The sequence below is a fragment of the Watersipora subatra genome, chromosome 10 (assembly GCF_963576615.1).
Source record: "Watersipora subatra chromosome 10, tzWatSuba1.1, whole genome shotgun sequence".
NCBI lineage: Eukaryota > Metazoa > Bryozoa > Gymnolaemata > Cheilostomatida > Watersiporidae > Watersipora > Watersipora subatra.
In genome coordinates, this window is record NC_088717.1 from 1,687,245 (window position 1) to 1,809,486 (window position 122,242).

The following is a 122,242-nucleotide window of genomic DNA, read 5'->3' on the forward strand; positions in this document are numbered from 1 at the left end:
AAAAGTTAGTATGCTGCACGACTTTTCAGCATGTTTAAACTTGTGTATGTTGAAGCACATATTTTTATATGATCAGACTTTAGTTTATTTAATTCGCTTTAGAGAAATTACAATAAGTATTTATGCAATTATATAGACAGTAGAAACAAGCGCAGTATGTAAAATTACACACAACACTAAACTAAATTATTTCAAGAAAAGCAATAATAATGAATAACAATAAGATTTTATGGTCTCCTTGCGGTCATAATAAAGATAGATAAATGATGACATAGGAGACACACTAGGGCTGATATGGAGACGGTGATAGAGTTATGGAGTTGTTCTATTTTAGATTCTAAATAGATACACTGTAAATTACCATGACTTACTTACACTTTCATTTGATATATTTTACTTAGTATCTTTACTTATCTCTGCCCTTCATGATAACTATATATTGGTGTTGAGGCCATAGACATAGACATTGCAGTTATTATGGTTCTAGGAAGATAGCATCATCGCCACCTGTACTATTTAATCTGTCGACTACAAATAGCTATATTAGCTGTTGTTTGTAAAATCATATATACTGGTATTCCCAACATGTCAGATTAAGGCGGTGTGTTTGCAACAGTTTAACAATTATCCTACTGGAACTTTTAGACCCCACTCTCATATAGAACACAACAAATGACTTCAAATATTTGTTAAAAATAGTTTTTCCAGAAAGTGTTTATGTGAAACGCATTTACGAATGAAAAATGATTGGGTTTACTGCATTTGAAAAAACTAGCTAAAATGATGTTCTTTTAAATCTAGGTAACAAAGGATGACAACTCCAGGCCGAAAGTAATTACAAAGAACAATTGTTCCAACTTTTCAAAAGGAGGTTTTTTAAGTGGTTGTTGAAACTGCAACTAAAGCATTGTATCTTGTAAATATTTATCTTATTGTTTCAAAGGTACATTCTTCTATCTTACACTTCTATTTTCTACCTTCTTAACTGTTTATAACAGCCACTAGAGATACAAAGATAAACTACCTTCTTCTAACAACTGACTACAAACTATGTTTGTTGTTTTAGAACTCGATTAAAAAACTGCTGTACTGGTAATCCTATTTTAACTGTGTGCTAAAAAGCCATGGATAAATATGAAAGTGTGAGAAACAGCATATGTTCAGAATCACACTCTTCAAGTGGATGACACACGAGGCGCAATCAGTCTAGCATCATGGCTGCTCAGAGTTTAGTTGTGCCTGTTCTGCTGCTGTTGTTAAGCTTCCCCGCTACTTACTCATATGCCTATGCTCGTAAAGATATTGGTATGTATAGTAGTAATCGTATGCATGAGTAGTTAGAGTAGTAATAGTATACATGATTAGTTATAGTAGTAATAGTATACATGATTAGTTATAGTAGTAATAGTATACAGGAGTAGTTATAGGAGTAATAGTATACAGGAGTAGTTATAGTAGTAATAGTATACATGATTAGTTATAGTAGTAATAGTATACATGATTAGTTATAGTAGTAATAGTATACAGGAGTAGTTATAGTAGTAATAGTATACAGGAGTAGTTATAGTAGTAATAGTATACAGGAGTAGTTATAGTAGTAATAGTATACATGATTAGTTATAGTAGTAATAGTATACAGGAGTAGTTATAGTAGTAATAGTATACAGGAGTAGTTATAGTAGTAATAGTATACAAGTGTAATTATAGTAGTGATAGTCTATAGTCTGTAAGAATGACTATAGTAGTGGTAAATGTACTACATGCGCAGTTGTACTAACAGCAGCCATAGAAACAGATTTGTCTCAGGCTTTTTTGAAGATCACTGAGGCTTTTCGGCTCAAGACAACGATATACTAGGTATAGTGGTAGTAATAATAGTAATAGTAGTCTTAGCAGTAGTGATAGAAGCAAAATTAGTAGTAATAGTAGTACTAGTAACAGTAGTAGTAACAGTAGTAGTAATAGTAGTACTAGTAGTAGTAATAGTAGTAGTAACATTAGTAGTAATAGTAGTAATAATAATAGTAGTAGTAAACCCTCTGGCTGTTCCATATACACCTGTACATCTTCTGACAGTTTTCCATTCAAAAAAGCCGTTTGTACATCCATTCGGTGTATCATCATATCTCTCTCAACAGCATCCGATAAGAGTGCTCGCAGAGATGTTTTGTGAATCACAGAGGCGTATGTTTCATCATAATCTACCCCAGCCTTTTGTGCATATCCCTTTGCTACAAGTTGAGCTTTGAATCTACTTATAGACCCATCAGACGAGTGTTTAGCCTTGAAAACCCACTTAGAGCCAATCGCTTTGAGCTCGGGCGGAAGATCAACTAGTTCCCATGTACCATTGCTGATCAGTGATTGATACTCATCATTGCTGGCTTTGATCCAGGCATCCCGATTTGTGCTAGCCTGTGCTTGCGACAAACTAAAGGCTCCACAATGTTGATTGCTGAGTGAGCAGAGTGACCAAGGTTTGTGAAATCATCAATACCAAACCGAACAATGGGTTGAGTGGAACGTGGTGATCGCCTATGTGTAACCGTCGGTGTTGGAGGAGCCTTTTCATTTTCTGATAGGTCAATATTCACTGCTTCAGAGTTGTCTACACTTGGCTTTGACGACTGATTTGGTAAACCGAGCTTGGTTTCATCAAAGGTGACATCACGTCTTACCTCTATTTTTCTAGTGATCAGATCGTAGAGTCTGTAGGCTTTAGACCTAAGGCTATACCACACAAACACCATTGATTCTGCTTTCTCATCGAGTTTACGTCTCAGCTGATCGGGTATGTGAGCATAGGCTAAACATCGAAAAATTTTCACGTGTCCAAGATCAGGTTTTCTGTTGTTCCATTTTTCATAAGGAGTTGTATTCCATTCAAGTGCTCGTGTGGGGAGGCGATTACGAATGTATACCGCGGTCGATATTGCCTCTGCCCAGAATGACTTTGGAAGGTGAGATTCAGAAATTAACAAGCGAGCGACCTCACAAACAGTACGATTAAATCTCTCAGCACAGCCGTTTTGTTGTGGAGAATAGCGAGTGGTGACTTGGTGATGTATACCTTGGGCTGAAAGGTAACTCTCAAACTCATTAGATGTATATTCTCCACCACCATCGTTTCTAAGTGTACCTATAGTCTGACCAGTTTGATTTGTCACTAATGATTCGTAAGTTCTAAACACCTGGAACACGCTAGATTTGTCACGTAAAAAATATATCTGCACATGCCTACTAAAATCATCAATAAATGAAACAAAATACTTGCTACCACCTAAAGATTCATTCTGCATAGGGCCACACACATCCGTATGTACCAATTCAAGAACCTTACTTGATTTAATGCCACGGTCAGTTTGAAATGGACGTCGAGACATTTTACCTTGCACGCAAGCTTCACAGACACCTATTTCACCGGTAACATTGCAACCATTTTTACACCAATGATTCATGTTTTTGAGGCTACTTACGTTTACATGAGCGAGATGTTGATGCCACAGTAGGGAGGAGGACGCGGCAGCATTAGCAGTATGAATAGCAAACTCAACATCAAGATAATATAGCCTGTTTACTACAGATCCTGATGCTATCAACATCTTTCTTTGATTCTTAATCCAGCATCTCGAATGTCCAAACTGTACTATATATCCTTTTTGTGTAGCCGCTTTTACAGAAAATAGATTTCCGTGTAGGTCAGGTATGTGTAGTACATTGTAAAGTGTAGCATGTCTAGTTTTATTTCCATGAATTTTTATTTGCAGCTGAACAATACCTTTTTCGACTACTTGAACTTGAGACCCATCGGCAACAACAACGTACTCAGGTGAATCTAGCTTAAAATAATCACAAAATACAGCTTTATTTTTCGCCATGTGACTGGTAGCACCGCTGTCGATCAGCCATTTTTGAGAGTCAACATCTGTCTCCAATACAGTAAATGCCGATTCATCATCTTTGCTATTATCATCATATGTAGATATTTTGGCCTGGTGTGGATTTGAGTTACTGTTGTAATATCCATGACCTCGTTCTCGGCCGCGACGCGATTCACGGCTCTGATTATAGTTGTTTTTAGTACAACCATTTTGATAATGTTGTTGTGAACTAAGGCTAATCTAGTTCAGTGGGTCCTTAACAAGTAGCTACTTAGCAGGAGACAAAACAAACACGTTAACACTCACCGAGCTTCTAGTCGTAAGAGAGCGATGAGAGGTTTTCTCCCAGCGGTCTCGCGTCTTTCTCGTTTCCGGTCAAGCCGGAGTTCTAGCGAACCGAGTCGATGATATCACATCTCCTTTTGTTTGTTGGATGCCGATCTTTAACAGGAGGTGTTCAGTGGATTCTGAGAAATCCCGTGAGGCCAAACCCTCAGCAGCCTGTATAGCCTGTAGGCGACTACTTGCTGGTCTTCTGCACTCTCAAGTGCACATGGGTAAACATGGGTTTCCCCCAGAGTCCGGTGTATCTGTGAGTAGAGCCTGGTAATTCTACTTTGCTTCTAGGGCGCTTTGGTACTCCGGGTATCCTTGGAAACGCGAGGTTTCGTAAAAGGAGTCTGGGAACTCCTTTAAAAGGGTTGAGAGTCTAGGATCTCTCCAAATGTTGCCAAGAGTCTGGAATCTCTCCGACGTGGCTTCCCACCTTGTGAAGATCACACCGCGCTTTTGCCTGGACCGAGCAACAGGCCCTCGTTGGCAGTGTCCATGTCCTCTCTCTCTCCCGCACAGTCTCCTTCTAGAGAAAGGTCTCTGGCTGCGTTGGTTAGTTCAGCGCGGTCTCCTGTGGACAGGTTTCCGGCCAAAGTCGCCTGTTCAGCACGGTCTCCTGCAAGCAGGTTTCCGGCCACAGTCGCCTGTTCAGCGCGGTCTACTGTCGCGGGGTCTCCAGCTGTGGCGGAGGACGTGGAGCCGCCTCCTTCCAATAGAAGACTTTCTATTTTGAAGTGGTCTCTTCCATCGTTGGAGTCTCCACTAGATGCCTCGCTGCTGTCCTTGGCAGGGGACGGCGGTGGAATGGCAGTAGCTGCAGGTGTTTTCTGAGACGCGAGTGTTTGGGGAGCCACCCGGGGACCAGGGGAGCCAGCCGAGGCTAGGACTTCCCAAAGAGGGCGAACTCTCTCATGCTCCCGCCTCTTTGCGTGGAGCTCATTCTCCCGTCTCTCCAGCTCTTTCGTTTCTGTGTCGTACCGCTTTTTCAGTGCAGCACGTGCTTCTCTGAGGGTCCGCGAGTCTCCCTCAAAATCAGTCTGGGAACCGGAGTCCCCCTGTCATTGTGTGGATGTCTTCCAAGGTGAAGACATCGGTGGCACTCGCAGTCTGTCTGGCTACGGGTGGGTTGTTCGGGGTACGGGATGTCGTGTGCCGCCTGCTCCATCCTTCCTCCCGTCTTTCCACTTTTCGTTGGCCTGAGGCCTGTCCTGTTTTTGAAGGATTACCTGCAGGTACTGAAGGCCTGAAGGGCTTTCCTCCTCTCCTTCTCGACGCGTTCCGGCAGACCTCTACTGTGTGGCCCTTTACTCCACACATATTGCAGACTATGCGGGAGCACCGTTTTCTTTCGTGACCCTCCAGCCTGCACTTTTTGCACCGGACGCGGGTGCACCGGTCGGTTGCATGGGAGGTCTCCCCACATCTCCAGCATCTTGGGCAGTTCTTCCCCAAGTGATCTCCTGACTCCTTGCAGTGTGTATTGGGACACTTCATAATATTGGATCAATGTAGTAGGAATTAGTAATCTACAAAAAGGAGAACACTATTTATAATAGAGGAATCTATCGTGCCTCTTTGTCTTGACAGTCCGACCACTTCTGGTCACTCTGTCACCAGTCTGAGCAACGGGGTTTGCAACCCAGCTGCTACTACTGGTTTGTCCCGCTTCTGCAGGTCTGTCAGGCAAAGCCTCACCCTCTGTTAGGCGGTCAGAAAATAAGGTATCTAAAGCTAAATCACTTTCTACACTATCAGTTATGCTCAGGTTAGCAGGTAGCGTGTTATTGTAACCACCATTGCTGCAGATACCATCACCCCAAGCATTAGTGCCACTGTTATAAGTGTTATCACTACTGGCGTGAGCCTCGTTGTCTATTGCGTCCTCCACATTACCAGTGTTATCTCTAATTGAAGCGGGGGTAGTAGAATTAGGCACCCTAGGGGTTAGCAAAGCGGGAAAAGCTTGTCTATCTACGACCCTTTTACTCACGGCAGCCTTTTCGGCATTTTCCACACTGGTAGGCTGTATGAAAAAATAGTCATCCTCTCTACAATCAGAGTCAGAAAGCACAAATAAATGCTTACAGTTGCGACGAAGGTCGCTCTGTCCTACACGAACCCAATAGCTCTCCGGAGAGCTGTCCGCCCGGACTACAACCCCTTCCTTACCGACATCGGATGGAGCATTAACCCATACCCGCTGCCCCGGTAGGAGGTCTGACAGAGGCTTAGCCCTGTGTTTAGCGTTCCATTTCTTACGCTTAGCCTCTTTGGCTTCGAGTTCTTTATGTTCAAATAGATCGTAGTCTACAACTCGGGGAACAGGTTTTCCTGACGTTGTCCTGATCGATCTAGCAAACATTAACTCGCTCGGGGAGTAACCCGATTTGAGTGGTGTTGATCGGTAATCAAGGAGTGATTTGTCCTTGTCCGTTGACATGTCCCACATCCGTTTGATGGTTTTGGCTGCCCGTTCTGCTAGTCCGTTGGATGGCGCATACCTTGGGCTGCTGGTGGCTATTTGGAAACCCCATGCTTGCGCAAAGTTGCGATATTCCTGGCTAGCAAAACATGGTCCGGTATCACTCCTGACTAATTTTGGCACCCCCAGCCTGGCAAACACCGGCCTCATTGCCTGAATTACAAGACAAGAAGTCTGAGCTTGAATCCGGAGTACTTCAATCCATCTGGAGTAATAATCCATCATGACTAGGTACAAGTTACCTTGATGTTCCATAACATCACACCCAATCTCCAACCAAGGAGTTTCAGGAAGCTGAGCATGCTCCATGGGCTGGTGTTTGATAGAACAGTGTCTAATACAGACATTACATCGAGAGACATAATAGTCTATATCACCACTCATTGAGGGCCACCAAGTGAATTGCCTCATTTTTACTCGCTTCTTTTTGATCCCCTGATGGCTTTCATAGAACCGTGCCAGGTAAATGGGCCTCAACTCACTCGGAATGTAAATTCTGCCTTTAAACAGAATTAGACCCTGGTATCACGTAATTGTATCACGACTACCATACAACTTAGCGAGCTCTGCATCCAATCTCTTTTTGTCTGGCCACCCTTTCGCAAGGTATTCCAAACATTTTCTGGATTTTGTGTCTCGCCGAGTGGCGTCAAACAACTCAGTTTGCCTACACGGGTCTAGCATCTCTGCAACCTGTGTCTCGACGTACTGTTCCACTGCAGAACAGTGACCTATGTTTTCACTGCAGCGGCGCTAGGCCGACTCAGTGTGTCTGCTAAGTACATTTGAGGTTCTGGGGTATAAAAAATTGAATACCCATACCTCATCATCCTCATTTTAAACCGTTGTATCCGCACAGGTAGCTTAGACAGATCTTTGCCACCAAGGATGGAGACTAAAGATTTATGGTCTGTCTCTACCTCGAAATATCGACCTACTAGGTAATAATCGAATTTTTCGCAGGCCCATGTGACTGCCAGAGCTTCTTTTTCGACCATTGCATACCTAGTTTCGACCTCAGTCAATTTGCGTGAAGCGTATTCGAGTGGTTGCCAAGTATTCAGCTTGGTCTGCTGTAATAGCACAGCAGCAAGAGCATACTGGCTTGAATCTGCTGACACGCGATGCAGCTTATTCAAGTCGAATGCACATAGCACAGGGGCTCGTGACAGTTCCCGTTTGATCTGTTCAAAAGCCAACTGTTGACTACTGCCCCACAGTCACATACTGCGCGTTCTCATCACTGCATAAATAGGTATAGCTAAACACGACAAATTTCTAGAAAACTTGCTGAGATAGTTAACCATGCCAATGAAGCGCCTAGCAGCTTTTTTATCTTTTGGGGGATTTAACTGACAAATTGCTTTTACTTTTTCTGGGTCTGGCCTTACACTTTCAGTGCTGACAAGATGGTCCAAGGAATTTGACCGAAGTACAGCCAAATTCACATTTGTCTTCGCGAAGTGTCACTCCAGCAGCTTCGATCTTGGATAGAACCGTTCTCAACCGTTTCCAGTGAGTGGTCTCATCCTTACCGAAGATTAAGACATCATCCATTAGACAGATAACTCCGTCCATCTGGCCTAATATCTTTTCCATGCCCCTTTGGTAATACTCAGGAGCTGACGATATGCCGAAGGGCATTCGTTTAAAGCAATACCTTCCCCATGGAGAGATGAACGCCGTCAGTAGCTTGCTCTTAGGGTCGAGCTTAACTTGCCAAAATCCAGAATTTGCATCAACCTTGGAGAAAATACGACCCTCGGCCAGTTTTGACAACATGTCACTGACCCTTGGGAGTGGATATGTCTCCCTTTTCACCCCTTTATTGAGGTGGGTAAGGCCTACACTCATCCTAATGGAGCCATTAGGTTTTGGAGCTATGGTCAGTCTTGAACACCAATCAGTTGGTTGTTCTACTGACTCAATAACTCCCAGCGCTAACATCTTCTCTATTTCAGCCCTTGCCTTGTCATAAAGACCGGCAGCTATAGGCCTCGGAGAGAAAAGATGATAAGGTTCAGTGTTTTCCTTTAGTTCAATGCTAAACAAGCCTGGCATCGTTCCTAGCCCTTGAAAGAGCCTAGAAAACCCCTTTACTGGATCAAATGCCTCAATGTTTATAGCACTGACAATCGCTAAAAAACCTAAGTCTATAATTTCTTGTGCTCCCAATAAATTTCTATTAGCACCTAGCACCACATGTGCTTTGCAATTAGTGGACTTTTGCTTGCTTTTGATCTTAATATCAGCAACTCCTGCCACACTCAACCTCTTTCCACCTGCGCCAACCAAAATTGTGGAACTAGGAGAGAGTGGCAAGTTCAAAGACTTTTGAGTTCCCTCTGTCAACACAGTGAAATCCGTCCCAGTGTCTAGACAAAAAGGAACATCTTGGCCATGGACCAAGAGCGCGAGTCTGAAATCATCAGCCAGTTAACTAGAGTCCCGGTTAGAGACTATCCTAACCTTTTTATCGCTATTGCAGTCTTTCCCTGATTTAAAGGGGCACTCGCTCTCCGCATGATATTTGCCGTCACATGTACGGCACTTGCTTGGTCTGCCGCATGCATCTGCCATGTGTTGTCAAGTTTCTTGCAAACATTGCATCTAACTTGGGGGCAATCTCTAACAAAGTGATCCACTGCGCCACACTCATAACAACAGTCGTCGCTTCTCCGGTAGGAAGAGTCACGGCACCTCCGCCGGTAACTATTCCTGCCTACATGGTCCTTAGGGTCGTCTGAATCGCTGTTAACACTATAACGGCGATAGCGATAACATCCTTCGTGGCTACTTTCCCGGCTGTTAGAGCCGCCTTTGTAGCCACTACGATGCCTAAAGCGTTCCTGACTACCCTCACGGCTGCTAGAGCCGCACCCGTAGCCATCATAACGCCCTTGACGTCCACGATCCTTGTAGCCGTCACTGCTACCATCCCTTCTCTTTCGCCAACAGTCTCGGTCCTCTCGCTTCCGTACCTCGCCAACCTCCTGTTTGACACGCTGCCGTGCCCCAGCCCCACCGCCTGTCACCTCCGAAGAGACACGAGCCCCTGGGGTGGGCACTGCAGCATCCTGTGTTGCACTAAGTTGGGCGGCAGCAGGTCGAGTCGAACTAGACTCCGCCACGATCATCTCTGAAGCCTCTTGCGCTACATTTCTGGTTCGAAGAAGGTTCGTCAACCTCTCCCAATCCAGATCATTTTGGGCCATTAATTCCCTACTCAATTTTATATCGCGCAGTCCATTCACGGCAATGACTAGGGCAAAGCTCCTATGTGAATCGTCATTCCTACCAAAATCGAGCTACCTACTGAGCCGTTCTACTCTGAGGAGAAAATCTGTCATCTTCTCCCGCAAGTTGTCTCGCAGAAACAAACTTTTGGGTCTTGACGTAGACATTTTCCTATCGTTCATAATGCCCTCTCAGCAGGCTCCTAGCCTGGTTGAATGTTGAGTCCGGGTTATTGGACTCAAAACCCAACGATCTTAGGGTTTCCCTACCCTCTTGGCCTATGGCTATTAAGAGTGCTAGCAATTGAGCCCTAGGAGTGAAGTTGGGGACCACGACGGCCTCCCCCTCCACCGTAGCCTCACTATCCCCCATCTCAAAGTCCTTCATTTCCATACATAGTGTAAACTCTTCGCTAAACTTTTTCCAACTACCGAATACATCAGTAGCCAAAATCTTTAGTGCAGGCAAGCTAGCAAAAATACTTGCACCCACCCTTCTTCCAGCCATAATTCTATTTTAATTCAAAAAATTACAATAGAATCTACTGAGCAGTATCAATAGCAGAACGGTCAACTGAAATCCGTTCGTGTATCTATGGTTTCACTACACCGCAATGCACCTCGCTGAGCGTCTATACCTACACCAAAATTGTCCAACACGATTCAATTCACTATACTCACCTCCTTTGACACTACACTATCGTACAACTTAGCTCAACACAAACGTTTTACACTTCTCCTGTAAGTAAACACTTGTGGTACCATGTGAACTAAGGCTAATCTAATTCAGTGGGTCCTTAACAAGTAGCTACTTAGCAGGAGACAAAACAAACACTTTAACACTCACCGAGCTTCTAGTCGTAAGAGAGCGATGAGAGGTTTTCTCCCAGAGGTCTCGCGTCTTTCTCGTTTCCGGTCAAGCCGGAGTTCTTGTGAGCCGAGTCGATGATATCACAGTTGTAAAGACCCACAGATATAGCAGCCTTTGGATTGTTGCTGACGATGTTTAAAGCGGTTACTTGCTGACAGTAGAGCAGTGTCAGAGTTCGCTTTAGACCTGACACCACCAGAATCGCTGGCTGGAGTCAGTGCTCTTTGTTCCCTTTTTTGTTCTTCATTAAGCAGTGTTTGTGTGGCGAACTGTAAAGTTATATCGTCACCGCGAGCCTTGAGTGCAGTCACTACCGTTGAATAGCTTTCCGGGAGGCTTCCAAGTAGAGTCACCACCTGGTCTTCCTCGCTAATATTAGCCTTAATAGCTGCAAGTTTATCAGTGATAGCTTTCATGTGACGTAGGTGGTCTTCAATTGATGAACCTTCGCTCATAACAGTCCTAAAGTATCGTTTCTTGAGAAATAATTTATTTGCCAGTGTATCACATTTAAAGTGAGCTCTGAGCTTGTTCCACGCAACTCCTGGGTCCTCACATTCACTGATAAGATAAATAAGACTATCACTCACAGAAAGCACCATGTGGGAAAAAGCTTTGCTTGACTTCTTTTTGTACTCGGCTTTAGCGGCAGCGTTAGCATCATCCTCCAGAGTAATGGTTCCATCCACATATCCAAATAAGTCCTTAGCTATGACTAGGTGTTTGAGTTTGAACTTCCATGTGGCATAGTTATCAGTGTTCAGCTTATCTATAGTCCAGCCTTTCTCATCCATAGTTCTTTGATAATATTTAATGGGTTGACTGGGCCCATAACCTGTTGTTTAGAGACTTTGAACGTTCAGTTTATTGACAGAAACTTTATTAGCTGTGTTCATCTTGACAGTTGTGAACAAAGAGAAGGTATTATGAAAAGGCTATTGTAACAAAAGGCAGAAAGCTTTCAGAAAGCACAACGAGATAGCTTTTAAAACCATGAAGCTGCTATTATTACAATATATCTCTCACGGTATCGCTGACAGGTTAGCTCCACGGCAGGTTCTTTATTGCCACTAAGATCACCGTGGCCCTGATCATTACCGGATATGGTCACATTACCAATAGATGTACTAGTAGCTGTACTAATAGCAGTACTCACAACTGTACTCAAAGCAGCAATAATGAAATTTCCAGTAGCAGTACTAGCAGAAATGCTAGTAGCGGAACCATTATCATTACCTATGACCGTACTAGGAACAAGACTAATCCATGTACTGGCAGCACTATTAGCACTAATAGTAGTTGTACTGAGAGTAAGATTAGTGGTTGCACTAGCCAGGCATACTACAGGCTATGGTAGTTGCGGTACTAGCACATTAGTGGTCCATGTAGATGTGAGTCAGTTGTCTGGCAGTTTGGGAAATCCTTATCAACTTTTAAGTTGTGCTGCCTGTTTTCAGTCTGCCAGAACAATACTAAGTACACAGAATGGAGGAACATGAAGTGTGAGATGTGCTCTTGCACAGGTGAAAATTCTATGTGGAGTTGTGTTGGGTGAGTTTCATTGACTTTTCATAGAACAGATAATACTGTTGATAGTAAGCTACGGTTAAAAAACCATATTCTTGTGAAAAGAAAATACATCTCTGTTAGCTCTAGCATTCTTGTCTATTTTCAAAACCTAACTATTAGAAGCTTATATCAAAAACATTTTAATACTTGTTGTCTCATGGAAACTTTTTATCTTAGCGTTAACAGTATAACAAAAATTATGTATTGGATTATGTGTTAACTTATGGATAATGGATTACTTGCTAATTAAGTTAAACATCATTTTATTTCAATAATTTGTGTTCCATTTTAAGGAAATAGTGTAACATCCTGGTACTTCAGGACGAAGTGCTGGAATTGTTGCAAAGTGTGAACGCTCTTTGCCTGCAAAATTATATTTTTCTGGTCCGCATTTTCTGTGTTGTAAGCAAGATTCTAATTTGATGCTGAAATTTTTTAGATGTTCTGTGTTATATCTCCCACTTACACAGGAACAAATAGACAGAGGATGTTATGCGAAATGGGTAGAGAAAACTCCCTTCCTACGATACCCGGAGTGCTGCAGAAAATACATACATTGCCCAGAATAGTCAAACAGCAATGCATGCAAATTATTTTGCTAATAAAGAACTATTTTTGTTGTACTAGCAGACTATAAGTGCTCATTCAACATGTACATGTAGTTTTATCTTTCAAAATAAAATGTTGCTAAATTAGCATATTTTAATCCGGCATAATTGATTTAGATTCGTAAACAAAACCATTCTTCATACTTCTGTCTAATTATTTATTTATGTAAGCATTGTTCCAACTGACAGGCCTATTGATTTTACAACAACGCGGAAATTGTTTGATGTGGTGATCCCTCCAGAAGAGGTGAATTTCCAGTATCTGAATAACATAAACTCTACAGCAACAGGAGAGAATAGACCTTGATTTAGTAGGGACGGTAGAACGGTTCACTCAACTGAGAGTGTTTACAGTTTATTCATGTCTACTAGCGACTGTTCTCAAGTGACAGGTGTTTGGTTTACTAAACTAGGACATAGCCTACTGTAACCTTATGCTGTTCTCTACCATAAACTTTGAAAGAGCAGGCAAACAATTCCATGATTGACTCAAATGTATATATTTAGTTCTCAGACTCATTTCCCAGGCTTATCTACATTAGGTGATTTGAATCATTGGTTTTCCCTCCCAGTTATGCAACAAAGTAATGCTTATTATCCATGACTATAACAAATGATAACACTGACATGCCATGGCTAATGGGTACACAGCTTTTCAAAAGTCGACCATGTCCAGTAAAACCCTTCTTCTGGAAGAGTTTACTTTCTCGAAGGTGAAGAAGGAACTCTTTTCTCACCTTCTGGAAGGAAATGTTTTTGATTTATCTTTTTATAATTATACAACCCACAATTAGAAATGCAGCATACTACAGACAAGAGAACTAGTAGCCCCTCTTACGAATATTTGGCTTTAAAGGGTTGTTTGGAGCAGACAACTTCAGATGTTATACACAACTGAGCTACCATAAGCTATCCATCAAACATGACTTCCAGTAACTTAGCAACCAGCAATTACTTTCACACCACGAATAGAATCTAACAATTCATGCACGAAAATCGTACAACTCTTTGCACTGCAGGTTTCAAGCAAAACAGGATCTTCCAACTGACGCCAACAAAAATTAACACAATGTACACATATATGTACTTTAAATGCATTGCTACATAAACATATGGCAAAGATTGCAGGTTTGAAATATATTACGTTTAGAAAGGAATGATAATATTTGCATCAGAATAAGTTGTACATTAAAAGGCTACAGCGAAGTACAGAGAAAGCCTACAGCGAAGTACAGAGAAAGCCTACAGCGAAGTACAGTGAAAGCTCAAGAAGGAATTATGTAATATCCTGGCACTTCAGGGTGAATTCTTTTGAGATAGATTTTATATATTATCGATATTATTATATATTATAGATTATTATTATATAATAAGGTAAGTTGGTAAGTATAAATGGTAAGTCTACCAAACCTGGAGCATAATTTATCTAGCTCCAAGCCACTCGGCATCAAGAAGAAATAAATTATGCAATCAGAGCGTCATAGTAGATATTCATCCATCTGGAGTTATCTTCTACATTCCTACAGACAATACATTTACAAGTTTTTCATGCCCAGTATGCTAATAGGGAACGGAAAGTAAACTTCAGTCATCTTCTGACAGTATGCAGCTCTATGAATAGCTTTATAGGATTTATGTTTATGACTACTCCCACTCCCACAGACAACTACTTCATATGTTGATCTAAATCTGGTTTTCTAGCTCAATATGGATCAAGGGTGCACAACTCCTAAAACATGTCAAATTTAAAAACCTTTTACCGTATGCATATTCTTTTTTGATTTTTTACCCTCTTAATGTGAATATTCTGTAAGTAAGTGCTTTGGACTTATTATCGCTCAAAAATATATAAATTCCACAAACTGTAGAGCAGGCAACCATAAATAGGAGAGCAAGTAAATTAACAGTCACCCCTTAACAGAAAAGTTAGTATGCTGCAAGACTTTTCAGCATGTTTAAATCTTTGTATGTTGAAGCACATATTTTTATATGATCAGACTTTAGTTTGTTTACTTTGCTCTAAAGAAATTACAATAAATATTTATGCAATTATATAGACCATAGAAACAAGCGCAGTATGTAAAATTACACACAACACTAAACTAAATTATTTCAAGAAAAGCAATAATAATGAATAACAATAAGATTTTATGGACTCCTTGCTGTCATAATAAAGATAGATAAATGATGACATAGGAGACGCACTAGGGCTGAAATGGAGGTGGTGATAGAGTTATGGAGTTATTCTCTCTTAGATTCTATGAGCTGTAAAGTAACCTGACTTACTTATACTCTCATTTGATATACTTTACATAGTATCTTTACTTATCTCTGCTTACATTTCTTACCGTCTTATTATTTGCAGGTTTTCTTTTTTTCAGATCATCTTCACTCCCGCCATCAGAATAAGTATTTATTCTGAGAGAGGAGAAAGAGAGAAGAAAGGAGAAAGAGAGAGGAGAAAGAGAGAGAAGAAGAGAGAGAGGGAGGAGAGAAAGGGAGAGAGAGAAAGGGAGAGAAAGGGAGAGAGAGGGAGAGAGAGGGAGAGAGAGAGAGGGAGGGAGAGAGAGGGAGAGAGAGGGAGAGAGAGGGAGAGAGAGAAAGAGAGAAGGAGAGAGAGAGGTAGGAGAGAAAGGGAGAGAGAGAAAGAGAGAGAAAGGGAGAGAGAGAGAGGGAGAGAGAGGGAGAGAGAGGGAGAGAGAGGGAGAGAGAGGGAGAGAGAGAGAGAAAGAGAGTGGTGGTTTGGTTGCGTTTTGGTATGGATTTTGCCGAATAGCATATTGGCATATTTGTGTTTTCGACGTATTCAGCGTACCAGCTGCCAAATTTGAATTTCGAGAAACATTTGAATTCTGAAATAAATTTTTGTTGATATCATAGCAAAAAATGTTTTATGGCGTAGACGAAAAAACCATCAGTCCCACATCGCAAGGGGAAAATTTGTATGGTGTGGGTGCAAAAACAATAGCTTCCAAATCGCAAGACATTTTGATGTGGAACCATATTACAGGGTCACGGTATAACAGGGTCATCGTAACTGGAGGGCGCACAATGTAATAAAAACTGCACATTTGGCCTGTGCAATCACGAAAAGCATCTACATTATATGGTGAAAACGATGAAACTGACAAGAACAGCTTTGTCTTGCGGTTATGCGGGCTTGTTTATAGACTTACGAGTTTAATGTTGCGAGTTCAAATCCAGTACAAAGGTGATTTTTCGCTGCTAAAACTTTATCGCTATAACTGGACAGACGAACGACAGACAGACAAACGTTAATATTTATATATCTAGATACACACTTTTATCTGATTTAGTAACAACTGACTACAAACTAAGTTTCAAATCGTTTTGGAACTCAATTCAAAACCAAACTGACTTTTTTACAAACAGCAAATAAAAGATATGAAAGTGTGAGAAATAACATATGTTTTGTATCTAAGTCATTCATTGAGTGGATGACACAACAGGTGCAGTCAATATAGGATCATGGCCACTCAGAATTTAGTTGTATCCACTCTGCTAGTGTTGTTAAGCTTCCCTGCTACCTATTCATATGCCTATATTGGTGAAGATATTGGTACGTATAGTAGCGATGGTGTGCACGAGTAGTTATAGTAGTAGTAGTCTACAGTAGTAGTATACAGAAGTTATAGTAGTAATAGCATACATGAGTAGTTATAGGAGTAATAGTCCACAGGAGTAGCTATAGGAGTAATAGCCTACAGGAATAGTTATAGTAGTAATAGTATACAGTAGTAGTATACCGAAGTTATAGTAGTAATAGCATACATGAGTAGTTATAGGAGTAATAGTCTACAGGAGTGGTTATAGTAGTAGTAGTATACAGGAGAAGCTATAGGAGTAATAGTTTGCAGGAATAGTTATTGTAATAACAGTCTACAGGAGTAGTTATAACAGTAATAGTCTACAGAAGTAGTTGTAGTAGTAATAGTCTACAGGAGTAGTTATTGTAGTAATAGTACACAGGAAGAGTTATAGTAGTAGTAGTATACAGGAGAAGTTATAGGAGTAATGTTCTACAAGAGTAGTTGTACTAGTGGTAGTAGTATACAGAAGTTATAAAAGTAATAGTCTGCTGGAATAGTTATTGTAATAATAGTCTACAGGAGTAGTTATAGCAGTAATAGTCTACAGAAGTAGTTATAGCAGTAATAGTCTACAGGAGTAGTTATAGTAGTAATAGTATAAAGGAGAAGTTATAGTAGTAATAGTATACAGGGTTATTTATAGTAGTAATAGTCTACAGGAATAGTTACAGTAGTAATAGTCTGCAGGAGTAGTTATGGTAGTAATAGTCTATAGGAAAAGTTATAGTTGTAATAAATAAGCTACATGCACAGTTGTGTCAGTTGTAGTAACAGCAATAATAAAAACAGATTTGTATCATGCTCTTCTGAAGAGCGCTCAAGCTTTTGGCTCAAGGTAGCGGTATACTAGTAGTAGTAATATTAATAGTAGTAGTAGTAGTAACAGTAGTAGTAATAGCACATGTAGTAGTAACAGTAGTAAGAATAATAGTAGTAGTAGCAGTAATAGTAAGATTAGTTATAGAAGTATTAGTGGCAGTGAGAGTAGCAGTAGTAACAGTCTTTTAAACTGCTCCTTCACTCAGTTTATGCTTATATATATAAATACTGTACACTAAATAATCTAAAGTTTGTGACATACTTGTTTATATCTTACATGTTATCATTACAGGTCAGCTCTGTGACAGGTTCTTTATCGCCACTAGGATCACTTTGGGGATGATTGTCCATTGATACCTGATATGTTCACAGTACTAGTAAATGCACTCAAAGTAGCACTAGTGACATTTCCAGTAGCAGTACTAGCAGAAATGCTAGTAGCGGAACCATTATCATTACCTATGACAGTACTAAGAACAAGACTAGCCGCAGTTGTGGCAGTACTATTAGCACTACTAATAGTTGTGCTAGTAGCAGTACTTGTGGCTGTACTATCTGGCATACCAGAGGTCATGGTAGTAGCGGTATTGGCACATTGCTGGTCCATGTGGATGTGAGTCAGTTGCCTGGCAGTTTGGGAAATCCTTTTTATTAACTCAGTTAATACCGCTTGCTTTTCAGTTTGCCAGAACAATACTGACTACACAGAATGGAAGAACATGGAGTGTGAGATGTGCTATTGCATAGGTCGAGATTCCCTGTTGAGTTGTGCTGGGTGAGTTCCATTGACTTTTTGTAAAACAGATAATGCTGTTGATAGTAAACTGCGGTATAAAAGTGATGTCCCATGAAAGCAAAATATTCCTTAGCTTTGGCAATAATATATATTACATAATATTATATATTACGTAAACCATCTTACAACCTAACTGCTAAAAGCTCATGTCAGAAATACAATTAATACTCATCATTTTAGGAAACTTTCTATATTAATGTTAACAGTATACCACAAATCGTTTATTGGATTATGTTTTATTATTTTAGCTAATGTTTTTCTATTTCCATAATTTTGCTCTGTTTTAAGAAAAGTATAACATACTGGCACTTCCTGATGAAATACTGGAATTGCTGCAGAGTGTAAAACCTCTTCCTAAAACATATTTTCCTGTTCTCTATTTTCTACACTGTAAGCAACATTTTAATTTAGTGCTGAACTGTTTCAGGTGTGGAGTGGCATATATCCCGCTTACACAGGAACAAATAGACAGAGGATGTGAAGTAAAACAAGTGGAGAAAACACCCTTTCTACGATACCCAGAATGCTGCAGAAAATACATACACTGCCCAGAATAGTCAAACAACGATGCATGCAAATTATTTTGCTACTAAAGACCTATTACTGGTGTACTAACAGGCTCTAAGTGCACATTTCCGTTTTGTCTTTCAAAAATAAAAAGTTGTTAAATTAATATAATTTTATTTGACTCCATTATAATAGGCTGAAAGGTGTGTAAACAAAACCATTCTTCATAACTCTGTCTGATTATTTATCTATGTAAGCATAGTTTCAACTTACCGACCTTGAAACAGCTAGTTCAAAATTGTTTAATGGGGTGACGAATCCAGCGGTGGTAAATTTGCAGTATCTACGTTAAAATCAACCATCTCGCACCAAACCAGCCAGCAACAGGAGAGAATAGATGTTGATTTTGTGTGGGTGATGTAATGGTTCTCACTCAACTGAAAGTGTTTTCAGTTTATTCATGTCCACTAATAACACTTATCATGTGACAGGTACATAGTCTGCAAACCTAGGACAGCCTAACCTTACGCCATTCTCCACTATTAGCCCTGCAAGAGCAGGCAAACAGTTCCATGAATAGCTCAAATGTGTTTAGCTTTTGGCTTATTTTCCACACACGAGGTGCTCTAGATGGTTGGTTTTCCTTCTCATTCATGTAACAGAGTAACAGAGATGGTATATTCCACCCGCTTACATGATCATCGGTAACATTATTATTTATTACCCACAATTAAGTGCACCCTCGCATTGACACACCATGGCTAATGGGTACACAGCTTCTCAAAAGCCAACCATATCAAGTAAACCTTTTCTTCCTCACCTGGAAGGAAGTGCTTTTGATTTTGTCTTTTCATAATTAATGCATCCTACAATTAGCAGTGCAGCCAACCATAGGCAAGGGAAATAGTAGCCCCTCTTACGAATATTTAGCTTTAAAGGGTTGTTTGGAGCAGACAACTTCAGATGTTATACACAACTGATCTACCGTAAGCTATCCATCAAACATGACTTCCAGTAACTTAGCAACCAGCAAGCACTTTCACACCAGGAATAGAATCTAGCAATTCATGCACAAAAATCGTACAACTCTGTGCACTGCAGGCTTTAATGGTTGACGTGCAACAAAATTCACATTACAGTTATTTGGTATCAAAAGATTCACTATGTCTTACTCTGCTGTGTTGTAGGTGCAAAATATGTGGAAATGTGATTACAAGCTCTTAAAAGCTCAAAAACGAAAAGCCGCCGTAGATTGGAATCAGTTTATTTATCTGACGTAGTCATTACATTTGGTTATTGTTTTGTCACGTGATGTTCTCACGTAAATTGAAAGGCCAATAAAAGGCTTGATATAAAACTTCTCGTAGCACTAGTTTATGACAAACACTTTGAATTTTACCGAAGACCCTGTATCAAATATAGATGCTCGCTACTTTTTACGACAGTTTTGTTTCGGCTTGATCTAATTGTCTAGTCGTAATCTGATACTAGGTAGGTATGATAGATAAGTATGGGTTACTATATCTGTAACCAATACTTTGCAAATAACTTCTGCAGCATTTTCCGATTATCACAGGTGACCAACAGACTCGTCATGATTATCAGACAATGATATGTACTCCTTCGAGGTAAGGTTAAAAAAATAAGTGAATTTTTACGGTAAGCTATAAGATATCAATGCTGAAAGTGACATCATTACAATGACGATAAAACAGATGCGTAAGAACAATAGACATGGTTTTATTGAATGCGTGAAGTATATTCGTGAAAATATTTCGACGAATGAGATTGCGTGAAAGTGTAAACAGAAGCGATCTTGTACAACTACGTCCCATTTGAGCTGTTTTGGAAAGAGATTCCAAACTACGGCGGTCTGGTGTGGCTGCGATTAACTGTTCGCTTTTTAGCTTTTAAAAGCTTGTAATCACATTTCCACATATTTTTCATCTACAACACAGCAGAGTAAGACATAGTGAATCTGTAGTTACCAAATAACTGTAATGTGAATTTTGTTGCAAGTCAACCTTTAAGTAAAACAGGATCTTCCAACTGACACCAACAAAAATTAACACTATGTACACATGTACATCTCTTTGGTGCGTTGCTAGATAAACATATAGCAAAGGTTGCATGTTTAAAATATATTACGCTCAGAAAGGAATGATAATATTTGCATCAGAATAGGTTGTACATTGAAAGCCTACAGCGAGGTACGGTGAAAGCTTAAAGAGTGGACCACTTGCTATGATACGGATTGAAAAACTGGCTGTGGATCACAGAATTTGATGAGCCATGTTAACAATTATAAAACTATGTGTAAGGAATGGAGAAGGCTAGCCCATCTGTGATCTCGCAACACGCAATTTTGAAAGACGGGCAAATGGGGTGGCCACCCTTAATATTATACAACTATGACAGCTACTGTTCAGGAAGTGTGCAATAATAAACATAATAAAATAGAAGTCAAATATGAATCTCTCAAATATATGCTATTTGCTGTGAATCAGGAAGCAGCTAAACACTCCCTAGCTACATTAGGTAGACTAAAACAACCACTTGGAAACATTGATCTGTCAAGGGGTGGAAACATTGATCTGTCAAGGGGTAGATAGAGGAACTGATCATAAAGCGTTCAGTCGGTTCATTAGGTCATCAGCTTTACCTTCGAACTCTTCTGGCATCATGCTGTCAGCTAAAGCAATCACAATACATAGATGTATCCTTAAAAGCATGGATTATAATGTGACCTCAGCATGGCTCTATGTTCAGTATAGTGTATCTGCATGAAAAACTTCTAAGATAAAAAAACCTTGATCTATCTTTGCAAATAAAGCTAAATAAATGTTTAGCTTTGCATCGTTGCGCACACGCAAAATTTTCAGAAGTGTTTTAAAAACTAGCATGAAAAATGAGGGTGTTTGTCAACAGTAACAGTGAATATCCTGTATGACACTTGATAACAAGAAATGCTTCCTACTGACCAGGTCTTGTATTTTTCCTCCTGTCGGGACGACGAGGAGTCTCCGTAGAAATAGCGTTACTATCCAACTCTCGACTATTCTCTACGAGCTGCCCTTTTGACCTGCTCTTTTGTAGCTGAGCTCGTCTCTCAGCTGTAACAGAAATACAACAACACTTGAGCAAGAGCCAGGAATGATCAGATACATCCTTAGTATGGCGCTTTAGAGCTTCCTAGGTTAATCAACATAACCAATGATATGTAGAATGTATACGAAGCCTAATGAATATGTGCCACCACTGTTACTAGCGTCAGGCGGACTGAACAAAGAGAGGAACTCATGCAACCAATTGCGTACATGTGTACAAAAGTACACAGGTGCAAGAGCTCGGTGTAGACATGCACAAGGCATGTTCACTGGCGGTACAACATGACATGCTTGACAAAGAAAAGTGGTAATAAAATGAACGTGCACCAGGCCCAGACCGAGGTTTGTCAGAAGAAACAAGAAAAAATATAATAACAGAAACGCACTAGGCCCCTTCATTGACCATACAGCCCGACATACTTGACAACAAAGAGAGGTTCGACACGGTCCACAGGCAACATCACTGGTACTGGAGATCATGCAGAATGTATTATTTTATACAAACTTTCTTAAAAATATAAAAAAGTAATACATATCAAAATATTATTTTCCGCATTATAAGCAGCCTATTGTTAAGTTTAACTTAATGCTGGAATGTTTAAGGATATGGAGTGGCATATATCCTACTTACACAGGAATAAATAGAAATGTGAAGTAAAACAAGAGGAGAAAACTTCCTTTATACAAACAAACGTAAACAAATCCATTATTTATACTTCTGTATAAATATTTACCCGTGTACGCACTATTTATGTTTGGTGCAACTTGTTCTTTTCTTTCGATCCATAAATGCACTAACACTTAATAACTGGTTGTTAGTAAGTGCCATATACAAAGTTTTTACTGATATTAATATAATACGATACAGAGTTCAATACGTCTGCTTTCCTTTGAAGGCTAATAATGCTTTTATTGTCAGAGTTGTATAAGCTGGGTGTGACAGGAAGATCAATCATAGTCGAGTTCATTCAGACAACCGATATATTAACAAACAAACAATAAAAGTTGGAGATTCGTGTATTTACTTTAGTGCAAATCTAGTAAAATTACTTTTAGAATAACAAAAAGGAGTTTGCCAGCAAACCATCATCTTGGTATTGAGCACTCACCTCCCGTGGTTCTCGGAGTGCGTTTCCTACCACCTTCTCGTAAATTAAATGCCGTTCCTTTCTGTAGGGCGTCTAAAAGGTTGTCCATAACTCCCTCCTGTAATACTTTAGCTATTCAATCGCTGATCATGTCAACATAAACAAAATATTAGACTGGTGGTAAGTGACATACCATAGTAAGTGACTACTCGTGATATACCATAGTAAGTGACTACCTGTGACATATCATAGTAAGTGACTACTCGTGATATACCATAGTAAGTGACTACCTGTGACATATCATAGTAAGTGACTACTCGTGATATACCATAGTAAGTGACTACCTGTGACATACCATAGTACGTGACTACCTGTGACATACCATAGTAAGTGACTACCTGTGACATACCATAGTAAGTGACTACCTGTGACATACCATAGTAAGTGACTACCTGTGACATACCATAGTAAATGACTACCTGTGACATACCATGGTAAGTGACTACCTGTGACAGCATGGATACAGTGAGTAACTGAAAGGAAACCACAAAAAGTGGAATAAAACCCAAATACAAATGAACACAGAAACCTGATCATCATCATCCTTGGAGAGGTCAATGAGCTGCTTTTTCCGCGCCATCTTTGCCTTCTTGTCCGACTCCGCCTTCTCTTTAGCCTCTTTAATCCGCTTGATTTTCTCCTCAGTCTCACGCAGCGTCCTATTTTGCTTGACCGCCATCTAGCAAATACGGTACTACTGTTCAAAATGGCAACTACACCGAGTCTCACCAATTACTGTACCTAGCGCTTACACTAAAAATGTGTTAGCACAGCTGAATACAATGTCAGCACTTCTCCAGTGTTCACACCCATCACTGTATCATCCTACCACAAAATTGTCATCAGCCGCTCTTCTTCAACACGAAGAACACTTTCACAAGATAATGGTTGTTTCTGCTGCCATGTAGAGGCAGCCAGAAGAATACATGTATTGAATAGCCATTGTCAATACAAGCAGCTGTTGGAAACCAAGCACTTTGATATGACAGAATACCAACAGCCAATAAACTCAAGCCTGTCTCTCCTCGCTGAACCTCACCAGTTTAATAATGACGCAGCTCACCAAGGTGGAAAAATCAAAAGATTTCGTTGGAAGTATCGGTGTATACAATACAACTAGGAAATGTACAAAAGCATACAGTCATATGTAGTCAGGTTCATCAATATTAACACCTCTGGACATATGAATAGTTCAAATAAGAGAATTATTACTAAGCCATGGTAAGTTTAATAATTTAGACAAAGCCAACAATTTATGAATCAAAGTTATGCTGAAACTTCATTCTTTTCAATAGAATTAATTTCATAAAGATTAAGTGAGAACTTCTCTCACTCTCATGGTCGAGTTAATTCTGTTTATAGTAAATTTCACTGATTTTTTGCTTTGATAATTTACCCACAATTCCATTCGAAATTACCTGATACAAATTTTGATCTTTAAACAAATTTTCAACATTGTGCAAAACAATGAAAAAAACTTAAAAGCATTTAAGCAACTCTAAATAGTCATGAACTGTTATAAAGGAGAAGCATATTTTGCACAACTTTCATTAATAAAACAATGAGGGTTTAATACTTTTGAACATGAGTATTTATATATGAATAAAATTGCCTACAATCAAACACAGAAATATAATGTGTATGCAGCTTGGCGGCTCGCATTGAATTCTAGATACTCACAAAGCTTTATGACATCAAATCAGCCAAGTATAAAACAACCTACCATCCCCGGAATAACTTATACAATGTGTACACTGCAGGTGGCTATAATAGTAAACTGATAACAGAAGGCCAGCCGTGTACAGAACAACTGGCCATACTCCAAAACAATTTAATACTGCTAAAGCCCTAAACGCAATGTACAAGTTTGACAAGCTATCCCAGAGAAATAGGAGTCGTGTTTTCATACTTGCGAGAAGAGATGACTCCTCAACAAAGTGGTAAAAACTTACATAAAACTTCTCCTTGAAAGCTTTGATATCCCCAAAGAACTCATCGAGAGTGTACTTCTTCATGTCAAACACATAGAACTTGGAGATATGCCTATAGAGGTCCTGCATCTTCTCATACATTTGCTGCAGCACTGAGAACTGTTCCCTGGCCTGCAGCCAAACACACCGACTAAATCTCAAATTCATGACTTCCAATGGGATTGATACTATAACAAGTTAGGGCATGAAGTTAGTCACATGACCCCTAACTTCATTACAGAGTCATTCAACTCTAAAATAGACCGAATTCTCTAAGAGACAACCATAATCTAGACTCTTCAAATGCCAGCCTATTGTTTCAACATTTAATAACATTCCTTTATACATGTTAGATAAAATAGATGCTTAAGAACATCCATTTTATTCCATACTTTAAAGATGCTTATGGTTTACATTTTTTTTCTGATTTAAATGTTTCTGGCATATAGAATGTTTTTATAAAATAAAGTTTGTAGAAACATGAATTCAGGGGCTTTTTCTTTCAAATACATGTCCAAACCCTAACAAAATTTTAAAGCATAAAATGCATATAAGTGCCCGTCGTAAGTGCCACTAATCGATAACCAGGTGACAATCCACATAAGGTGAAAAACCATATAACAGAGACATTGTAACCCAGGGGTGCACTGTATTTGTAATAGTAAATATCAAGGTACCAGAGCTAGATATTATTATTATATTGATTTGGAAACAAAGGAAAACTTTCCAAACTAAAATCTGTAATTGGTGGGACTCAAATGCTGCTCTTTCTAATTGGCTATTCTAGCAGTTGTATGACCAGAGTCGCCAGCCATGATACTGTCACCAGACAACTAACTAGCACAAAACTTATGGGCAGAGTTTTCCATGATATGGTTTGTTGACTGATGGAAATGAAACTACCTCCAGAGATGGTCCATAAACAGGTTCTTCAATGGAGGTGTGCAAAAAAACTGTGTTGACCGACGCATCATCAATGCATTCATTACATAAAATGACATGGCCTTCGCAATCACATGACCTTTGTATTTGAATCCGAGACACAGCAATGACGTTGCATGGGAAATCATCCTATGAATTCCAATGAAAAAGATAGTTGTTCTTCAATAAAAGCCTAAGCTTTGTCAAACACCGATGTGCAACCTCTTTATTGCAATAGCATTAACTCAAAGAAACATTACGCTACTAATAAAAAATCAGAGGCACACTGTACGACAGTATTCACCACTTCGCCAATAAACGCTGACACACTTACTTCATCAATAAACACTGACACACTTACTTCGTCAATAAACGCTGACACACTTACTTCATCAATAAACGCTGACATAACTTGAGCAAACTTGTCATCAGGATCGGCCGTATCAGCTTTTTGATTTTCAACATTCTTAATGTCAATCTCGAGTTGCTTGAGAGACTTTGACATTTGAGAGATGTTTTTAGCGAGGATTTCATCAGAAACTGCAAGCACCAACAAATTCATCTCTTACTGGCTGTAACCGTAGCTACATCAGAATGAAGACCTCACTACTAATGGTTAGATTCTTCTATAAATAGCCTAGCCATGCTATATGATTACAGTCAACATGGACCTGATCCTACTAATAGCAGTAGTGGGACTATCACCAGCACCACTATAACCCTGATACTTGAAGCTACATGATGCTATTAACTACAGCTTCTTGATTGCACCAATCAAAATTTGATCACACCACTAAAAAGTTTGTGATCCTACCATCATCTGCTGTGTAATCACACCATTTGAAACATATTTAACAAAGCAAAAATCTAGAAGCCCAGAAATGTCATGAGCCACAATCTAAACATGCAAGATAAGTAAGCTTTATTACATAATTTTATTACCAGATTTTCGACTGTAAAGGCTATAGTCGTCCCAGGATACATCAGGAATTAATTGAAACAATTAAAAAACGAAAGGTTGTACGGACATCTAAAGTTTACCTCTGGCAGCCTGATCCACATGGATCAGTTCATTCTCGTAGTCGAGAACATCTGGAAACTTCTCCTCCACTATTTGCGCGAGAAAGTGCAAGAGTGTCTGTTTTTGGTCTTGAGATTTGGTGTTTTCTAACTGTAGGATGAGTGAAACTAGGAGTTATGTTCCTTGACTTATCATGAATTGACAAGAGACAAATAAGAAACATACAGTGAGATGGATCATAAAGGAATACGTACATGTAAATTAACACCAAGCTGTTACCATGCAGCTTTAAAGTTATGAAATTCATTTACTTCAAACCGTATTAAAAGAAAAATCTGATGTTTTAAAACTGTTCACCAATATTGAGTTAACACATGTGTGGATTAGAAAGAGATTAGTTGTACAGCTCTTACTAGTTGTACAACTCTTACTAGTTGTACAGCTCTTACTAGTTGTACAACTCTTACTAGTTGTACAGCTCTTACTAGTTGTACAGCACTTACTAGTTGTACAGCTCTTACTAGTTGTACAGCTCTTACTAGTTGTACAGCTCTTACTAGTTGTACAGCTCTTACTAGTTGTACAGCTCTTACTAGTTGTACAGCTCTTACTAGGCCCAGTTCTCTACATTAGCAAATCTGTCGTGATTATGTAAATTATGTAAATGAAATAAAACTAGCAATAGTATTACTAGGAATTTAAATATCACAAGTAAAAACTCTTGGAACACAGGCTCGTAGACTCATCACACTTACCTTAGTGAGAAAGTTCATCTCGAAACCTATAGATTGTTCTTTCTTTGATCCAGCGTTCATGTAGTTGCCTATCAACAAGACGAGTTCTAGAAGCTTCTTAAACTTGCCACTCTGTTTTACTTCTTCGCAGGCCGCTGTCGCTGCCACAATATCCTGAAAAGAGATAAAAATATCGTTTCACAAGGTTTTAGCAGAGACAAGTCTTCTTATAAATGGGTAAAGATAGCAAAACATACGAAAAGAAATAATTAGATACTGAGAGTCAACATACAGGTTTAATATCATCAACGAGATCGTTGAATCTCATCTTGAAGAGAATAGAGTTGAGACGCGGATGGAGACGTTTAACAGATGACATAACTACACAGAATTGCTCAGGTTCGGCAAGATTTTCGAATTCCCCCTCTAGTTCACCAATACTCTTCATCACACCTGCACAAACAGGAAATGGCTTCATCACCGAATGTCACAGTATGGCCGAAGGCCTCAGTCCGGTATTGCAGTTGTCTTAAGACCACGCAGGAAAGTACTAAAAAGACTTACTTGCTTCAGGTAGAATTTTCACAAGCTGCTCAATGAGAGTTTGAGTTAGAAGCTGCTCGTCAACAGCGAGGATTCTCCTGCGTAATTCCTTATATGGAGCTTTTACCTGCAATACAATGTTTATGCTAAATAAAACTGACTACTATAATATTTGCAATGAAATACATTAACCTGTCATTTTTAGCCGTAGCTTTTTTGGTGTTTTATATTGGCCCTTCCACTTTCAGATTACCTACTTGACATGTTATTAACATGTACCTGACAGCACCTGATAGTACCTGACAGCACCTGATAGTACCTGACAGCACCTTGCTAATTGAAGAAGAATACTGTAGCATTCATACTCTGTGTCTAAAATTAATGGCTTTAATGGAGAACATGAATTAAATAAGCTCAGCATCTCTCTTAACTTGTCCTGCTGCTTCGCATCTGATAGCACGCATCTATGGTCCCTGAGAGCTAGCCTTAGAGCCATTAGAATGTCATATAAAACAACTAACACAGCAATAGCCTTAAGCGTATCAGTTACCTTTGACATAGTGTGAATCACCTGCAAGACAATCATTAATACAGTTTACACTAGACAGCATATTAATATTTCTGTCAGGATACTATATGAAGACATTCTAATTTTCACAGCTCAAACGCAATTAGGTATAAAGCATAACGATAACGCGTCAAGAATTTTGGCTATTCGGTTGTTAAAAACCTCCTGGACAGACACAGGCACTTCCAGACAACATTGTAGCTACTGAGTGACGAGGCTAAAGTTAAAATCCTAGACTATGATAGTAAGTCCAATGACTAGACTATCATAGTAAGTCCAAGGTCTAGCCGATCATAGTAAATCCAAGGACTAGATTATCATAGTAAGTGCAGGGTATAAACTATCATAGTAAGTACCAGGTCTAGACTATCATAGTAAGTACAAGGTATAGACTATCATAGTAAGTACAAGGTATAGACTATCATAGTAAGTCCAATGACTAGACTATCATAGTAAGTCCAAGGTCTAGCCTATCAAAGTAAATCCAAGGTCTAGACTATCATAGTAAGTTAAATGTCATTAGCTTTCTCATTAAATTGCCATTAGTAATCACTATGTCTGATAGAAGACAGCGTAAAACAGCCATAAATGATATGATCATATTAGGCATTATCCCAACATACTATGTACGATATAATACCTGTAAAACGGATACTTTATAACAGCTGTGAATGATATGGCTATATATTTGGAGTTTTCCCACTATACTATGCACGATAAAATAAAACCTGTAAAAAGAATTTTTTATAACACCTGTAAATAATACGTCCACATAAGGAGTTACCCCACCATACTACGTACGATGTGATACTTGCAAAAAGTGCGTACCTTATATTATATGGCCATATTAGGAGTTATCCCAACATACCGTGTGAGATACAAAAGTTTGGCATAGCCAACCATTGTGATCAATGTGAGGTAAACTAGACTAGATTAGGTTGTCTCTCCGCTGTTGATATGACAACTTCAACATAATCAGTTGTTTTAAAAGTCTCCATGTTTACTAGTTGTGTACGCAGCAAAATGTCATAACATAACACTGTCAGACCTTATAAAATTGTAACAAAAATTGACATTTGATGAAACGGTGAGCCAGCGCTCCCTTGCATCACCCCTAAAGCTACCATCAACCATCGACAGAAAAAGATTAGACTGGAATATTACATATTGACCTTAACCTTCATACTTCAGTGACTAATGTGCAAGAGCAAAGATGACTTACTGAGCCGAGCAGAATAGAGAGCCCTTGTCCAGACTTTCCATCCAGAATCCTCAGCTGCTTGTTCTTCTTCGATGGCTTCTTGGTGCCCTCCGAGTTCTTAACAGACGAGGCATCACCTTCCTCGACTTTTTCTGATAAGAGCAACAACAGAGTAGAAAATACGGTTAGCATAAGTAAGGTCAAAAATGGCTATTTGAAAAGCAAGTGAAATGACTGCTTCTCGCTTTCTTGGATGACCCTCATCTCCTTTACCAAAACTCAGTAACGGAGTGAAAAAGTAAAGATCAGGGGTTGACACGTCGAAAGACAACTGCTGACATTCGTTGGGTCAGGTCAAGGACATTAATAATCAGGTAAGTAGGTAATAACACTTTGTATCAGTCCCTCGCAATCATACGAATAGTTGCCATGACCTTTCTAGAAGAATGGCTGGAAGTGCAACAATCATAGCCTGTGAGTTGTGAGGCAGAAAGGTTGGTAAGTTATCAATTGGATCATAAGCCTGTGCATCTCTTGGTAATAAAGCGAAGGAGGTGAGCATAAACTGACACGTGCATACGATTTGAGAAGACCAGCGGGTCTAAAATCACCTGCAGTTGGACTTTTTTAATTTGCAGTGCAGCGTGGCTGTGAAGGTAAAATTACACATGAAGGCAGAAATAGCAACCTGCATGCATTGGAAGCTGTGAGAAACTGAAAAAGTTGAAGTTTTCAACAGTTAAAAGAAACACCCAAAACGTAATTTTTCATGCAGCTGCATCTCTAAGATCTTTGTTAATTTCACATGAAACAGAAGAAAAGAAAACTTCACTCTTGCAAGACAACTGTAAACAACACTGAAGAGGAACAACACTGAAAAGGAATAAAATAATTGATCATATGTAGAAGTGAATGAGAATTGGAAAGGATTGGCTAGATATGCATATTATAAATGTTATATTCAATAATCAATAATCACAACATGTGTTACCAGTCTTGTTCTTGGCAGCACCTAAAATTATGCATAAATCTTTAACAAAACTAACAGCTCAATACAGATGTATTCATCACAGACTTGCCATGCAGCTAGAACATTCCAGTACTGCACACCCACCAATAGAATGTCAGTACAACTTATAACTTGCAAGACTAAAGTGAGAGCGGTGTGTAAAGGAAACCGACCTGCCCATTAGCATTTGTTGCTTACGTATTTGAATCATGCTTCCTGGGCTACTCTGACAAGGCTGTTTTGCACATCAACAATGGCTTATCAACTGTCAAAGAATGTACTATACTTCTGCGTTCGCATTTTCGTTTTACATTTACTAATAAAAAAGTTTGACCAAACTATGAGTAATTGTTTTCTCAACAACTAAACTCCGGTAGCATATTAAAGATTTGGTTAATCCATGTATGAATATAGTTGATCAAAGTATGTATAGTGCAACCTCAGGATACCATTACCCTGTTATATGATTTTTTCACCTTACGAAGTGGAACATGATGATTTTTCCACCTCACTATGTGTATCTTATTTCACCATATGAATTCAACAAACTTTTCGCCCGAGTTCAAATTTGGCAGTCGGTGTGCTTATTACGTACGTTGAAATAATAAAGACGCCGCAATGCTGTTCGCCAAAAACATTTTTACAATGCCTAAATTAGACCCGAGGACTGATTTCTCTCAGTTCAGCATTCCTCGTGTGAAAAATGGTACTAAATCGTTCCCATCAGAACTATTTGCTAAGTTGGAGTTGCCTTCCCTTCGAACAGAAAGTCAGAGATCAGACAACTTCTTTCAATCTGCTAACAACAGTTCATTTCATTACGAAAACAGTCTCATTCGGGCTTTCTTGCCGAATTATGTTGAAAAAAGTTTTAATAAGGTCGACTGAAATTATAGTAAAAACGCAGCCAGAAACTGATAAGTGATAAAACTTTAGTGTCAAAAAGTTGAAATTCAGTAAGTAGTTGAAAATACATATTAAAACTAAGCTCTAAGTGTGTGCTTGTTTAGTAAGCTAAACTTATTTGAGGTGAATTCAAAGTTCATGTTAGACGTACGTTTGTCTTGAAGGTAATAACTCTCTTGGTACGTACTGCACATAACACAATGTAACGTTCCATTTTATACATAACGTTCCAATAAATATACTAAATACACTAATGTTACTGTAAGTAACTATAATTACTAAGGTTAACATACTATTTTGTTCCTAATTTTTAATTTGTCCAGTACTTGAATGAAAATCTTGATGATTATTTTCAGGGGTTGTTTGCATTATATAATTACTATGGTTTCTATACCCCTCCATACAATTTTTCCACCATACGATGCCAACCCTAAAACGGATTAAAATAGTATCCTGAGGGTGCACTGTATATAGTTCATCGATGTAGTACTTCGACTGACATAGATTGCAATTACTATCACACTAGGACCTATGCGCGTCTTTGATGCCAAACACCGTTATGGCATTGAATGATACCTATGCTTCAATCAAACTCTATGGAAATTTTTACCATTACATAACAAAATCTTTGACAGATTGCCAAATGGAAACTTGGCTATTTGTGTCAAAAGGAATTAGCAAATACTTTCGCGCAATACAATTAAAAAAATCAATAAACAAAATAGAAATAAAACAAATGAAATAAACTATAACAGAGTGACCTAACAACTGATATACCAGTTGTTAGTTCAATAGCAATTGGTTGACTTTCATATACTCCCCTTGTATGCAAATAATAGACGTGGCTACTGGTTACATAGTTATTAGTAACATGGTTACGTGGAAGAATAGGGAGAATAGAACACGGAGGGAAGAATATGGAGGGAAAAATATGGAGGTCTATATGAATGCTACTCACTGGGAGGAGGTTTACTTGAGAATCGAGAATTCAAAGTGGCAAACATGTCATCATCTCCCAGACGTTCTTCATTAGCCTGAGCCCAAAATGCATCTTCACCCACATCCTGAGGTTTTATCTAGAGAAATAACACAGATAATCATAAAAACATTAATTCACAAACCCTGAACAATCTCAGCACCTGCTGACTAGTGACAAGTTACGCTATAATTAAGCTAATGTAGGTGGCTTGCAAACTGGCATTTAAAAAGACTGTTGTACCGTAATGATAGACCGACAAGTGAAAACAGAAAACAAAAAACAATCAAGTCAACTACTAAGTAAAGAGTGTAAGGAGAAAACGCTCGCCATAAATATCCTAGTACTTACTTGTGTAATCGCTAACCCTTGAGACTCCTCCAATATCCTAGTACTTACTTGTGTAATCGCTAACCCTTGAGACTCCTCCAATATCCTAGTACTTACTTGTGTAATCGCTAAACCTTGAGACTCCTCGAATATCCCAGTACTTACTTGTGTAATCGCTAACCCTTGAGACTCCTCGAATATCCCAGTACTTACTTGTGTAATCGCTAAACCTTGAGACTCCTCCAATATCCTAGTACTTACTTGTGTAATCGCTAACCCTTGAGACTCCTCCAATATCCTAGTACTTACTTGTGTAACCGCTAACCCTTGAGACTCCTCCAATATCCCAGTACTTACTTGTGTAATCGCTAACCCTTGAGACTCCTCGAATAAGACAGTATTTACGCAAGGCCTACCTTGATGTCTAGACCGGACAGTATAACAATGACATCTAGACCAGACAGTGTAACAATGACTACCATGATGTTTAGACCAAACAGCACATCCACGAGCCTTATGCGGATAACTCTATGCAGCAGACGTACATAGTGCCAGACAAAGATGGCAAGAACAAGTAGAAACCCCGCATACTAACAAAACTAGAGGTGAACAACGGGTCTACAAGCTCTCGACTTACTGGATTCCAGTTAGCACGCTTTGTAGGCTGTTCCAGAACATACTTCTTTTTAGGCTTGATATACGAAGGAAGAGCATTTGCAGGTTTTCTTGCAGCAAAACCCATCATGCCAGGTGGTGGTGGGCCAGGTGGCCCCATTCCAGGAGGAGGTGGTGGCCCAGGAGGCCCCATTCCAGGAGGAGGTGGTGGGCCCATTCCAGGAGGTGGAGGAGGGGGAGGAGGACCCATTCCGGGAGGCGGAGGAGGGGCAGGAGGACCCATTCCAGGTGGTGGAGGGGGAATCCCTCCAGGGGGCGGTGGTGGTGGTGGAATACCTCCAGGTGGTGGCGGGGGAATCCCTCCAGGGGGTGGTGGTGGTGGTGGGATACCTCCAGGTGGTGGTGGGATACCTCCAGGTGGTGGAGGAATAACTCCAGGTGGTGGTGGGATACCTCCAGGTGGCGGAGGAACTCCTTCAAGATAAGTCACTAATAAGAGTGGGTGTGATAAGCAAACCTCGTAAACAAGATATCATTGTGAGCTAAAGGTTGAAATGTGAGACATGTACAGATTTAAAGTCCAGCTAATGAAAGAAATGCACTGAAGAGAATGGAAAGGCTTACCACCAGGACGGGAGAGTGAGTCACTGATAGAGGCAGCAATGCTGTCATTCATCTACAGAAGAAATAAATACTTACCGTGTGCTGAGTCGCTGGTTCACCTAGCTATTAAATACTGCCATATCACCAGACATAATGTTTAAAGGTTGACTTGCAACAAAATTCACATTACCGTTATTTGATATGAAAAGATTCACCATGTCTTACTCTGTTGTGTTGTAGGCGCAAAATGTGGAAAGGTGATTACAAGCTCTTAAAAGCTCAAAAATGAACAGAAAATCGCAGCCACACGAGACCGCCGTAGTTTGGTTTCCCTTTCCAAAACGGCTCAAATGTGATGTAGTTGTGAAAGATGGTTTCTGTTTACACTTTCTTGCAACCTTATTCGTCAAAATATTTTCACAAATATACTTCACGCATTCAATAAAACTATGTCTATTGTTCTTACGCGTCTGTTTTATCGTCATTGTAATGCTGTCACTTTTAGCACTGATATCTTATAACTTACCATAAAAAATCGCTAAACTTTTTAACCTTAGCTTGAAGGAGTACATATCATTGTCTGATAATCATGACGAGCCTGTTGGTCACCTGTGATAATCGAAAAATGCTGCCAAAATTATTTGCAAAGTATTGGGTCACATGATCAGGTTACGACTTGACGATTGAATAATGCCGAAACAAAACTGTAAAGTAGCGAGCATCTATATTTGATACGGGGTCTTCGGTAAAACCCGAAGTGTTTGTCATAAACTAGTACTACGATAAGTTTTATATTGAGCTTTGTATTGGCCTTTCAATTCACGTGAGAACATACGTGACAAGACGATAACCAAATTTCGTGGTTACGTCATCGAAATAAAGAGATTCCAATCTACGGCCGCTTTTCGTTTTTAAGCTTTGAAGAGCTTGTAATCACATTTCCAAACATTTGGCACTCATAACACAACAGAGTAAGACACGGTGAATCTTTTGATACCAAATAACTCTAATGTGAATTTTGTTGCAAGTCAACCTTTAACTAACGACTATACTGCCATTCAACTCTGACTAACAGGTATACTGACTGACTACCAGGTACACTGACTACCAGGTACATTGGCTACCAGGTATACTGACTAACTACCAGGCACATTAGTATAACAAGTACCCCAGTCAAGTATACTGCTAGTAGCCACTTGGTAGACTATTTTACTCTTACAAACAGATGCAATAAGTTTCTATAATATAAAGAGATACAGTAAGTTTCTATAATATAACAAGATACAGTAAGTTTCTATAATATAACAAGATACGGTAAGTTTCTATAATATAACGAGATGCAGTAAGTTTCTATAATATAAAGGAGATACAGTAAGTTTCTATAATATAACAAAAACAGTAAGTTTCTATAATTAAAGGAGATACAGTAAGTTTCTATAATATAACGAGATGCAGTAAGTTTCTATAATATAACAAGATGCAGTAAGTTTTTATAATATAACAAGATGCATTAAGTTTCTATAATATAACAAGATACAGTAAGTTTCTATAATATAACGAGATGCAGTAAGTTTCTATAATATAAAGGAGATACAGTAAGTTTCTATAATATAACGAGATACAGTAGGTTTCTATCATATAATATAGTGCACACATGAATAGACAGGAATGTAATTCACCTTCTTTTTAAGATCCGCCAAGTCCATACTCAATTCCCTATTTTTAAGCTCTAAGGCCGAGACTTTAGCCTCAGACTCCTGCTTAGCAGTAAGAGCTTCCTCCAACTTTCCTCTCTCCACCCCACCTCGTATTCCCTCTTCCTTGGTCTTCTCCATTATGTTGCCTGTAGCCACAAGCATAACATTACAGAGTAACACCTGGCTACAGCCACACGCAAGGACGGTTAATATCTCTATTTTTAAAGCTAGGAATATTTTCAGAAACCTAATAACTGGTACATCCATAAACGCTGTGTTCAGCAAACATAATTTAAAGCACTCCAGATCCTCATCTTTGGAAATTCTGCAATTTTTCATGGAAAACATGCTAAACTTTCAGCAAAAAATCTCCTCTCATACCTAGCCATTGCTTATTTATACTATGAGCTTGCGTAAAATAAGATTTTCTAAATTCCTGTATAATTCTTTCTGATGGACAAAGATAAATGACCATAACTTCAACACTAACTTCAATATTAGCCTGCCATCACAGCTGAGCCCATTATATCCATTTTCAAACTAAAATCTTAGGTTGCCCACAATTTGCCTGACTTTCACGAGAGATGATCTTCTAACAAAATGGTTTGCTAAACCCTTATGTAGCTCTAACCAAGAGGCTGTGGGTCACTTTCAGATAACTACCATAAATGGGCAGAAATCATGCTTAACTATTTTGACTAGAGCTATTATGTCATCTACTTTTGCGTGTCGCGAGTTCCATAAAAACTTGTCAGACCTCTTCACAAGTCGCGCAAAAGATCATTAGCTTTATGATGTGACTGGAAAGTATTTATGTGTGAAAAGAGGGGCCTAAATAAAAAAGGTAATGTCTTTAGGCAGAACTGAATGTAAATTAACGTAAGACATCGCGATGGCAAGTTAAGATACAATTTTTTTCAAACCATTAAAAAAGTGACTGGAGCCAATCCTATCACAAGCCTAGCTAAATTTGTGCAAGTAATAAACAGGTTATTTTAGAAACAAATAAACAAGGCATACAATATGATAAATTGGACCACAATTAGGACACTCGGGCCCCATCCAGACTGCAACACAACGATGTTACATCAGCAACTTGTGTTCCACGATATAGACATTCAGACTGTATGGTTCAACTTCTGTGAATATTCATCCGATATAACTAGTAGAACGTTGCACTGTGTAACATTCTGCTACGATAATGCTAACATCAGGTAAAACAATGTTTCTATGTTTGTATTGTATGCAGCTAAAAATGATGTTAGTGGCAAGGTTAAAAAAGAGTCAAGGTCGATGATGGCTCCTTACTGAAAGCAAACATAAAATCAGCTAACAATCTAATTTCTTAGTAGGAAAAAAAGCGCTCATCGTCTTAGGTTTTTTGCAACACGAATAAGATAACCCTATTAGCCAGAGCAAACACTGCCATGAACAGCATAATAAAACAGAATAGCACCATCATTGTGTTCTAACGTGAAAGAGGCCTGAGGTGATATGTGATAATATCAGTTGCATATGAACAACCCCTTTGTCTACCGTCTTGAAAAAGAAATTCCAACCACCTACCAATGAGTGGGTCGACATCAATATTAAATCTTTTTGTGTATCTAAAATCAGGATCCGCTCCACTCTTGTGTAGAACAATTTGTGTTATGCATTCCTCTATTAGTTTATAGTACTGTAACCTACAACAGTTGTATTAGTTAACTGAGACACCAAACCTTTGACATCGACTGACACCAAACCTTTGACATCGACTGACACCAAACCTTTGACATCGACTGACACCAAACCTTTGACAGCGACTGACACCAAACCTTTGACATCAAGCGATACCAAACCTTTGACATCAAGCGATACCAAACCTTCGACATCAAGCGATACCAAACCTTTGACATCAAGCGATACCAAACCTTTGACATCGACTGACACCAAACCTTTGACATCAAGCGATACCAAATTTTTGACATCAAGTGACACCAATCCTTTGACACCAAGCGATACCAAACCTTTGACATCAAACGACACCAAACCTTTGACATCAAGTGACTCCAATCCTTTGACATCAAGCGATACCAAACCTTTGACATCAAGTGACACCAAACCTTTGACATCAAGTGATACCAAACCTTTTTTAACAGACCCATGCGAGAAACTACGAAGATCAACAACTAGTTTATAACTTTTCAAAGCCGGTAGGTTGAGGACGCACCTAACAAAAGGGTCCTCCCTAATATACATGAGATGCTGCAGGATGGACAGGAAATAGGACTCCGTTGTTGTGTGAGCTATACTGTTCGAAATGAGATGAAAACAGTCCTCGCTGTCATCAAACTCCGCCCTGATATTTTCCGTACGCTGCGAGAAATCATCCGCATCATCGTCTTTGTGACTAAGTAGAATATTTGATTGCACTTTCACAGCTTCGTTCTCATCCTTCTCAAGAGACTGCAAATAAAAGGGAAGACAATAAAGCGGATTTTACCAACTACATGTATGTCTTCCAATAACAAATGACCAACATTTGACAATAATCTTTTATTAATTAAATTAGCTCTGTCAGCCGCGTAGTGTGATGCAGCACAGCGTTTTTGCATGGTCATGCGGCTTCAGTAGGCTTTGAGTAGTGAGGATTATTAAATTGATTAAGATTTGACGTAAATTTGATGAAAATTAAACTAAGGCAGTAAATACAACAGAAAAATTTGCTGTAACATTCTAAACAAACTCTTACACTACACAGAAAAGGAAATAAAAGGCAGAGCAAAGACAAATAGTAACTGCACTAACCTCGACAATGTCAATGATGCCTGCTCGCCAAAACTCATTTCGCAGGTGTATTCTGAAATCAAGATCGTCTGGAGTAGATATGATAGCATTGGTAAGCTGCAAGCATGCTACCCGCATGTTGATATTGTTGTGAGTCATTCCTTTGACAATGGCTGCAAATCGCTCATCATTCTGTCGGAGTTCATTTAAGTCTGTAATGCCTTCAAGCACCTTGCTATGCCTGTCACACAACATAAAACTCATCGACATTGGTCATTTCAAGTATTACTGTGACACGCGTAGGAGGAAGAACTAACCAGACTCTAAATACCTGCAATACTAAGTTTCAAAATGTCTAAATCAAATATGTAGAGTTTGTACAGGTCAGACAAGATTCAATGAGCTCACAAGGTCAGTTCCCCATTGAGATGGCGATTAGAAGACATCGCTACGCCAATATTCTAAAAGCAGTATGCAAGCTTCCGGAGAATTCTTATCTAACTTTACTAAAAGCTTGCTGGTAAATTGATTACCAAATGCCTTCATCAGACCTGTAAAAGCACTAACTCATCTGACCTGAGATATACTTACCCAAGTGGTGGCACTAGACACACAGCAGCCATCAACTTTACTGTCTCCAACATTGTAACTTCATCCCTGATGTCTATAGCTCGAGCGAGTATAGTAAGTGCGGTCTCATGGCCAAGCACGAGCTTGAGGCCGTACTTACTGTTGGTGAAGGCCTTGAGACATCGAACACATTCGGTAGCGCTCTTCCTCTCAGACGTTCTGCGCAAACAGTGATAACTTTATGTGACTATCGGAGAAATACATTAGCGGACAAATCTGATAAAGTGTTAATTGGCTAGTTATTCCTTGAGTTACTATGTAATGAGCTTTATGGAGAAGCTGTTCAAGTCCGATATGCATGCATGACTTGAAATGAACAAAAGTAAAATGTATGTGGTGTCACGAATTGTGTACTGAGTGTACTAGTGTGTACAACTGAGTGTACTAGTGTGTACAACTGAGTGTACTAGTTGTTATCTTCAACCATTAAACAATGCAATGTTCAGAATTCAGCCAACATGATAATTTAAAAGCATAATTTTACAACTACCTGTTTTACATACTTGAAATCAGGACAAAATGAGTATCAATTTAATATTTAATACAACCTTGGTGCTAGGAATCTTCCTAGGATTGACAATACCATGATCAGACTTGTATGCTCAAATACGCACTCAAAACTATATAACCTGCTAAACACAGAATAAGATAATATTAAATACTAATAACTCTCACGTGTTTACCACTGCATATAGCAATGAATTACAGCCAAAAGCAACAGTAAAAACAAGCAAATGTCACGAGCAGAAAATGTTCTCTTACCGAAGCATAGCCTCGTGCCATTTAGTCCTGAACACAAGAGAAAGGCAATATAACATTAAGCATTGCAGTTATACCATAATGTCTCATTTGCTAGTAACGCATACTGAGCCGCCAGGACACTCATAGTTAACTGTCTCTCAGATAGAATAATCAACACCAACTACCATAGTTAAGCTGACGGCTATTGCTACTACCTTTGATATATTATATTTATAGAAATATTACTTGTTCCATGAAAACAGATGTTGGACTAGTAGCGCATTGTCATGAAAAATGATTAATCAGATCAAAAGTGGCTAATTATTGTTATGAGATCAGTAAACCTGACAACATGATAAATATAGTCTCCCAGATGAACTAGAGTGATTGATGGGCAGAATCTAACACCTCCCAACTAATTTACATTTACTATATTCATTAGGCCGCCATGTACACCGGAATCAAAAAAAATCAGTCAAGGCTTAAAAGATTAAGACTCGAGCGGACAGAGCGTGTGAGAAGACCTCCGATTGTTTACAGCTAATAGACAAAAGTAAGAAACTCACGCCTGGAGACAAGTGTTGAGGTTGTCAAGAATTGATTCTAAACCGTCTTTACCAAATTCCATGACCCAGGTTACGGTGTTGCTAGTCAGGGAAACTCTCAGCTGGGTCATCAGCTCGAACCGCTGCTTACTTGTCAGGTCTCTATTGGTCAACTCATGCACGAATGAGGCTGGGTTTTCTATGTTAGCACTACTTTTCTACAACGAGACAGAGCAGGGAGCAATTGTAAGTTTAGAAGACAACTCTAACATCAAGAAAATGTGCTCAAATAGTCAAGTATTTGATAGTACGGCCAAACTTCTACTTATGACTCCAACATATGTCTTTCCTGACATACATTGTCCAATTGTAAAATTGATTCAATATTTTTTGGTACTCGCAGTAACTTCTAGCATAATAATTTTGTATTGTAATGCTTTTGAAACACTGCAGTTTCATTGGTATCAGTGGAGAGGATGTGGAAGTTTTAAAACAGTAAAAATAATAAACCACACACTATTACTTGCTACTCACTTGTATGGCAGCACCCTGTACTACATACTACTCACTTGTATGGCAGCACCCCTGTACTACATACTACTCACTTGTATGGCAGCACCCCTGTACTACATACTACTCACCTGTATGGCAGCACCCCAGTACTACATACTACTCACTTGTATGGCAGCACCCCAGTACTACATACTACTCACCTGTATGGCAGCACCCCTGTACTACATACTACTCATTTGTATGGCAGCACCCCTGTACTACATACTACTCATTTGTATGGCAGCACCCCTGTACTACATACTACTCATTTGTATGGCAGCACCCCTGTACTACATACTACTCATTTGTATGGCAGCACCCCTGTACTACATACTACTCATTTGTATGGCAGCACCCCTGTACTACATACTACTCATTTGTATGGCAGCACCCCTGTACTACATACTACTCACTTGTATGGCAGCACCCCTGTACTGCAAACTATTCACCTGTATGGCAGCACCCCTGTACTGCATGGCAAGCATTGTGCGCTTCTCTCCCATGGGTTTCTTCCTGAGTGGGGCTCTTTTTGCCTCGTCCATTAAGTTCATGTCAGTAAGCATTTCCTCAAACCTTTCTTCAACCTGCCATTGAATAAAACGTTTTCCTGATTGCATACAGACCAGTACCACCTGCAGACAGCTGGCAGGTCAGCTATCAACTAATATGAGGTCAATCAGAAGGTCTCAGAAATCCAAGACCTTCCAGCTCAACTTAGGCTAAGGCGCAACACTCAGATAGAAATGGAGCAGAGTTGAAGCTCATTTTATGAACAGCAATAAGATCTCAACACCCAAACGCTGATACTACAAAAAATATTTGCCTTCCTTTATCACAGAAAATTAAAACGTTTGAATACCTTAAGTGACCTTTACTAAAGCATCAAGCCCATGCAATCGAGTGTGATGATTGACTGTGATCAATAATCAATCATGATCAATAATCAATTGTGATCAATAACCGCGAGACTACTGAAAGTTCAATAGCCAAACAACAACTTATCTCAAACTGAAAGATGCACTACTTTTATTCCTAGCAGAATTGAACCTAAACATAAAAAGTTGATCAATTCCAAAAATTGCTTCCTATGTGAAAATCGTTGTACATGTATGTCAGAACAGATGTTTTCATAGTCATACATTGTATTTTGTTTATTTTGTTTAATTCGTTTAAGCGCCATCAAAAATGATGAAATCTTCAGATAACTACATATAACATTATCTAAAACAATGTCAAGGCTAAATATATAGAGTAACAATTAGTAACAGAGGTTATTATTGTTAGTTTACCTTAGTGACATATGAACAGACGTGTAGACTTAGTGACATATGAACAGACGTGTAGACTTAGTGACATATGAATAGACGTGTAGACTTAGTTACATATGAACAGACGTGTAGACTTAGTGACATATGAACAGACGTGTAGACTTAGTGACATATGAACAGACGTGTAGACTCGACAATGTATAGTTACGGTGATGCAGACAATTACAATAATATGTGACATAACTTATTCAAACCTGTCCTAGAAATACTTGAATTCAACTTAATTTATATGCTGGCATTATCGTTACTATTCATTGTAAATCTTTGTTAGCTGGTTTACTTTTACTTGCAAAATTCACAAGTAGAAGTGATGATAAGTGTAGGCTGGCTGTAATGATGAAGAGTGAAAGAGTGCAGTAGGTTTGACTGTAATGGTAGAGAGTGAAAGAGTGCAGTAGGTTTCACTGCAATAATAAAGAAGGAGAGAGAGTGCAGTAGGTTTGACTGTAATGATAAAGAGTGAGAGAGTGCAGTAGGTTTGACTGTAATGATAAAGAGTGAGAGATTGCAGTAGGTTTGACTGTAATGATAAAGAGTGAGAGAGCAATCAGTCTTCTTTGAACAGCGCTGAGTAACATACAGCTATTGAAGTACAGGGAGGTATAGGAATGGAAACTCTCTCCGCTATCACTAAATCATTCCCTTTGGTACAAATGTAAAACTAGCCCTAGCCAAGGTACTTCAGTCGCTGTTTTACTTCCATAAAACTGAAACCACACAAATTGAGACATTTGAAGGGCTCTGTCCTACTACACGCCACTCAAGTCGGAATTTATTCGATGAAACAACAATAAGTCCAAACAAATGAGCTCACCTCTCTGTCAGACATCTCCTTAATCTGCTTTTGGAGGTCTGCATCATCAGCTCCCGGGACTTCATAATTAGACTTCACCTTGCTTTCCCTCTTTCCTTTCTTCCCTCCAAACTTCAACTTAAAGAAACAGCAAACAAAGTTACTAGGAATTAGCTGAGCTGTCACTCATATGAGTTGTTACGTGTGTAAGCAATGATATACTAATTGACATAGAACTACAGGACAATACATCTACTGAATACTTCGACAAACAAAACGATATTTTAAGAATCACAAAATGCATTAAAGTTTTATAAACAAAACGTAGAAACCATTTGTTAAAATTTTTATTTAAAAAAATAGCACAAGCATGCATCGTCGAAATGGTGCAACACGAATAAGTCCTTTTAGGAAATATAATGGAATACTAGAAAAAACTTTTACAAAGAGTTGTGTATTATAGCAGAAAACCAAAAGGGACTCCCTATCAAACGATCCATAGTTTCCTCTAACTAGAATTAAATTAATAGTCTTAGAAACGGGAATTTCTTTGAATAATATATTGATTACCAGCAAGGCACACCTCAAGCAATTCAGCTACATAAGTTTAGAGTCTATCACACAATCATTCAAGAAACATCTCACATTTGTATTAAAGTATTACACACATAGCTTGTAATGATCACACTTCAGAACAGCCAATCAGACAGAATTGTATAGGAGGTTGATCACAACTACTGATAACTACTATAATGCAAGCAATTGTAATATGGTTGAATTCCTGAATGTTGTTCTATTTCAAGTTCGCATTGCGACTCATTGTACAGTCATTCCTAGTTCTCTCAGTTTTGGGAGTTATCTTACAGTAGCAACATGAATTATAACAAGAAAATTGTGAGTAAAACTAAGGGCAAAGTTCTATCTGAATGTCACCTTATGCTCCAAAATATAAGACAACAGCAATTATTTCGAAAAATGCTTTTAACTTTGAAGAATGTTTTTCTTAGCATGTGTTGCCAGAAGAACAAGTTTGATTAAGGTGAACAGAAGGAAAAGCTGGTGGACACTAATCAGGAGCTAATAGAAATCAACCAAGGCTCAAGGATACGAATGGTTTGCAGGCTAAAACGTAAAGGAAACCAGGAATCGCGTGAAGAGACAAATATTATAGTGGAAAATATATGGAATGTCACCATAAATAAAACACCAAATTAACCCCTTTTAAAGAAATATATCTGGAAAGCGAAACTTAACATCTGGTGCTGCAGAAAGTCCAAACTACTGCCTAAGGACTGCCTAACTACTGCCTATCTACTACACAAAGTAGTAGATATGACATTTGAGAACTGATATTCTAGGCAGCAATGCTTGTTAATAGGTCAGGGTCATGCAAGCTAGAGTTGGAAGAGGGTTAAACTGATTGTCTTATTCAATACTGTGACTATGGAAAGGAAAGGCAAAAACAGAAGTAGTGGGCATGAATGCCATGACAGCGCCACACAAGCAATCAGCGATATTCGAGACCCTCTGGTGGGGCACAAGAAATCCGCGTTGTAGAGGTCAAGCGAGGTAATACAGCGCTATTACTCTAACTTGATATAGTTCAAAAGCAAGCAAATCACAGCATTCGCCAAGCAAATCACAGCATTCGCCAAGCAATCATTTGGAAAGGTTTAATGTTTCTAGTGCCGAGAATGTGTGTATATAAGTTACGTGAGTACATGTACATGAATGATGGCTGAAAGGAAAGACAGAAAAAGAGACAAGGCGGTGGGAGTCATACTTACAAATGAATGATTACGTTTAACGTTTGCAGCTAGACTGGGAAACCCAGTGAGCTTACTTTCTCTCCTGCTGTTATCCATGCTTAAAACTGGCAAACAGACAGCAACACGCGATATATGCACATCAAACGTAGTGAAGGATGGACCATGCTATCGAAATGTTTGTCTTGAGGAAGGAGGGGAAGAGCTAAGCTCTGTTGAGAGGAAATGCGGCGCAACCAAAGCGGGTAAAAGTTACAAACGGCAGCAATTTACAATGGCCATACATAATGGAGAGTCGGGTGTATATTGAAAATTAGCAGTTCAATGGCCGGACATTTTAAAGAGTTGCTCCGCCTACGTAACCAAATGCATTACAGGAAAATCACAAACACAAAGAAAATAATTCTAAGCAAACAATCAAAGCTTTAATAATAGACAAGCTGGTTGCATACTACAAACAAGAAATAGAAAGGGGTATAGAATGACAACAAGTAGTTGTATCGATATAAGGCATAATATAACATCTACTATAAGCTCTATGAGCAAAACTTGACGAGTCTTAGCTCTTAGCGGAGTAGGTACAATTATATATATTAGAGGCCATGTGGAACGGGCGTCTATTATAAATCAATTAGCAGAACAAAGGCTAGGCATGTCATTCATTACTAGCAGTTTTCAAACATGATTTTAAACAGAACATAAAAACCTGAATCTTTTACTGAATATCACTAGAAGGATAAAAAAACGAAAGCTCGGAAAGCTCACTCGAACAAGCCAATTCTGCGCAAGACACATTTGCTCAATAAAAAGCAGTGCCCCCTGTTGACTCATGTCTAACAGTAATTGGCATTGGATATAAGTGTCATTTTGAATGTTTACTCGCCATGCGAGGGGTGAAGAGGACACTCACTATGAGTGTCAGTTAGATAAAAATGCAGAATTGGGTGTAAACTGATATGATAATTATGGCTTCAACACCATTCACATACCAACAACTCTAGGAAATAGAACTTGGGTACAATCCCTAAAACTACATGATATCCCTGACACAAACACTTGGCAAGTTTACTCCCTTAGTAATGACAGTATTTCAAGCTAGATACCAACGCATTAAATGATGTGGTTGAAGTTTCCCATTTCCCCATATGATGTAAGCTGCCCTTACTAGCCAAATAAGATTGAAGGAATGGGTGAATAGTGGAAAGGGTAACAGCCTGCCTGATACACAGGCAAGATAAGGAAGCAGTGGTAAGGGTGCTTTATAGAGATAAGACAAGCGCTGCGACAATAGAAGATAAGTCTAATAACATTTCAAGAATTAGGTCGGAGAAAGACGCACGTAATGGAACAAATAACTAGGAACTCCACTCAGCTCTTCTTTAAAGAAGAATTGTCAAAGTGTTGGCACTAATCCAACTAGTCCATATTTGAAGCGATTCTGATTTCCTCCAAAGAAAATAGAAGATAAACCAATAACAACTGACCAGACGCAACCTAAGAAAATGGAGTCCTACGCATCATCCAATCACATGCTACTAATTCACGCGCCATATATAAGAATGTAAGATTACCATTGATGGTTTTGGGTTATCATAGGAGATCTCTGGCCTTCACTCCCTTTTGTCAGCGATTTGATCCATGACCTGCTGGATGCTACATCCTCTCGAGATAGAATATTCCAGATTCTGTAATAATACACCAGCTCAAATATAAGATTTATTAGTGTGATGATATGAATCAATGATGAGAGGCGTTTATTAGCATTGACAGAGCTTCCTGTACTAATAATGACAGACAGCGGGGATGTGCAGGTGTCTCCATTGCTTCTCACATTCTTGAAAAGGTAAATATAGTTACAGTGATGGCCAAAATAGTTGGGATGCCTAATGAAATTACACTAGAAATTCATGTTCATATTGAAATAACCTAGCTGTTCGAGCAGCTAGATGACTAAAACTATATATTCTCTAATTCCTCCCAATGTCAGAAGTATAATGAAACCAATTATATTAATATTATAATTAGCTGGTTTTTATTCCAAATTTTTTATTGGGCAACATCTTCAACTACATTATCTAACAAGATTTCGATTATGGTCAATTTGTTTATAATATACACTTTATATTTATAAAATGTATATTATAAATATAATAATATACTTTTGGGGTCTTGCTTATGACACTACATCAGTAAAACGTCAACATTACATTAGTACCAATCAAGATATTCATAACATATTAGATGGTCTTATGACAAGCTGCGACAGGATGTACATACAACTTACACAGAATATTTCAATGCAGAATTAAATTTGTTCAACAAACATGTGATACAGAGTGAATCTTAATAATTTGTTGAAAATGCGAAAAATCTCATCAAAGAATTCACAAAATCAAAACAGAAAATTACATTCACAACTAAAAGCAAGAGTGGGCGCTAATCGCATACACGTGAATAGGCCGTGCATGCTTTACCGCTTACTGATTTAATGTTTTATTGAGTAAGATTATCAAAAGTTACAACTTGTTGACTTCCTTGACTAAAATCTCTAGTATTTAATGATTCCAACATCTACTTGCTTATGAGAAGTCCATCAGAAGTCGGAACTCGTTTTGGACAAAGAATTTTGCAGTTTTACGCTAAAAATTTGTCTGCTGTGTACGGATCATCAGAACCAAAAATAGACTGAGCCCTCTCGTAAAAGGTCAAACAAACTAACAATGATAAAAGCTGATCATGTGTAATAACTTTATCATGCCAAAAATTGAATAAATATTCAGATAGCTCCATCCACTGACTGAACATTTCCTTGTAGAAAGATTGACTAGCGGTGACAAGTGTCTTTAGCAAACGACCAGTAGCAGAGGGCCATTCATAGACTAACATTCAAAGATGATCTATCTATTTCTAGTTTCACACTACTCTTTGTTTAGCATACCTTTTTGCGATGTTGTTTTTATGGCTATATATCTTATATGATTTCAAGAGTGCATTATGGCAATACCTGATAATGAAAAAACACATGAAAGTGGGATAAAATTATATTTTAGCACTGAAAATTTTTCAAAAGTTGAAATCATTAGTTTAAAGTTGCAGTGTCTTGGCATATAATAAAGTGACTAAAACCGACTGTAATCAGTTGTAAATAGTCTATGGTGCTAATCGCTCAAATAGGTACAAAACTTAAGGACAGGGCTCGTATTAGGAAACAAATCATATATCAACTACAGTACTTTGCAAATTATGCCTTACATATACAGCAATAGATTTAGTAAAAATAAGATTACATTTGATATTCATATTCGAAGGACTAACAGTTCCTTTGTGGCGAGTATTGTACAATAAAGAATAGTGGGAAATCGGTGACTCCAAAAGTATTGTTATAAGATAACGGATACGTAAGCTCAGGCTACATTGATGTCTAAAGCCACAGCAGTTGCCGAAAGAGATTAGTGCATGATGGATAGACCGCCATAAAAAACCAACAGAGCTTTCTTCATCAGCTGTTTCCACTTCAATACAAAACAGGTTAGCCATAGCATTTTACAACATGGCACAGTGCACAAAACTAATTTTATTTGTTTGTGAAGTAGCATGTGTAAGCACTAGTGGACTAGAAAAAAAACGATTTTTGGAACCCTTTCATGGGAGTGTAGGTGTAGAAGTGCGAGTGAGGTGCAAAAAAGCAAGAGAGACTGGTTATTCAAAGTTTGTGTGTGGTGAGCATATGACTGTTTGTGGGAAAGATTTGTTGAGATGAACTTCGTGTATGGAGAATGCAATGGCCTATTTATACATAAAAAGCTAAGTCAGTGCCCTGGTTGATCACTATCGGACACATAGAAAAGGGTTAAAAAATGTACAGGTTAATCATACAGAGAGCTAATTTTTACCTATGAAACAGCTGTAGATGTTTCAAACACCTATTATGATGGAAAAAAACATGTTTGCAAAAGAGGATAAACTTTTTACTGCTAGACCAGCAGTTAATGAAAGTGGAAGTTTTTCATGGAAAATTGAACATTTAAATAGATATGCTAATGTTGGGAATGAGAAAAAGGTTGCTAAATGGGAAAGAGCCTGCTACAACTGAGGTAGCCATGTGAGGAATTGTATTAAATGTTCGTTTTGGGGAAGTGAGGTCATGTATAATAAGATTGCAAAATTATAGATATGTAAGTTACAATAGGTGGGCTGATGATAGTTATAACAAACACAGGCGTCATAAAAGCGGTAAAAGTAAACAGAAGCTGCAACAGCAGTTATGAGAGGTATGCAAAAGGGTTAATAGGTGATGACGCCGCAACATGGGAGTGGAGAAAGTTACAGTGATAAAAGTAAGGGTTACTATGGGAAGTGAGATATTTCGAGTTCGGAAGAGTTTTACAGTGACTATGGAGATGGAAACAATGTAGTTACTAGACACTGAAACTGTAACGATAATGCATAAAGTAGCATAGGCAGTTTTCAAATCTACAAATAAATACTGTGAAGAGAAATAATAAGAGCGGTATTTGAAAATTAATGAAAGGGATATTGAATTTATGTTATGAAGTTACTGAGACTTGTAGTTGGACGCAGTTAGCTGCAGACTTGTAGCAAGCAGGCGCCGATGGTATGGAGTGAAAAATGGTTAGCAAGGCGGTAGTTCGACTGAACAGTAAAGACAGGTTTGTAAAACCTCTGAATATTCTAAAATTCAAAATGAACTTGTTGGGTTGAACTTGTTAGATGAACTGAGTTGAAGGCCCTGAAGCTTGAACTCGTTAAGCAGTTTGTGATAACCTAAACCAGGGGTGTGCAACAGGCGGCCCGCGGGCCACAATCCGGCCCACAGGCTAAGATAATGCGGTGCTGGTACAGTTTGTGATAACCTAAACAATGTGTTCAGGTCATCTAGGATTGGTCAGCGAGATAAAGGTGGCTACCAAATTAGCAGCTCCTCCTTCTGAGCAACCAAAAAACTGTGGTGAATCGTCAGAATCGCTCACATTTGTTGCGCTTCATTTTAGTCAACCTTGACTATATCAGAATAAATGTTGTTGTTATTGAATAAAAATATATTTTTATACCTAGGCGAGTCGGCAAGATAAAGGTGAAAGACTCAGCACTCACAGTTAACAATCATTACTAACTCTAACTTCAGACTCTGTGCCATAAAGGAGTGGTGGTGGAATGGTATTCATTCAGCGTCCATGGTGATAGAAATTGTAGTGTCAGTGATAATGGTCACGGCAGTAAGGATAAGACTGCACTGGTCAGTGATTTGCAGCCTAATCTAGACTTGAATACTTGCAGTAGATCTGATGACAAATTGAAAGCACTGCCGACGACAACCAATCAAACTACTGATAGTCGACAAAACAAACAAGTAATCCAGATGAAGAAAATGCATGAGAAGAGATGTCTTGTGAAGTACTCACAGGGAGTAAGCTGAGCTCCTTGAAAGATCTGGTGACGTACAACACAAAGAATTAAAAATATGTTGCATTATCAGGGCTCTCATAGCCGAAACTACATTGATGCTTGATGCACCAGTAGTTGTGGAAAACTATGACAATTACAGAATGTTATAAAAATTAGTTTGCAGTATGTGCATAAATGCGGCAAGCTAATGGAGCTTCTTTGGCTATTTACAGTGAATACTAAACAGGTTAGTTTTATAACATTTTACAACAAAAATAGCTATGCTTTCAACTAATCTGCTGCTAAAACATTTGCAACCTTTATAACCAAAATTGTAGGCCAGTTATTGGCCTTTATCTTCATTAATGAAAAATTTAAATATATAGCAAAGGGTTTTGATTGACTGCTTCAATTTGCTGAGGTTCTCTTTTCAAACATGATTCCATATTATTACAATATTCAAATGTGGTTATTGCATGCCACACCTTAGTGTGAAAATGAGTTTTTATGGCAAGTATGTGAACATGATTAGTATTTCAAAAGATTTTATGGTGAACGCATCCATGATACTTATTATTAGCACCTATTATACTTTTGACATCTTCTTATCAACACACTAGAGCAAATGCAGAAGTGTGCTTCTTGAATTTGAGTTTTTGGCCAGCATTTAGTGGTCATGCTGTGCTAGAGATTACAACTAGGGCGAGTGGTGGTGTCTTAGAAATGTTAGTATATGGATTAGGTGGTTTTTTTATTATAAATCATCATATCGATGTCCTCAAAAATCCCAGCTGAAAACTGCTGCAAATAGTGTAGCGCTAACAACGTAAGACCAGATTAGGAATTTGATGTGAGATGTGCCCCAAATAATTTTCTGTAGAGCTAGCCTTTAGATCACTGTTGTATTTGAGAGTAGATGACATCGGAAGTTTCATTCAAACAATATACTGACAGAGTGTATAACCGGTAAAGAATATAACAATAATCTGTCACGATTTTAAATAGCAAGTATAACATGAAACAACAGAATTCGCTAGCCAAGTAAAATATGCCCAATAGTTATTCTTTGAGAAATGCGAAGACCAGCAAAATTAGGTTTTATCATATAAGCATTTTATTCGAGTTATTAATCGATGGAAAAAGGTTACCTTATGAAGTGATGGTAATCAGTTGAAACCATGTAACTAAAACTGGTAGTTATGGACAGTTATAATCAGTAGATCTCCGTATAAAAGCGTATATCCACAGTTTTAATAAAGTATGTAAAGCCAAACGATGTTCGCACGGAAATACAACTTCGGCCGTTACAACTACTAGTTGATAATCTTTAAAAACTTATTGGGGTGTCGCAACTCGGTTGCCAGTGCCCGTCCATTCAGAATTTCGATGCGCAAAGCTAACTTCTCAACGACCGCAGCAAAGTTCGGAATGCTTATAAATATATAGAAAATTTTTTTAAATACTAAAATAATTAAATATAAAGTACAAATTATGACAAAGTTAAATTTACAACTAAGCTGCCTAACAAGTAAAATGTGTTTGACATTTTTCAAACTAATGTTGGGTAAACTTTGCACAAAATTTATATGTCAAGAACAATAAAAGGTCATGTGGAAGAAAATATATTTTGCCGCACTTTTATTTAGATTTTATTGGGTTTTTCTGCCTTTTATGGGCTACATTCATCCTGATGAGTTTTTCCAGGGCCCTGAAAAAATTACAGGTATTGGATGTGTAAGACGTGCTATTGCCATTCACTAAAAGTGCAAAATGATTGTTCCATTTATTTTCACAACAGGGCATTCTACTTACATCAGTAGTGTTCATGTTTTATTCATTCGTTGTATTATAAGATGCGCTCATTCTGTTTTTTTGTGTACTTGCTTACCTTCAGTTTGCGTAACCTGCCCAAATTTCTGAGCGCTCGGAATCTCTCAGCAAGTCTCGTAGTATTCTTGGCAATATTGTTGCGAACAATTTTCACAAAAGCAATTTTAATTGATAAAGACTGGTCTGCTTGAATTTTTTTGCTATGGTTTTTGCATTTGTTATACTAAAAGTATTGTTGATCGCGAAGACTAACTGCTAGTAATAGCGTAGCTATTCGGCTTTTATTCGGCTATTTCTGGCTAGATTTTCGCATTCACTAGCCTCTACATTATCTTATGGTTGGCATGGTTTCTCATTAATTGACTAAATATTAGCTTGTGCTACTGTAATAAATTCTCACGGCGATAAAGCATCGCTGACATGCTACGTCTCAAAACAGACAAATTCTCAGCTAATAAAGTAGGCTATTTATGGTCAATAAACCTAGTAGGAATTAAAATGTAACTGAAGAATAATAAAAAGCATATTAACGGAATTAGTTAAAATTATCTGTTGTGTAAGTCACACCTCGTGCTTTTATCGCCCGAAGTCAGTCACTAGCAGAAGTAGGCCTACCATTTTTTCGCTCTTGTAGTCAAGCCCGTCATGCAGTTAGCAATTCTTACAGGAACCCGAATAATGTCTTCAAGGCAAAATAACAATTAAAACCTCATTTTTCTCAACCTCAACATTAATTTAACATCAGGTTTGTGTAGCTTTGTAGTATGCCGTGGTGTTATGCAGTATGTAATTGCTTGAGCGTTTTTGTGATTTCCAGATTCGAAATAAACTAAACAAAATATAATGTATGCCTATGAAAGTATTAGCTCCAACATTGGACAGTCTCTACGCAATCACCCCAAAGAAACAATGAAAATGCGTGAGATTTTTGCCCCAATTTCCACAATTTTATATATACTATCATTGATATATCAATTGCCCCAAAACCAAATCTCACGCATTGCCCCACTCTTGGGTTGGCAGGTCTGTTCAGAGGCATAAATTAATACTATGGCAGCAAAAGTGAAGTACATTTTGGTCTTTTTTTTAATACAGTGTACCCTCGAGATACGATTACCCTGATATACGATTTTTTCACCTTACAAAGTCGAACATTGTGAGATCTCCACCTCGCTATACGACTTTTATTTCACCATACGATTTTGAAAAAAGTTTCGCCCGTGTTAAAATTTGGCGGTCGGTGTGCTCATAACGCACGTCGAAATAAAAAAGACACCGAAATATAGTTTGCCGAAAACATTTTCAGAACCTTTAGAAGAGACACGATGATCGACTTCTCTCTTGGCAGCATTCCGCGTGGAAAATTTCGTGTGAAATTCACAAGCGAGAGCAAATATTCATTTGTAGCGTTATAATATATTTTACTATAAACTTTTAGTCAGCATACGTATACAACTACAAGTATTTATATTTCATTCGTTAGCTATGGAATCTGAGACCAATACAAACGTTACAAAACGAAGGAAAAATGATTTATATATCAACAAAGTTGGACTTCGTAAATAAGAAGCAGGCACACGGATTCTTAACATTGTCAAGGAATATGATCGTAACCAATCAGCATTTGCAATTATTATCAAAACAAGAACTCCATTAAAGCAAGCACAGGAAGGAGCTTACGACTGAAGATTCGAAGGAGTTAGAAGGCCATGCATGCGACCAGCATTCAAAATGAGCAAACATTTAGCAAGGGCGAAGCAGTAAAAGATACAGCAAACCCCACATCGGCAGAAATATTTCAAGTGATTAATTTACTGATGTGGACTGGTATATTAAAACAATGCTTGTATAATATTTTATCTCTTGTGTGACATGTTTTTCATATTTTATTCATTTTATTTGTTTCCTTCTGATTTTATGTTTTATTTCCTTGTTTAACCATGCCTTTGCAGGTGGGCTTGTTATCTCCTACGTGAATACAATTCATCGTATGTATGTAACTCGTATAACTAACTACTCAAGATAGTTGACGCATCCACATTACTTTCTGAAACTTGTTAAAGCCCTGTCCTCTATGGTATAAATACGTACAAACTTTGTACGTACGGTTACATTGATTCTTGTGCACATTTCATACAAAAAGAAATACTGTAGCACCTTCTCTAGATCCTTCTACAAGAATTAGCTAGCTAGCAGTTTTTTTCTTTTAAACTAGAAGAAAAATTGGACAGGACTAGACAACTTCTTTTAGCCTGCTAAAAATTCCATTTCATTACGTATTAAATTAATCTTCAAGTGTACAGCAACATAATTAGCATTGATACGTTTTTGCCTCCTCTCTGCTTTATTTGCTATACGTACCAGCTAAAGTCAAGTACTCCAAAGGTATGTACGTCCTGTAAATAAAATTTCATTTTTCTTTTTGGTAGCCATTAAATGGTCAGGCGTGTGAGAGGCCGCTTTCGATGACTGCATCGCTCGGCCTTGCTTATTAATTCTGGTTAAAAAAAAGTTTCAACCAGACACCCTAAATTTTATAATGAAAGTGAAGACAGAAACTTATGAAGGATAAAACTTTGTGATAAAAAGTTGAAATTTAGTTAAATAGTTTAAAATACATACTAAAACTCAGTTTAAAGTGTAAGTTTGGCAAGCCAAACTTATTCGAAGTGAATTCAATGTTTATGTTATGCGTACATTTTGAAGGTAAGAACTTCTTACCGTACGATCTGCCTTTGGTAAACAGATCATAATTTTGCATTTTACAGTATTGCAGATTATAATCACTAGGTGCACTTAATACAATGCAGCTACTGTATGTAACTATAGTTACTCAAATTAACATAATATTTTGTTACTAACTTTCAATATGTACAGCATTTTTATAAAATTTTGGACGATTTTTATCTTTTTTTTTCATTGTATAATTACAATGGTTTCTATACCCGGACATACGATTTTTTCACCATACGATGCCAGCCTTGGAACGGATTAACATCGTATCTCGAGGGTGCACTGTATATCAATAACAGCTTTGTCATCGATATGTTAATATGCTTTGCAAATAGTAACTATTCAATAACCTGATTTCATCGCCTCTATTTTTCTAGGCGACTTATTCAACTATGATGTGTATTCGGCCTGGGAGTTTGATGAATCCTTTCCCATACGGAGCCCATCTCTCTGGTACCTCCTCTGTGGATATCCTTTCTGGATCGTGCGTATTCTACGATCAACTGGCGTGATACGACATTTGGATTCTTATTGGTTGTTGGTGATCCCAAGACTTATGATGGCTATTCTGAGTATCATAACAGATAAATCTAGTGAGTTGTCTCATTTTTTCTCATTGAAAAGTATTTATACATATTATATATGGTATATATACACCTGTGTACATTGTATGTATATCTGACATTATCTGTTGTAGTAGATAATTGTCTGAAGAATAATTCTTACTTAACTAATGAGGTGTGCTCAACACAAAGTAAGATGCTAAATATAGTAATATATATATAATAATGTTATTTATATAAATCTCGTAATTGGTTTTTTGTATTAATATAATTTCACATCGTACTAGAATCAAACTCGCTGTAATTGCAAACACACACACCTAACTACAAGGCTAGCCATCCTTAGGCTATCCGATTTAGCTCATCTATGATATCCTTATCGTGATGAAAGCTAAACATGTATGTTTTATTATATGTATTATTTTATTATATTTATTAATATTATATTAATACTACCTTTTACGCTTGTTCTCATTTTGAATTTTTTGTAAAGTCTTTACAAAATCCATTAGTAATTTTTCTTTATTTGTAATTTTCAATTGTGCCATTCCAATTTCAAGTGTTCCGTTACAGACAACTGTAATGGCGCAAATTGAAGCTTCAACTTCCAGTTATCCAGTTATTGCAAAGGGCGATCGATAGAAATTGTAAACCTAAAAAAATCTTCACATGGACATTCTTGAGTAGGAATTGCCTTTACATTCTCTCTCTCTCTCTCTCTGTTCGGTCAGACAAAGTTTCCTCATGCGCTACACTGAAGTATTTAATTTTGATATTTCATTTTTACATTAGTACCAGTGTCGACTATCGAAAGGTACCAGTATAATAGTCATGTTCAAAACTCTGACGGATAGTGGATAGTTTCTGCAGCAACAGTAACCTTTCTTACGGACACTTCTATGTACTCTTTGTAGTTATTAATTCAACATTTTACTGGTTTTTATTTATTTTTTTCAGATCGTTTTTATTTATCAGTATCAATTCACTCTTCATTGTAACCATTGTAACAAATCATACTTGATCTAGCCATTACTTGCTAATTATTTCACATCTAAACATCTTTAGAGTTGTTTTACTTTTTCTCATAATTTGAACTGCGCATGAAACACTTTACTCGCGACATGAAGTTTAAAAGTTATGATGGTAAATGTTGTATACGTTAAAAGTTTACTCGCAACAAAATTCACATTACAGTTATTTGATATCAACAGATTCACCATGTCTTACTCTGTTGTTTTATAGGTTCAAAATATGTGGAAATGTGATTACAAGCTCTGAAAAGTTCAAAAACGAATAGTTAATCGCAGTCATCATGAAAACGTCGCAGATTGGAATCCCTTTCCAAAACGGCTCAAATGGGATGTGGTTGAACACGATGGCTTCTGTTTACACTTTCATGCAACCTCATTCGTCGAAATATTTTCACAAATGTACTTCATGCATTCAATAAAACCATGTCTATTGTCCTTACGCATCTATTTCATCATCATTGTAATGCTGTCACTTTGAGCACTGATATCTCAAAACCTACCGCAAAAAATTCGTTTAATTTTTTAGCCTTAGCTCGAAGGAGTGCATGTCATCCTCTGATAAACATCATGAGCCTGTTGGTCACCTGTGATAGTCAAAAAGTGTTGCAGAAACATCACGTGTCAAAACAATAAACACAATGTTTGAGTACGTTGTCGAAATAAAGAGATTCCAAACTACAGCGTTTTCGTGATGGCTGCGATTAACTGTTCATTTTTGAGCTTATAAGAGCTTGTAATCACATTTCCACATATTTTGAACCTACAAAACAGCCGAGTAAGACATGGTGAACATTTTGATACCAAATAACTGTAATATGAATTTTATTGCAAGTAAACCTTTAAAAAAGAATAAATTGTTTGTACAAAAACTTTTCTATTACCAAGGCAATGCTTGGCGCTCACCTAGTGTATATATATATATATATACTTGTGTGTGTGTGTATATATATGTATATACAGTATATATACATAAAACATACACTGAGATTTATATATACATATATATATATATATAACCTTTTTAAACTTATATATATATATACAGTATATACAGTAGATGCAGTATGAACATTGTTCTTAACATGTTGTTCTTAACATTGTATGAACATTGTTCAGTATATATATACATGGTGCCTTTGCCCTACGATGTTACTCTGTTTCAGGGTTGGCATCATGTAACGAAAATGTTGTATAGAGGTGTATAATAGAAACCCATAGTAATTATATAATGCAAACATGCTCTAGTAAAATCATCAAAATTTTATATATAAGTGCTGTACATGTTAATAATTAGTAACAAAGTGTATGTTACTATTAACCTTTTTACCTAACCTATTAATCTTAGTAACTATAGTTACCTACAGTAACTTTATTGTATTTACTGGTTATGATCTGCAGTAAAATGTGCAGTAGCAGCAGTACGTATCGTAGGGAGTTCGTACCTTCAAGACAGTCGTATGACATAAACCTTGAGTTTAACTTAAATAAATTCAGCTTACTAAATACACTTAAAGATAAGTTTTAGTATGTATTTTTAACTATTTTATTAAACTTCAACTTTTTCGTCGCTAAAATTTAATGTCTATCGGTTTCGGCTTTTCACTATAACTTTCAGCTGACCTCATCAAAACCTTTTTAAACTTAATTCAACAAGAAAGCCCAGGCAATACTGTTCTAGAAAGCGGTCTCTCACGTACTTGAGCAAAGTGAAAATGGTCATCAAAGGGAGAAATAAAATTTCACTACTATACCTTTGGAGTGACATGACTTGAGCTGTTACATGTAGAGAGTAGACAGCTGGTACATGTAGAGGGTAGACAGCTGGTACATGTAGAGGGTAGACAGCTGGTACTTGTAGAAGGTAGACAGCTGTTACATGTAGAGGGTAGACAGCTGGTACATGTAGAGGGTAGACAGCTGTTACATGTAGAGGGTAGACAGCTGTTACATGTAGAGGGTAGACAGCTGGTACATGTAGAGGGTAGACAGCTGTTACATGTAGAGGGTAGACAGCTGGTACATGTAGAGGGTAGACAGCTGGTACATGTAGAGGGTAGAGCAGAGAGAAGGCAGAAACTGCATAAATGCTTATTATGTTACTGTACACCTAAAAATAAATTTAATACATCATGCAGTGGATTTTTGTTAGCAGGCTAACCTGGCTAAGAGAAGTTGTCTGATCCCTGGCCCTCTGTTTGAATGGATCGCAACTCCAACTTTTGCTACTGGTTTCAAAGGGAAAATATTACCACTTTTCACATGAGGAATGCTGAACTGAGAGATATTGGTCAGCGTATCCCTTTCAGGTGTTGTGACAAGGTTCTCAGTAATAACGTAATAAGCACACCAACTGCCAAGTTTGAATTTTGAGCAAACTTTTGTTGAATTCGCATGGTGAATCAAGATTCATATGGCGAGGAAGAAAAACCATCGTGGTCCACTTCATGAGACAAAAAATTGTGTAACAGGGACATTATAACCCGAGGGCGCGCTGTATAAATAGACTGAGTGTGATCGGTTGAAGAGTTTTCTTTTGATATCTTCTCCAGCAGCAAGTTATTATATGTCCTTGACTTACATGTAGATCCATGTAACAATAAAGACCAAACTAATCGAATGGACAGTGCTAAGTTGTTATATAATCACTATTACATTTGTACTGGTGTCAATCCAATATGATATTTTTAATTTGTATTATATGTAGGTGAATCTCATGGGGGTTACATTGTTACCAAAGGTGGTAGTTTCTCTACTACATGTCCTAACAATTTGTAACCATCATAAAGGGTTGTGTAGGGTTTGTAGCTGCTGTTCTCACCTCAGGCATTTAGTCACCAGGAGTCTGTCCATATTTCACTTATAATGAAATACATCGCGTAATAGGTTAAAGCTCTGCTAAGGATACTGGACTCTACTTTGGCTTGGCTAGCTATGAACAGCATTAAGTCTCTAAAATTCAATTTATCACTAAAACAGTATTACTAGAGATAGATTAATAGAGATGGATTAATTCACATGCAACTAGGAAAGTAACCAACTACTTCAAATTTAAAATAAATGTGGAGAAATACTGACTACGGTAGTGAGTGTTGACTTTGATTATTTACAAGTGGTATGTGCTGAGGTTGCGTATAGCAATATGTCTTGTTTCATGAAGGGAAATTGGAGTTTGTGGCGCAGACGTTCTGCTGCAAGACTGTTTGGCGTGACGATTGTGGTGCAGGACTTTTTGGCATGTTGATTTTTGGTGCAGGACTTTTTGGCGTGACGATTTTTGGTGCAGGACTTTTTGGCGAGACGATTTGTGGTGCAGTACTTTTTGATGTGACGATTGTTGCTGCAGGATTTTTGGCGTGACCATTCTGGCGCAGGTTACAAATTCAGAATTTATCCATCTATCGCCGCTATTTATGCCTCAACAACATATTAAAAGTGGAAGAGAAAAATTTGTCCATAACGGCTAAATTTACATATTTGACAGATGCCAGTCACGAGACTCTTGAATCAAATTTGAATGTAAAAGTTGATGTAAAGGAAGAATCGACACTAAAGATGGTGGAGTGATCAACGAAGCAAACCAACATGGCCACGGATCACCAGCTGCATCGATTGAGACTGCTCACGTTAAATGTGCAATAAAACACCGGATTAACTACTGAACTGAGTGAGTGAAACACGCCGAACTGAAATATAATTTTAGTTTACTTTATATGTATTTTAAAGAAAAATGTATTACGTGGGAAATTTCATAAATAAAATGATGTTATTTGCATTTTTTCGTTATTATCATTGGGTTATTTACTCACTGTATATAAGCTGAAATAATTTATTTTGTATAAAATAGCAGCGCTATAAAAGTCTGGCACCAAAAATTCCTGTACCAGAAAGTCTGCGCCAGTAAGTCCTAGACCGTTCATGCAGGGATCACAATCAGTTAAAGTGAGCAAAAAATGTGTTTGCCATATACTATAAATTTCATGCGCAAGGGATGGACTACTCAAGAAAAAACTTATACAACACCTAAACTAGATTAATCCATAATATATAACAATTACTAGTAGCATTTGCTGAGGACGTAATGAGTATGCAACCTTTTCCATTTCTCTGATCATAGCAAGCTTACAGTCAGCTTTATGCTTAGTTTTCCTAACAGTTTTCAACCTCTTTGTGTTTTCAGTAATGCAGATAGCAGCCATACTCGGATCTTCTCCTTATCTGGCTGGCTCTCTCTCCGCCACCTCCTATGTCACAGTCGTATTCTATACCCGAACTTTCTCCAACAGCATCGAGTCTTTCTTTTTTTCTCTGCTGCTGCTTTTTGTCTGTCAGTACCTGCATCTATGCGTATCAGCCGGCTCCAGTTCGAACATACCCCGTGCACCACCGGATAAATCTCGGGAATCACCTAGTGCTTCTAAAGAGAATGGCTTTAAGGGTATTCCTGCCAAGCCTCATACCGCCACTGACCCTGTCCAATCTGTGTCAGACAGCAGCACTGAACCTGTTCGACCTGTGTCAAACAGCACCACTGATTCTAGTCAACCCGAGTCAAAAGGCACCACTGATCCTAGTCGACCTGATGCACCAAATGGTGAGAAAAGTTATTCATTACTAACCCGCTTCCTCACATGTTCTATGTAATATAACTTTCCATGATTCTAAAATGTCATATGACATTTGGCTCTCAGGTTTTACTGCGGACACTGGACTAAGCATATTGCAAATTCCTTGAATTGTTCCCTGCCAGTTTATCGAATATGACTCCCGGCTAGGGAATGTGTATGTGTTTTTTGACAAACACACTATGTATGTTATATAAATAAAGAACACTTTACGCCAATTTAGTAAATGAAACAATTACTTATGTGCTGCACCTGATTTTGTCACTCTAAACTACTGGAATTAATTTTTTTGTCATTTTTAGCATTGCTATAAGCTTCCTAGTGTTTGATCATTTATAATAGACCATCTTTGTAGCGTTTTACCCAGTTGTCTTTGACTTGGCAAAATCGCTACGATTTGCTGTAGTGTACATGAATATTTATGGGATCTACAGTTCTGAGCAATCGCTTTCCTTGTCGAAACCCGATTTTTCATTACTTCACGCAACGATAACGATAAGTTAGTCATGTTTTAAGATTCACATCAATATACGTTGCTTAAAGGTTGACTTGCAATAAAATTCTCATTACAGTTATTTGGTATCAAAAGATTCACCATGTCTTACTCTGTTGCGTTGGAGGTGCCAAATATGTGGAAATGTGATTACAAGCTCTTAAAAGCTCAAAAACGAAAAGCCGCCGTAGATTGGAATCTCTTTATTTCTCTGACGTCATGAAATTTGTTTATTGTCTTGTCACGTGATGTTCTCACGGGAATTGAAAGGCCAATAAAAAGCTCAATATAAAACTTATCGTAGCACTAGTTTATGACAAACACTTCGGGTTTTACTGAAGACCCCGTATCAAATATAGATGCTCGCTACTTTACAGTTTTGTTTCGGTTTGGTCTAATCAGCAAGTCGTAATCTAATCATGTGACCCAATACTTCGCAAATAATTTTTGCAGCACTTTTCGATTATCACAAGTGACCAACAGGCTCGTCATGATTATCAGACAATGATATGTCCTCCTTCGAGCTAAGGCTAAAAATTAAACGAATTTTTACGGTAAGTTATAAGATATCAGTGTTAAAAGTGACAGCATTACGATGACGATAAAATAGATGCGTAAGAACAATAGACATAGTTTTATTGAATGCGTGAAGTATATTTGTGAAAATATTTCGACGAATAAGGTTGCATGAAAGTGTAAACAGAAACCATCTCTCACAGCTACATCACATTGGAGCCGTTTTGGAAAGAGAATCCAAACTACAGCGGTCTCATGTGGCTGCGATTTTCTGTTTGTTTTTTAGCTTTTAAGATCTTGTAATCACCTTTCCACATATTTTGCACCTACAACACAACAGAGTAAGACATGGTGAATCTTTTCATATCAAATAACTGTAATGTGAATTTTGTTGCAAGTCAACCTTTAAGTGGTTTATGCATATCGGGCGAGTGATTTGGGGCCATCTCTAAAGCAAGAGGACATCAGTGTAAGACATAGAGGCCATATTAACATCATTTCTTATTCTCTCTTGCTAGTGCTATGATGGAGTTGGCTGATCTTTTTATTATACAGGTGACCATTTCGACGCTGCCAATTCTAGTTCAGACGATTGTATTCCCGGAGCTGTCGTTTTGTCAAAAATGGGTCAGCTAATGGAGAAGCACAGACAGATCACGGATGATGGACTGGAGAAGCCCTCCAACAAGTTAGTGGGTGTACATATGATTTTGGGGTTCAGCTTTGTATTCTCTTAGCCTTGTACAGAGCTATTCAAACCACTTTCCATATGACCTTTTGGTCTCGTTTTCTTGTTAAACATTTCACCTCCTGCTTCATAAGATTTCGGTCAGCTTATGAGAGTCAGCTGGTTAATTTGGCCTCTATCGTTTGCCTTCCAACTTGTTATTAAGACGGTGGCAGGAGATTAGCGTCATCAGTTCTTTAAATGGACCCACCAACTCTAACTACAAATATCTGTTATTCATGAGGTCGATCATTTAAAACTAACGACAACGATTATCAAAAGCTGTTTTGATTTATTACCAAATACTGGCAAATGCACCCTCTGATTTCTAATGACTAATCTTACGATGTGTTGACGACAAAAAATATTTGAAGATTTTAAAATTATATCATATCCTGCCTTTTAGTGCAAGAAACGAAGCTGTTTTAATTTCGTGTAAACACCTGACATATTTGTTAGTTTCAACACGCCAGTCTTTGTGTTCATTTGGCGTCAAAATCCCCCTAAAATATTTAAGGCCTATATAAGTATACTGAAGGTTTATATAAGTATGTTTAAGGCTTGTATAAGTAATCTGTATTGGCTTGTACTGAAAAAAAATGGAGAGAATGCTGTGGTGTACGCCGGGCCATGACACTGCATTTCTTATTTATTGTATGTGTTGTCCTTTTTATTATATCGTTGTTTTAATCGTTATGCTATCACTTATCGTTGTTTTATTTTTTCGTATGTTTTGTCCTTTTATTATATCGTTGTTTCACTCGTTATGCAATTGTTATATCTGATATCCCGTCATAACGCTATCACTTATCGTCATTTATGTTGTTGTCATACCAACGCGCTAGCGGTCCTATTTATTCACCGTGTTAGCCGGTGTTCTTGCCGTTAGCCGGAATGGTTGATATTATTGTATATAACTGAGTGCGCTCATTTAGTTGAGCAGAGCAGATAGCCGTACGCTCCTCGGCTAGTGAAATTTCCTTCGCTAATAAAAAGCTGAATGAAACTCTTTTCTCTCTTTTTATTAGTCTAGATCGTGCCAAGTAAAGGCCGGCAAATTCCTTTACAATACGTACAGTAAAAATAAAAAAGTTCTTTGCAGACTGGAGATACGTTCACGCACTTATGCACTGCAACAAACTGGGCAGAGGAAGGTGGATGCTGGGTGGTGTTTCTGAGTAGTGCCCCTTTCCGCCGCTAATACATCGGTAATACCGTCACTAATAGCGCCGGACATACGCGCAGACATGTTCGTATGTACCGTTCTTCGTAACTCGAATGTTTGTAAGTAGGGGAGTGTCTGTATCTTTTTAATTATTAGACTTTTCTAACAATTTTTCATGTCTAGTTTTGAATGAGCAGACCTTTATTTGCATGAAGGAGATTGTTTTAGAAATACCATGGCGACACAGCATTGCAAAAGCTAATGAAAAGTTTAATATTTTGTTTCAGGGACTCGGAAGAGCTCCGGCGAATTCGAAGAAATAAGGCTAGCATCATAATTACTGTTATTATCGTGGCTGGTGTTTGGAACCGCCCTACATTCATTGGATACGCGTTGGTTCCAGGGCTTTACTGGCTATTCCAAGTATGTCTAGCTGAAGTTATGCCAAGTGGTTATACAAACCTGTTCATGAGTTATTATATCCAAAAGTTAATTGACCAACTTGTCAGTATCTATGAAGAGTATTCTGGGAAATAAATACAACATCCTGTCATACATTGTCATGAGATGAATGAGTATCTATGTTTGATTAATGGAGTTCCACCAAATTACATCATCTCTTCCACCTGTTACTGTTGTAACCCGAACATCACCTGCCTTGACAGTAGGTATTATTTCAAAAGATAATTGTTCAAGTAATGTGCATACATATTTATTATATTATTAATATTTATTATTTGTATTTATTCCTGAGCGATTGTAGCTCGCGTGCCCAATCATTTGTTTAATCATAAAACTATGATGTCAATAAATGATTGGAGAGCTATGATGCTACTTGTGCTGGCAAGCCGACTCATTCGTTTTACATTTGATGACATAATCGTCAAGCGATTCGTGCGTTTCGTAGGGACAATATCTAAAATTATTTATCTTTAAAGCATATCTAAAGCTCATGATGGAGATGACATGTCACTTTGTTGTGCATTGTTGTGCATTGTTATTCTTGCTTTCTGTTCGTGCATTGCAGGGAAAGAGGCCTAGCTCTCTGAAGGACATACTATTGGCTGGTGTGAGAGGTCTCCTCAACCTGCCATATGTCATCAACACAGCCCTTATATTCATCCTTTTTGACACTTCTTATTATCGCTCCAAGCGTTTCTCCGTCGACTACAACCTTTTAGACCAGTTTATAATCACTCCTCTCAACTTTCTACTATACAATAAGAACAGGTAGGCAGCAGTCTCCATCGAATTTGTAACTAGTGCTTAAATCTCCCAGTCAGCTATCATCTAAAAGCTCTTTAATGAAGTATGAGGAGTTATGTACTCTCGTGAGCAGACAAGTCTTATTTAGAATTTCAAAGTTTCGATTCGCAATAAACGAGTTGGGGTTATGGTTATATGCATTTCAGTATTAAATTCCAGCATTTCTCTTGTAGGTATTCTGTTTTACCAAAAGAGAATTTCTATTTAGGCTAGATTACGCTTAAAGGTTGACATGCAACAAGATTCACATTACAGTTATTTGGTATCAAAAGATTCACCATGTCTTACTCTGCTGTGTTGTAGGTGCAAAATATGTGGAAATGTGATAACAAGCTCTTAAAAGCTCACAAACGAACAGTTGATCGCAGCCATTACGAAACCGCCGTAGATCGGAATCAGTTTGTTTCTTTGACGCAGTCATTACATTTGGTTATTGTTTTGTCACGTGATGTTCTCACATGAATTGAAAGGCCAATAAAAGGCTCAATATAAAACTTCTCGTAGCACTAGTTTATGACCAACGCTTCGGGTTTTACCGAAGACCCCATATCTACTATATAAACGGCAATCGTTGTCTGTCTGTTTGATTGAGTGTCCGCCTTATAGAGTACCGTACTTTTCCGACTATTACCCGCTACTAAGTATCTTGGGCGCGTTTACGGGAATCTCCGGTTACTACATGCCTCTATTATACATAACCTAATCATCATCGTTTCTACACAAAACGTCATATCTGGTTAGCGCGTAGTACTTTACACGCAATTAATATTTACTACCAACGTGTACCGAGAAGCTCGCGTAAATGTTTGTTTCTTGCGGCCACTGGAAAAACGCAATTATCACCTACTAAATTTTCATATTGAAAAGGTTAGTGCATTTTATTCAATGTTGTATTGTCTATGAATTGCCACACTTTCAATACATAACCCTTTCACTTGCGTCCATGTACAACTTTAGTTATCGGCCTACTGCCAGCCATTTTGCCGATATTGCTTCGTGATATTTTTTCAATTTCAAACTCCATCTAGAACATTTGTTTTGGTTATATATTTCATTTTGCCAACACGTTAACAAGCACTGCTATTCAAAAAATTAATTGTGTCTATACTTTGTGCATCGATAGAGCGATGTGAAGCTACAAAGCAAAACGATCCTCTGCAATGTTCCTTTTTCTTACAAAACCATTACTTTCATCGCCATCAGAGTCAGTGCTGCTATTTAACCACTTCGGGTACAATTGCATAATCCAATTTCGCGTTCAGGTTCAATTGAATCATGATGCTCTACAGTCTACAGATTATGACATGGGTCAACAAAATGTCGTTTTAACCATAGAAGCACTCATATTTTCACATAGAATACCTATACTTTTTGGAAAGCAGAGAAAATTCTGTATCTGATCATATTATCTTTATTGCACAAATTAAAAATATTGAAAGTAGCATGAAATAGCAGTTTTATTAAAATTCGTGTTCTACGAACATATTTGACTGGTAAGGGTAGCATAAAAATGTATAAATGTATATATGATAACCAGCAGTTAAAACATCTACAGTCTCTTCCATAGCTGTTAACTTATCTTCGTCACCACTCCACTGGAAGTCTGCCATTTCTATCGCTGAATTTAAGCCTATAATACGCATCCACTACTAGCTACTACGCATTGTTACTAACTGATCACGATGTTGAACTTTGAACGCAAATTACTCGAAATTCTGTCATTTGACCATAGCTGTTTGACCAGTCCAATGTCTGCAAACATGTCTGAAGGTCATGCTTAGCTTTGTAGATAGAGTGTAACTGTAAGCAGACTCTAAATGTAGATGGATGAGTAACGCGACTACGCAAAGCCTAAAAACCGGCTGATGAACTTGAAAGGAATATACTCGAAGCCGCAAAAGCGGCGCATGCACCCGAAGTGGTTATGTTGGATATTCTCAAACAAAGATTTAAAATTAAATTTTAGGCTAATTTTATAGAGAAATCTTTGGACAACACTTACTACCATAAAAGTCTTAAAGATCGTTGGTTATGCTATCAACGAATAATAAAATTCAGTTACTAGCAATTGCTGGGAAAGTCGCAAAAATGTGTCTACGGCGGTCGACTATAGAAAACGCATGAATGAATCTACTTCAGTGAAAGGATTGAAGACGTTAGATTTGCCACTGTTTGTGATAGTAAACATGTTCACTTCCTTCTGAGTTACTTTTATTTTTTCCAGCTACGAGTACTACAGCTACTACAGAACTTGCACGGGTACTGCTACTGCGTTTTACCTACTAAATTTCTACATCGAAAAGGTTAGTATTGTATGTTATTGCTATTTACTATGTTATTGCCATTACTGCTATTGCTATTTTAATTATATGTGTAATCACACAAATATGAATCCGCTATAATGTCATCAACATAAGTAATTGTTTTCTAACTCGGTGGCATTTTCAAAACTTACACAAAAATGGTTGTTTTTAACCACTTCGGGTACAATTGCATAATCCAATTTTGCGTTCAGGTACAATTAAATCATGATGCTCTACAGATTATGACATGGGTCAACAAAATGTCATTTTAACCGTAGCAGCACTCACATTTTTACATAGAACACCTATACTTTTTGGAAAGCAGAGAAAATTCTGTATCTGATCGTATTATCTTTATTTCAAAAATTAAAAATAATAAATATTGAAAGTAGCATGAAATAGCGGTTTTATTAAAATTCGTGTTCTACGAACATATTTGACTAATGAGGGTAGCATAAAAATGTATAAAAGTATATATAATAACAAACAATTAAAACATTATACTGTGTATACAATGCAATCTACAGTCTCTTCCATAGCTGTTAACTTATCTTCGTCACCACTCTACTGGAAGTCTGCCATTTTTATCGCCGAATTGAAGCCTATACGCATCAACTACTAGCTACTACGCATTGTTACTAACTGATCGCGATGTTGAACTTTGAACGCAAATTACTCGAAATTCTGTCATTTGACCATAGCTGTTTGACCAGACATGTTTGCAGACATTGGACTGGTCAAACAGCTATGGTCATGTCTGAAGGTCATGCTTAGCTTTGTAGATATAGTGTAACTGTAAGCAGGCTCTAAATATAGATGGATGAGTAATGCAACTACGCAAAGCCTAAAAACTGGCTGATGAACTTGAGAAGAATATACTCAAGCCGCTATAGCGGCGCATGCACCCAAAGGGGTTAAGTTGGAAATTCTCAAACAACGATTTAAAATTAAATTTTAGTCTAATTTTATAGAGAAATCTTTGGAAAACACTGGCACTCCATACAAAACTTAAAGATCGTTGGTTATGTTATCAACGAATAATAAAATTCAGTTACTAGCAATTGCTGGGAAAGTCGCAAAAATGTGTCTATGGCGGTCGACCATAGAAAATGCATGAGTGAGTCTACTTCAGTGAAAGGGTTGAAAACGTTGGATTTGCCACTGTTTGTGATAATAAACATGTTCATTTCCTTCCGCATCGGAGTTACTTTTACTTTTTTCCAGCTACGAGTACTACAGAACTACAGCTACTACAGAACATGCACGGGCACTCCGAGCCTGGCGATAGGCGACGGTGAGAAGAGAGCGAGCAGCGTATATTACAAAAAAGCACACCATCTCATTCAATTTTAGAAATGCTTGAAGCAGTACAATGCCTTCCAAAAAGCCTACTGCCCAAACGCAAGAATAGAAGCAGCAGCTAGACGAGCAGAAACTGCAGAGCAAACACAGCTACGTCCACAACGGAACTGCTACTGCAGCTGCTAGAAGTGCAAAAACTGCAGAGCAAACACAGCTACGCCTACAACGAAACAGAATAGCTACTGTATCTGCTAGATGTGCAGAAACTGCAGAGCAAACACAGCTACGCCTACAACGAAACAGAATAGCAGCTGCTAGAAGAGCAGAAACCGCCGAACAAACACAGGTACATCGAGAGCAGGCCAGAATAGATGCTGCAGCCGCTAGAAGTGCAACCGACCCCAGCAGCAACACAAACGGTTCTGAGCAGCCGCTACATCGGCCAGACGTGCAGAAACCTCCGAGCAGATGCAGCGGCGACAAGAACATGATGCACAAGCTACAACAGCTGCTCGGCGAGCTGAATTTTCACAGCAGATGAAACAGCGACAACAGCGAGATGCACTAACTACAGCAGCTGCTACCAGGCGCCGTGTATGAACAGAAAACTTCGCACTTGACTACAGTCCTGCAACACAGTATAAGGGCCAAATTTTTTTATGGGACGAATGTCCAAAAATGCTCCAGATGTAATGCCTTATGTTGAAAAGGCGAGAGGCCATATATGTAGTTTATATAGTAGATTTTATTGATAATAAATTTATCAACAACCGCATTACTGTTGCGCAGTTTGTATATGCCATGTCAAAACACAGGCTATAGACGAAGAACTGGTGAGTCATGATTAGTGTTTCAAGCATGCAGAAGTCTCAATTCAATAAATGCTGGCGATAGCTAAGCGGTGCAATAGCAAAATATTTTCTAGAATTTCTTAAAATATGTAAAAATTTTCAATACTGGCAGTTTGAAGAACGTCAGTTTGACTAGCAGTGTCAATTTCATTATCAGTTCTGTGTACAAAATTAGGACAATTCCGATTTGAGTGGTTCTGACACTGATGCATTGTAGACTAGCTGTAAAACACATTGCATATTTCCATTGGTCTCTCCAACATTACTGACATGTACAACTGCATATATGTATGCAGTCAAATCAGCACAAAAATTTCAGTAGATTGCATATTTGGAGTTGTTTTACAGTATGAAAGACAACTCTCAATAAAACTTGCTTTTCGTAAATCTGTTCCCGAACACGGGTAATGCAGCTAGTCAAATATAGATGCTCGCTACTTGACAGTTTTGTTTCGGCTTGGTCTAATCATCTAGTCGTAATCTGATCAGGTGACCCATATTTCACGAACAATTTTTGCAGCATTTTTCAATTATCACAGGTGACCAACAGGCTCGTCATGTTTATCAGACAATGATATATACTCCTTCGAGCTAAGGTTAAAACATTAAACGAATTTTTACGGTAGGTTGTAAGATATCAGTGCTGAATGTGACAGCATTACAATGACGATAAAATAGACGTGTAAGAACAATATAGACACGGTTTCATCGAATGCGTGAAGTATATTTGTGAAAATATTTTGACAAGTAAGGTTGCGTGAAAGTGTAAACAGAAGCCCTCTTGTACGTCCCATTTAAGCCGTTTTGGAAAGAGATTCTAATCTACGGCGGTTTTGTGATGGTTGCGATTAACTGTTCGTTTTTGAGCTTTTGAGAGCTTGTAATCACATTTCCACATATTTTGCACCTACAACACAGCAGAGTAAGACATGGTGAATCTTTTGATATCAAATAACTGTAATGTGAATTTTGTTGCAAGTCAACCTTTAAATAAATTTTTCCATGCCCTAAACTAGTTATTTTAAAAAAATGAAACACCAATGTTAATTTTTCTAGTTTTATTTTTGTAAAGTATCAAATATGTAGTGTCTTTGAATTTAATGACGAGGGTTTTTTTAGTTAAGGAATGTACTAGTTTTGTAAAAGATTCTTGACCTTACGTTTAGCTGTGGTCTTTTGACATTTCTCCACCATAGACTGCCAAGATGTTAACACGCTTAAGGATAGTCTGTTTATTCTGCTAGTTGATGAGATATAAGTTGACCTGTATTAAAACTGGTGCTTAGTAAAAAGGCAGTCTGTAACAATTTACTGCTTCAGAGCAGCTGTAGCCTAGAGCTCCTGATCTGTGTTGGCAAGCGAGAGAAGGGAGGGAGGGAAGGGCAGTCGACCTTACATTGCTCCTTTTTCTCTGCCAAATCAGCGATGCACATTGACCGTCACAGTCACCCAGATGCAGGACTAAGGTTGCTTAGGAACAAAAATGTTTTCCGCTTCACTGAAAAGTGCTCAGCCAAGCTTTGAGCTGAAGGTTCTCACATTTTAAGGACTTGCCATTGGAGATATAATACTTGTCGCCCTTTGGTGTAGTAATTTATTATTTTTGATGTTTGGCATTTTTCTGTGTGAAGGCGGCTCCTTGACTGATTCTATGGATTTAAGTTGAGAAGACAACTTATTATTATGTTACTAGATGAATGCCCGGCGTTGCCAGGGTATTAAAACAGTCTTTGGACAGAACATTTATTTTTATTTAACATTACAACATTTACCATTCTAACTTTTAAACTTCATATCATGAAAAAAGTGTTTTTTGTGCGGTTCAAATGATTTGAGAGAAAAAATAAAACAATGGTAAAGGTTTTCAAACAACTGTAACTTTTAAATTTTATGTCATAAAAGAAGTGTTTTGTTGAAATAAATTAGGAGGAAAAATAATACTGTAAAGGTGCTTAAATGTAAATGTGAAATCATGAGCAAGTAATGGTTAAATATAGTCTGGTTTGTTACTATTACAATGATAAATAATTTGGTATACAATTATCTGATTTTAGTTCGTTTCAGTGTTGACACCTTACGGCAAAAATATTATATAGATTGGTATAAATACCCATAGTAATTATCTAATGCAATCACCTTCTAGTAAAAATCATCGATAAAAAAGAGTAACAAAACTATATGTGAGCCTTAGTAACTATAGTTACCTACAATAACTTGCGCAGAGTTCTTACCTTCAAGACAGACGTGTAATATAAACGCTGAATCTAACTTGGGTGAATTTAGTAAAAACATACTTGAAGGTAGTTTTAGTATGTATTTTAGTAAACTTCAAACCTTCAACTAAAATTTTATCACTTATCTGCTTGCGAATCCGTTTTTACCATAACGGCATAAAGTGGAACTGAGATAGCGGCAAAATAGCATGTCAACGTTTTTTATTTCGTCATAATCAGTACAGCAATCGTCAAATTTTCATTTTGAGAGAAATGATTATTGATATGGTATGGCAGAAAATAAATTTGCCCTAGTATGGCGAGGTCGAAAATGCATCATGTTTCATAGAATCAGGCGAAAAATGTTTTATAACAGATTCATCATAACCCGTGGGCGCAATGTATTAATACGTCATTCAGCGTGTGCAATCGAGAAAAGGGTGTACGGTGGATGATAAGAGCGGCAGAATTCTAAGGACTGTGTAGCTCAGTGGTTAAATGCGCGGTTAGAAATGCATGGTTAGAAATGCGTGGTTCAAATCCAGCACGAAGCGAGCTTTTTATTCCAAGGTTTTAATAGTTATAGCTGGACAGACTGATTCACAGATGACGACACAAATGTTGAGATTTATATATATATAGATGAAATGCTTAGAACTTTAAGGAGTTAGCTTATCTTGTTTGAAAGGAAAGTCTTAATCTCTTCTCCATTTAGTAAGCAATTTTTATTGTAACTCAGATTTTAAGATTACCCATAGTCACCTGCTGGAGGATTGGCTCACCAAATATTAAAACTTGCAGATATGATCCCTTGATTAGTAATTAATGTGGCCAAAAATGATCAAATCAAGCATATTAACGGTATAAGAGATCACTATATATATAGTTTTGGGGATCTATATGTAGAATCTTCAAAGTTTTGGAAGCTTTGAAAGTCCAAAACTGAAAAGCCATATATATTGCTTGTTATATGTTCCTAATATTTAGTTCGGCACTATATATTAGCAATTATTATGTAAGTGAAGTCTTCATTTACCTGGTGGATTTGATGGCAGCGGGTAACTTGAGCCATAATTAAGGATGTAAATTATCACACATATATTATATTTGTAGCTCTAACCTCGCTCAGCATGGTCTGCACCCGAGATACCTGCACGTACTTGTCAATGCCCCGCTGCTGTTCGGCCCTCTAATCGCCTTCCTTATCATTTTCATCTACATGGCCTTCTGTATCCATAACAACGGTGAGTATTTTCATCTACATGGCCTTATGTATCCATAACAATGGTGAGTATTATCATCTACATGGCATTCTGTATCCATATGTGATACGACGGCATGATACTTACATGTTAATATGAGGAAGCAACCTTGCTTCCTGGTAATTCGGTGATTTTATGGAGTTGTGTTTCACTGCTGCTAATTACTAGTTTTTACTGATACTATTTCGTCTTACAATAAGCATGTCTGCAGTAATGTCTGCCTATCATCTCAAGAATCAATGTTCGGGTTCCGTGACTTATGGTAGAGAAAAGTTTGTCTAAACATTCAATTTGTTCTTTTTTTCTTAAAACCAAACTGGTACGTATGGAGCCGACGAGATAATCTCTGATAACCGTAACTTTTTACACTTGGCTGTTGATGAAGAGATGCATTATATGAAGTACTTTTTGAAGCCAACATAAGGCACGAGGGTGATTACGTTAACCGCGATCATTGCGATATAACTCGATGTTGGCAGCCAGATCTCATCGAAAGCAATCGGAAATGATAGAAAAGAATTTTTGATAAAATCTACTCAAATTTTATTGCAAGTTCACCTTAAATGTTGTATACTTCATCTAGCTCATATTATTAAGGTTTCAACACTATCAGTTATGGTTATCCAAGGTTGTACTACTTCAAAAAAACCTTTGCCGAAACTTGTCATCACTATTCATTATTGCGAATGTAACTGGTTTCCTGTGCAGTTTCTATCATGGTCTTGCTGGCTCCTATCGCTCTAGCTCTTTCCCCATATCTTGTAGGTCACCGAAAAATTCTAGTCATGCTATTTCTGGGACTGGTGACACCCCTCTCCTTGCTCAGTGTTTTCCCTCACCAGGAAGCTAGGTATGCACTCACAGACTAGTAATTGCTAGGAATCAATATAGGCTGGTAGATTTCTGTTGTCAGCGTTTACAACACTCATAACAGATAACAGACCGTCGAATGGCTGCAGAGCATTACTATTATTTATGATAAGGAGTTTAATGACCTATTTACTGAAGGTTTTGTTAGTTAGCTGCCAGCTCGTTGGGTTAATCATAAGTACATGTACATCACAATTTCCTGGGATTTGTCACGGAATCAGAAACTAGGAGTTGTCTTTTCTATCACACTAACACACTATTCGCATAGACTCAGGTTATTTAGAGCTTTAGCATCTTTTTATAGACACTTCTACTTTAACAAAAAATTTTCATTTATCAATCATTTTAGACATTAAACTGTAGTTTATTGTCTATTGTCACTATAGGTCAGTCATCGAGACTGCAAATACAAGTAACTGATTCTTAAAGGTTTGTAATAACACGAAAGGTGTTTAGGCTGAATAACAAAAGCACTGTGACTCGTTCAGCCTGAAACGTTCATACAGGCTCATAAAATGTTTAAATCAGTCTGTGTTTTTAGAACTCGTTTAGCTAACTACAGTGCGTCTTTCCCATACGATTTTAATCCATTCCAGGGTTGGCATTATGTAGCGAAAATGTCATGCAGAGGAGTGTGTATAAAAACCCATAGTAATTATATAATGTAAATATTCCCTGGTAAAACTCATCAAAATTTTATATAAGTACTGTACATATTAAAATTAGTAACAAAATATTTTTTTAACCTCAGTAACTATAGCTACCTACAGTAACTTTAGTGCTTTAGTGATTATGATCTGCAATAAAATGTGACATCACAATGTTCAACATGTATGTGCAGTAGCAGCAGTATATACCGGGAGTTCTTACTTTTGAGACAGACGTATTACATAAACTTTGAGTTTAACTTGAATGAATTCATCTTACTTGGCACATACATAAAGTTAAGTTTTAGTATTTTTAACTATTTTCTTGAACTTCAACTTTTCATCACTAAAATTTTGTTACCTATCGGTTTCCAGCTTTGTCTTTGCTATAACTGTTAGCTGACCCAATTAAAACCTTTTTCAATCTAATTCGATAAGAAAGCGTGAGTGATGCTGTTCTCAAACGCTGCCTCTCACATACTTGACCATTTAACGGCCATCGGAAGGAAAAATGAAATTTTATTGCATTATCTTTGGAGTGACATGACTTGACTGGTACATGTTGTGGATAAAGCAGAGAAGAGGCAAAAATGTATCAATGCTAATTATGTTCCTGTACACTTTAAAATAAATTTAATATGTAATGAATAGGATTTTTGCTAGCTGGTTAAGGAACGTTGTCAGGTTTTTGACCCTCTGTTTGAAGAGATCGCAACTCCAACTTCCGTACTGGTTTTAAAGAGAAAATACAGCGCTCCCTTGAGATACGGTTCTAATCCATTCTAGGGTTGGCATCGTATGATAAAAAATCAAAATGGAGGGGTATAGAAGCCAAAGTAGTTATATAATGCAAATATCTCGTGGTGAGAATCATCAAACCTTTATACAAGTACTCTACATATTTTAAATTAGTAACTTAATAGTGTGTTAACCTTAGTAACTATAGTTACCTACAGTAACTTAATAGTCTGTTAACGTTAGTAACTATAGTGACCTACAGTAACTTAATAGTCTGTTAACGTTAGTAACTATAGTGACCTACAGTAACTTAATAGTCTGTTAACGTTAGTAACTATAGTTACCTACAGTTGCCTACAGTAACTTTAGTATATTTAGTGTAATTGTTGGTTATGATCTGCACTAAAATGTAACATTTCAATGTGCTATGTGCAGTTACGTACCGTAGAGAGTTTTTACCTTCTAGACAGACGTACAGCAGTAGCAGCAGTACGTACCGTAGAGAGTTCTTACCTTTGAGACGTACGTATAACATAAACTTTGAATTCACTTTAATTAAGTTTAGCTTACTAAACACACACTTAAATCTAAGTTTCAGTATTTTAACTATTGTATTGATTTTTAACTTTTTATCCTTAAAATTTTATCACTTATTAGTTTCTGTCTCCGTTTTCACTATAACTTTTAGCCGACCTGATTAAAACCTTTTCCAACCTAATTCGTGAAGAAAACTCGAGTGATGTTCTTGAAATTGTTCTGTTTAATATACGTAGTGAAGGGGAATTTTGTTAGCAGGCTAAGAGAAGTCTGATCGCTGACCCTCCATTCGAAGGGAAGGCAACTCCAACTTAGTAAATAGTTTTGAGGGGAAAGGTTTGGTACCATTTTTCACATTAGGAATGCTAAACTGAGAGGAATCAGTCATCGGGTCTAATTTAAGTGTTGTGAAAATGTTTTTGGCGAACAGCATTGTGGCGTCTTTGTTATCTTGACGTATGTAATAAGCACACCGACTCCCAAATTTGAACTCGGGCAAAACTTTTTTTGATTTCATATGGTGAATTAAAATTCGCATGGCGAGGGAAAAAAATCATCATGTTCCACTTCGTAAGGTGATAAAATCCGCATAACAGGGACATCGTAATCCTAGAGCACACTGTACTAATCCCTTTTGTTAGTTATTCATTACTGTGGATGCAGTTATGAGGTCTACAAGTTGTAGAGACTTATTTCATATACATGGATGAAAACCTCAATAAACAGGTAATATATATATGCATATCTATGCGTGTGTCTCTATATAAATATATAAACATATACAGTATATGATTGGTATGTATAAACATATATAGTTATGTACACAAATATCTATTTTTTTTCCAAGTTGGTATGTGTGTTTGTTCAGCTATAGCTATTAAAGCCTTGGAATTAAAATTTCACATTTCGATGGCATTGAACTCACGGAGATTGCAACAGCCAGGTTTACATCCACACGCTCTACCACTGAGCTATACAAGGCATATTGATCAAGACGTTATTATATAAATAACGTATAATGTGGCATTGTGACACGCGTGTGGCATTTAGCGACATTTAGCGTGTGGCATGCACACGCTAAAGGACGTATTATTTGAAACCGTGAATTTTATTAACTCAATGGAACACGATGCTTTTTCGTGTTTTCTTGAACTTCTATTTTCGGTTTTTGTAAGGTTCAATTGCTATATCACAGTCAAGGCCGATTCTTTTCACACGGACAATCGTATTATCTCCAAAGGAAGAGCTTCGACATTCTCTCTATGTTCGGTCAGACAAAGACAAGTTCGATGTTTCGTTTTTACATTTGTACCAGTATCGAGAGGTACCAGTATTGTCGTATTTAAAGTTTTGATGGATAGCTTTTTGTGGAACGGTAACCTTTTTTATACACACACACTTCTATGCATGAATTGTTATTATTAATTCAACATATTCAAGATTTTGATTTTGTTTTCTTAGTTCGTATTAGTTGTATCATTATCGAATCATCTCAAATTGTAATCGTAGCAAAACAGACTTAATTTAGCTATTACTTGCTAATTATTCCACATTTACATTTAAACCCTTTTATAGTTGTTTTATTTTTTTGAATTTATTTGACCTGCACAAAACATGATATTTCCTCATGATACAGAGTTTGAAAGTTACAGTTGTTTGATAAAGTTTGAAAACCTTCACAGTTGTTTTTATTTTCTCTCTTAGGTTATTCCAACTACACAAAGCACTTTTCTCATGATATGTAGTTTGAAAGTTAGAATGGCAAATGTTGTTATATGTTAAATACAAATCAATTTTTTGTCCAAAGAATAATTTATTACCTGGGCAATGCCCAGTAGTACAGCTAGTATATAGGCTATATACAGTCAAACATGAATAACTCAAACTTCACGGGACCGAGTGAAAGTGTTCGAGTTATCAGAGCATTCAAGTTATCAGAGCTCTGTCATAAGTCCATGTATTTATTAGTAGATACATGTACATATACAAACTATAATATAAATCAAAAGCATGAATGGCTTGTTTCAAATTAAAGGCTTCTAATGTAAAGTTTAAAAAAATTTTATCAGAAAGTATAGAGACTTTTCTTTCACTTGAGATTTTTTTGTCGTTTTATGTGATGTGACTGCCAGGACGTTTTCAGATTAAAATTGGCAAAACTTGATCACTGTTGAAATGCTCCGAAGAAAAGACATCTTTTTCTTTTGAGGGTTTTAACCCCGTTTTAACCAAGATCAATTTTGCCGATTTTTCTTGAAGTTTATGCGAAGGTTACCTCACTTTTCTTAGCCTTCGTAGGACCATCGCTAAGCGGATGTTTGGTAAAAATCAAATTTCACCAAACCTTCAGAAAAGTCGTTGACGAAAATATTTTGCTGATGATGGTAATTATGACGCCTACTAAAAGTTGGGGTTTATCTCTATGGCTTGGAATAAAGTGATATTCTAAAGCGATAACAACCGTCTCGATAGCTGTTGGGCAAAAAACTGTTAGAGTTAGCGAAGTTGAGGTCGAGTTATCTGAAGCAATTTATGATTGCGTGGGAACGGATTAAACAAAACCTTTCGAGTTTACCATGTGTTCGAGCTATCCGAGGGCGAGTTATCCATGTTTGACTATATATATATACATACATGTATATATATATATACAGTCAAACATGGATAACTCGCCCTCGGATAGCTCGAACACATGGTTAACTCGATATATATAACATATATATATATTTACATTTTGGACATGTCTGTCGATAAATATATGTATCTTATAAACTGAACAGACTGCCCACTCAAGCAGTTACAACATGCAATCTATTCCTTCAAAGAATAAACCGATAGGATTAGCTTTCTGCAGTTTATCAATCAAAGCTTGCTATGAAGGAACCAGTATTAAAGCGAACTAAGCTATTATAATGGTCATATCATATTATCACGCTTGATTGCACTTCCAGTGCCTGGTGATAGCTAGCCAAGTGTAAGATGTGTGGCTATTTGTTTAATCTGATTGGTTGTTTAGAAGAATGAGACATTTTGATCTGCCCAACTCCATTTTGGGTACAGATTAGTGACTGCACGTGCTACACACAGTCGCTCACGATGTTAGAAGCTATCAAATACTCACCTGATTCTGGTCTTCATATCTTGGATCAACTTCTTTTACCTAAAAGCAGTGAGTACATCAAGCTCTGCAACATTGATGATGGCTTCAAAGCCATTAAGACGATGCAAGTGCGTGGGGCGCCCGCGATAGCCATCGTAGGCATGTTAAGTCTAGCAGAGGAACTAAAGTCGCTCAGCTTCACATGCTCAGATGAGATGATCAGTCGAATGAGTCAGAGGTTGTCTTACCTCTGCACTTCGCGGCCCACCGCTGTCAACTTGAGCAACGCTTCTCAGCAGGTTCTCACCCTGGCTAGAGACAATAGGGACCTGCCGGTCTCAGAGCTTCGAATGAAGGTTGTTAATTTCGCTATTGACATGCTCAAAAAGGATGTTGATGACAACAAGGCTATAGGACAGTTTGGGGCAGAGGCTATCGCAAAGATTTGTGCTACGAAACGAGTAAGAATTCTCACGCACTGTAACACTGGATCTCTCGCAACTGCAGGCTATGGAACTGCACTCGGGGTCATAAGAAGTCTCCATAAAAAGGGCAGCTTGGAGATGGCGTACTGCACGGAGACGAGACCTTATAACCAAGGAAGTCGTCTGACTGCCTATGAACTGGTATATGATGGTATCCCATCTAACCTTGTATGTGACAGCATGGTCGCTCTGCTCTTGCAAAAGAAGTCTATCAGCGCAATTGTTGTCGGGGCTGACCGAGTTGCTGCCAATGGTGACACGGCTAATAAAATTGGCACCTTTCAACTGGCCATAATGGCACAGTATTTCAACGTGCCATTTTATGTGGCTGCTCCTCTTACTTCAGTCGATTTCAAATTGAATTCAGGAGACGGGATCGTGATAGAACAGAGGCCAGAGGAAGAGTTGGCGTGTATCGGTGGTGTGAGGATTGCTGCCGAAGGTATCTCCTGCTGGAATCCTGCGTTTGATGTCACTCCTGCAGCTCTAATCACGGCTATTATAACTGAAAAGGGTGCTGTCGCTCCTGGCAACTTGCTTACCTTAAAAACATAGAAATAAATGTCCTATCATTCTTGCGCTGGCTCCCTGTATGATGACAGTTCACTGCGTATCTAAGGTTCGTTGTATACTCAAGAATAAAATGACTGCTAGCTTGTGCACTTGGTAGTAAAAAATTCAATTAATCAGTGATTACTATGAGAGCAATCTAGTTTTCGGTTTACAATCAGCAGGTGAGATATTGTTCCAGCTCCTAAACGCTAAGATACCTTGGGAGAGGAACGGTAAAAGGCATTGAAAAGCACCAGAACTCATCTCAGTCTTGCAGCAATGACTCAATAAAGTATGCATAGTAAAAACTATGTATAAATTCTTATCTCTTACAAAATTCCTATAAACCAGTTTCTGTTGTAATATTTACAGTAAAATTAAAATAGATTTTGTATATTTTACTTTGCCGATAGCTGGTTTAGTTAAGTTTTTCATATTACTATAGAGCTACTCCAATGTTATTTCGAGTTTAATATTTGTTTTTTGTAAAATCATAATCAATGGTAATCAATAAACCATTTGTTGGCGAAATGGTAACCAATTGCAGCAGGTACCAACCACAGCTGAATACACACAAATCTCTGCCATTCAAAGCTGTCTCTCACCACTGTCAATCACCGCTGTCTCTCCCTCGCTCTCTCTATTGTCACTCTTTACGCTGTGTCTAAGATAGCATTCATGCTTATCAGATGGCCTACGAATTGGGACAGTATTTCACTAATGTAGTCTGCTTTTCAATGTTCATGAAAGGTCAAGGATTTTTGATAACCTTATGTAATATCATTCAATTGTTTCGACAGCAGGCGCTCGGCAGCAAGCAAACCATAATGGTCATCTCTATTGGAAAATATATTATTCAGATTATTACTCAAGTAGTTTTTAGATAACCACTCATGCTTTGCTACAATGGTTGTCTATACAGTCATACCATGACATTCGAGCTTAATATGTTCTTAGACTGAGCTCATATGTCAATTTACTTGTATCTCAATGCACTTTTTCCTATATAAAATAACTAAATACGAAATATCTGTTATCATAATATGAAAAAACACATAAAATGGGATATTGCACGAGAAAAACGTGTTTTTAATTGTAGTGTGGTACCTATGCTAACAAAGTAACAAATACCTATTTAGTTGTTAAAATCTGCAATAAAATGTAACATTACTATATACACTACTGTGAGTGTTTACCTTTGAGACAGGCGTATTGGCTACCGGCAGTCTGAAAGAAACTTGATAGCGGATGGTACACTAAACTTTTGTAACGCAATGTAACAGCTGTAACAAATGTAATTTTACTCTCTAACACACTTGAAGCTGATTTTTAATCTTTTACTGAACCTACTTTAATTTTGTCGTCTTGATTTTTTATTTTTCGTTTCCGGTTTGGCACTTTTTCCTTCCCATTCGCTATAGCTTTTAACCAACCTTTTACATACGAAAAAGACTCACAAGAATCCCTTATGGCAACCCTGACCTATGAACTTGTTGTTTGAGATTAGAATACCTGAATACACTAATGTCTACGTAGCCATAACAATGTGTGGAAGCTTGTCAAACAGCTCTCATAATCGTACGTCTGAATTCAGTCAGTCTGACTAGTGACTAGCCAGTGTTCTTCAAAGGTTCTAGTTCCTCAAATAATAAAACAATAGAAACTCTCTCTCAGCTTCTTCTGTTTAGAGAATAGAGAACCCTTTATGGTAATCTATAGTGCAAGTTGCTTATCTCATTAGGTACCATTTTTGTAAGGGATTCTGTGTGAAAATCGATTTCTTAGGATCTCCATAATGATATGAAGTCAACCTAGGCTATAATTACTTCTATAAATCACGTATGATATAACTGGCAGATGGTACTCAGCAGATTATAAGCATAACTATGCATTCCTTGGTAAGACCGACAACTCTATTTTCCTTTAATCTATAAAGAATGGATTGTCATATGAAAACATGAAAAGGCACAAACTTTTTTTGATATTAAAAACATGCATAAAATTATTCCAACGAAACTGGTTTGTGAAATCTAAGTGTTGGTTGTAAGATTGTGAAAGTAGAGTTGTCCTTCCCATTAAGTGGAAGCGCAACCCTAAAATAAAAATGTAATATTAATAGCAGAATTAGTTGCACACGGGTTCACCATTTACTTTCAATTAAGTTTTTATTATTTGCTTAACAAAACATGAAGTTTGTCAACAGGAGTTACTGTCAATATTGAAGTTATTTAAAGTTGTACAAGGTAGTGGTATAGGTACAAGCTGTCTATACATCTGCAAGCTAACCACGCATGTACAAACTACCTATATATATATGTATGAGTCATATGTACGTGTGTAAAGGAAACTGCCGTCTTTCCTTTACTGTTCCACAAGAATCAAAACCATTGAGTGCAAAGCCTTAAGACAAATATGTATTTCGCCAATATATATATATATATATATATATATATAAATACACGCAATCTAATGAATAGCATGCAAGAAACTGCTAGCATCTCTGTCCTTCTTGGCTCATCTGGGCTCCTTATACATGTATGCTCTCTTGTTTGGCTGGCTTTGCCCCATTGGTCTCTCAGTAATGTGTCCGTCTCGGCAGCCGACCGGAAGTCCTCACCCATGAGGTCGACTAGGCAGCCGGCCCTGGCCTCGGCGATATTCTGCAACACATGAACAATCTATCCATGCATGTACAAGCTATCTGTATATGTACAAGCTACTGATACATTTATAAACTACTTGTACAAGCCGTCTGTTCATGTACAAGCTAAAGCCAAATGTAGTGTAATGATTCATTTTCTGTCTTCTAGAATCCAACAAACTATGTTTGTTAAAAAATAAAAAAGTATATTTTAATGTTTTTAAAAAATATTATTAAATTGTTTTTAATTCAGCTTCATTTCCAGAAGCAAAAATAAACACAGAAATTGCAAATGTATTTGTATTTTTATAGTTATGATTTAATTCAATAGTTAATTAAACCATCTGAAGTTTTACCTTAAAGAGCCATTACTACCTATCGCATCAGTTGTGTTTAGCTCTTAAAGGTAAACTTGTACAAAATTGTAATGGATCTCATCAGAAAGTATCGGTATTTTTCTGTCATTTATGATGGTTTTTGATGTTTAAGGTGATCTGATTGCCAGGACTTTGCAAGATTAAAATCGACAAAACTTAATTGTGTTTAAAAGACACAGCTCAAGAGAAAGTGCAACTATGACGTCTCTAGTTGCAAAGATACTGACAAAACAGTAACGCGTAGCGCTGCAACTTGAATACGCAATAGCTGATATCGACTATAGCGATCATTTTACTCATGTTTTCCTTCAGAGCATTTTAATTGCGATGAGGTTTTGTCAATTTTAGTCTTGAAACATCCTAGCTGTCAGATCACCTCAAACATCAAAAAAAATCTCAAATGATAGAGAAATATCCACATTATATAATAAAATCTACGAAAATTTAGTGCAGGTTCATCTTTAAAGTGCCTTTTTCTCGGTACAATTTACGTTACCTGCTGCCGTCACCTGCTGCCGGAGCATCCTAAAAATGACTTCACTTTTTTAAAGCTACATGTTCACTCCGAGTTACTCTGTCATTTATTCCAATATATTTGCACAAATAGTACAGTACTAGGTGAATGCCCGGCGTTTGTACATGTAATCAAAAGGTTTTTTGCACCGAAAATTACTATGTTTATTTCTGTGTAATTCATACTGTACCAGCTGCAGTGTCTACTACAGATATGTACTGACTGCAAGTTTTGTTGGCCATGTGCGTTAAAGCATTTTCTTCTGGCCAACAATTCTAGTATTAATGCTAACTGAAGTGTTTAGTGTGAAGCCATGAAAGATTGGAATGTGGAATGAGTATGTGAACAATTAGTTCCATGGTATAGTCAGTTGGACAGTGTAGTGTATTGGATAAATGAATGTCTGCTGAACTGGAGGTTTCAAGTTCAAAACCAGTGCCCGGCAGATTTTTAATTCTCAAAACTACTATACATGTAACTGGACACATGGACTAACCAACGACAAACACTGAAATTTATATATATACACTAGCTGAATGCATTGGTAATAGAATGATTACCTAATAAATTTGAGTAACTTACCGGGATAGCTAGAACTAAAATCTACTAAAACAATACCAGCATTTCGAGCCAGCTTAACAATCGTTGCAGGATGATCTACATTGCTAGTTATTGACCCCAAGCAAGCATTTCAAGCGTGGGTATCTTAACCAATGTAATGACTATTTACCCAATGAAGCCATTGTATTACGTGTAGCTTAATGTTTAAGTTTGCCATCTTCAGATCGGAAGGTCTGAAGATCAAATCCAGTGCCGTGTATCATTGCTAGCTTTTAATTGCCATTAAACTGGACACAGGGTTTAACAAAAAGACAAACACTGAGAATTATGTAAATAGATTAAATTAATTGTAAGCTATGAGTTCAATTATCCTGTTGCTGCTCGTTTTATCAGATTGTTACTCTAAATAGTTATTTCAAGTACTTGACTCAAATGACTCGTTTCATAATCCGCTTCTCTGCACCTCCGACCAACAATCTGTGTGTCTTTTCAGCTCACAATTATTATGGGTATAATGTGACTGAGTTCTATTATCAGTTTATATTTCCTTCATTTTCAATATTTGACCTAATTTTATTAGTTTTTGCATAGAATAGTTCACTAGTTTATATACAATGTAGTCTAGAAGTTCGTTGCATATTGGTTGACCTATTTCAACAGCACTGTCAGGGGAAGCTAACAATTTCTGACTACCCTGCTATCTAGATAATTGAATCATGTGCCAACTTGATTTTCAGTTTTTCAAGATATTCATATGTAAAAGCTATTCATTAAAGGCTTAGTTAAGAGCCAAAGAATGTTTGTGGTTGCTAGCTTTAAGCAGGTTTAATTCTTGATTTGTTCAGTGTGATATGTTTAAATTTTAGGTTTATTATACCGATGTTAGTGCCGTCAGTACTTATTACGGCATATGCCCTCAGTCTAATCAACAGCAAAGTCCTCTACGCTATATTCTTCCTTTTTTGGATTCCTCACAACATTATATTTGGTGAGTCACCAGCACTCCTCATGCGCTCTTCACAATCACGTCATTAGTCTCTGCTGAAGTTATTCTCTTTTGGAGTTATTTTCCCTTCGAAGTCAAAGTATTTCTTATCCAGATGTTTTTCGCACCAAAAACCTATTCAGTTCTTTCAAGTAGATAGTACACTGTAGATTAGTGATACAAGTTGTTCATCTTTTCATTCTTGTTGTTTATTTATTTCATTTGTTTTCATGTGCAATAAAAGTATTTTGTGTTTATGAATCTACACATCTCAATCAGTTGAAAAACAGAGTTATGTTGAATGCAAATGGGCTATTGTTGGTATCAGATCTTTGAATATCGCCGATTCCTTTCATCGAATGAAAATTCTTAGAAGCTGGCTGTTTTTTAAGAATTAATCTCCTCGGAAAGGATTCTTCTGAAAATCAAAATATCTGTAATTTTGCTCCTTTCATTACTCAAGGGTTGTCTTAGAGAAAAAATCTTTGAAATAATCTTCATTATCTCAGTTTATAGGCACGTTGTTCTCCTGCAACTGATTTAGTCAAAATGGATTTTGAAGTTGTCTTATTTTCGTGCATTTTGTTTGCTCTGTTCTCATTTTACATAGTATTGCTACCATGTATAATGAGTACAATACTTTCCATTGTACTTGGTTTTAAATCATCTGCATTCTACTTGGTATTTACTACATTTCCTTTTTGCATCTTGTTTTGTTCTGTCATCATTCTATGTGGTGTTTGCTCTATTATCATTCTATGTGGTGTTTGCTCTATTATCATTTTATGGGGTGTTTGCTCTATTATCATTCTATGTGGTGTTTGCTCTATTATCGTTCTATGGGGTGTTTGCGCTATTATCATTCTATGTGGTGTTTGCTCTATTATCATTCTATGTGGTGTTTGCTCTATTATCATTCTATGGGGTGTTTGCTCTATTATCATTCTATGTGGTGTTTGCTCTATTATCATTCTATGTGGTGTTTGCTCTATTATCATTATATGTGGTGTTTGCTCTATTATCGTTCTATGGGGTGTTTGCGCTATTATCATTCTATGTGGTGTTTGCTCTATTATCATTCTATGTGGTGTTTGCTCTATTATCATTCTATGGGGTGTTTGCTCTATTATCATTCTATGTGGTGTTTGCCCTGTTATCGTTCTATGGGGGTGTTTGCTCTATTATCATTCTATGTGGTGTTTGCTCTATTATCATTCTATGGGGTGTTTGCTCTATTATGATTCTATGGGGTGTTTGTTCTATTATCATTCTATGTGGTGTTTGCTCTATTATCATTCTATGTGGTGTTTGCTCTATCATCATTCTGTGGGTGTTTGCTCTATTATCATTCTATGTGGTGTTTGCTCTATTATCGTTCTATGGGGTGTTTGCGCTATTATCGTTCTATTAGTCAGTAAGCCACCTCCAATTATTGTTCAGTTCCGCTCCAGTTGCATGGATATACACTGTGTAAGTTGTGGGTTATAGAGTGGAAGGTGCTGAACAACATGGCAGGTAGTAACTCACTGCAAACCGGCACATTCACTCAGAATTAATGATTTTTTGGAGAACTAAAATTGAGGAGTTGCCCTCTCTTGCCAAACGAATTTCGGCCATTTGATTGGTTTAGAGCGCAAGGTCGTTTATGAGTTAATACAGTGTGTGGAGTTCTAGCATTTATTTATATTGAGAAATTGAGTTCCAATCGACTTGTTTTTGATTTCTGAGTAAGATAATCAGCATTATGATTTGTTGCTGCACTTTCAAGGCACTAGCCAAAGAAATCTACACAAACAACTGAGTCAGCAATGCTATGATAAGTTGCTGAAGTATGCCAAAGACTGGGTAGTTATTAATAAAGATTCTGAAAGAACTTTGTGCAAGGAATTTATACATTTTTATACTTATGATGATGTTGTTGATAAGTCTACTGCATGATAGCAAAGCTGAGCTGCCTTTAATCCACTAAACCTGCTATGTAAGGATAACCAGCTTAGCAAAGCTCAAATCAGCACAACAGTCAAATGTAAGTAATCTTATAATTCTGAACTAATTTGCCGTACCTAATGTTTTAAAAATTTTAAATTACATTTATTAAATTATAATTACAAACTTTGAACTAGGTTTTCACTGTTGTTTAGACAACTCTGAATGATGAATGAAATGTATGAATGCCTGCATCTGGTTAAATTTTATTGGTACATGTTTCTTTCAAGATTGTAACTCATGAGAAGGAAGATCCTGAGCCAACTACTAAACAACTGCGCTCCTCATCCTCAATAAGAGCTGAAACTACGCTACCCAAACTATGTGTTATTTGTGGAAAAAAGGAGTGGTGGACTAAGAAAGCTGGTAAGCGCATCAGAGATGGTCTACTAAGGGCAGAGACCAAAGATGCTGGTAAGTTAGGTAACATTATGTTTATGTTCATCACAACATGTTTAGCATTATGTTTATCACAACCATGGTCTACCGTAAGGACTAATTAATCTAGCATTTGTGAAGATTTGTTGAATTGTTATGTTTGTTTTTACAAGGTAAATTAAAACAAGCTGCTGAGCTAAGAGCTGATCATAGCCTCCTGGTACATTTTTTCTCTGCTGACACCGTCGCTCAGGAGATGTGTTACCACAGACAGTGTTACTACCAATATCCAGGGCTGAAATCATTGTATAACTCCCACACACAAGACACGGGGCGCATCATCCAGGTTGGTGTAATCACTGTACATTGTTATCTGTGTGAATATGAACATTATTGCTGGATGTTCTGTACATAACTGCTCCCATCATCCAATATCAACCAAAACCAGAGTACAAACTAATATGACATGTCCACCATATACTTAGATTTTAGCAAAGCACCAAATGAAATATGAAAAGTGTGTAAATTGTGATTTACGTCAATACTTAATATGTAGATTTTAAATTATTTATAACATGCCATAGTTCAGCTATACTCTGTTTCTTTTCAGTGAATCTTTACTCAATCAGGTAAAAACCTAATATATGTAATATTGCACAATATACAGATTGTGTGAAATGTTGCTACTTCTTTTGCAAAACAGTAGAAATGCCCCGATTCTAAATTCACCAGCTGATTCAGATACCGATCCGATATACCGATTCTCATTGAAAAATAATCCGCTTCAGATTATTTTGTGTTGCATAGATTATTGGTAATCTTATTTGTTGTGTTGCACAGATAGTTGTTCTTCTTATTATGCAAATACAAACATAATGCAAAGAAAATATAAATGTTAATGTATTTATTTGTTTGTATTTATGGAAAAAATATACATGTATATGCAAAATCACACACTGACATACCGTGCATGTGGTAACAAAACAGTCCGTGTTTCTTGTAATTTTTAAATAAAGGTAATTACTGTTAGTGGTACAGTTCTATCTGTGATAACGAAGTCTCCCTTTTATTGCTGGATCAACTGCTGCGTCTGTACCAGTTTAGAGCAAATCAGCGTTTGTTTTAATTACCGTTAGTGATTCAATTCTCTCAGTAAGAAATGTCTTTCTTCTATCAGTATCAATGTAGCCAGTCGTACTGAAGGGCGATGACACAGATGATGAAGGACAGGCTAAATACCGATAAGCCACTAAGGCTACCATTTTTTATACGGTACAAACGATACATTGTATCGTCAGGATCAAAAAAGTGATAGATAACTTTATACACCGACTGTTTAAATTACTTTCGTAATGCTAGCAAACAGAAATATTACCCTGCAATTTTGTCTCCGTATTTGTTATCTTGCTCGTGATCGGCTGCAATAAGTCCTATCGCCGTAATTGGGAAATACCACACTTTGTGATTACATTCTGACTAAAGCAAAAAGGTTCCTTAGCTGTGTTTATCAGGCTATAGACATGAAATAAATTGTGTGGCAGGCCTGAAATTCATTAGGTAAAAGTAAGAAGCTTGCCGCTGATGATTTTTTATTAGTTTTGCAGGCTAAAATACGGTTTTCTGCAAAATAGTTGATCTGTAAAAAGTATCGGAAGTTTCAGAAAGTTTCAGAAAAAATCGGCCGATAATGATTCAGATACTTAACACCCATATCGGCACCAATACCAATTCCGATACCCAAATCGGGGCAACTCTACAAAACAGGATGCATAATCTAACACCTAATACACTTTCACCCTGTCTGTGTATGTGAAATCGGAAAAACTTCTTAACATGGCCTATGCTGGACTGGTGTCCTTCTAAACAATAAAAAATTGATGATTGTTTCTTTGGTGAGGGAGCACCTTCTTATGAATTACAGTACATGCTATCTGAACATAACGGTACATGGGAATCTATTGCAACAAGCAGTACCATATGCATTTGTAATAATGTTTTACTTATTTTTTTAGTAACCTAGAGACACGACTCAGCCCTGCCTTCTGCCGGGAAGTGATCACCATGAAGCAGATCTTATCAATGACTCAGTTAAGAGAGCTCTACAATAAGTATGATGATGCCCCTGATATCGAGAGGTATGCATGATCAATACATAGCGCCAGTAATGAATTGTTCATTAGTTCACTCAGAAAAATGTTTCATTTGTGAAAAAAAAACCAAACATGATTTGATTTGCAGCCAAGAATATCTTAAATTGCTCAAAAACCTGTTGGTTTGCCAATAATAGTTTACAACCTGATCATCATACTTTTTTGTCTAGGTGCTCTGCTAAGATGGTATCTCACACAGAGTGAGGAAGTACTCAAAGATGCCTTTTGCTCATGTAAGGCTAGTAAATGTCAGACAGGACAATGTGGCTGCTATGAGCAGAACCTGAAATGCACTGAGTTCTGTCAATGTTGTCACTGTAAGAATAAAGCTGGAGGAGATGACAACGACGAATGAGAAATCCAAGAGGACGACGACTTTGATGGCTAATTTCAGTTCTGGTGTATTTGAATTCATTATTTTCTTCATTTGTTCCAACATAATCTAGTTTTAACTTTTCCATAGACCAGTGGATAATCAAACAAATCAACTATCAATGTTTTTTAACTTGTTTGATAATTCGCAAGGCATGTGCCAGCAAGGGGGCATTTCTATCCACCCCTGTGATTTTTTTATAATCAAAACCTTTAGTTTTACTTTCATTTAAAAGATATGAGTGTTCAGTCAATAAATTTAAGAAAACTTAATGCTCAGTTTGAATTTAAATGATTGCCATATGTAATGAAGAGGGTTTGTTCGTATTTTTATACACCCTTGTTTTCCCTGCTATCGTGCCGGTTTAGAGCGAGTTACTACCAAGATTTGAAAAATTCAGGTTTTTTTGACCCAGAAACCACTTAAATTGTGTATATCCATGTAACTGGAGCGGAACTCAATTTTTAGGCCACTTTTTAGATAGTGGCTTACTGACTATATGGGGTGTTTGCGCTATTATCATTCTATGTGGTGTTTGCTCTATTATCATTCTATGTGGTGTTTGCTCTATTATCATTCTATGGGGTGTTTGCTCTATTATCATTATATGTGGTGTTTGCTCTATTATCATTCTATGGGGTGTTTGCTCTATTATCATTATATGTGGTGTTTGCTCTATTATCGTTCTATGGGGTGTTTGCGCTATTATCATATGTGGTGTTTGCTCTATTATCATTCTATGTGGTGTTTGCTCTATTGTCGTTCTATGGGGTGTTTGCGCTATTATCATTCTATGTGGTGTTTGCGCTATTATCATTCTATGTGGTGTTTGCTCTATTATCATTCTATGTGGTGTTTGCCCTGTTATCGTTCTATGGGGGTGTTTGCTCTATTATCATTCTATGTGGTGTTTGCTCTATTATCATTCTATGGGGTGTTTGCTCTATTATGATTCTATGGGGTGTTTGTTCTATTATCATTCTATGTGGTGTTTGCTCTATTATCATTCTATGTGGTGTTTGCTCTATCATCATTCTGTGGGTGTTTGCTCTATTGTCATTCTACGGGGTGTTTGCTCTATCATCATTCTATGGGGTGTTTGCTCTATCATCATTCTATGGGTGTTTGCTCTATTATCATTCTATGGGGTGTTTGCGCTATGCTATTATCATTCTATGTGGTGTTTGCTCTATTATCATTCTATGTGGTGTTTGCTCTATTATCATTCTATGGTGTGTTTGCTCTATTATCATTTTATGTTGTGTTTGCTTTATTATCATTTTACCTAGTATTAGTTTCATTTTTAATGTCTGTATAATTTCTATAATACTCTAGTACAATGTATATGTTTCATCCATCATATTCCACTTTGCAGTTTCCTGTCCAATATTTCAGGCGTGTTCTTTGGAGCCGCCCATCAAGGGGGAGTTGTGCCCTCATTGCTATACCTGCACAAGCAGAAAGTGGAAGGTGCTTTTAATGGAGGTGTCACACTCGTATATCACAGGACTTACATGCCTCCAAGATCACTCCTACAGGTACTTTCATCGATTATCCTGGCCCGTGATGCATAGAAGATCGCTTTGAGCGCTGTTGTGGTTCCTTGTAGGAGTTGTACCAAGTTTTCTATGGATGAAATACTAGTATAGGATTTACATGTTGTCTAATGAGTGGTGTGACCTTTATATGTCTAGCTAGTTGTTTAGTATGCAGCCACCACTACTAGCATCATCACAGCAATTAATTCTAGTAATGTCAGTAGCTGCAGGGAAATGTTAGAGCCATTTTAAGGCTCAGCTGTATCATATTGTCAGTATGGCTTACTTTTGTCAGCTACTCGATTAACTCTATGAACACTTATTTAGCTCTATGAAAGCAAAGTTCCATTATGGAACTCATTAGCCGTCTATTCAATCACTGTGTGTTGGCTTGATTACAAGAAGTCCAAGGAAAACACGATATGCTGGCACTTTTGAGCAAGCTATAAAATAGAAAAGACTTTTTCAAATGTTTTTGGTGTGTATCGGCCATCTACAGGCCAGACTAGGCTTACCAGAAATAGGTTATCCAAAGTATAGAGAGTAAAGTGGTGTAGACTTCAGCTCTTTAGATTCTGAGGTGGTTTTGTTGAGGAACATACATAGTTTTCTATTCGTAATCACTACTGGAAGACTAGATTTCCAGATACCAAAAGAAATAGTAATAATAATGATGCTATGACATTGTGATCAAAATAAATAGTAATAATAATGATGCTCTGATATTGTGATAAAAATAAGTAGTAATAATAATGATGCTCTGATATTGTGATAAAAATAAATAGTAATAATAATGATGCTCTGATATTGTGATAAAAAGAAATAGTAATAATAATGATGCTCTGATATTGTGGTAAAAAGAAATAGTAATAATGATGCTCTGATATTGTGATAAAATGAAATAGTAATAATAATGATGCTATGATATTGTGGTAAAAATAAATAGTAATAATGATGCTCTGATATTGTGATAAAATGAAATAGTAATAATAATGATGCTATGATATTGTGGTAAAATAAATAGTAATAATAATGATGCTTTGATATTGTGGTAAAAATAAATAGTAATAATAATGATGCTCTGATATTGTGATAAAAAGAAATAGTAATAATAATGATGCTCTGATATTGTGGTAAAAATAAATAGTAATAATAATGATGCTATGATATTGTGATAAAAAGAAATAGTAATAATAATGATGCTATGACATTGTGATAAAAAGAAATAGTTATAATAATGATGCTATGATATTGTGGTAAAAATAAATAGTAATAATGATGCTCTGATATTGTGATAAAATGAAATAGTAATAATAATGATGCTATGATATTGTGGTAAAAAGAAATAGTAATAATAATGATGCTATGATATTGTGATAAAAAGAAATAGTAATAATAACGATGCTCTGATATTGTGATTAAAAGAAATAGTAATAATAATGATGCTCTGATATTGTGGTAAAATAAATAGTAATAATAACGATGCTCTGATATTGTGATAAAAATAAATAGTAATAATAATGATGCTCTGATATTGTGATTAAAAGAAATAGTAATAATAACGATGCTCTGATATTGTGATAAAAATAAATAGTAATAATAACGATGCTATGATATTGTGGTAAAATAAATAGTAATAATAATGATGCTATAATATTGTGATAAAAAGAAATAGTAATAATAATGATGCTATGATATTGTGGTAAAAAGAAATAGTAATAATAATGATGCTATGATATTGTGATAAAAAGAAATAGTAATAATAACGATGCTCTGATATTGTGATTAAAAGAAATAGTAATAATAACGATGCTCTGATATTGTGATAAAAATAAATAGTAATAATAACGATGCTATGATATTGTGATAAAAAACAAGCTCAGGCCTATCAACCATTTATATAGTAAGATTAGCTTTATCAATCAGATAGCTCACTTAAAATTTAATAGTGGCCTCTGTCAAGATTAACCAGCATATCATAAAAACAACAATGTTGCGTCATTACTAGGAAAACAAGGTAAGGTACATATAAGATGATGTATATGGCCCTGCAATATCTAACATTCCTAACAAGAATAACCCCATGCTTTTAACTTGTTTCACCTAAAATTTGCTAATGGGACATATCATGTAAGAATTTGTAATCAGTAGAGAATAAGTCTTATAGCCAAGGCAAGATATTCCCTTATCCTGTTTGTATGCGCGAGCACTGCTGTTGATCAGTGTCATACTACTATAAAATGATCCGTTGTATGTTCATTCGGTCACACCAGTCCTGTCTCCTTTCTGTCGCAATAGCTGGTAGAATTTTGTAGTTGTATCGGCACGAATCAAGGCATGTGAGACTCATCGATCTTCAGGGGAAAGTAGATGATTCACAGCTTGCCGATGAGCTAATACAGTACGACACATTTCATCTTATCACTCCTTACCATCTCGACAGACTGCAGCTGTTGCTGCACGACAAGTATGTCTGCCTCATTTTGATATCTCATATGACAGTTTAGAGCTGTAGTTGGACAAGCCTAGATTCACTACTCGTAATAATTTCATCACAGTTTTCTCCTGTTGTAGCCTCATTTTCTTTATATTTGATAAAGATTTGACATTTCATGACCTGGTCGGCCGTTAAATTACAAGTCTATGTCAAGTACTGATTGAGTCTTTTACAGAGAGACTCTTGAAGATATAATTGCTTCACTTTTTATTGTTATGTATAAGTTTTGTTGCTCGGCTCACTAACTGACCAGCAGTTGAAGCATTTGTCTGTACAAGCCACCTGTACATATACAAGTTAGCTGTACATATACAAGTTAGCTGTACATGTACAGCTAGTTTGTACATGCACAGCTAGCTTGTACATGAACAAGCTAGCTGTACATGTACAAGTTAGCTGTACCTGTACAAGTTAGCTGTACATGTACAAGTTAGCTGTATGTGTACAAGTTAGCTGTACATGTACAAGCTAGCTGTACATGTACAAGCTAGCTGTACATGTACAAGTTAGCTGTATATGTACAAGTTAGCTGTATATGTACAAGTTAGCAGTACATGTACAAGTTAGCAGTACATGTACAAGCTAGCTGTACATGTACAAGTTAGCTGTACATGCACAAGTTAGCTGTATATGTACAAGTAAGCAGTACATGTACAAATTAGCTGTATATGTACAAGTTAGCTGTACACGTACAAGTTAGCAGTACATGTGTTGGCTAGCTGTATATGTACATGCTAGTTGTACATGTGTAAGCTAGCTGTATATGTACATGCTAGTTGTACATGTGTAAGCTAGCTGTATATGCACATGCTAAAGCATATAATGTAAGGATTTTTTTTGTTTTCCAGGGTTGAGCAAACTATGATATTTGTTAAAAATAAAAAAGTACCCGTTTTTGTTGTTAAAATTTTTCCAAATTGTATTATTATTGCTTTACTAGTGTATTAGCTTTACTATTGTATTAGCTTTAATATTGTATTAGCTTTACTATTGTATTAGCTTTACTATTGTATTAGCTTTACTATTGTATTAGCTTTACTATTGTATTAGCTTTACTATTGTATTAGCTTTACTATTGTATTAGCTTTACTATTGTATTAGCTTTACTATTGTATTAGCTTTACTATTGTATTAGCTTTACTATTGTATTAGCTTTACTATTGTATTAGCTTTACTATTGTATTAGCTTTACTATTGTATTAGCTTTACTATTGTATTAGCTTTACTATTGTATTAGCTTTACTATTGTATTAGCTTTACTATTGTATTAGCTTTACTATTGTATTAGCTTTACTATTGTATTAGCTTTACTATTGTATTAGCTTTACTATTGTATTAGCTTTACTATTGTTTTAGCTTTATTATTGTATTAGCTTTACTATTGTATTAGCTTTACTATTGTATTAGCTTTACTATTGTATTAGCTTTACTATTGTATTAGCTTTAATATTGTATTAGCTTTACTATTGTATTAGCTTTATTATTGTATTAGCTTTACTATTGTATTAGCTTTACTATTGTATTAGCTTTACTATTGTATTAGCTTTACTATTGTATTAGCTTTACTATTGTATTAGCTTTACTATTGTATTAGCTTTACTATTGTATTAGCTTTACTATTGTATTAGCTTTACTATTGTATTAGCTTTACTATTGTATTAGCTTTACTATTGTATTAGCTTCACTATTGTATTAGCTTTACTATTGTATTAGCTTTATTATTGTATTAGCTTTACTATTGTATTAGCTTTACTATTTTCAGATGCAGAAAAATTAAAACAAATCGCTAATCATGTATTTTTGTAGTTAGGATTTGATTCAATAGATACTTATAACTGCTTTAAGAGTTGAAAACTACAAATCAACAACTTAGGAATATCAGTTGTCAAGTTGCTGTTGGCCCGCGCCTACAAAGCTGCAGCGCTGAAATAAATTGGGTGTAGAATATGGAATTTCAGTGTTAGTCTACAAGTGGTTTCTTCGTTTTATCACTTAGCTCATTCTCGGATAGGCAAAATGGAATTGTAGTTCGATTTTGATGCTCAGAGTCCTTTATCAAACTGCTGTCATTTCCAAAGTTAACTTTATTGACAAAAAATTATACTTTAACACTTAGTTTAGGTTCTGCCATATGTGCTCTAAATTCGATTAGAAACAAGCTAACTCCTGAGCTATTTTATGATGTAGCTGCTATTATAATCTGTTTGCGTTGTTATTTTTATAATGTGGCTATTACTATAATATTTTCATTTTTTAGGTTTTCCATAAAAAAAGAAGTCTCATTCTATCCACATGTTTCCTTTGAGGATCCCCCAGATTTAGGTATGTAGAAAAATCACACTATAATCCAGGCTATATTGTAGAGTGTTAGGAGTTGCTTACTCGCCATCATGTGTGAGAGAACAACTCTGCATTGTTTTTTTTTATTTCAACATGTTTATTTATAATTTAGTATTCATCGTAGAAGAATATGTGACAGGTCATATCATTTTCAATACAAATGAGGTCGTATCACAAAATTTTTTTTAGCCTTATGTAATAGACAAATTTCTCAGCTTTTCAAAACTGTTTTTGGAATTGAAATCGATGCAATTTAACCTGAGATACAGCTTTTTATCAAAGCTGGTGTTGATCAATATGGTCAACACAAAAAAACTTTGAAATTTGTCTTCAAAGATGATGGATTAGATTTTAAACAGTATTATTTGATGACGTTTAGGAAGGTCATAGCTACCGCACGCTAAAAACATATTTTCATGAATGTTGAGAATGACTTGGCTTCACAAAAGTCTAAGCCACGTTGGCAATTTTTGCTTTGGGAGCCCATTGTGCACTATATAAAATGCCTCATTCGTTTTGAAAATGATACGAAATGTTACATATTTTAGAATAATTGGCTTTAGCAATATTTTTGTCGCTAATAGTTCATGTTACGTCTTGGTGTGACAGACCAGGGTAGACCCTTACTGTTTTAAAAAGTCCTATCGTTCCTTGCAATTGAGGTTCGGTCTTCAGCTGTGTAACTAATAGCCAAGGAGTTAGAGTCAGCGAAGGCTGTCATCAGACAACAAAAATTGTAGTCAGCGCTCGTTATAAGGTCAGGTAGTTGGGAATTTTCCTTCACATTTATTGCTGTCTTTGACAATCAAAAAATTAAACAGAAGTTTTGTATCACACCATTTGCACATTTGGATCGGTTGCTGCCTTCACTAACGTACCAGCTCTATCAAGTGCTGTTCATAGCTTTATAATTAGCTTTAAGATAAGCTTATCATTCTCGAATGGACATCAAGGGCTTATCATTCATGAATGAACATCAAGGGCTTATTGCTGTCTTTTTCTGGTGAGCTGGTTGACTGACTGTCCGGTTTGAAGCCTTGTGTGATGCTGAGATTCCTTTATGATCCTGGTTGACTTAAAACTTTTTAATGGAAGTGTTTTGCCACTAGTAGCTGGCTGTTTTCAGCTAAACACGGAATGTTAGAGACGAGTAGTTCTTATCCAGGGGAAGAACAGAGCTGTCATTTTCTCTCGCATCCCAGCTGGATATAGCTTGACATACATGGCTTGACTTTAGCTTTATTTTTAGGGATGTGCTGTCAGTTTCTTTAGAGAATAGTTCTTCTATGCCCCTAGACTCATGAAAAGATGAATTTGTCATGTGAGTGAAGGTTTGCTCTGGTTTACAGAAGCGCTTTATGTCTATGATACGTATGGCCTGGTCGATTGGGAAGCTACATGGGCTTCCATTGAAGAATCTCTTACACTAAGCATATACCGAGTGACAAACCGGAACGTGATAGTTCAGACATACCCTAGTTCCGGCGACAGCGATAACCTCAAGGAGAATATAGACCTCGGAGCATATGAAACAATGGCCATTACTTTACCAAAGGCCCAGATGTTCTCCATGTGAAGGGCCTCTGCCATGCACCATGTAGGTATTGTTGGTGATTCGGTGGTGTTTTTTTAATAGAAACCTTCCTGATTTGCAATAGAATTGTTTTGTATGAAGTGCAACTATTTCTTTTATTACTTTTTGTTAAATCCTGTTTACATAATAAACGCTTGTCATTTCTACACTTGTGTCTACTAATTCTTATTAGGGTTGTTTTCTCACACTCTTTACGGTGTATCCCACTGTTTGTTCTTTCATCTTCAACCCACAAGCAGGTAATTGCCTTAGTATTAGTTTCACAATTTCCAAAAAGCACCAGACAATTCCATATTGCAAATTTGCTATGTCGAATTGCAATATATCGCAAATCGTCCATCTATTAACTATTCGCGATATATCGCGAGGTTATTATCAAGTAAGAAAAATTATATTTGTATATTGTAACTTGAAAAGAGACCGTTTTGTGTGCGTGATGATTAGAAACATCTATTTCATGAATGCCAGTGTGTGTGAAAGGCCTTGGAATGAGCTTATTATACAATAAGTATAAAGAGCCTCTGCGTTTTAGTTCCATTATCATTCACTTTGAAAATCATCAGGTGGGAGATAAATCGCCATTATATCGTTTACATCATTGGTGATATCTCTTTAAAGGGCGATTTTAAAATCGTCTACTTCCAAAGTAACCTTCAAACCATTAAATCATCATGTCACGAGGCTCTACTTGGCAGATGGACACTGTAGACCATGTCTAAGTCTTGACTATCAGATGCAGCTGTGTGGGAGCATCCACGGTATACTCTTTCTCTGATAGCTTGTAGCGAGCGTCTAGAGATCCAACTCCTTCAGCTGTTTCATTTCCTGATTGCTCAAACATATGACTACCTAACAGCTTGAAACTGATGCATAGGCTTTTGCTTATGTGATCTTTTCTAGTTAGAAAAGTTGGCTTCAGATTGGCAAAAGTAAAATTCATAAACAAGTGTTAGAAGTTTAATGTTGTGGGAGTTGTCCGTGCCTTTTTATATCGGGAGTAGAAATATCTCTAAGAAGTTTCTGTCTCCTAAAACAATTTTAACAAACACGCGTAGGAGTATATGTGATGCATGTAGACTAGTAAGAATGGTTACTAGTGTGTTCCGTCTGTTGGATGGATGTTGTAAAACTGCAAGCAAAAAAGTCTTTCTAGCTGCTAGACTGACCTATTAACCCTACCAGCTAGAAGGTTTGAGCAGTTAGTAGCATGTCGTATGTCATATTGATCACCCAAATGCAGGGCAAGCGCAGTGTAACTCCAAGTAGAGTTTGTAGGCTGCTAAATCTGTAGTTGTAAAACTGCGTACAAGTGAAATACTCCATCTCAGATTTATGTCAACTTGTCACTTTTGATAATGAAGATGCCAACAAAGAGACATTTACTGGTAGACAATTTGCTGGATCTCTTTTATATTTTCTGCCTCAGTCACAGCTTAACACAATGTCATAGTGTGAACTGTCAATTTCTGTCGTGGGTGATGTTGGCTCTGTCCACTCCTTGTAGCAACTTCCAGTATTCCGCTACTACCCATTCACAACTGAAAGAATAAAGCACTCAACTCAGCAATATTTGTATTCTTATCGAATCCCTAAAATTAACGCATTTGGGCTTATCATTTCATCCCAGATCAGATTACTTACTGGAGTAATCTTTCAGATTCAAAGCGCTGTCAGAAATGAAGTTGCAGACTCGTGAAGGTGTTTATAAACCTGCAATTTGATTTTAGTGCCTTAATGGTAAACTTTGATTCATGATTTGGCCTATGATGAGAAGATGAATTCTCAATCTAATCAATAGCAAACAATATTAGTAGCCTGCATAACACATTCTCGCATAGACATGTAAGCATGGAAGGGATTTTATAGTATGAAGCGATGAATTCTACTGAATCATGAACAGAGATTTTTACTTTTTGGTTCATACTTAGCTCAGTCTTACAGTCATCAATGAGTCAGACTTGTGAGGTGCCTGCAGATTCTGGAGGCACTTGCCGCTGAATTCACAGTTCATAGAGGAAATAAAGAAAACATGTCCTGTTCTTTCTGCAGGCTAAAATAACACTTACAATACTATATTTGTGTTGAAAATAAAAATAATCCTGAGTGCCGCCGAGCTTAATGATGTAACATGTTTTTATTGGCTATGATAATTTTATTGCAAATTAAATGTAAAAAAAGCAAAAATGGAAAAAATTAATAAATATAAAAACAGGAAGGCACAGTGTTGTCACACACCTTTCACCTCATTCGAGGTTAATAGTGAGAAGAATAAATTGGAAAGTGTTAAAAATGATGACACAAACATTAAAGTGATGACAATGCTGTGCTTACAGCTAATATTGTAGGAGTGTAAAACTTAACTTTTTGTAAATGACTTGTTAAACAACGAAATACTGATCAGTGATAAGCATAGCTATGTGACTATTAAAATCCATCTCGACATTACATGATTAGCTACTACGAGGACTACTACAAGATAAATTGCATGAAGTTCTTTCAGAATACACGAACAATTGTATGCGCTTTGATCGACATTTGCAGTTCGTGTTATTTATTAATCATGCACAAAGTTTTCATACAATGTTGGAACAATTTAAAATGTTTTCAATTTAAAATGTTTTTGAATTAATCAAAACTGTGAGTTGTCTATTGTTTATGTCATAAGCCTCTGGCACTGTGACATTGATTATAATTTATTTGGTTGTTGACTAGACATTCAAAAATGTGTTTTTTCTTTAAATAGAATCAGCACATCCTAAAATGTATAAACATGTCAATAAAATTCAATAGCGTAATGGTGCATTAGCTACCATACATAGCACGGAGCATGATACTCAACTAATTCTTGCGCTGTCAGAAAAGAACCCTTACATTATTTTAAACTTTAGCCTTTCTAAATTTGTTGTAATTTTTTATACAATTATTTTTAAGCGGTATTTAAACAGTAAAGAATGTAAGCCAGTAGGAAACACAGTGACATTGAAGTGATCGCAGTGGTATAATTATAATCTCTGCTGCCGATACGAAGTATGACTCTAGCAAGAAAATAGAACCGTTATATCATTCAGTGTAGAAATCAGTTTCAAATGCTTAGCAAAGTTTTGGCTGAGTAGGTGTTATGTAGACCATCAACCCTATAAGTGTCAGTATATAAAAAATTAATATGCTCTTACATTTCATGGTAGTTTATTTGATATTATTTGAAGTATTGTACACACTGTAGACCATAACTCTTGTTATTATAAGTCCAATGAAGAGGTAGGTAGTCTTAGCGTTAAACTTTTCGATGCCCGCGATTTCTTTCGATTTTGATCAGAATGTCAGCAAGTGGGTGCGTAAAAGGCTGGTTCTCAAAAACCAAATGAATCTTTGAAGCCAAACATTTTGTGACTTAGCAGAAAGTCATCAACAAGCTAGTTGTACATGTTACAGCTAGCTGTAACAAATGTACAGCTAGCTGTACATGTACAAGCTAGCTGTACATATACAAGCTAGCTGTACATGTACTAGCTAAAGCCAAATGAAGTGTAGGCTAAGGATTTTTTGTGTTTTAGAATCAAACAAACTCTGATATTTGATAAAAATAGAATAAAATAAATGAAGTTCACTCAGACTAACAGACACACACAATGACACAGCGGTATTTCTTAATATAGCTTATTTAGTTTTTATATTTGTTACATACACCTTCCATTTTGGTAACTATGCATACGAAACTGTAATATATATTTCGTTGATGAAAAATTACAATAAGTTAAGTGTGGACAACTCCTGCTCTTTCTCGTATCCTTTGCTAAAAATTTCAATGCATTATTTTTGTCAACAATGAGGAAGTAAAATGCCTGAGATGCAACTACGTTTATCAGCAGAGTTGTCATACAAAAGCAGAAGACAACTCTCTTAATAAACCATTCGATGAAGTATATGCCGTTTTAAAATTTGCCTATTTTGTGTTGTTTACATTATTGCCTACCAGTTCAAGCATCATTTGAAGATCAGATCAGCAATATATCGAGGCACCGTAAGACCAGGTAAAACAATGGTCTCTTTTTGTGCATATTTTATTACTTTCCTCATGACATTCTGGTTGAGCATAAAAGGAAGGAATGCATAAAATACATACATGATAAGGGAAGATGGATCGCTGCTGTACGGAAAACTAGAGTTTACAATATAAAGTCTAGCATAAGTCCCTTCTTATGTATAGCCAGCTAGCAACACTTCTGTACCAATATAATAAGGTTTTGAACGCATCCTAGAGTGTATCAGAATATCATCAGGTTCAAAGTTTGATTATGGATAGAGGAGACTGTATTGGCATTGATAGACAAGTGATGAATCAATAAACCTATCAGCAAATAAATGGCATCAGTTCTGTCATTGATGACTAAATTGTGAACTGATTTAGAAGTTGAGCTCTTAGGCTTACGTAAATGATTGTTAGACAAGACTTTTCACTTTTCAGCCGTAAGCTTTTAAGCATCAGATTAAAAATGTTTATTTTTGTCCGATTCTGTCTTAATTATCTGCACATCAACCTTTTTAGAGTGAAACACTCTACAGTCAATCTCTACATTCTACAGTAAAACCTCTACATTCTACAGTAAAACCTCTACATTATACAGTAAAACCTTTACATTCTACAGTAAAACCTCTACATTCTACAGTAAAACCTTGACACTCTACAGTCAAACTTCTACATTCTACAGTAAAACCTCTACATTATACAGTAAAACCTTTACATTCTACAGTAAAACCTTTACATTCTACAGTAAAACCTCTACATTATACAGTAAAACCTTTACATTCTACAGTAAAACCTCTACATTCTACAGTAAAACCTTGACACTCTACAGTCAAACTTCTACATTCTACAGTAAAACCTCTACATTATACAGTAAAACCTCTACATTCTACAGTAAAACCTCTACATTATACAGTAAAACCTCTACATTATACAGTGAGACCTCTACATTCTACAGTAAAACCTGTATATTCTACAGTAAAACCTTTACACTCTACAGTAAAACCTCTACATTCTACAGTAAAACCTCTACATTTTACAGTAAAACCTCTACATTTTACAGTAAAACCTATACATTCTACAGTAAAACCTCTAGATTCTACAGTAAAACCTCTACATTCTACAGTAAAACCTCTACATTATACAGTAAAACCTTTACATTCTACAGTAAAACCTTTACATTCTACAGTAAAACCTCTACATTCTACAGTAAAACCTCTACATTCTACAGTAAAACCTCTACATTCTACAGTAAAACCTCTACATTCTACAGTAAAACCTCTACATTCTACAGTAAAACCTTTACATTCTACAATAAAACCTCTACATTCTACAGTAAAACCTTTACATTCTACAGTAAAACCTCACTATATGAAATGAATTCTAAGATGTACTCTGAATATTAGAACTTTCGCATATTGCAGCGAACGGTTTTAAACGAATACACTGCAAATTATTCTACAGGCTCAAAACCGGACTCTCTGGCAGTGACATAGATGTGTCCTAAAAATAAATTAATTCATAAGCTATTATTTACTAAAGACAATATTTTAATGTTACTCTAACCACGAGTAAGCAAAATGCAAACTAATTTATCACATAATACATAATTAGTCTTTTCCTAATCATTAAAGATTGTTATTCAATTTTCACCAGCCTCTTCACCTGTGAAACTGCTATGCTTCGAGAAACTCCAAAGATTGCGTGTTGAATATTATTTCAAATGTGCAGATGCGTATTTGCTGAAAATTTATGTCTTGTAACTCTCATAATTTAAAGCAACAGCGGTAGAGGTTTAACTGCAACCAGCTGCTTATTATTCTACTAGTTTCTCATTATATGTCTCTGTTTTTGACACTTCAATTGCTGTCAGCCATGGTGGCCTTTTCTCCAAATAAGATTGTGTTACTAATAAGCCCTATTTTATACATGTACAAAAAAAATTAATTTCCGAGTATTTATTATAGCTGGTGGACATTGTTTTTAAGACCAACTGTGAGTGTCTACTAAGCATTTTATAATAGATTCATGGATTATCAAAATGCAGGTCATTTCCATGCAAAGTAGAAACATTTATGGTCATCAATCAACTCTTTTGTCATGGCGACCGGCTTGGACAATAAAACTTCCTTACGTGACCTGAAGATGGCCGGTCACGCAGATGATTAAAAAAATAATAATTCAGTATCTGTCAACTTTTAAAATGGTATTCGTTAAGGATGTCTATTGCAGTTATTTATGAAATAAACAAAATTTGTGGCACAGATATGAAAGCAAATACCTTGTCTGTCTGTCTGTCTGGTGGAATAGATTCAGAGATTATTAAGGAGTAGGGTGTGTTTCAGAAGCAAGAAAAAGATAAAATGGATTTACCCAACTTTTCAAAATATTTCCCAAGTATTCTATTTTATTACATCTTAAATATAAACAGTTAAACTCTGGACTTTAACATAAAATTAGAATACTCGAACATGAATGTGACATAAAATTTTAAAAATTTTTATTCACCAAAACGTTCTTAACAAATTAATTTCAGTATACATCCCACCAAGTGCACCATCCAATCTCTAGCACTATCTCTATGTACATAAGATTTTTAAATTACAAAAACATGTTTTTAAAATTTCATAAAACTGTTTGTTATTAAAAAGAAAAGTGTTGATAATAATAATAGTGATCAGAGAGACTGACAATAATAATAATAATAAGAGAGACTGATGGTGATAATAATAGGAGAGGTTGACAGCAGCAATCCAGCACCGGCTGATGGGAGGGCTAATTGAGCAACGAAAAAGACATGAAAGTGACGCGCTTTCTTCTGTGCCACTTTGACATATGATTAGGTGACTTACTGTACAACTTAAAAACACAATAGTATGTACATTAGGTTTCAGCACTCTGCTGATAAATTCACAGAGGTTTCGCTTCTAAATAATTACACTTTCAGATCTGAGTATGGGTCTGTCAATGCTCTTGTCTTCTTAACTGGTAGTTTTTTCCTCTGTTGTTGTCCCAAAACTCGCAACCTTGACACCGAAAGCAAATGCAAAATTCAAATAAAGAACAGCTAGAGTTTAGTTGAATTCGAAATGAGAAAGTATCGTGCACATTGGCTTTAAGCTGGCTGTATACTGGAGAAACGTATGAGCAAGTCGTCTCTCGGTAGCTCCGCCATTCGTCTTCAGTGTAACGAACTACAACAGACTTTTCATAGGAAAGGTTTTTTACTTTCACCAAACCGGTGACGGATTCCTCCTTGACATCGACAGATTCCAAGGAGACATTATTGTTCATTAAATCGTTCAAAAAATTGCTGAACCTCGCGATAGGCTGGGCGAACAATGGTACGAGAGGCTCAATAGTTTTCGTTGTTACCGCAGTGTCATAGATGGTTCCTAAATAGGGGGGTGTGTCTCTTCCATCTGTTACAATTCTTATAGAAGCTAAGTCTAACCCGACTGAATCAGCAAAGCTTACTCTCCTCTGAACTCTGTAATGAAAGAATATATCATGAATTGGCACTGAAAATGGATGTGTGAAAGATATCATACTAGCACTGAAATTCTGCAAAAACTTTCCCAGCATTGGAACTTTTTGAAGAACTTACAACAGCATACCATTCTGTTCTATTAACAGGCGTAAGTCATTAAAGGGTACATGTCATTTACATTACATTTAAATCTGGGAACTTCAACATCATCTGCCTGCAATCTTGGCAAACCAAATAGCCCCCAGACAAAGATCATACACACAAAGGCAGATAGCAGGAGGCATATGGACTGCAGCTTTACAGAGAAGTGTGTTTAGTGACACCTTTAAGCCTGGTTAATGATAACGCTAATGATACAATTAATACAAAGTGAGAAAACAAAATAAAAATCTTGAATATGCAAAACTAATTAACAATAACAATTCTTGCATAGAAGTGTGTGTGTATAAAAAAGGTTACTTGTCCAGCAGAAGCTATCCATCAAAACTTTGAATACGATGATACTGGTACTTCTCGATACTGGTACAAATGTAAAATGAGATATTGTCTTTGTCTGACTGAACGGAGAGATAGTGTCGAAGCTCCTTTCACGGAGACAATATAATTGTCTGCATGAGAAAAATTGGCTTTGACCTCAGTTATAGTAATTGAACCTTACCAAAAATATTTCTTAACAGGGGCATCGTAACACGAGCGACACTCACACTTACTTTGAGAAATATATATATAGAAATAAAAATCGAAGGACTACTGTGACAATTTCAACATTTTTAGTCATAAAATTAAAGTTTATACATAAAAAGGCTCTCAATAGGCAATAGCTGCCTCATAGATTTCTAAAAATCTCACACGGATTGTTTGCATCTGAATAAAGTTATTTGGATAGTTTGGTATCATTATAATAGTAATAATAATATTAAACACAACAATAACAAATTTTTTTAAAGATTTATTCTTCGAGTGAAGTGATGCGCTTGCTGATGACTTTCATAAACTAAGTCGCCTTTGCCGCTGTCACACCCTTATGTAAAGATTTTTAGCAGACGCTGTTCGGGGTTTGGGAAAGTCTCTTTGCTTAAAATAATATGTATCGAAGATGCATTTGATTTATTGGCTAGGTAATCTGTGAATGTGTGCTACACAGCTGTAAACTCATCTGAATGGTCACATGATCATACAACATGGTCATATGACATGATCACCTCCAGCCTTGTAAAAGTTTGTTCAGTGAACTATCACTGTAGACAACAGCCAAGCTCTTGCTCTTGACAGCACCCTCCGGAATATCAGTCCAGAGCGAATCAAGCCATCAACAGTAAATCAAATTTTTTATTCTTCTAAATTTCTAAATAAGGATTATAGTAAATAGAGATCTTTGCTAGAACGTGGACTATCTTTGAAGCCTGCAAACTGAAGGCTTAATTGGATTCCAGTCTAGAAAATATCGATGCCTAAAGATTTATATACTGTCAATAAATCAGGCCATTACCATATTGAATTAAACAAACTGTTGCTACATGTTTACTAATAGAGCTACAATATCCACAACCAGAGAAGACAACTCTAACAACACTCTCATGCATATTTCAAATGCTTAATCGACTCACTTTCTTTTTTGTGATATATGGTCGTCTTCTACTTCTTTGCATGAATTGTATACTTTACCGCCCAGACCGTGTTTATTATTGTTGTTGTTACTGTTCTCCATAAGGTTCCACAACAATGACTGCAAGTTCAGATCGAGTTGCCTTTCTGTCAAACCATCATCTGTAATATAGACTGAGGTTCTGAGACACACAGCACTGTTAATTATAAACTACTGTGTGTAAATATATTCCCAGAGGAAGAAAGGCACTGACCAGATGTCATTTTAATGAGCTTCTGGAAGGCAATCTTTACTATAATATGAGTCGTGTATGTTTGTCCATCTGTGCTAAGCTAAGGCTGAAGGTTGGAAAAAAGATTGCAGCATGCAGGATTTTAACCTGTGACTCTCAGCATGGTAGACCGACACTCTAACACCTGCACCAATCAACCATTGGCATTTCAGATTAATTGTGCCTATAGTTATCACATCTGACGATCTCTCACGGCCCACCAGGCTGCCAGGGTACTAGTATAGGTAAGTTGCAGCAGAAGTACTGCTTCTGGTACTGCTTCTGGTACTGCTACTGGTTCATCCTGAACACCATCCCAGCCTGAGTTAATGTATCTTGTTATCTAAGCCTTCAGATGTTATGTTCACTTACAGGCCTGTGGCATGTTTCTTGTTCGTGTTTAGCTTTAGTGCTAGTTTAACCAGTCTAAACAGGATATTCGACACAGGACTTGCTTAGGTGAAGGTCACTACATTGACTCGTAATCTTTTTATGCAAACAGAACTTTTGTCTATCGGGAATGTAGCCATTATAGTGTGATGACACACTGTTGACCTCTACATGAATATGCTCCAGTTGCTTTTATCCTGCAAGACCGATGTGAGCCACGATTCCTCTATTCAAATAATGGTGGAACTTTTCACCTAATTTAAAATTTATTAATACCAATTACTGACACTTAAACAATTTGATTTTTTTTAACGTTTCGCGATGCTCAAAAGAATTACCGGTATACAAATAACATTGATGTCATAAATATAGCTATAGATATAAATATAGCTATAGCTATATTTATAGCTATAAATATAGCTATAGTTATAAATATAGCTATAAATCTACCTGTGGTTACATTTTACAGGTGGGTCTGTAAACAAATAGGTAACACTGAACCAGAATCTACCAGCAGAATAGATATAAGATATTGTAGAGAAAAAACTCTAGTGGTTAAACTTTTTTATTATAAGTTCCTTGTTTTCAGTAGAGTTTAGGCTATAACTAAAAAAGAATGGATGCGTGTGGTCATAAGTTCCAAAAGCATTGATGCCAGGGTTCTAGCGGTATAGAGTTCATATCCGAGCATCAACTACCAACCTATGCTTGCTCAAAGGTTTATGTTAAAAACTGAAATGATCTCTTTGCTTAAAACTAACTAGCGACTCTGTAACTAACTTATTCCTTATTATGCCCTGACAAGTTTGCTTATGCAACTCACTGAGCTCACGGTACTTTTCCATGCGGCATTCATCGAGTTTTTGAGGCTAATCATACAGGAATGCAAAAGTCTGACAGTGTCATTCGGTACAATACTATTTGTTGCACAAAGTCAGTTTACGAATCGTTTTACAAGTGGCGCATAAAGGCTTTGAAAAGTACATTAGCTCGAACGTGTTAATGATATAAGTTTTCACAGATTTAGTTTGTCGCAAATTATATTCACACACAAATGTGTTCATGATGTAAGTTTTGGTCTCATGATCAGATTTGGTGTCATGGTCTCCATCTGAATTGTATAATTAGGATTCCACCAGCTTTCAGCTTTAGTGACACTAAAAACATTCAATCTACTAAACTAGGCCTTACAAAGAGTGCTTTGGAGGAAAAATATTTATTGCTGACAGAGTGTCAGCAGCAAACTTTTGCTGAAGACTATGTATAACTCTAAAATCGGAGTTATCTTTATCCAATGACATCTGATTGACCTGGTAGTTACTTTATTGAGCAGATTAACCCGTCAACAAATCGACAACAATAAAATTCCAACATATACTGAACATGTCTGTCATGCAGCCAGCAGCTGGTTAGTGTAGCCTACAAACGTTAGCATCAATAAAGATCTCAGACTATGTTTTCAATCATGCTACGGATAGGCATGTGCATATCTCTGTTAGCGAAGCTAACATAACATTAAAAAAGTATCAAACTTATATCAAAAACTTTTGCAATTTTTATACAATACATGTGCTAAGACCATTTGCAGACTCCTTATTATAGAAGTACATGTATAATCTCTACCAAGTCTCTAGACTCCAAATCATCAGTAGACGATTGAATGAAGATATAAATTCAAGTAAGTACCTTTCCATAGAGGTTACTAGCTTGAGATCTAAGGCTAAAATCAGACCTCAGCTACCTCGCAGTAAAGGTTACTAGTTTCAGATTTCAAATTAAGATCAATTGTAGCTTTTGTAGAAGTTACTAGTTTGAGATCTCAGGCTAAGATTAGATTTACTTAACCCAATAGAAGTTGCTAATTTAAGACCTCAGGCTAATATTAGATTTAGCTACCCCCATATAGGTGGCCAGTTTGAGACCTTAGGCTAATATTAGGAGTAGCTACCACCATATAGGTTGTTAATTTGAGATCTTAGGCTAATATTAGACGCAACAACCTCTCCATAATTATAAGTTACTAATTTGAGAGTTTAGGCCAAGACTTAGCCTTCCCTCCAGTAGAGGTTACTTACTAGTTAGTTAAAGAATCTCATGCTGAGATTAGACTTGGCCTACCTTTTTTTTAGAGGTTGCGCATTTTAGATTTCAGGCAACTGAGAGTGCTATAAAATGATGCAATAACTACAGTACTGTTGATAACTTACAGTGGAATGCGGAGTTCTGCATGGCTGGTGATCTCGGTTCCAACGTACTTTCAAATCTATCTGTAGCAGGAAGACTGTTGGTTCGTGAGAGTACAGGGGAACTTGGCTGGTTGTTTTGCACCCTGGCATATCTCGGCTTGTATACGCCTAAGTTGTTGCCCAAGTTGTTGCCCGCTGCCGGTCTATCTCCGCCTACAGGGTAATTGCGCAGTGGTAATGACCTTTGCTGTTAGCATTTCAGTGAAAGATTATCACACATACATATTGCAGTATAGTATCCTACAGAGCAAATATTCCATAGACCTCTTTGAGCTAGTTTTAGACCAAAGATGACATTTTCATTTTTTAAAAGAGTTGCTAGTACTTCGCAGCAGCAGCTCCATGCAGACAGAGAAGATCATGTTTGTCCTTACGGCTATTGCTGCGTTGAGCACCCATCACACAGTTGACAGTCATGTTCACAACTTTACAAATCTATTTATTTATTGTTAAGTTTATAATTTAAACTACAAATTGTTTGTTGCATTTAACCTTTTGCAGCATTTCAGTTTTGAACTCCAACTATATTAAAGTATATTAAAATACATATCTCATTAAATTGTTTTGAAGAATCGCATGTACACCTTGTCGAGCATTATAATAATTCAAGTTTTAGATAAATTGAAATTTGAGATGTACATATCGCATGACAAAGTTTCTTTCAAAAGTAAAATTGTTGCATTTTCACGATTTCATTACCTATTTAGAGGACCTACAGAGTGTACTGGAAATGTGGCTGTAAAGAATTATGCAGTCAGCAGTCAGCCAAAGTACTAATTTTAGAACACGACAGCACCAGCCTATAAGTAGCTGAGATCTACTTAACCTACGTTGAGTTAGAGAAAATGGAGGTGCTGTCAACCTTTTAATAAGCCTTGCCTAGTGTCTACTATTGATTTCCATGATTTGCTGGTAGCCAATGGTGTCTACAAGGCAGTGGGTGCCATGAGGCCTTGTTCCCTAGCCAGTTGAGTTGTGAGCATTTCTTAGATGTTTGTTCGTATCTCCACAAAGACACCATTGCGCTCTAACATTTGTTGTTTGTATAGTACCTACGTATGTACTAAATTTAAAATTTTCAATTTTCTAGCTATAGAAACAGAAATCTCTGGTGCTCTTGAAATAAAGTATTGCTGTGATAGCCAAGAACCCAGTTCATTGTAGTTGTTAAAATTTCATTATTTTCAAGATGCCACACAAGTGGTTCTTTATGAAAGATTTTACATTTAATTGAGGTTGTCTCAAATTTTAGTTTTCCATTTTACTAAAACCTCAAATAGTTGCAAACAGAATTATGGCAATGATATGTTACTATAACCATGAGCCATGATATGTTACTATAACCATGAGCTGTGATATGTTACTATAACCATGAGCTGTGATATGTTACTATAACCATGAGCTGTGATATGTTACTATAAACAAAGGAGCGGCGAACTTGTGAGCTTATTTAAAATACCTTAAAACTTGCAATTGATATGTTAAGTTTATATTAAAAATATTAAATATTCAAAAGAGATTAATTTTAATTTACAAATTAAGTTTGTTAACACACTGTACTATTGACCTGCTAATACCGCTCAAAACAGGTCATTCTTGCTAAGCACTGGCTGAAGTATTCAGAATCTAAGGCTCTGCATGTCTGCACACGAGTTGAAACTGCTAGACATAAAACCAGCAGTTGAATTGAGGTTATGCAGCAAAATTATAAACACTATTTACAGCAAAGACTGTTGTGGGGCTACTAAAAAAATTAGAGGAGTTGTTTCGACACGCTTGCCAATGTGCCACTTCTCCTTATTCAACACAAATATCTTCAGTGGGATCAGCTATGCACGTTGTGAAAAATCAGGTTTGGCTTTTGTGCATATTTTAGTACAGTATTGCAGGTTTATCAGACAAACTATCAAGCTAGTATTGAGTATTGCAGGTTTACCAGACAAACTATCAAGCTAGTATTGAACATTAGTTGAGCCACCTTGTGATGATAATTTTTAGGAAATAGATTACATCTGGTCTACGCTATGAAGCGCCCACAGGCTATGTTTTCAATGATGCTACATATAAGCATGCTGCGTTTCAGTGAGGCTAACATAATATCAGTATAGAAGTGCAGGATCTCAAGGCTTTTACCCTTTTTGTACAATATTGTCACTGGTTGCGGTGACAGACCCTTCATAATATCTTCCAAATCAATCACATTGCCATTCTCTGTGATAGCTTGATAGCTTGATTAGAGAAACAATAGTAAGAGATGATGGCACCAGTCTTGGTGTTACAAGTTGCATGGTATTTCATAACTTGTTAAGCCAATTTCATATCTATACGTTTACTGTTTTTAGTACAAACATCTACTTGCAGCTCGAAACACTACTCATCAATCAACCTTAAACACTGATGCTCGATTATTGGCTGGTTAAACCAAGCCTCCTAATACCGTTGGCTAACCACAATAGGCTACAGTGTTACTAACACTTAGCTCTATGTGTCATGGGGTAACAATATAGAACACGGAAAACTTCTGTTTATTTCTGCTAATCATAAGCAGCAGGATATGGTAGCTTTAGCTTTTCTGTCAGTCCAGGTTTAAAAATGGGCTAAACCAACATTTATGGCTTTTCCTGTAATGTTTTTTCATTCTGTTATGATTTTTTTTTAACAATTTCCTGTAATTGTTATTTTTTAATTAATTTTTTAATGGTTGAAGCAGAGCAAATAACTGGTGAACAAAAATACATTTTAATTCTCGGCATTATAAAATGGTATTTACAGCAGCTTTATTTGGAATTCTGAATGACTAGCATGAATGAGCCAGTTACCATCAACAACATGTGACATGTTCTAGCGGGTGTCTCCAACAACATGTGACATGTTCTAGCGGGTGTCTCCAACAATGGGAACCGAATGCTCATTACGCAAGCACAATATAAGCATATTGAGGATGTGAATAGAAAGCCAGCAGAGTGCATGAACTGCTATCGATCTACAATACTCTTTAGCAGATCAGACAGAAAACAAATCATAAAAGCATTCTCTTGTATTTTTCAAGTCCTAGCTAATGCCACTGGATTAATTCCTATGTCACAAGATATCAGTTAAGAAATATATATCTTTTTATATGGGTGATTTATCACTTTGAAATCTAAGCTGGTACCACAGGGTATTATAGACCAATCGGGTCAGGCTTGTGGTCTAGGGACATCATCAATGAAGTCTTGAAACTTACACGAAACCATCTCTTTTGTATATATCTCCAGAATAAATTATAAAAACATACATTGGAAAAACTCATCTAAAGGGATATGGAGAGTTGTTACCAGAGGATTTCGAATTGTTGCTAAAACTAGGCAGTTCTTTGAAGGATAATCTATCTAAGGTCGTAGCTCTAAAGTTCCTAGCTATTTAAAATTAAAACTATCTAAATGGCAAATCTGTCTATACTGGCAGCTAGCACGGCACGGCATGAGAGCAGCGCAGATGCCGGCAGCACTAATAAGATGCTTCTAATTGAGCTTACATAATACAGATTGCTTAAAGAATCCAATATGACTTCTAGTAGCTAGTAAGAGAGGAGGACACTCCTCATAGTACTAGCGACTCGGAGACTTATGCAAGGAACGCTTATATAAGCCTGTATTTCAGTCACATGGTCTGACTTCAAGTATTGCATTAAACATAAAATCTTCAACAATCTGTAATCTACTCAGGAATGTCTATCAAATCTTTATTAAAATTGTACTAAACAAATTGAAGGGATCATATGTAGACGCGCATCAAAATTATAATCAATTTTCTCAGTGGATGGTCACTGAACACTTACAAAGCAGTGATGACCTATCCTGGCTATTTAGGCTTTAAAAGAACGCAGGCTATGGTTCTTTTTCATTATTACATAGCTCACCTGTCATCAAGTGTCAAAAGGATTAAACAGTTAATCTGTTCCACTACCCGACTTTTTAGAGATCAGTTTGCATACAGTATGAAAGTAGTTCCGCGTGCTACTTTACCTGCAGTCATTACTAGGCAAGCAAAGAGTAGAATTACAACTAAAGGAAATTGATTACTAATACGGTTTTGTGTTTGGCTAGAAAGCATGATCCCTTAGCTTATGCCTTTCACACCAAGGAAAACCGTCGCTCTTGCGTTTGCGTAGCATCGCCGAGTCAGGGGCAGAGTCAGATGTGATCACGCTTAACTAGCAAAATCAACTATCATAAAAAAATTACTTTCGCCACTTTATGAATATTCTATTAACAATGTGTGCTAGATAGCTATTCGTTTATCATTCATCTTCGCTTTGCGGATGTTTTATAAACAAATTGGCTTTTTGTTAGCTTATGCAATCCAATTCCTAGTCTAATCCAGTTTTTACATATAAAATTTCAGCGAAAGACTCCAATAAGAGCAGCAAAAAATATTTACAGTTAAAATATTTCTAATGCAAACATAAATAACTTTATTTTATGTGCTGACCTTGCATGTCGAAGTTAGAAGCTGACTGGGGTTCGCCTGAAGAAGCTCGTCTCTCTTTAGCCTCTCCACACATATGGCTAGCAACTACTATCGGTGTGAGATGCAGTCGTATCCACTACTTCTAGCCACATGTAGATAGCCAGGTTCAGCCTGCCCAGTGAGCGCTAGCAAGAGTTGGTCGCCAGCTGACAATAGGGTCACCACACAAGCCTAGTGGCAAGATAATAGCACAAGGATTACATCTGTTCATTATGCAATAGAAGAAAGACTGGAACCTTCAGCCTAAAAGCAATCAGCTGCTACTGAGAGAAGGTGGCAATGCTAAACAATAAAATTCATTTTAACAGAAACAAATGTGAGCAGAATTGCAGTAATTATCTATAATAAATAATACCAACCTTGTTTCTTCAAATTTTTAATCTGTAAAATTTTGTCTAGCCGTATCGGTGTCTCGCTACCGAATGCCCTTGAACCTCAAGCGTATATTGATGTTTGCTGCACGAGCGGCGAGGTTCCCTGCTCATATACAACCATATTAATTTATTCTGCATTATATTCTAGTCGTGACCAGCTCGAGCCGCATCACGCAGTAAATCAAACGAATAGGAGACGAGAGCGTAGAGAATTTCTATGGTCACGTAGGCAAGCGAATTATTGTTCTATGTGTACACTGTATTCAACCAACCAGCTTCCTTGAATAGTGGCTGCTTAATAGCAACCGCTGACGCAAACAATGGATTTAATAAATTACTGTGTGAGTGTTGTGGCTCGCAGAGCGTGCACAATGCAAACTATGGAGAAAAAACGTTTCTCATTTAGTCTTCCCTGATGTTGTGAGAGTCTTGACTTTCGATGGTTTCCTAAACCTGTATCTTAACTTCTATCTGACTAGTTCAAAACCTACGTAGGTCTGCTTTTACCATGAAAAGTGGCAGAGTGTTCTATAAAGTGTATGGCCACAATAATGTTCTCAAAGTCATTGTGCACAAAAAGGAAGTGCAACCATTGCCTTTAGCGAAAGTTGTTCGCTTAATTTATATATATAAATCTCAAAGTTTGACGTCATCATCTTTTAATAGTTATAGCTATTAAAATCTTGGAATGAAAAGCTCGCAGCGTGCTGGATTTGAACTTACGGAAATTGTCTCCACAAGTTTCAAACCATGCGTTGAACCACTGAGCTACACAGTCCTTAGCATTCTATCACTCTTATCATATAGGCTACCGTAGGCACACGCAAACGGTGCAAAAGTGCCAATTGTGCGCTTTTGATTCTTAACTACTATAATTACCTTTCAGATTTTATGTTTTCGAAACTTTTTAAAAACTAGTATTTTACTACTATTAACAATTTTTTTAGTTTGTAATTTTTTAATGTGATGTTTTAATTTCAAATGTGCATTACACTTCTTTTTCCGGTTTTTCGTAAAAGTCGATTGCTAAATCAGTAAAGGCTAATACTTTACACACGGACAATTGTATTATCTCGAGTAGGAATAGCCTCTACATTCTCTCTCCATTCCGTCAGACAAAGAACCAGACAAAGACAGTATGATATCTCATTTTTTCATTTGTACCAGTATCGAGAGGTACCAGTATCGTCGTATTCAAAGTTTTGATGGATAGCTTCTAGTGGAACAGTAACCTTTTTATATACACACACTTCTATGCACAAATCGTAATTATTAATTCAACATATTCCAGATTTTTATTTTTTTATTTTTTTCAGTTCGAATTAATTGTACCATTACCAAATCATGTTTTATTGTAATCATAGCAAAACAGGCTTAATTTAGCTATTACTTGATAATTATTTCACATTTACATTAAACACTTTCATAGTTATTTTGTTTTGTTTATTAATTTATTTGACTTGCACAAAACGTATTCTCCATGATATGAAGTTTGGAAGTTACAGTTGTTTTACAAAGTTCAAAAACCTTTACAGTTGTTTTTTTCTCTTAATTCATTTGAACTGCACAAAAAACACTTCTCATGATATGAAGTTCTAAAGTTAGAAAGGTAAATGCTGTATATGTTGAATAAAAATAATTTTCATGTCCGTTTTTATTACCCGAGCAACGCCGGGCATTCATTTAGTTTTCACTATAATAAGAGAAGTGTCTGTCTGTCTGCTAAAAGTGATAAAAACTGCTTCACACAGGAATCAAACCCAAGGCATCAGATTCAACAGCAAGCATGCTACCATTACACTGCTCAGAAGCTTAACAAAGCACCAGATAAATCTCCTTATACTTATTACTCATGACGATCTGTCACGGCGCACAGGACTGCCTATCGTACTAGTCGTAATAAAATGATATATACATTTTTGTTATCAAAAAGGATGCAACATTCCAATTCTAATACGATACCAAGCATTTTCTTCTGTCCGAAAGAAGACTGTCAACCAATTACTGAACTAGAAGGAATAAGCTAATTTTACCATAAAAATGTTTTATGTAATTTGCTGTTCATACACTCAGTAATATGTACATATTACATGTGTAGATTTATTATTACTAACTTACCATGCTATACAACTATGAGGAAGATTTACGGTGAAATTATTGTAAGCCAGAAAAGTGCAGTATGACTATTATCACTTAGCAAGTAAATCCTTCTGCAAGCTCAGTAACACTCTAGTCATTGGTTCAGTTTGCAGAATTTACTATGAAGAAGTGGTTTATTTTAGTTATTAGATAAAGTTTGCTGCACGAAGATGGTAAAAGATTTTTGTAATACTCTCTAATCAAACTTCTCAGTGTTCACAACTTTTTCTCAGTGTTCACAACTTCTTCTCAGTGTTCACAACTTTTCATAACTGGATGTGCGGACCTTTTATTTTAATACAAGCAGCCAAAGGAAATTACCACTAATATTTTACTAAACCCATTTTACCAAAACACCTGTGACCTCCTCACCTAATCTACAAAGCAGGCAGCCACCAGGCTGCCACAACAGGCTCAATACGCGCCAAACTGTTGTAGAAAAACCTTTGTGATGAACTTGGATAAAAAATCGCAAATAGATATTTTCAACTTTGTTTTACTAATAAATCTTATGTTTACTCGCTTTTCTAATTTTGTAATTATTAACCGTAACTGCTTTTTTGCTACGAATCTGATTAATATATTGTTAAGTTGACAACAAACTCTGCAGTGTTTCTAACATGTGTGTCTTTGAGCAAACTAGACAAAGATACTAGAAAGGCTAGCGTATGTAGACAGGACTAAAATCAAGCACCTAAGGGCAACAAACTACATAATGGACATAAAAAGTACTCCATTATTCTCAATTCAACCAAAAAGTGCATTTAAGCTCTATGCTTACATATTCATCAGTGGGAATGGAATTCAATACATCTGTCACCTGTTATTTCATGGCCTGAAAAACCCCTTCGTGCTTTTTTCCTGGAACTCTACTGAAAAGTCTTTCATTATTATACGCTTTGCAAAAGCTTTCTTTTACCAAGAAAAACCAGTAATGACTACAAAATCTATTACAATGAAGATACATATGTTCAAGTAATGAAATAATCATATATTGGCTACTAAACCTCACGCCCTTTGTTCTGTGAATACTAGACCTCACTACTTCACGTCTTTTGTTCTGTGACTACAAGACCTCACGCTCTCTGTTCTGTGAATACTAGACCTTACTACCTCACGCCCTTTGTTCTGTGAATACTAGACCTCACTACTTCACGTCCTTTGTTCTGTGACTACAAGACCTCACGCCCTCTGTTCTGTGAATACTAGACCTTACTACCTCACGCCCTTTGTTCTGTGAATACTAGACCTTACTACTTCTACTCTGTGACTACTAGACCTTACTACCTCTACCCTGTGACTACTAGACCTTACTACCTCTACCCTGTGACTACTAGACCTTACTATCTCTACCCTGTGACTACTAGACCTTACTATCTCTACCCTGTGACTACTAGACCTTACTATCTTTACCCTGTGACTACTAGACCTTACTATCTCTACTCTGTGACTACTAGACCTTACTATCTCTGCCCTGTGACTACTAGACCTTACTATCTCTACCCTGTGACTACTAGACCTTACTACCTCTACCATTTCTCGCAGGCTTACTGCTCATCTAGTTTGCAGGTTTTTGCAGGCTTTAAACACCAGAACGCTAACATCCCTCCTAATGATGGCCTGTTTAAGAGCAATGTTTCCGTTTTGTATAAATATACAGATAATCACAGTATGTTCCTTCTCACTGGTTGAACAGTTAACGCGATACTCAATAATAGAATTTATTACAAAACCACCATAATAGAAACACCTGGTTGTTTTCCAGTTCAGCACTGGGAGAAGAAAACTAAGATAAATACTGAAATTTCCAGTTTTATAAATGCTTCAATTATATCTGTTTGCAGAAATTTTTTGAGACTTTAATTGCCTAACGTACGTTTCTACTTTTAAATTATGATTGTCTATACTAATGACAGCTCAGATGAGGCCTAAAAAAAAGCAAACTACGCTAGAGTTGCGGGTTAATTTAATTACTCCAGTCAGTTTTTTTGCAATTTTTGAAAGATTGTTGCATCATCCCAACATTGCGCATCAAGATAAATTCATCAACAACAGCTTTGTCCATCGAGCTATATAAATATTATCAAAGCCATCTACAAAAACTTTTTTTACCAAGCATTTTACTGAAATGTTTCAATAGAAACAATTGAAAACATGTGCATCGCATCATTGAACATTCAGATTCATGTAATTGTCTTTCACAATTAAATATCAGTGAAAGCAATGTCAACTATTTTGACTATAAATCAATTAATTATAGTCTTTAATGGTTGAAAGAAAAAAGTGATTCATTGTCGTTACTTTTACATATTCTGTTGCTCATACATGACACAGCAAATTAACGCTCGATATACTACTACTACTACTTTCATCTCATGGTTTGCTAACGAGATGCTACGTGTCAGAGAAGTTGTCTTCCCTTTTATGTGCGGATAAGACTGAGTTAACAACTCTTCTACGACAAATGCAATCGCATCTCGCTTTCGAATGGGACGTAGTCATAGAGTTATCTCCCCCTAGAGTGATAACTACACGAGCGTTTCCGGTGCCAACAAGGAGCGTTTAGGCCACGCCTCTTTTTTGTGCTAGTCAGTCGTAGTGATTGACTAGATCAATAACATCAGCCATGAGAAGGGTTAAACAAGGATCATGAATTCCAGTTGAGATAGTAATTAATGCTCATATTAAAGAAATGATGATTATAGTTTATTACTCTAATATATGCTTATTATTTAAAGCAATTCAATACTTACCAGGGATTGCTGAACATATTATGGAAATGTTTACTTTTTCATTTCCATAAACATAAATATTTCCATAATTTTAGGGAAATGGATATGGAAATTTTATTTTACAAGTATGGAAATGGTATGAAAATAGAAATAATATAGAAATGAATTATGGAAATGCTATGGAAATGGAAATAATATGGAAATGAATTATGAAAATGGAATTAATATGGAAATGAATTATGGAACTTTTATGGAAATGGAAATAATATGGAAATGAATTATGGAAATGGAAATAATATGGAAATGGAAATACTATGGAAATGAAGTAGGGAAATGGAAATAATATGGAAATGAATTATGGAAATGGAAATAATATGGAAATGGAAATACTATGGAAATGAAGTAGGGAAATGGAATTAATATGGAAATGAATTATGAAAATAGAAATAATATGGAAATGGAAATAATATGGAAATGAGTTATGGAAATGGAATTAATATGGAAATGAATTATGGAAATGGAAATAATATGGAAATGAAAATAATATGGAAATCAATTATGGAAATGGAATTAATATGGAAATGAATTATGGAAATGAATTATGAAAATGAATTATGGAAATGAATTATGGAAATGGAAATAATATGGAAATGAATTATGAAAATGGAAATTGTGACATACACGTAATCCCTGATACCTACATGACTTGCCAAGGCACTGAATAGATAGTGAGTGAAAGTGAAGGTAATGCAAGCAGTTACTCATAGATAACATACATAGTCATACTGGGGTTGTATTACATTGGTGTGATGGGAAGCTAATCAACTGCCATCAACTATGAGCTGTACTACCCGGTGTTGCCCGAGTAATAAAAAAGTATTTGGACAGAAAATTTATTTTTATATAACATTTACTATTCTAACTTTTAAACTTCATATCATAAGAAAATATTTTTAAGCAGTTTAAATGAATTAAGAGGAAAAAGAAAACAACTCTAAAGGTTTGCAAGCTTTTACAAACAACTACAACTTTTAAATTTCATATCATGAAAGAAGTGTTTTGTTGAAATAAATTAGGAAAAAAAAAACTGTAAATGTGTTTAAATGTAAAATAATTAGCAAGTAATGGCTAAATATAATCTGTTTAGCTATGATTACAATGAAAAATTATTTAATAAATAAGGTAATAAAAAAGTATATTTTATTTTTATATAATTATAGTTAGTAGAATTAAGTATAATTTATTTTTATTGAATATATAACAACATTTGCCACTTTAACTTTCAAACAACATATTATGAAAAGTGTTTTGTGTAATTGAAATAAATGAAGAGAAGAGAGAAAATAAAAACAACTGTAAATGTTTTCAAGCTTATTCAAACAACTACAACTTTTAAATTTCATATCATGAAAGAAGTGTTTTGTTGAAATAAATTAGGAAAAAAAATAAAACTGTAAATGTGTTTAAATGTAAAATAATTAGCAAGTAATGGCTAAATATAATCTGTTTAGCTATGATTACAATGAAAAATTATTTAATAAATAAGGTAATAAAAAAGTATATTTTATTTTTATATAATTATAGTTAGTAGAATTAAGTATAATTTATTTTTATTTAATATATAACAACATTTGCCACTTTAACTTTCAAACAACATATTATGAAAAGTGTTTTGTGTAATTGAAATAAATGAAGAGAAGAGAGAAAATAAAAACAACTGTAAATGTTTTCAAGCTTATTCAAACAACTACAACTTTTAAATTTCATATCATGAAAGAAGTGTTTTGTTGAAATAAATTAGGAAAAAAAATAAAACTGTAAATGCGTTTAAATGTAAAATAATTAGCAAGTAATGGCTAAATATAATCTGTTTAGCTATGATTACAATGAAAAATTATTTAATAAATAAGGTAATAAAAAAGTATATTTTATTTTTATATAATTATAGTTAGTAGAATTAAGTATAATTTATTTTTATTTAATATATAACAACATTTGCCACTTTAACTTTCAAACAACATATTATGAAAAGTGTTTTGTGTAATTGAAATAAATGAAGAGGAGAGAGAAAATAAAAACAACTGTAAATGTTTTCAAGCTTATTCAAACAACTACAACTTTTAAAT

At 36.7% G+C, this 122,242-nt stretch overlaps 5 protein-coding genes and 1 long non-coding RNA gene across 10 annotated transcripts; 4 read left to right on the top strand and 2 right to left on the bottom strand.

The window, feature by feature from the left end:
* Nucleotides 1-1,212: 1,212 nt before the first annotated feature.
* Nucleotides 1,213-13,022, top strand: LOC137405562 (uncharacterized). The gene is made up of 3 exons (XM_068091856.1): nt 1,213-1,305; nt 12,261-12,354; nt 12,812-13,022. Exons 1-3 carry the CDS (start codon nt 1,215-1,217, stop codon nt 12,939-12,941), a joined length of 315 nt encoding a protein of 104 aa, XP_067947957.1. The 5' UTR covers nt 1,213-1,214; the 3' UTR covers nt 12,942-13,022.
* A 7,817-nt stretch (nt 13,023-20,839) lies between these two features.
* Nucleotides 20,840-51,876, bottom strand: LOC137406616 (protein diaphanous homolog 1-like). Of its 4 annotated transcripts, none has more exons than XM_068093218.1 (26): nt 51,741-51,876; nt 46,758-46,871; nt 45,208-45,293; nt 43,442-43,558; nt 41,749-41,883; nt 40,769-40,965; nt 39,423-39,620; nt 38,853-39,072; nt 38,275-38,510; nt 37,629-37,747; nt 36,045-36,208; nt 34,387-34,438; nt 33,785-34,215; nt 32,800-32,917; nt 30,918-30,938; nt 29,948-30,078; nt 28,179-28,284; nt 27,907-28,067; nt 27,636-27,788; nt 26,901-27,030; nt 26,248-26,399; nt 24,921-25,070; nt 23,498-23,647; nt 22,930-23,026; nt 21,695-21,826; nt 20,840-21,405 (listed from the first exon to the last, which is right to left on the bottom strand). In XM_068093218.1, the coding sequence occupies exons 3-26, from the start codon at nt 45,283-45,285 to the stop codon at nt 21,335-21,337; spliced, it is 3,519 nt and encodes a 1,172-aa protein (XP_067949319.1). In that variant the 5' UTR covers nt 45,286-45,293; nt 46,758-46,871; nt 51,741-51,876; the 3' UTR covers nt 20,840-21,334. The 4 variants fall into 4 exon arrangements, with proteins under 4 accessions (XP_067949319.1, XP_067949318.1, XP_067949320.1 ...); XM_068093217.1 differs by having other exon boundaries at nt 33,785-34,236; XM_068093219.1 differs by lacking the exon at nt 45,208-45,293 and having other exon boundaries at nt 33,785-34,236.
* Nucleotides 51,877-52,185: 309 nt separating this feature from the next.
* Nucleotides 52,186-98,478, top strand: LOC137406617 (GPI mannosyltransferase 4-like). Of its 2 annotated transcripts, XM_068093221.1 has the most exons (13): nt 52,186-52,315; nt 55,533-55,748; nt 60,927-61,340; nt 62,936-63,068; nt 64,560-64,695; nt 65,300-65,502; nt 73,321-73,451; nt 74,235-74,319; nt 85,358-85,479; nt 91,759-91,901; nt 94,217-94,368; nt 96,656-96,720; nt 98,088-98,478. In XM_068093221.1, exons 1-13 carry the CDS (start codon nt 52,201-52,203, stop codon nt 98,312-98,314), a joined length of 2,142 nt encoding a protein of 713 aa, XP_067949322.1. In that variant the 5' UTR covers nt 52,186-52,200; the 3' UTR covers nt 98,315-98,478. The 2 variants fall into 2 exon arrangements, with proteins under 2 accessions (XP_067949322.1, XP_067949323.1); XM_068093222.1 differs by lacking the exons at nt 52,186-52,315; nt 55,533-55,748 and adding an exon at nt 60,302-60,413.
* On the top strand, nt 79,330-80,929 carry LOC137405890 (methylthioribose-1-phosphate isomerase-like). Its single transcript, XM_068092334.1, has one exon. It carries the CDS (start codon nt 79,358-79,360, stop codon nt 80,399-80,401), a length of 1,044 nt encoding a protein of 347 aa, XP_067948435.1. The 5' UTR covers nt 79,330-79,357; the 3' UTR covers nt 80,402-80,929.
* On the top strand, nt 87,728-90,289 carry LOC137406632 (uncharacterized). The gene is made up of 5 exons (XR_010979923.1): nt 87,728-87,876; nt 88,014-88,186; nt 88,451-88,469; nt 89,853-89,975; nt 90,161-90,289. It is a non-coding gene; the product is annotated as an uncharacterized lncRNA (long non-coding RNA).
* Nucleotides 98,479-104,350: 5,872 nt separating the features above from the next.
* On the bottom strand, nt 104,351-115,366 carry LOC137405706 (protein phosphatase 1 regulatory subunit 3B-like). Its single transcript, XM_068092065.1, has 5 exons — nt 115,231-115,366; nt 114,833-115,042; nt 110,321-110,512; nt 107,454-107,613; nt 104,351-105,846 (listed from the first exon to the last, which is right to left on the bottom strand). The coding sequence occupies exons 2-5, from the start codon at nt 114,903-114,905 to the stop codon at nt 105,321-105,323; spliced, it is 951 nt and encodes a 316-aa protein (XP_067948166.1). The 5' UTR covers nt 114,906-115,042; nt 115,231-115,366; the 3' UTR covers nt 104,351-105,320.
* Nucleotides 115,367-122,242: the final 6,876 nt, after the last annotated feature.

Coding starts and splice junctions, on each gene's coding strand:
- LOC137406617 (XM_068093221.1), top strand. CDS start 52,201: ATGTGGAAGAAAATATATTTTGCCGCACTTTTATTTAGATTTTATTGG. Junction 55,749..60,926: donor TATCATAACAGATAAATCTA/GTGAGTTGTCTC, acceptor TTGTGTTTTCAG/TAATGCAGATAGCAGCCATA. Junction 91,902..94,216: donor CTCCAAGATCACTCCTACAG/GTACTTTCATCG, acceptor AGAATTTTGTAG/TTGTATCGGCACGAATCAAG.
- LOC137405562 (XM_068091856.1), top strand. CDS start 1,215: ATGGCTGCTCAGAGTTTAGTTGTGCCTGTTCTGCTGCTGTTGTTAAGC. Junction 1,306..12,260: donor CTATGCTCGTAAAGATATTG/GTATGTATAGTA, acceptor GCCTGTTTTCAG/TCTGCCAGAACAATACTAAG. Junction 12,355..12,811: donor TCTATGTGGAGTTGTGTTGG/GTGAGTTTCATT, acceptor GAAATTTTTTAG/ATGTTCTGTGTTATATCTCC.
- LOC137406616 (XM_068093217.1), bottom strand. CDS start 45,285: ATGGATAACAGCAGGAGAGAAAGTAAGCTCACTGGGTTTCCCAGTCTA. Junction 27,789..27,906: donor TCGTTGATGATATTAAACCT/GTATGTTGACTC, acceptor ATCTCTTTTCAG/GATATTGTGGCAGCGACAGC. Junction 21,406..21,694: donor GAGGAAAAATACAAGACCTG/GTCAGTAGGAAG, acceptor TGATTGCTTTAG/CTGACAGCATGATGCCAGAA.
- LOC137405890 (XM_068092334.1), top strand. CDS start 79,358: ATGTTAGAAGCTATCAAATACTCACCTGATTCTGGTCTTCATATCTTG.
- LOC137405706 (XM_068092065.1), bottom strand. CDS start 114,905: ATGTGTGGAGAGGCTAAAGAGAGACGAGCTTCTTCAGGCGAACCCCAG. Junction 110,513..114,832: donor TTCTAACTTCGACATGCAAG/GTCAGCACATAA, acceptor ATTACCCTGTAG/GCGGAGATAGACCGGCAGCG. Junction 107,614..110,320: donor GCAGAACTCCGCATTCCACT/GTAAGTTATCAA, acceptor TCTATATTACAG/ATGATGGTTTGACAGAAAGG.